The sequence below is a fragment of the Seriola aureovittata genome, chromosome 10 (genome assembly GCF_021018895.1).
Source record: "Seriola aureovittata isolate HTS-2021-v1 ecotype China chromosome 10, ASM2101889v1, whole genome shotgun sequence".
Classification (NCBI taxonomy): Eukaryota; Metazoa; Chordata; class Actinopteri; order Carangiformes; family Carangidae; genus Seriola; species Seriola aureovittata.
The window spans coordinates 16,836,400-16,955,249 of record NC_079373.1 but is presented as its reverse complement, the minus strand read 5'-3'; the positions used below and the strand labels follow the sequence as shown (position 1 = coordinate 16,955,249).

General features: G+C 41.3%; 4 protein-coding genes and 1 long non-coding RNA gene across 8 annotated transcripts; 3 read left to right on the top strand and 2 right to left on the bottom strand.

Annotated features, from left to right (window-relative positions):
• Positions 1 to 4,071: 4,071 nt before the first annotated feature.
• cd44b (CD44 molecule (Indian blood group) b) lies at positions 4,072 to 19,710 on the top strand. The gene is made up of 8 exons (XM_056386677.1): positions 4,072 to 4,521; positions 13,878 to 14,043; positions 14,616 to 14,755; positions 14,872 to 14,937; positions 15,946 to 16,368; positions 17,140 to 17,220; positions 17,407 to 17,485; positions 17,708 to 19,710. Exons 1-8 carry the CDS (start codon positions 4,458 to 4,460, stop codon positions 17,919 to 17,921), a joined length of 1,233 nt encoding a protein of 410 aa, XP_056242652.1. The 5' UTR covers positions 4,072 to 4,457; the 3' UTR covers positions 17,922 to 19,710.
• Positions 19,711 to 20,682: 972 nt separating this feature from the next.
• slc1a2b (solute carrier family 1 member 2b) lies at positions 20,683 to 51,753 on the bottom strand. Of its 3 annotated transcripts, none has more exons than XM_056386675.1 (11): positions 51,508 to 51,753; positions 33,432 to 33,571; positions 31,399 to 31,551; positions 30,739 to 30,989; positions 30,149 to 30,296; positions 29,411 to 29,537; positions 28,974 to 29,207; positions 28,679 to 28,873; positions 27,590 to 27,724; positions 27,177 to 27,441; positions 20,683 to 25,249 (listed from the first exon to the last, which is right to left on the bottom strand). In XM_056386675.1, the coding sequence occupies exons 2-11, from the start codon at positions 33,559 to 33,561 to the stop codon at positions 25,178 to 25,180; spliced, it is 1,710 nt and encodes a 569-aa protein (XP_056242650.1). In that variant the 5' UTR covers positions 33,562 to 33,571; positions 51,508 to 51,753; the 3' UTR covers positions 20,683 to 25,177. The 3 variants fall into 3 exon arrangements, with proteins under 3 accessions (XP_056242650.1, XP_056242648.1, XP_056242651.1); XM_056386673.1 differs by lacking the exon at positions 51,508 to 51,753 and adding an exon at positions 36,448 to 36,736; XM_056386676.1 differs by lacking the exon at positions 51,508 to 51,753 and adding an exon at positions 36,448 to 36,732 and having other exon boundaries at positions 27,253 to 27,441.
• A 7,621-nt stretch (positions 51,754 to 59,374) lies between these two features.
• pamr1b (peptidase domain containing associated with muscle regeneration 1b) lies at positions 59,375 to 115,352 on the bottom strand. 2 transcript variants are annotated; one of them, XM_056388412.1, is made up of 15 exons: positions 115,151 to 115,352; positions 109,856 to 110,093; positions 73,490 to 73,666; positions 72,460 to 72,585; positions 71,826 to 71,940; positions 68,807 to 69,024; positions 67,918 to 68,025; positions 65,521 to 65,691; positions 65,155 to 65,346; positions 64,075 to 64,959; positions 63,798 to 63,974; positions 62,897 to 62,963; positions 62,465 to 62,694; positions 60,658 to 61,016; positions 59,375 to 60,432 (listed from the first exon to the last, which is right to left on the bottom strand). In XM_056388412.1, exons 2-15 carry the CDS (start codon positions 109,878 to 109,880, stop codon positions 59,851 to 59,853), a joined length of 3,432 nt encoding a protein of 1,143 aa, XP_056244387.1. In that variant the 5' UTR covers positions 109,881 to 110,093; positions 115,151 to 115,352; the 3' UTR covers positions 59,375 to 59,850. The 2 variants fall into 2 exon arrangements, with proteins under 2 accessions (XP_056244387.1, XP_056244386.1); XM_056388411.1 differs by lacking the exons at positions 109,856 to 110,093; positions 115,151 to 115,352 and adding an exon at positions 81,061 to 81,283.
• Positions 73,677 to 78,100, top strand: LOC130176958 (uncharacterized). The gene is made up of 2 exons (XR_008828935.1): positions 73,677 to 73,894; positions 77,486 to 78,100. It is a non-coding gene; the product is annotated as an uncharacterized LOC130176958 (long non-coding RNA).
• On the top strand, positions 98,165 to 100,571 carry fjx1 (four-jointed box kinase 1). The gene has a single exon (XM_056388413.1). It carries the CDS (start codon positions 98,587 to 98,589, stop codon positions 99,868 to 99,870), a length of 1,284 nt encoding a protein of 427 aa, XP_056244388.1. The 5' UTR covers positions 98,165 to 98,586; the 3' UTR covers positions 99,871 to 100,571.
• Positions 115,353 to 118,850: the final 3,498 nt, after the last annotated feature.

Genomic DNA, 118,850 nt, shown 5'->3' with positions numbered 1-118,850 from the left:
CAGTCCAGTCATGCTCCCATGACGCCGGGACAGCTCATCCAGCCCGAGACACTGCAGGGTGAGGCAGTGCTCATCCATCGGCCAAAGATACACAGTAAGGACACGCTCCTGACAACCTCCTTCACCTCTTCAGCGACCTCCAGCACAGGCTGCAACAAAGACAGTCTTCTGATTGCCTTCAGTAGCTTCACTTAACAGGATGTAGTAAAAGGAAACAAACATCTGATAAATCCCAAGGGTTCACACGTTTTTTTTTTTTTTTCAGGTGGACCAGATGATAAATTTGTGAGAACTTGATGCTATATTTGTCACCAGCTGATATATTACACAGATGTTCCACACTGGTAACTGTAGACCATATAGTTCTCATCATTGCACCACATGAGTGCAAACACTCATATTCAGTGAATGTTTAGACAGGGATTGGCGGATTTCATCTCGCTGCTCTGTACGTATATGGACATCTTGCAATCTCTTCTACTCACATTCCAGTGACTGCACTGGTTGGAGGGAAAAAGGCACGTTGCCTAAGAGGAATGCTGAGGAGGTGCCATTAGTGCCATTACCACAAGGATTCCTGACCACAAGGACGTCTGATGAGAGTGTGTGTGTGTGTGTGTCCCCCTGAGTAACCATCATGGAAATTTTGTTTTCATTGCCTGATGCGTACTGTCTGACTCAGCAGTCTGATGTTTAATTCAGAGTTCAGTCACGCCCCATTTACAGCTGTTCACCTCTGGGTTTTTTTTTTTTTTCCTTTTTGGGCTGCTGTGATGTCATACAGAAAACATAGCCAAATAATAACCATGGAGCTTTGGTTAACTGTTTATTTTTCTGACTAACATGGAAGCTGGTCTGGTTACAAATACAAGCTTTATCCTTCTTGTCTTGTTTTAACATCTTTCAAAGCCACTTCACACTTAAATGAGAAAAAATGACCCTCTTTAGGTCACATTCATGTTCACACAGACTCTTCAACATGAATACTTGAGTTCAACTGGGGTGAACACATATATTTTACTTGTTTAGACTGACAGTGATTGAGAGTTTTGTGCGTTCCATTGTAGTGGAGTGTTGACCGACTCAGTCTTTTTTAGCCTACATGGGACTGTGTGTATGTTCAGCTGTTTGAAAAGAGATTCATCAGTCACAGCAAATGTTACACATTGACTCATCTGTTCATTAAAGAGAAGTGGATCGTCTTTGCAGTTTCTCCAGAGAGAGAAATTAAGACAGAGAGGGAAACCAACTCTGGCTTGATAATCATTTTTCTTTAGAGCTTCTCTGTCATTCTCTGCCTATTTCCAGTTTTACCCTAGTTTGGACTGTAAATGATTTTTAATTTTGACACATTTACATTCGTCTTCATATTCACATATTGCACATTACATACATGTGGCAAAATTTCAATGAGGTTCACAAAAAACAAAAAACAAAATCATGAACTAAATATGACCTTGCGTGGTTTCACCTATATGGTGTAAACATCCTTCTCTCTGTATTGTTATTGCTTCAGATGAACTATAAGCAAATATCACTATGGCAACATTTAAAACAGGAAGTGACTCTGTGTAGGGTAGGAAGTGTGAATCATACTGATTGTCTGTTTTCTTCATAACCGTTATTTCTTTGGTGAAAACATGGGCGGGTGTGAAATTAGCTATCTGATAAAAAATGCATTTGTTAGAATCAGTGAGAGAAATCAAGGCCAAGAGTTAGTCCCACATTATTAAATGCATCTGTAATATGCTCTGCAAACTAAATCAAAAAATGATCCAACTGAATCTTAGTCTTTACATTTACCCAAAGACTATTAGTCAGTCTGTCTGTCTGTTTTTCAGTCACCTGTGAAACCATTTGACTTTGTTTGCCCCACACCGGAGGTCAGTGAAGGTTAAAGGAAGTCAAGGGGATAGTCCCAGTGACCCATTGGGAGTACATAGTTTCTTCAGCATTGTTTAAGTTCTATTTAACTCTTTTCCTGCACATTTATTTACGGATCATTATTAGCTGTGTGGTGGGGTTTATGTTTAGGGCTCTGATGGCAGTCTTTGTGTTCAGGTGTATTATGGCATTGTTATGGCTGACTTTAGGGACGGCGGCATCCATCGGTCAGTTGGTCCACCACTTTGGTCCAGACTGAAATATCTCAACAATTCTTATATGAAATTTGATGCAGATATTCATGTTACCTGCTTTGGTGATCCCTTGGTTTTCCCTCTATTGTCACCATAAGGTTGACATTTGTGGTTTGGAGTGAAATATCTCAACAATGACAGGATGGATTGCCAATGCATGTGGTTCATGAGTGGACATTCATGGTCCAAAACAAAATGGAGTACTTTGATTTATAACCAAATATCTGCTTAATTAATTCCCATCATCCTTAGCTGTACTTTGTGCTAGGTGGCAAACACTTGCAAGCTAACACTCTAAACAAAGGTGCTGAACATGGTAAACATTACACCTGCTTAATATTAGAATGTTAGCTTTGTCATTTTGAGTCTTTTAGCGTGTTGATCATAGCATGTAGCTCATGGCACCATTGTAACTCTATACAACCTCACAGAGCCAGTACTGTGACTGTATATTCCCATTCTTAAATAATGAATTAGTTAATTTACACTTCCTGTGTTTCACTGCTGAAGTGTGTGATAAGTTTCCTTTTGAGACGCATAGTATTTGCATGTTATCTGTGTTCCCAGAATCAAGACTTCCACAAAAGATTGGTCATTAAGTGGTCTTTAAAGTAGTGCTGAAAATAGCACCCGATATCAGATCTCTGATCTTTTATCTGTATGACAGATAAGCTGTAGTGCTGCCGTGTCACTGGGGGTCAGCATGTCTGACAAAAAAAAAAACTCTGCTGTACAAAAAAAAATAAAACAAACAAGCCATATAATTTTATAGTTTGAAGGACTAAATTACTAAGGATATTTACATTAGAGATTGAATCTAACTATGTACAGTATAGGGCAAATTTCCCCTCTCCCCATGGTCCTAAACTGTGCTAAACTGGTCTCAGCCCATAACCCCAAATATCCCAGTTTGCCACATCCCAATATAAATGAGGTGAAAATGTTCCCCAAGCTTTTGAGTGTACAGCCTAATAACGGTCGTCAACTGGAGGCGCCAGGTCACATTCGTTTATTTGAGTGCTATTCCCATGACTACAGAGTTACTGGCCATGGTGAGCCATTAGACATTCTTTATGGTTCGTTGGTGAGGAAGTCACACAATTACAGACAAACAGTCATGCTTTCTTATCACAGTTGTTTATTTGAGATATTGCACAATCACATGCAACCTGCACAAGAAGCCTGATATGACCCCATCCCTTATCTGGTGAAGTGAAATGTTAAACCTGAAGTAAAATTGGCGGCAAGTTTTTAACGATGGAAGTGGAAAATGCTCTTGATGTTGACATACTGCAGATAGCATCGGGATTTCCATGCTAGAAGTGTAACTGGAACAGATTTTCCCGACCATCATTCTTTAAATAAGTGGCTAACTCTTGACTGCTGCTTGCTTTTGCATCTTAAACCTATTTCTTCTGATGGCTTTATGTTTGTTGGCCAATCGGTGAAATGAGATCAAGACAGGTAAAAGCAGAGAGAAATGTGTCCAGCCTTTCATAGATTTCTACCACTGCTCTGTGGATGTAGAAAAACCTGAAGATGAGGTGGTTTTCTGTGAAATGGATGTGACCTCTTTCAATCGGTGGCACATGATCACACACAGAGGGAGAAGTAAATCTGATGAATTGAAAATGGAGTGAGGACTGAACAAAAGACCAGATGGGCTCTCTGAAACTGTTGCTGTCAGAAACGTGAAAAGAGGAAAAGGGGGACAAGGATAAGCAACCAGACAGAAGGAGAGATCACCTTCTTCTTATCTTACCTTCTTCTCTTGCCTCTTTAGTGTAGAGGCAGAAAGGAAGAGAGGGAGGGGGGGGGGGGGCAAGAGAAAAAAAGAGAGGCTGTGTGAGGTGGGGTGGGAGGAGAGGTGGGGCAAGTGTAGGAGAGGCAGAAGGGTGTGTGCTAACATGAACCACTCTTCCCCTCCTACGTGTGTGCCACTAGTCTCTGTGTCTCTCAGGCAGAGAATAGAAAAGTTGGAGCAAAGTCTGAGTCAGCTCTAGCAGCTACCAGACACTCACAGCAACTCCCTCTACAGTACCAGTCTCTCTCTCTCTCTCTCTCTCTCTCTCTGTCTGTCTCTCTCTCTCTCCCTTCCTCTTTCTCTCTCTCATTTTTTTTGCTCTCTCACTCATTCACTCTCTCTCTTTCACACACGCATACACTCACACACAAATACACACACACACACGCGCACACACACACACACACACACACCACCCGTCACTCCTGGCAGAGGGAAGACAGGACCACAGGAGAACTGTTACACACCTTTACTACCAGATACTCACCCAGCCATCGCCAGACGCTTTGCCCAGGATGTGGATGCTTCTCTTGGGGGTCACCTTTGGATTACTGGCCTCCTCCAGGTCAGATCTTAAAGGTGAGGAGACTCTGCCTTCGCCCAGCGGATGGCTCTTTGTTTGTGGATTTTTCTTTTATACCTTATTCTGCATAAATTGTGCCTGGCTGACTGTCTGGCAACACTCCTTTGTCACCAGATTTTAGAACCAGACAGTATTGTTTGGTTTTTTTTTTTGTTTTTTTTTACCCCTATCTTGAGCCTCGTTGAGAATTTGAGGGACTGTTCATGTAAAGAGAAGACATTGAAAGAGAGAGGCTGTGCTCTGCTGCTGCTTGTAGAATGGACAAGTGGATGCCGGTAAGAGAGCGCATGCTACACCAGCACAGACAGGCTTACGTCTGGCAGACTGAGACTCCTGACAGACACAAAGGAGACAGTGGCTCTTGCTCACTCTGTGTCTCACATGCATTCACACTCTGGGAAGTGAAGCTTATTTATCAGGCTTTTTGGATGATCAGTCTAGCTTTCAGAGTCAGTCCTTGTTTTCAGTTAGAAGCAGAAATAGAGGTTTTTATTTTTCTTTTATTGCTGTGCTGCTACAGCTGGAGTCTGTGCTGCCACGCTTAATGCTTTATTCTCTGACACAAAGGATGTTCAGCAATCGCTGTAGCTTTCCCCCCCCTCAATGTCTCCCTCTTTTCTCTTTGTCTCAGTCTCACATGTGCTGTCTGTACGGTTTTGATTGGATTTGTTGCTCGGAGCGATATATCTCTGGAGGTGAAGTTGGTACTGAATCAAACAGGTCTAAGGTTTGTCTGGCTTGTTCCCTGAGGAGGTGGTGGTAGGGTTGTTCACAAAGACTCCCTCTGGCACTGCGTTGAAGAACATTCGGCATCAGACTATAAATTTGACCAGTATTTAAGGGCAAATAAGAGACTACCTAGACAGTTTGTATGTGCACTGTATGTGGGAAGGGGGAGGGGGTGGATCCACAAATGCATGTATCTCTGTGTCTGTGTTTGAGTGTTGAGAGTAATTGGTGTCTGGTGAGAAGTGTCCTGCAGTGGTTACTGCTTGTCTTGTACTAGACATTGTCTTTGAACCTTAAACCTGTAGCTGTGTTTCACCTTAAGCACATCATTAAGAGCGGGACTTGTGGACTTTGTAGCCAGGCCAGACTTCCATGTAAACCAAGACGAGATTTATGGATTCATGGCTTTTATGGTTCTGTCTGGATGCCCACCAACAGCAGCTATAAGCATGAATGGTTCAATGAAAACTGTCTGGAAAAAACTGTAATATGAGAAGATTTGGTGACTGGTATTTCTAATATGTACAGTAGTCACTAAACATGCCCTAAAGGAATTCAAATTAGTTTTTTTTTCTGGTAGTTAATTAACTTAATTTCATCCATTTAAATTTATATATAACTGTTCGACCTCTGGAAGGAATGTAATAAAAATCCAATGTAGAATAATTCAAATCTATTACTGCTTTTCAATTATTCAGCTGGTCATGAGACTGTGAAGAGTTATCACCAATCTGTGAGACCTTCCAAATTTCATAATTTGTCAATTTCCTGTCTCTAACACACAGTCGGAGATTTAACATTGAGGGTCTTACGATCAACATGACGAAGATATGGAGAGCTTTGAACAAATCCTAAAATCTCTGTAACTTGATTTGATGTTTAAGCTTAGTGCTCTCTTTGAGTTTCCAATATAGACAGCAAGTGCAGTTACAACAGGCCAACCGTAATTCTGAGTGTTGCATCTTCTCTATAGCAGATTATTCTCTCTCTCTCTCTCTCGCTCTCTCGCTCTCACGCACACACAGATTTACAAACTAAAATGCATGCACTTGGGCCAACCTTACCACTGGATTTCCTGCAAATGTGGCTGTATTTGACTCCTTGGCATTAACAAATGCTCCTGCATGTGCCCGTGTCATGTTTCAAGGTAAGGGGTGGTCAGGGGCCCCGTCGACTGGGACTGGGCCCTGACAAAGAAGGCTTGTGCCTGTTACAGGCTCTGAGTACCATCTCCTGCCACCTGAGACTCTCAGACACGTGTTTGCCTCCTCTGCCACTGTACCCTCCTTTACAAACCAACCACCCTGAATGCTGAATGGCCCTACACCTATATCTTATCATCTAACCTCCTCTCCCTGTTTTCTCTTCTTTACCCAGTGCCTTCGACACTAATTGAACTGGTCTTAAATGTTTAAGGAGTCCTCAAGTTCCGGGTTTTGTCCTTCTCTTTGTGTGCTGTTAAACCTACTAATTACTCTCTAAAACCATTTTGTGAGGTTCATGCCCACCCCCCCAACCCACCCCGTCTGTTTTCCTTCCTCATACACACTAAAGTCTTTGTATCCCTGGGGAAACTGCTCAGAAAGAACTCTGTAATGTACACACATCCTCCTGCATGAAGTATTTCCAAACTTTTTATATCATCATAACAGGCAAGGCAAAGGAAGGCAAATTTATTTGTGTTGCGCATTATCATACACAGAGGTCATTCAATTGTGCTTAATAGAAAAAAAAACAATAATAAAAAAAGAAAAAATGCAATAAAAGAAGCGAAAAAAATTGAAATAAAAAGCACAATATGAAAACAGTATAAAAACAATATAATATCACAGATTATAACATGGATAATGTCTCATCAAAAAAAACGCAATAAGAAAACAGTATAGATCTGTGTGGAGGTCACGCTCTGATGATGCCAGCAGAACCACATCATCTGCAAAAAGCAAAGATGCAATTCTGAGGTTCCCAAAGCGGACACACTCTTCACCTTGACGGTGCCTTGGGATCCTGTCCATGAATATCACAAACAGGATCAGAGACAAGGGACAACCTTGGCGGAGACCAACATTCACTGAAAAAGTGTTTGACTTTGTGCCGAGAATGCGGACACACCTCTCACTTTGCCTATACAGGAAACGAATGGCTCCTAGCAACAGGCCCAGTAACCCATACTCCCGCAGTAACCCCCACAGAGTCCCCTGGGGGACACGGTCATAAACCTTCTCCAAGTTCACATGTAGACTGGCTGGTCAAACTCCCATGTCCCCCTCAGTACTCTCATGAGTGTAAAGAGCTGGGTCACTGTTCCACGGCCAGAACGGAATCCTCACTCCTCCTGAATCTGAGGTTTTCCAGCACCCTGAAGCAACTACTATCCCCGACCTCCACGGGACATTGAAGAGGCGTGTCAGACGAGACAGCCCTTCAATGTCCAGAACCTTCGGCATCTTGGGTTGTATCTGATCGTCGCCTTGCTGCTAGGGAGCTTCTTGACTAACTCAGTAACCTCTGCCAAGGTAATGGATGAGACTTCCCCCGAGGCTTCAGACTCTGCCTCCTCCACAGAGGACCTGTTAGCTGAGTTCGGGAGTTCAGCAGTTCTCCTCCCCGACTGAACACAGCCTTGGTGAAGCCCTGCTTCCCCTTCCTGAATCGCCAAACAGTTTGCCAGAACTTCTTTGAGGCCAAAAAAAGGCCTCCTCCATAGCCTCCCCAAACTCCTCCCACATCCGAGTTTTTGCTTCTGCAACTGCTGAGGCTGCCACCCTTTTTGGCCACCCGGTACCCATCTGCTGCTTCTGGAGACCCCTGAGCCAACCAAGCCCTAAAAGCCTCCTTCTTCAGCTTGATGGCTTCCATCATTGCTAGCATCCACCAGTGTGTTCTTAGGTTGCTCCCCTCCACAGGCACCAATAACCTTGAGGCCACAGCTCCTAACCACCCCTGACCTCCCCAAGATGCACGAGAAATTCTTCTGCAGGTGTGAGTTGAAGACCTCACAGACAGGGGCCTCCACCAGATGTTCCCAGCTCACTTGGGTTACCAGGTCTGTCTGGCAGCCTTCCCCACCATCTGATCCAACTCACCACCATGTGGTGATCAGTTGACAGCTCTGCCCTTCTCTTCACCCAAGCATCCAAAACATACGGCCGCAGATCTGATGATATGACCTCAGCGTCAATCATCAACCTCTGGCCTAAGGTGCTCTGGTACCAAGTAAGCTTATGAGCTAACTTATCTTCGAACATGGTGCTCATTATAGGCAAACTATGACTAGCACAGAAGTCCAATAACAAAGCACCACTCAGGTTCAGATCGGAGGCCGTTCCTCCCAATCACGCCCTTCTATGTTTCTCCGTCGTTGCCCACATGGGCGTTGAATTCCCCCAGCAGAATTATAGAGTCCCCAGGCAGAACCCTTTCCAGGACACCACCTAGAGACTCCAAGAAGGTCTGGTACTCTGAGCTGTTGTTTGGTGCGTAAGCACACCCAAAGGTCATAGCCTTCCCCTAAGCGAAGATGAAAATATAAAATCTAACTGGTCTGTAGAAATAAGATCATTAACTAAAAGTCCTTTGCTAGAAAGTGATCAAACATTTAAAACAGCTAACTTTAAAATATAGGAAGGGCTTTGAACAGTCTGAGGTTTATCTAAGGCATGAACAGGTATTAGGCTTGATGTGTTTACAGAAAGTGTAGAGTTCTGCTGTGTTTACTCTGCTTTTTCCATTCCTTATCAAGACAGGAATTGAGGAAGCTTCTGGCACACTGTTTACCTGGAGAGGGGAGGTGACATAGGTGGGGTTTCGGGGATTGAAGACGTTGGATCCTAAGGGGGGTGTAGCATCCTGTTCCTATTTGCTCTGATGTCTCTCATGATTAAGCTCACTTCAGCACTTCAGGGGCAGAGGTGGCTGTCCTTCAGTATTTCTTCCATGTTGTGGTTTATCTTCTTCCTTTTTAGATTTCTCTTGTCTCTTGTCCTTGGCAGAGGGGTGATGCAGGAGGAAAAATAGGTTGTAGATGAATAGTTTTATTCCTGATTTGTTGGGAGGATGGGATGATGAATTGAATAGAATTGAAACAGTCATACAAAACATTAATTAAAAACCCTTTTAGAACAACAACAAGCAAAAGAACGATATTCAAAAATATGTGAACAATATGGAGGAAATGGTGTCTTTGCTTGGTAAATTGACAGTTTGACAGTTAATTGTTCTAATAACATCAGCCAGGCAAAGGACCTGATATAAAGGACCAAGATATGTTTTAGTGTGTCATTTTCATTAAAGTCTCCTTTTTAATCTGAAAATAATTTTTATCTGCCTGTTCTATCTCACTTATGGTTGTTTCGTAGCAGTGTGTAAAATGGTTGGGGGTGTTGTTAAGCAAAAAGTGAGAAAGGAAATGGTATGTTACAGAGAAATCAGATAGTGAGAGTCTTTGTGACCTTCAGGTAATGTTGGTAGTGTGTGTGTGTGTGTGTGTGTGTGTGTGTGCGTGCGCGCATGCACACGCATGCCCAGATCTCATGTTTAACCTGTCCCACTGGCCCAGTGCACCTAAGCAGTGACCAGGGGAGTGAAAGCCGAGCCTGCTGACGGAGCGACTTCACTGGTTCACATGTGTGATAATGCAGGACACTGACACATTGTGGGAGTGATGGTAACACGGTCTTGCTCCACACCAGCTGATGAACTATGGCTAAAGGGATTTTGCTATAGTAGTGGGAAATATACAGTAGATTCTCTGTTCACGCATCAGATCACGCACTCATGATATTTTCGAAAAATGTTTTTGAGAAAATTTTCAACAAGGTGTTTCTAAGAAAGACAAGATTGTGTAAATTATTATGACATCAGGATACTGAGAATACATGTTTGTTCTCTTGCTGTACTCCATGCTCTGTCGTGGCTCTACAAAGGTTATGACTCAAGGAATCATCAGCCAATATCCATGTCTGTGTGCATGAGCATCTGTGATCTGCCTGTGTGGTGCCTGTGTGTACCTGCATGCAGGGGGTAATTTGTACTTTATTGCTGGCAAAGAAAAGACAAACAGAGAGTAATGAGAGAAAACAAGACAAAAGGAGATGGGGGGGATGCGAAAGTGAAGTGAGATTCAGGCTTGTCTATTACTTCTAGAGCAGCTGGAGTTTTTGGCAAGAAGCTGTGTTAAGGCTCCCTTTCTCTCAGGTTCTGTACACTCAGACTTTGCAGTTTCCTTGGTTTCAACTCCATTAGGTGACAATGAAGCCTTTGGGAGAGTCAGTGCCTTGGCATAGCAGGCCTCTGGACTGTATAAAGACACTCATGACCGTTCCCTCTGCATACTAATGATTATGCCTTAGATTCATGTCAGTCGCCTTTTAAGCTTACTGATGGTAAGCTGTTTGATCTCCCCAGGCAGGTTTGCAAGGCCAGGACAGTCGTCTTGTTTTTCACCCCTTTACTTTCAGGGACACTGTGCCATGTGGCAGCATGTGTTGAGGTTCTTTCAAGTATATGTGTGTGTGTGTATGTGCGTGACAGAGAAGGAGAGAGAAAGATAACAAAGAACTTAAACTGCCTTACAGAACAAGTGCTGGCACTGTCTCTTGTTGCCCAGCTGCCACAAACAGCAGAGTTCAACTTCCTGCTGATGCTAGTGCTCTGTTTACTCATAGCAGCCAGTGGAAAAGCAAGGGGAGTTTTTTTTTTAATCATATCTAGTCTTAAAGACTAGTTTCCTCCACAACAAAGAGATAAACATGGCCACAAAATTACAAATAACAATTTCCTAATGTTGGGGTTTTACTCATCAAGTATTTGCAGTTGGAATATACGTACAATATCTGGATATACATACAGTATCTGGGGGGGTTTCCCCATTTGTTTGCCACAATGCAAGGGTCAACTTCAGGATACAGCATGAGAAGTCTAACTTAACAATTTGTCAGTTATTACTGTATATACCATGTGATCACTATGTGAGCACATTCCTGAGGCAGGCACTGCACAATATAATGTAATCCACCAACACAACAACAACGTAACCAGAGTTCCTTTAATTACTGTCAAGTGTTGTGATTGTAGGATAATTCTATTAGATTTCTTTATGCCACATGTTGATATGTAGTTACATTAAAGTGAACCAGCAGGTTTTTAACTGAGTCCAAAAAAAGGTTCTTCAACTACAGCTTAAAAAAAAATCAACATTATAAAGTGTTTTTTTAGTATCCGAGAATGATTTCCTCTTTTAATTTTAGTCTTACAGTTGGTGGAAGCTGTGAACTGAAATAGCATGGTAGTTACTTCTGGTTGTTCAAAAACTGTGTATTAGTTGTGACTGCACGTTAGATGTTTGTTTCTCTTTTCACCTCTTTTCTAAGTTGGAGGACTTAACAGTTCAGTGCAGGAAGCTCAGCTATCAGAAAGATGCAATATGTCACACGTGATCTTCCTGTACAAGTATGATGTTGCTGCTGAGTGACTTTCACAACTTCTGTCACCATGGTAGCATATTTAAACAAGCAACAAACAGATATGTTTGTTTTTTTTCTGTGCATGTATGGGTTTCAATAACTCTTTGTATGGCTGTCTGTGGTGCTTGTGGTGGTAAAGCATCCAACTTTTTTTTTCCAATACAGAATATTAAAACCCACAGTCACCGTGCAATTCACTGCACTGATATTTTTATTTTTTGAGTATGAGTCTAGCTGCACAAAACGTGCGTGTTTTCAGCAGAAGTATTTGATAAGCCTCCACAGAATTGACCCGTCAGCTTCCTGATCATATGTTCAGAGTGTACATGTTGATAATTCATTTTATTTTAAGAGTTTTTCTTCTGCTTTTTACCACAAAATCTAGATTGCAGTCATTATATTTAAGTCTTATTTCTAATAATGATAATACGCTTTCAAAATTGCTTTTGCAGAAAGTTTTTTACACTAAACTTTTTTTTTCTATGTGGGAAGGGGAACCACCCGAAGAGCACCAAAGTCACAAGCAAATAGTCAGTGTTAAAGTTGTGTGTCCCTAGTTATGTTGCAAGACTCTTCCCAGGTGGTGTCTTTCCTTTTCATCGTCAATGCAAATTCTCACCTGCTCATATCAGGAAAATCCCCTGCTGAAAATGTAATTCTCGCCAATTCTGGCTTTTTCCATGTCGTGATTTACATGTCTACAAATACAGCTGCCGGCTATGCTGCTCATTTGCTATAGGCTTAGTTTGCATTTTTGCTTTCATTTCATTGAGGCAAAGTCATTTCCCTGAAGCTACTCCTTCAGTCAGGCAAACTAAGGCAAAGAGGGTAACACTACACACTAAAACTTACAACCTTTCACTGATCTACAGTTTTGAAATGATGCTTTGTACAAAAAGCAGGTTTCTGATTATTGGCAAACAAGCATGAATTCATAAGCTCATTCATAGGTTTTAGAGACAATATTGACAAATTAATGTTTTTTACGAAGAAGAGTGAAACTTTGGGCACCAAATTTTTTAGTTAAGTATAATTTACAAAGAGCTAGCCTACTCAAACTGTTACACTATAGGAGGATGTTCGCAAAGGGAGTTTTCACAGCCTGGCAACCCATGTGTTGTGTGTATTACTGATCCATTAAGCATTCTTCAATAAAGTCAATAGTTACAAATTTACAATATATACAAAATACTGTATGCTCCTATATTAGAAAGGAGTATCAGAGTTTGTCCAGTAAGCAAAATTATGCTTTCTGAGCATCTTAGACCTTGACCATGTAAACTGTGTGCAGTGGATGTTTCCAGCCATAAAATGCCACTGTCAGTGCAAAATTTTCTCAGCATTATATTTTGGTTACACCTTCGCCTTTCTGAAGAGGAGGTCAGCGAGTGTAGTGAAAAGTGTACCGTATGTACACACTTGTTTACACAAAATAATAGTCACTGTCGATGGGTATGCTGCCTGTCTCATGATGCTTCTCTGCCAGAAAGCTCATAAGAGCAAACATCTCATGACTCACACTTGAATAATGACACAAAACACACATGCATAACTCAAGATTTTACACATTGTACATTATATGGTTGTGATAAGCATAACTGTGCATAACTGACAGAAAGATATGGTAGTTGAATTGAGTGAGAAGCTGCTTTATTTTTCTTCTATCAGGAAAAATAAGGTACAATTGCACACAAAACACAGCAGATCTCAAAAATATTCTGCAAGAAAAATATCAATGACAAGTAAAGAGCTCCTCTTTTAAAACTATTGAATGAATCCTCAGCTGTCTCATGTCGATTCCACGGTGTATTACAAAACTAAGAAACAATTCCCGTTGTATAAGCCACAGCAGCTGCATCCTTCCTGTGCTATACAGTCACATCAAACATGGCTCTTAAACCAATCTTCTATCTCAGCTTGTTATGAATATAATTTTTAGCTGTTGCAGTTGGAAGACATGAAAAAAAATCGAAATGACCTGTTGATTTTAAGTGTATTTCATTATTATTATTATTATTATTATTATTTCAAAAAGGTATAGTAACTGTGATTAATTTATTAGATTTGTTCTCAACTGACTGGAACAATTCTTCATCAATAAGATCTAAATGATGTTGAACCCTTAAACTATTGCATATTTTTTCATTCTCCTTCTGCAGTGACTTCTCGGACCTGCAGCTATGCAGGGGTATTTCTGGTCGAGGCAGAAAAACGTCACTCCCTGAACTTTTCCATGGCTGAAAAGGTGTGTGAGGAGCTACAGAGCACATTGGCAAGTCAAGAACAAGTCGAGGAGGCCTATGCTAAAGGCATGGAAACCTGCAGGTGAAACCACAAGCCTTTCACTCATAACTATTTACATTTACTGTTGTGAAGAACTTTTTTTTTTTTAACTGAAGTCTTTTTAAAAATCATTTTAATGCTTGTTAAATGAAATGTACATTTTTGAACTGCAAGATATGTATAAAGAATACAGATTGAACATTTATGGTGAAATATGAAAGGCCACAGGAAATGCTTTTACTCATAGTCAGAAATAACTAAATGCCAAACTACATTGAACTTCAGCTTTAAATCTGCTTGATCACCTTGATTGCATTTCATCCAGAGATGTAAAACCAGAAAAGAGGAAGATAGTCTTTTACTTTCAAGTCAGGGGTACACTACGTTTGTCATGTGGTACATCTCAAACAAATTTCCAATAATGGAAAGCACCATCTGTTACTTAACTGTGTTTGTCTCTACTTCTCTGAGCAATGTGAATTAGTTCCGTTATTAGTATGATGTAATGTGTTTCTATGTGGCTGCTTGGAGACAGATTGCATTCTGCATCAACAAATGTCTCCAAATTGTGTCAAAATACGTCTTTTAGTAATAACATTGTTGTGTGTGTTCAGGAATGGCTGGATCCAAAATGGGAGCGTTGCCATCCTCAGACACACGCAACATATCAACTGTGCAAATAACACGATTGGGTTGATTCTTCTTTCATCTAAAACGCATGAAGAAAATGATGCCTTCTGCTATGATGACCTAGGTGACTATAACCATGGGTATTTCAAATTTCTCAATGTGTTGTGTTAATTTACAGACCTGTTGTTATTTGCTTCTTTATTTTGGTAACATCTACTTCCTGTTCCCCCATGTTTGCAGCTGGGCCTGATAAGAACTGTGATAAAGAATTAATACCATCAGGACTCTCAATTAAGGATGCACCAGGTCAGTACAATAAACCCATTCACCCTCAACATATTTAGTCCCCACTTGTCTTACTTACTTTATAGTTGATGGGAGGTCAACTTTTAAAAACATACAGAATTCCCAGGTTATTAAACACAGTTGATTATGTATGTCATGGAATTGACAGTAGTAAAAAAAAAAAAAATGAAATTCAAGCTCCTGTATTTCAGGATGCACAACCTCTCATGTGAGCAACAACAGAATGAAACCTCCCTGACATCAGCTCAGTCTTGTTACCAAATGATCTCATCACTATAGTCGACACCAACATCCTCTTAGCTCCTGGCTATGTTACCTGAGGTGGGACATATAGTTAACCCAAATCCTCTCTGGCTGAACTGGAAAACAGCTGGGTGAGGTTACTATTACGACCGCCTTAAGTGCAAATGAGCGATCAGGTTCCATTTTATATATATATTTTTTATTTTTTTTATTTTACCATTCATATCTTGGCAGTATCATTTCACATTTCCTCATTGCACGTTATAAGGGTTATAAGGCTGCTGCAATTACAGAGTAATGATTTTGAATGAATAATGATAAAGAAAAAATAGCTCTTACATGTCAGCGTATGTACTAACATAGGGATGTCACACCAAATTGAAACCTCAAATTACTCTTGTGTAGTTAAACAAATACTATCAACAATGATCTCACACAGAGATACCCTTTAAAACTATCAATTAACAGTCATTTTAAGAAGCATAATAAAAACAAAACTGTGATCAAAATCCAGAGCAGAGATAGCAGGTTAACACCCGAGATAATCAAGCAGGATGTGACTCATTTTGTGCTGTTATTTATATACCAGCCACCTTTTTTTTTAAATGGCATGCTGTCTGACATTTTTCAATAATTTAGAACCAATTATTTTATACATATTATGCTGTAATATTGCATGAGGAATGGCCCCAATCTTTTTCTTATAAGTCAGGTCAAAATATAGGTGACTGTAACCATGTATGACCCTTTCTATTCTCCAATCAGGAGTGTCCTCACCATCGCCTCAGGCTCCAACAATAGCAGAGGGCGAGGCAGAGCCAGAGCCCACTGCAAAAACACAACCCACCGATGCTTCTGACAGTGAGGTTGTTGACACCACAGTGGCAACTGTGGAAGATGATTCTTTGGTAAGAGAATTCGCCCCACCAGGTACCAATCCGCCCACAGAAATGAGTGCAGAGAATCCACAGCTTACCACACTTGCCATAGACGAAATCCCCTTTGGAGGGGACGAGAAAAGCAGCGTGACGTCCACTGTCACAGAGTTCGACCAGCCCGCTGGATCTGGGATGATGCCATCTTCCTCTGAGGAGGACAGAGCCTCTACAACGGCCCCTGTTGGAGAGCCAGCGGAAACACAACCTCCCACTGACACAGAGCCTGTTGGAGATGGTGTCACAACAGACTGTAAGAAAAACACAAGCAAAAAATTGAATCATCCAGAGGCATGACAGCTACAATCAAAACACAAGTAGAGTCATTAAATTATGCACGATTTGAGTTAAATAACAACACCTGACAATGTAATGCAATGCTGTACAATAGCTGCAAAAAACAAAAGAGACTTGTGTTGTGGAGACTGAGTCAAAAAGAACACGTGCTGATTCACCTCTATAATAACTTTTGGAGTGCATTATACTGCAACTCTCCTCTTATATGGTCTACACTCTGTATATCCACTAATGTGATGGTAGAAAATGACTTGAGTTGATTTCAGCACAGCACATCCTGACATCAGAGGCAACAGGTTTGGAAGGAATGAAGTAACTTTAAGAACATAGGACGCCCTCTTGTGTTAGTTTGAGCTCTGGAGTGAATTTGTTACAAAACAGGCCTCAGTGATCTTTTTGTTGTATAGTAGGAATTACAAGGTGTATTAAACAAACACACCTAAAAAAAAAAGAAAAAAGAAAAAGAAAAAAAATGTATGTTGAAATCAAATCCATAAATCAAAATGTTATTATGTAGCTTGCAGTGTCCGGTGCAGCAAAACGTGCAGCCCCATAGAGAGACAGTGTATGTATGATTTAAAGCATGTAAACATGCTGTAACACAGCCACAAATATATGTGATGATTTCTTCTAGATTTATGTCTTGAACATGCTTATATTTTTTATATGTCGGTGTATAATCTGTATCTGAGATTAAATGTTTACCTTTTGTCTTACTGACCCGCAGCTCCACAACAACCTAACAGCAAAGGATGGTCCAGTAGTCCTGCTAAGCCTGATGCTGATCAACACAACAGCGATTCATCCAGTGAGCAGCCATGTTACTTCACACATACCTCCAACCCCCTGAAGTCCATAGTGATTGCAATCAAATAAGAAAAGCACACACTCCAATTTGGATTCATTCTTTATCGACAGTGATTTTTATTTCTTACTGACTCAGCTTTAATACTGTCAACTCATGGCTTGTTTTTTTTGTTATTTCTCCCTCCAGACTGGCTGGTAATCCTTGGAGTGATTGTGGCAATTGCTGCAATTCTTATTGTATGTGCAGCTGTTGTCAAAAGGAAAAGGTATGACCTCAGTTGCTATTAATAATTGTTATTATTTTACACTAACAATGTTGTCATGTACCGTGTTTTTGGACATAAATACCCCCCTTTTTCTGTCTTTCTACGTGGAATAGGCAATGCTCACAGTGCCAATTTCTACATGTTTGGCTTCACACTAAGGGATGGTAAAAAAAAAAAAAAAAAATCAATATTAAATAAATGTGCCTGAATGTGCATTTGCAGCTTGTGTGGCAAACGACAGACGCTGATGATCACATCCATAGACGGCGGCGAGGGGAACGGGGCTGCAGCATCAGCATCCAGCTCCCACGCCCAGGAGAGAGAGCAGGAGATGGTGACCCTCATGAACAAGGAGAAGATCCAGGAGAACGGCAACACAGAGGAGTTCACCGTCATCACGCTAGAGGAGTCGCCAGATAAAGAACAGCTGGCGTGAGAGGGGAGCGTAGGGTATGGGTGAAGGCAGGAGGGGTAGAGTGAGGAAGAGGGCTGAGAGGGTAGAGAGGCTGGGGTAGGGGGCTCCAAATGCTGGGGTTATAAACTACTTTGGCGGTCAGGGATGAATGGAGGCTGAGTAAGGGTCTATGTGCGTGTTACTTGGAAAGATTGTGTTTTCCTGGGTCTGCCTCTCTGTGGGACCAGGTCTTTCAAACCAACATGTGCAGCATTGTCTTTGTCTGGAATGCGGGGCTAGTTAGAACTGAATGGTGGTCAAAGAGTGTCATGCATGGTGGGGTATCATGCATCTGAGCATAGCAGGATATGTGTGTGTGTGTGTGTGTGTGTGTGTGTGTGTGTGTGTGTGTGTGTGTGTGTGTGTGTGTGTGTGTGTGTGTGTGTGTGTGTGTGAGAGAGAGAGAGTGTGTGCGAGTGTATGAGTGAGTTTTTTGTGTCAGTTCTTTGTGTCTCTGAGGTTGTACGCTTTGTTGATGATGGGGCTGGAGAGGCATGGGCTTAAAAGGGAGGGGGGTGGTGAGGTTGTAATTTGTGAAGAACATATTGAATACAGATTTTTCACTTTTTAATAGAATTGGTAAATCCTAAAATGTAGGGCCTACCGGCCTAAATAGGAAAATTATGAAAACTGGTTTATTTTCTTTAAAATACAACATAGAAAAAAGAATTTTAAACAAACAGCTCCCGTGTTTTCTGTGTGTTTTTTTTATTTTTTTTATTTGTTTGCTTATTGTTGTAACCTTGTGTATATCTCAGACCTTGCCTGTGGACTGGAGTTTGGTTTTTCCATTTTCAAGAGAACTGGGGATGTCACTTCCTTAATTTATGCAGCTTTGAATCCCTTTTTCTTGGTCTCTGTATATAAAGTATATGTTTTGGAAACGCCTTAGCAATAGCTGCCAGTGGATGTTTTCTTTTCTTTTTTTTCTGGTAGGGAGGGGCGTTGTGTCCCTTTTAAATAAAGCAATGTGTCACTTTTGAGTTATTTAATTGGAAACAGTACCTCGGGTAAATAATTGCAAATGGATTTTGCAACAGTAAAAACGGAGTGGATATTGTATAAATCAGCTTAATGTATAGTATCCAAAACTGTGCAATTCATGCACCACTGAAGTCAGTTTATACGGTATACATTTACAATGAGTTGGGAATATGATGATATGATGCCCCTGATGGTATCCTGAGGATAAAGCAGGATGATAATGATGATGTCATACTATATACACAGTGTGTAAAAAAATAACTGAATGAGAAAAAGAAAGAATTGGATTGTATCTGTAGCAGATTGATCATTTTTTGAATGTAAGATTTGTGAGACAGCAGCTTAACTTTATATGCTGAACTAAGTATCACATATGATAATGGGGGGCCCATTTGCTGTAAACACATGCTGTGAATGAAGCTTGTGTCTTGGCCTTAATGTGCCCATCATGCACACGTGTAAACAAAATACTGCAGTTTTTTCCTCTGACCTTCTCATTGATTAATTATATCATACATTGTGTCAAATCAATATTATTCCCAGTGTGACAGCTAAATTCTTTTTCAGTTTTTTCCAGTATAAAGCTGAATTATATACAGCAATTGTAAACAGATTTATTTTGTTTCTGACTTGTTCCGTTGTTTTTCCTGCTTTTTCTCTTATATGATTCATTTTGACGGGAAGTAGCAAATGTACTAGTGTAGGCAGGTTTTATGACAAATTAACAAAACATGTTGCTGAAAAGATTTGTAAAGTCATGAACAAAATAAATGTGTATAGAAAGAGATGCGCTGGAATGTGGTGTTCACTCACTGATTACCCGGCATGTGCGAAGACAAAGGGGAGCGAGTGAATGGCATGACGGGGGATGCGAGTGGTTACATTGCCCACACATAAGAGGAAGTGAGGTTTCCATGGCACCGGTCGTGATGCGGGAACATGTTAACACAGGAAACAAAGACGGCCATTTTTAAAGATAGAAGTGGCATCTTTCAATACAGTGCATTCAATGGTAAAAGAGCACAACAACTGCCTATTTAACATGCATTTATTATGCAGTACGCAAAGTCATTTAATACTGATATAAAACTGCTCAGGGGTAATGCTGCCATCAAAAAAATGACCTCTATGTACTGGATTTAAGTCTTGAGAAAAACATGCATTCTTTGTGACACAGTATTTTGACAGCCTAATAGATCATTAAAGCTTTAAATTGCTTTTTTTGGTTTCTATCAACCAGCAGAAAACATGATGTTTGTCCAAAACACTATCAGTTTTTTTTTTTTTTTTATGAGGCCAATATTTTCAATATTTTTAATATTGAGGCCAATTTTCTGTAATAGTGGTACAATGTCATAATAACTCTAGTTTACATTCACCTGGACCACCACTTCTACAATGTGCACATAGCTACATTTATCCTTAATATTCCTGTATATATGTTTTCCAGGTGGCGTAGGACATGACACGGTTCTGAGTATTTAGTGTGGAGTTGATATATATATAAAGCCACCTAGAGATGCTTAGAAATTGCCTATAAGCAGTTCATTGTCCATTTCAGCATATCAAAAAGATTGTAGTTACCATTATTTATCTCCAATATGCATTTTGCCATGTTTTTATAATTTTACATCTATAATAATGATGTTGTTTAGACTGTCTGTTAGTCATAATTACCCCAATCAAATGACAGAAACACACAAAAAAATGTATTTCTGCGTGTGTGAGTGCATGTAAAAATTCAAAGAGCAGCCAAAAATTTAGTTATGAATCAACATTTATTAGTTATATTTGTATATGTACACCAAAGGTACAACACTTGATATGTAGAAACAGATTTTTTATGTATACCATAGACCGAGGAAAGAATTCATGTATATTTTTTGTCTTTTTTTTTTCTTAATAGTGTATCTCCCCCACACATACGCTCTGCCTTTACATCAGAATTACAACAACTTTTCAAAGAGGGAAGGCCTAGAAAAGTAAGATCAGGAAAGCACGTTGTAGGCAGGAGTGAGACAGGTTATAAGCTCTATTTAGGAGTTTCCTCAAAAAGACACATTTCAGTAGAAAAGGACAAGCTTGAAGATATACTGGCTCTTCGTTGAAATACCGTGTCAATCAATATCCGTGTAATCCGTATCATTTAGCTCAGGAAGTTCCAGGTGTTTGTGCGTGCATATAGTTTCTGTGTAGAATGCAAACAAAAGGCAAGTGGAGTAAAGGCAGTTTTTACCGGGTGGGATTTCTATCTACCTCCTTGATGTTGATGGTACGACAGAGTCTCATTAGGCAAAATGTGTGAGGATGTGGCATGTAGACAGACTAACACAGACTCTAAAAGAACTAGATATCTATGTCTTGCAATTTTAAATGCACATGCACCAGGTAAACAACGATGCCTGAGGCTAAAAAGACAGTTTTCTCCACTGAAAAGACAAAATGGTTTCAGATGAGTCACCTGAGGAATGTTGCTCTATACTGTAACAGGAATCTGAATACATCTGATGTTTGTTCTTTCACTCAAATCAACTACTAAGTTGTGTTTGATTTTCTCACTCTATTCTACATCCAGGGCAAATTGGATCTTGTTCCTTTACTTGTCTCTCTTTCCAGCAGCCTTTATCACAGTAATTCCCACCCTAATAACTCATGTTGGCCCCCCTTTGTCAAAGCAGAAACTTCCCCTCGCTCTCTTTCTTTCTATCTCTCATTCTCACTCTCATCTCTTTTTCTATTTGTCGTGCAAACAGTTGTTTGCTTCTGCACTGTAATTTCCGGAAAATTCTGCATTGCCACCGAACAGAACATTTATATATTTATTTATGTACAATGAAAATGAAAATGAATGCACACTGCTTATATCTTCATGGAACAAACATTCAAAACGCTTACATTAGATACAAAAAAAAAAAGATATTTATATATTGGTGTGTGACAGGTAAGTAAAACAACTAGTTAACAGCTATTAGAGAATAAAAAAACAAGCAATTTATTACACGATTTCCTCTCTATACATTTTGTCTAATCTAAATTTACTCAGGACATAGATGATATTTTTTTTCTAGAGGATTACATTAAAAATGTCACAGCAATGAAACTATATTCCTACATATCATTTCAACGCCCCCACCCCCCCCCCAAAAAAAAAAAAAAAACATCTGTTACCTACAATATATACACAAAGTGCAAGGAGGCACTTCAAAATATCATGCTTTTAAGATAGTGGTGCAAAAAATAATTATAATTTTATTTTATTCATGCTTCTAAAACCGTGAGTTTGAACATAATAGCGGTCCAACACTCAATCCCCACCGGTGACAGTATGGTCTGCATCGTCTCCTTTTACCGGAGAGTTTTTTGTTTTTGTTTTTTTTTTATTTTTCCTGAAGATCACAAGGTCAAAAGATCAAGCCCAAAGGCCCTGTTAGGGTGTCAGTGCTGTGCTCTGCAGCTCACTGATTACAATTATAAATGTAGTGACCTTCCAGGTTTTAGCGTGTTTGCGCGCGTGTATATATGTGTGCAATTGAGAAAAGCGAAACAAAAATACAAAACAAAAAAAAAATAGTGAATTTGTGTGCGTGAGTGTATGTGCATGCTTGTTTTTGTGTGTATGGTATAGATCAGTCTGTGCAGAGTGTACAGCAGAACACCAAGTGCGCACTATGTTGTATCAAAGCGCACTTCTATCAGCCAAGCTTAAAAAAAGCAAAGTGAAAGACGTCTTCTGAGAGTGCGTCTCAGGAACTATAAGGACAGAGTGCTGCACTACGTGTTTCGTTAAGTTTCCTAGTGTTACTTTAAGTAGCATGTGTTGTTTGAAGTGAACATCTTCAAGGCAAGGTTGTCATTAAGCACAAATGAAAAGAAACAAGACAGGAGAGAAGGACCCCGATAGACACTGATAAAGAACTCAAATCCACACCCACATCACAGAAGTCTCACCTCTCACTCACACAGGCTAAAAAAAAAAAAGAAGAAAAAAACAGATTAACAGCCAGTTGTCCTGCTTTGTTTCTGTGTTTGCACATCTTTTTTTTTTTTCAAGCCATTTGGTTGTATGAGAGGAATACATTTTTATTACCTGATAGCTGGCAACATTCTGGCATTATGTGTGTTACTGTATGTGTCCACCCTTTTGTTCTGCGTTTCCTTAAACGACTTCTCACCAATATGGACACACAGCTGCAGCATCTAGGGTTTGTAGAAACAGTCGTGAGCTCTGGTGTCTGAAATATATTGTTGTTTACCTTTTTAGGTCTGGCTAAACAAGAAGCTGGCGAGCCTCCCTGTAGAGTGTTATATCAATGATCTGTCTCTGTTTGTGCAAGCCAAGGATCCATCTGACAGCCGAGTGCTGCGCTGCTTCTCCCTCAGTTTCTTTCTAGTCTTTTTTTTTTTTTTTTTTAAACATTTTTCTGATGGTTCACCTTCTGTCAGTGTTCAATAATAAGTTTGTCTCCGCTTTCAGACAGTACACGGGTTGAGGATCATTCAGCCACGGAATGTAGTCTTAAATATGTGTGTGTGCTTACTGTACGTGCTGGGAAACTCCCCTTCCTGTCATATTATCACATTATAAAATTATTGTCTTTCAACAAAGTCCTTTTGCAGTAGTCAAAACTTTCCAAAGATGTGCTGTTAAGAGGCTGCTTTTGTGAGGTGAAACGCTCAATAGTGAGCAAGTAAACATTTTAGGATTACAACATTTTTCCCTGTAAAAGAGTAAACATACAAGCCTGAGTATCTTTTGCTCTCCCTTAGTGTTTTTTCTTTTAAAACTTGGAATACGATCAGTGTCGACATGGAACAATAATGTGCATGACTTTGATTATGCCACTGACTCATAATTATCCTCATTTTGGCTTTATTGTGCTCTGTCACTTTGTTTGTGCTCTATATAACCTCATTTTTTGTGCTAACTTTTATTCAGATATGTCAATTATTTAGTATTATTTGTTCTCGTAATAACCACATTGACGCAAATTTAGCTTTAATTTCACTGGCATTTTTGTAAAAGTACCGTATAAAGTTTCATATTTAGGGCAGTGATTTTCTTAGCTTTAAGTTTTGAGGCTTCATTGGAAAAAAAAAAGAAAATATCAGCTGCTGTGCCAGCCACTTATAAATGGACAGTGATGTAAGAAAACTGAAAAATGTTTTGCGTCATGGAGGCAGTTCAAAGGCCTCTGTGAGTTGATTGATTTTCTGCCTGTTTGGTCCCTATAATTGACTTGGTCATGTTCATAACCCCAGCTCTCTCTCTCTCTTTCTCTCTCTCTCACACACACAGACACACATACACACACACAGACACACACACACACACACACACACACACACACACAAAAAGGTTTATAACTCACTCAGCAGGTGATTCAAAAAAAAATAAAAACAGTCCCCTTTTTACAGTAGACAAAATAAAGGAAAACAAAAGGGGGATAGAAAATGGGCTCCATATGATTTGTGCTTTATAATTCCACTGTGACTGTGCTTGTAGGTTTATGAGGCTCAGCGTGATTTTCCTGTTTGTTATTATTCTCCCTGCCTCCTACCCTCTCATCAGTTTGACCTCAGACCTCAGGGGCAGTGGGTAACATTGGGCAAAAGCAGATGTGGTCAGATGCACTTCAGAGGCTCTGACAGTTAAAGATGAGAGACTGAGCTTAAATTGAAAAGCAGTGGCTCTCTGCACATATGTGATGGTACTGACAGGGATGTAAAGCGAAGAAGCTCGGTACAAACATTACGCTGGTTGCCATGATTAATGCTCTAACTCCCTATCATCCTGCGGTATTAGAATAATGAATCACCTGTATGAAACTCGGAAGATGATCTCATCCCATGTTATACAGCCACTTCTTCTCTCATCTTATGATGTACAACCAGGATGTATTGCTAAGAATAGCTTATCTAACTTTTTTTTTCTCTTCCTTCCCTCCCCAAGCCTTGAAGTATGTTGTGCAAGTATCTGCTATATAGTTCATAATTTTGCTCTACCAGGTAAAGTATACCTCTGTTATCATTTCACGGTTAAGTGAATTAGTATTACATATCAGTCAGATATACAGTTACAAAATTTTTTAAAGGGACTAATAAAAAAAGAAAAGAAAAGAAAACTAAACTACCTTAAAAAAACAAAAAAAAAACAATTAGTAGTTCTGTTCATGTGACTTTTTTTCATTCACTCTTTTTTATCACCAGGTAGGAAAGCTTGTGGAGCCCAGGAGCAGGGGATCTCTGTGCTGCCATTATTCATGTTTCCATGGTTCCTCCTCAACAAGCGTGCACTCCGCAGCAGAGCCGTTAGTGGCTGAGGTTACCTGCAAGCAGTTAGCAGGGAGATCTAAACAGTTGATCCAAGGCACAGATTACAAAAAACACACAAACACAAACAAACTTAATGTCTCATAAAACTTTGGATCAAAGAGCTGTGTTACACTGTAACACTGTGTGGTTTGATTTTCAGCTTTAGCCAAGCAATCTGATCCGCTCAATCATCGGGCTTATACGGTTAATAAAGCATGCCATGCCATCAAAAAAGCAACGTTACCGATCAACCCTATACCCTGTTTTTCTTTAAAAGCCATTTGTTGAGATAGATGTTTTAGATAATACATGAGTGTAAACATTGTTACTGTAAAGCCAGAAAACCATTTAGTACATTCTTTTCTGTACTTTTGGATACTGTAGTGATGTTATTTGGCAATGAATAAAACACAGCTTCTTAGGTCTCATAGCTATTTAGCAATGTGCAAAATCTATGGAGGAAATAGTGGAACTACTGTGTGACCACTGATGATCAGGCTTATGGCAGTCCTAAGAGCTGAGTTTCTTTTACCCACCTGTGAACAGAGCACACATTTATGACAAAAAAATCAAGGGGCAATTACAAAAAAAAAAAAAAAACACACAAATGAATACATCATGAATGCAAAATAGCCAGATTACACAGAAAACAAGGTACAAATACTACAAAATGAATGCACTGTTACGTTGTTGTTACTTTGCAAGCACTCTACAGTGGTATAAATCTTTGAAAATGGGGTTAGAGATGTGAGTCAATCTATTTACAGGCAAACAGAAGAGAAGACAGAAAAAAAAATAGTCATGGTGGATACTGGAAATAGCAGGCCTTTGTATCGCATTTATATGTAAATGTCTCTTAATAAATGGAGACTCAGAAAGGAGGATATAACTTTTTCCTATGGACAGATTGCTTCTGTGACAGGTTGCCAGTGTTGCTAGGCAACACCTTTCACCCTTTAATAAATGAATAGGCTCATCAGTAGACCTTTTCCGCCAGGGCGTTTATGTGTATGCGTGTGTATGTGAGGGAACAAGCACTATGAGCCCCCATATATTATTCTAAAAGCCTGGGATACATTCAAAGACGGGATTCAAAGTGCATTATGTTTTACATTATGGGAGCTACTTCACAGCTTTCAATTTCACAAAACAGTTTTAGCAATGGGCAGAAATAGATGGTGTCAAAATGCAAAAAAAAAAAAAAAACCTGACTGGGAATGAGTCAGTGACAGCGTGGTAGATGTGTGTATGTAGGGGAATATATGCACTGCTAATTTGCTGTAACACTTTCCCTCTCTGAATTTTAAATGCTACAGCAATGGATGACCCTGTTGGAAATAAATCTGTTTAAGAATTAAAATCAGCTACATTTTAAGAGAAAGCAGAATGAACCATTCTGGACATTAAGCTAAATAAAATGTCAAAATTTGAGAAAAAGAAAATGGTTGCAGAAAAGGGAAAACATTATTCAATCGAGACATGTTTTGGAAGATGGATGTAGTGTGAACTTTTGGTAGAAAGGAGAGCTGCTAAATAATTCCTCAGGGTCATAATGAGGATTATGAGTTAGAGCCAATCCCGAAAAGGTTACAGTCATCAGATTAACTAACTGTAGAGCAAGTGCTGATTTATCCCTCATTTGCATGAAGCTGAACTTGAATCATTCTTCAGTTTGTTTAATTTTTCTTTTGGTAAGAGCGCTTTAAATTTTTAGACGTTCAACACAAAAGCTGCTATTCCAGAGGGACAAAATATATACATACGCATGCATCTGTTGTTCTATTGCTTCACTTCTGTCATAAAATAACAGTGGGTCTATTTACATTGTTATATACAAAGATGCAGTGGATAAAAACAGAGTCAAGCAAAAGATGCAGGGTGAGCATGCAACAACAGAGAGGGTTATATACAAGTCTCTATGTCTGTAAGCGTTAATTGTACCTTGCATTCATCTACTACGACAGAATTGTTAGCAGTGGCGGTAGCGGTGGTGGTAGCGGTGGCGGTTAAGACGCACTGGTTGGAATTGTTTTCGTGGTGGTTCTTCATGTCGTCATAATAAGACGGGGTCTTCGTCATCATTTCGATGTCGTCGGATTTAGCCGTGTGCGCGTCCAGCTCTTCAAGCTCTGCCTTGGACATGTGGTACACGATGCCTGCACCGTAGGAGTCACCCACCACGTTCACTGAGGTCCTGAATCGATCCCTGAAAAGAGAGGAACCAGGATATAGGAGGATGATCTAGCATGCTCCATCAATGAGGGAAAGACTAGGAAGGGTTTTGCAGAGGCAGGAAAAAACAAAAATCTATTTATGCGTAGCCACGATACACATATTTGTCTTGTCAAACTCACAGCAGCCAGTCAACAGCAACCAGCAGACTGATATCTTGGGTTGGCAGGCCTACAGCAGTCAGGATCAACAGCATAGTCACCAAGCCGGCACTGGGAATACTGGCTGCTCCAACACTGGCCAGTGTGGCTGTCAAACTGGATGAAGACACAGCAAAGGGGCACTCAGTCACATTTCTCAAAACCCACTACACCTAACCACATCCTCCACAACCCTCCTCTAAACCCTTCCTCACCACTTCAGTCGCCAGTGAATGTGAAATCGCAGCACCTCACTGCCACAGATGAAGACACTCATTCTCTATGGTGCTTGTGTGAAGAGCAACAGCTGAGGACCACTAGAGTGGGTCCTCCATCGCACATGAAGAGAGGTTTAAATGTGAGAGATAGGATGTTTAATTTAATAGACTGATATGCTGCAAAAATGTCAGACTGAAGGTCATCCATCCTCGACTTACACTATTAACAAAAGGGCGTTTGGCAAAGTTAGTTCCAGATACTCAAGAAACAGCAAGTGGTTTGTATTTATCTTCCTACTTAGCGTGAAATACAGCACTGGCACATGTGGCTTCTTCCTGGTGGTTTGTTTGCTCTCCTGTAAATTTCTTCTCTAAAGTTGCAGCCACTTTGATCAACTGAGGCTTTTCTGTTCACTGTTAAGTGCCTCTACACTCCATGCTGTGTTTGTCCTCATTTATTAAGAGCTAACTGTGTTTGCTGAACTGTATCCTCGGGGCGCCATTTAAACCCTCTTGAAATAGAGTGAATTACGACTCTGAGTGTTATGACTAAGAATAGCTTTTCTGACTTTTGTGTGCAGTCAAATCAATCTTAGAGGGAAGAGTCCTTTTAAGAAGCCTATTTTCATACATGGATGTCTGAAATATCATAGATCTCATCATTTCCCAATACCAAGTCTAAAATTTCATACAAAACAGGAATGCAGGCAGGAAAGAACACCAAATCTTTCAACTTACATCTTATACCCGTAACAATAGTATGATTTCCATTTAACAGTGTGAATGACATCAGCTAATTCGGACTCTGACAAATTTTAAGTACAAAGACAAACTATCTTAAGTGTTTGCTGACCTGACGGTGACAATCTGGCCTGGGTCAAGGTGGATACCGTTCATCTGGGCAATGAAGATGGCAGCCACAGCCTCATACAGAGCAGTTCCATCCATGTTGATGGTGGCACCGACTGGCAGCACGAAACGAGTGACTCTTTTGTCAATACCCAGGTTTTCCTCCAGACAACGGAAGGTGACAGGCAGAGTACCAGCACTGGAAGGAAAAGCAGAAGAAGGTAGGTAATTGTGTAAATATTAAGATGCCTCCATCTATTCGTCCATCCATCCATCCATCCATCCATCCTGATGCTGACCTGGAGGCTGTCCCCAGGGCAGTGATCCAGGCCTGGAAGATGCCCAGGAAGAAGGTGAAGGGGTTTTTCCTGACGATAACAAAGTAGATGCTGGGCAGGAAGATTGCTCCGTGGATGATGAGGCCAATAATTACAGTCACCATGTACATGCCCAACTGCCTGGCCACCACCTCCAGATCCTTGATGGAAATGATCTTACCACAGATCAGGCAGGCAATACCAAAGGGAGAATACCTGATCAGATGAAAAAACATTTTGTCATTACTTTAAATTTAATATCAAATACAGATGACAAACACTGATAAATTCTGTTTTAAATCGTCAGCTCCTCCTGTTTTAATGACGTGAGACATAACTTGGCATAGAAAGTTATTTCTGACTCCAAACAACTAAATGAATTTCAAAATGAGTCAATGAGATTCTTAAGTGATACTGACCACATGATCATGATGACAAGTTTCATCACAATCTCATTGAGGATGTTGAAGAATTCAATCATGAGTCTGGCCTTCTCTCCCATCTTGCCCATGCAGATGCCAAATGCAATAAAGAAACCAATCAGACCTGTGACAGAAAATCATAAATGTACCCTTAACTTTGAGTACCAGTGTGGACAGGTGAAATGAAGGAACTGTTATTAGGAAGTGATATGTTTTACATTTACAGCCAAAAAACATCAGGTTTTTCCAAATGTTTGCTGCTGTCAAATTGTGTAAATGTACTGTAAAATATTGCTTTTAGCCATGGTAGTGTCATTGCTGTGGGGATGGCAGTAGGTGGGCCCACTTTTTTGGTCAAGACTGAGATACCTCAGAAACTATTGGATCAATTCCCGTGAAATTTACTACAGATATTCATGGTGCACAGAGAATGAATCCTAATGACTTTTCCATTTCCAGTAGTTACTGTAACAACTTTCAGGACTCCTTAACTTTTCATCTAGTCAAATACTTGCCAAACTACTGACATTCCCATTAGCATTAACTGCACTTTGTGTTTAGCACTAATTAGCAAATGTTAGCATGCTAAAATGCTTCACAAAGATGGTGAACATGCTTAAAATGATACCTGCTAAGCATAAGCATGTTAGCATTGTTGTTGTGAGCATGTTAGCATGCTGTACAGCTGATCATAAAGTCACAAGCATGGCTGTAGTTGAAACAAATGTCACACACCCAGAACATTCATGCCACTTTTGAACTGCAGGGACTTTTTGACGATGAACTGAGGCTCCTTGGTGATGTTCGCCACCAGTCCCTCCATGGTGGTGGCATTGACATCCTCCTCAATAACCACCTCCACCTTCTTTGTGACCGTCTGGATCTGAGGTTACAAAAGACAGTATATTATTGATGAGCTTAATGACTGATACTGTGCCAGTTATGATAGTAAATACCACTCAACTGACAATGATTGAGACAATGATTGAGTTTGAAAATGTGCTGCTACAGAGAACAGAGTGGGCGCAACACATCATACTGCAAGGCTATTCTTTATGATCTTATGTGTATTTGAATTCCTCTGTCGATAAATCCTCTGCAAGGCAATAAAGACAGTCACACCCATTTTTGCAAGCCCACGAATTCCCAGACATGCAAGCCATGACATGATATTCCATATAAAGTGATGCCATATTCTTGATATTTGACTTGACATATCTCAGACAGACACATCACACCTGACTTCCTACGCATTTAGCACTTACACTCACACTCAAACTTCAGCATTAAACTGTGTCCATCATCTTGTTATTTTCCTCCTTTACCTGTTGGAAACAAGCCTGCACCAGGTTCTCTGGGAACAGGTTCCTGATCAGATCAAAGAAGGCATCCAAGCTGGACACATCATCATTTTTCTGGCCCTCGCCCAGATTCTCCTTCAGTTTGGGGTTGCCAGGGTGGATTACTAACACCAGGATGACTCCCAGGATAGCAGCAATAACAGTGGTGGTCATGTAGTAGACCATAGCTCTGGTGCCCAGGCGACCGCTAGATTTGGCGTCCAAACCGGCTAGACCTGCAGCCAAAACAAGCAAGATCATGTTTACCTGGTAATTACTTGGTCTTATTGAATGGAAATGTTGACTCAATACTGCGGGGCATAAAGGCTGAATGCAAAGACCATTAGGGGACTGCATAATGGTGTTTGATCATGTGTATGATTCTTAGCATGATGACTTAAATGAAATGTTGTCAATTACGATTTCATAATCAGGATTACAGTAGTAACGGGACTTTTTCCTCATGACAAAGCACTGAAAGGTGCAGATGAACAATTTAAAGTTTATTTGCCCTCAAACTCAAGTGTACGTGCAGCTCACTCCTACTATCACGAGTGTAAAGATAAAACTCAAACACACCACTAATACTAAAACTATCTAATATTCTTGTAACAATGTAATGTATATGCCATAAGTGATCGGTACCTGTGATTAAACTGGAGATGATAAGTGGCAGGATCAACATCTTCAGCATCCTCATCAGGATATCTCCAGGAAAAGCAATCACCATGACAATATCTGGGTGGATTGGGGCGGCAACACGGAGTAACATCCCTGATACAGCTCCCAAGATCACACCTGAAGTTCAAGGAGGAATGTGTGTGTGTGAGTGACACCGTACAAGTATATAATGGCAAAGTAGATGAGAATCTGGAATGAAGTCAGATTGAGAAGGCAGAGGAAAGCGAGTCACATAAAAAAGAGAAATTTCTGTGGGTGTATTGGCTGCTACTGAGAAGAGCTTAGATGAAATGACAAATGAGCAACAATTTTCTCCTTTAAAACGCCTCAATAACTGACCCCTGCCCCATCAATTCACTTGTTCGGAGCTGTACAAGAGGCTGTGAGCTGCATGCTTAGGGAGGACAGTGGGTTGAGGAGATAAAACGGAAACCTGCTAAGTGAGAGTAAATCTCGTGGAGGATTAAGATCGGATCTCTTCAAAGCAGTGGGGAGGAGGCAGCATGTCAAATTCCCTGGTGAAGCATGTGTAATCTCTGCAAACCCAAAATGCTTTTGAGGATTTTTTTTTTTTTCACTTTGTGGCAGGGAAGGTGAAAAAGACTTCTTCTAGCATTCAGCAAAGGAGGGAAGGAGAGGTAGTTGACCTTAATCTCAGACACACTTCACTGATATTTCTAACAGATGTTTTCTACTGATTTCTATCCTCTGTCTTCCAGTCCCTCTCTAGAGGCCTGAAGAATTGGAGAGTTCAGCCCCTATCTAACAAAGCCAATGTTGATCCCTGACATATGTCTCTTCCAACTAACAGTTCCTTTCCTGCCATGCAGCATTTCTGTCCAGAAAGTAAAGATGACCTCTGTGTGCTCTGATACCCCCCCCCCCCCCCGCCCCCCTCCTGTAGCCCTGCCTACAAGGCCCAGCAGTTGGCCTCTGTATCTGTCCTCTTCAGGCCAGACAAAACTCCAGCAAACCCCCCCACCCGCCCAGCCCCCCATCCCCTACCCCCCACCCCCGGGGCTGCACTTCCTCTGCTACCAAATCACTGCCAAAGATCACACAGCCCCAGACGTTGTTTAATAACACACACTGGAATCAAAAGCCCTCCAGCTTTCTTTAAAAAAAAAAAAAAAAAAATTGTACGCCATCCTCTGTGCTTCGATCTATCCTCCCGTCTAGCAGCATCCTGTGGATTCTGCACACCCAATGGTTTTGGATGGCACTTGATTTCCTGTGCCTTCTCTTTGCAAGTTCCCATTCAGGCTCTTATCTGCCAAGTGACAGATGATCAATGATTATGCTGGCTCGCTTGCTTTGCAAGAGTCCTGCCAAGTGGGGTGAGATGTACACATTACACATGCTCACAGAAACACACATGCATGCAAGTAGATACAGATAGACAGGCAGACACATGACTAAAGGAAATACACACACACACACACACAAATATATACATATTTATGCATCTATTAAAAGGTTCACAGCCTCTTCTCATAAAAAAAGCTCAGAAAGAAAGTGACCACAGAGCTGTCAGGCAGAACAAAGAAAAATGATATGTGCTGGTTAAACTGATTAAATCTGATTGAAAGCCTATAACCATAAATTGCATCACTACTTTTGTGCCCTTTCCTCTTTTCATTAAATCTCCCCCTGTGGCGTAGTGAGCCACTGCGATAATCACAATATTTTTCATGCACCACCAGAGGCTGTTTGGGTGTCCAGTGCCGCAGAGAGCTTTTGATAGCAACAGGTGGCACAGAGCTGGGGAAGGTCAGGACACCCAGTCATCTTACTGTCTGGTACACTGAGCAGGCACAGATGGCATCTCCTCCTCATATTACGTGCAAGCTGCATGCTCCTGCTCTGAGTTAACAGAACACTGAGCTCAGCGGTGGTGCCCATCTTTAGCATGCCCTGCTTGGTATTAAGTCCTTCAGGAAAAAGAAAAGGAGAGAAAGACAAAAAAAAGAAGATATAACTGTGATGAGGTGACTTACCGAGGACGGTGAGTGTAAGAAGAAGGTTCTTAAACAGCTTGGAGCAGATTTTGGCACATCTGGACTGAGGCCTGGCCTCAATGGGCTCCAGGTGACTCTCGTGCATCCTCACCTCCACTTGTTTAGGCATACTGTTGGCACTGTGTCAGAGAAAAAGAAAAAAAAATGAAAGGTCTGCTTACTAAATGCAAAACTTTAAAGCGGAACCCCATCAAAAACATACTCTTGCTCATACAGCATTATTAATCACTATACATCACAATCACATGGTCATGTTCTGTCATGAGTGGTCACTGTCAGAAAAAGCAAGGCGTTATGTTGAATCTGTGACAAAATAATGCCCCATAGCATAGAAATCAGAATATTCTGTGTGTGCATACTGCCTCTAAAAAACAGACAAAAGTGCATAAAGAAAAATGTTGAGCATTCAAATGTGTTGCCAAGCTGTCAGTCCGACACTGCTCATGGTTACTATAGCATCCAACAGATGGAAGCTGACAACAATCTGCTGCTTGTAAAATGGCAGCCCTTTGAAGCAATACTTCAGACACGAAGCATCTCAAGTATGTTGATGAAAAAACAATAATTTTCTGAGAATTTGGAAGAACTCACAGGCTTGTCTACATTATGTAATGTGGCTGACTGTAATAACTTGAGGGACAGGTTTACCATGCAAAAGGAAATTATACAGATTTTGAAGCAGAACTCTAAAAACAAAGTGGTGTTATTTACACTACATTTGCATCCACAGAACAAACTGTGAAGCAGCAAGTAATTTTGAAAAGGAATTTTAATCTCACCAAAATTCAGCACACATCACAATTCAAAATGCTGTATTATGTAATGTGTCTGTTTTTAACTGATTACTATATGAGGTGTAGACAAACGCTGACAAAGTTTCTTTGGTAAAACAGCAATGAAAAAGAAAAACAGAAGGAGAGAAAAAATAAAGATAAATGGCAACTTGACAATACAAAATTTGATGAAATACAGAGAGGAGGAGCAAACATATTGTTTGTTAAGACTTATACACTCTCTTCTCTGTCTCAGTTATGATTTTGTGAGAGCACACTTAGAATCACACAAAACCTCAAATACAATTTGAAGAAGGAAAGAGAAAGAGAAAGAGAAAGAAAAGAAAAGAAACGAAAAGAAAAGAAAAGAAAAGAAAAAAAAGGAAACGAAAAGAAAAGAAAAGAAAAGAAAAAGATGAGCTTTGGCCTTATAGCCATCATCTCCTCAAGAAGTTACAGGAACAATCTATCAAATTGTCTTGTTGGGTTTGACATCTTTTTTTGTGTGTAAGGAAATAGAGATGTCTCTATGTTGCTATTCATCGACCAATAAACCCATGAAAATGTCTGCTGTGATGGATTACAAAGAAAAGCAAAGAAGAAATAATGTGACTCTGACCTTTCACCTCACCCCTGGGGTTCATGGCCTAAAACTCACAAACGGAAGCCTCAATGGTGAAGTTAACTTTTTTGTCCTTGTACCCTCCCCCAGTAGTCCACTATGAAGTCAGAACACTTCATAGATATTAATCATGGTGGCTGTCAAGTTTTTTTTTTCTTTTTTTTTTCAAAGCTGAAACTTGATCAAAGGCAAGACAGGGAGCTCAAATCAATAGGCCACATTTAGGGAACTTCCTCGCAACCAAAGGCTCTTTATGATGTTATTGTTGTTGTGCAAGTAGTCACTAATAATTCCACTTGAGCACACACACACAGAAACTCACACACTTACACACACCTCCCCCGGCTTTGTGTATTGCTGCGTTGCAAGCTTGGCTATATAGGAAGACCACCTGGTCTGCTTCCAGGCGCACAGATGGATCAGTCCTGTCTCATCTTATTAATTTCAAAGTGAAGAGTGAAACACAGAAAATACATGCAAGCTACAATCACACTGTACCTCCGCGTTATTTAATACCTCTGATAAAAGCTGGATGAATTAGTGAAACCCCAGAAATAAAACACTGAAAAATTACCATGTAACCCCATTCCATAAGAGTGATGAATGCTGTTAATTGAATTTCCCCACTTTTCTCTCCCTTTCATTATTTTTAGCACGAAGAGAGAGGACAGCGGAAGCAGATGCTGAACGTCACAGAGGTCGGATATTATTCTGTCATGATCCTCTCATTAGCACTTCTCTCGCCAAGTCAGAGACAGATGAGAGAGTGGGATTCTGCAACCCAGTGAAAGATGAATATGAAAATGTACAGCAAAGAGTAACCAACTACATCAGACAACGATCATTTCACGCTAGTAGGGAAAAGATGTTTTTTTTATATATATGTTATAGACTAATTTTACTAGACAGAAAATTCTCCTTGCTGTACATAATTTTAACTTTCATTAACATGACATTAGCTTAGAATGAATTCTCTCTGCCCTTAAGAATAACTCTGAGATATGAAACCTTTTTCTGCATCCATTGATTTAAATTGATTTGAGCTGCTTCTTTTAGAAACTGTGAGTCACTAAGATGTCACTAAAATGTTAATAGCCGCTCATAAAGTGAGTTTCTGTGACTATAATTGGATTTGACAAAAAAAGTCCAGAAGAACGTCATAATTCAGAAGTCAAGACGGACACACATACACACACGCAGGCACGCACACGCACACACACACGCACACGCACACACACACACACACACACACACACACACACACACACACACACACACACACAGAGTTTCTCCTCCTCAGTCGCTAATAGGATCATCTTATAAACCGGTTAATCTTGGCCGAGGGCTTAATCAGATTAATTGCATTACAGGACCGTGAAGCCATGAAGAATTAATGAGGGTCTTAATAAAACTACACCTGATGTCAAACTTTTCACTCGTACACCAGAGAAGTTCCCTCCTATTTCTGCTACTGTGTCACAATTTTTAACTTTGATTTATAAAACAGATTGCAGTAGTGATAGCAGAAGTGTTAGTTAATCATTTAGAGAAAAAAGAAGTAAAAGTAGATTATGCCTAGAACTGTAAATGTAGTACTTACTTCATTTCTGGTGGAGTAGAGGTAATAGCTATATACATTGACCAGGATCAAGTCTCCAGTCTTTGTTGTTTAAGAGTGAATCAGCACAAGAAATCGTTAGCAGGATCACGACTGCTCCATCCAAAAAAAAATGTTGACAGATGTCAGCAGATAAAGGTGCCAGGTACAAACAACAGGGCTCTGCTGACAGCTAGAAGCTCTCAGCTGTCCACCAGCTAGTCCAACGCATCCAGAGAAGAGCGAGTCAACACAGCCCAGACGACAGACCCATTCACAGCCGCAGCAACCTGAATTGCCCCATCCTGATGTCTACAACACCCCCCCATACAAACACACACACTCAGCCCACCCCCTGACTCCACCAGCATCACCATCACCCACAGCCAGCTACACACACACACACACACACACACACACACACACACATGCACAACAAATGCACACTAAACAAACCTTTAGGAAAAAATAAATAACTAAAAAGAAGAAGTGTGTGTTGGGGGGGGGGGTCGATATCGAAGCTTAAGAGCCAAATCCATCAGGGATCCTCCATTCCCTGGACACTGTAATCCCTCCGGAGATCACGCTCCCAGACTCATCCAGCTACATGGGATAGTGAGGGGAAAGGCCAGGCTGCTGGAGATGTGCATGATGATGCTTACTAATGGCACCATGCGGACAGCAGTGCTTTGTGAGTAGCACCTTTTGCTGAGAAGGGAATAAACGACAAAGGAATGACAGGTGGAAGATTTAACATCCATAATGTTGGTGTTTTGGAGCTTTGAGGTCATTCTGCTGGACAGCAGATGGGAGGTTAATGTTTACCACTCTCTGTAGTTATGCTCAACATTTTATTATGTCACACATGAGCCATGGTGGTCAAATAGCATACAGGATAATATGAGCTATCTGCTAATGGGTATGTCACACAAGACCGCTCTTCAAAATCATTACACTCAGAGATATAATAGGCATACAGCATGTCATGTGTCCTTTGAAAACCCCAATAAATGATCATTTAAAAAAAGACAACACTTATGTCTTTTATGATACTGAAAAAATAAAGTTCGCACATTCAAGTCAGACCTCCAACATATATATTTACATATCCCCACCATTCAAGAAAACGCCAAAGCTCTGAACTCCACAGCACAAATGACCAACGTGATTCATGTGAGGATGGTGTCACAGTGATTTCCCTCTAGTATCCCAGCAGCATGGGACTTCACATCGTATTGAGCAGTATCACATTATTCTAATTAGGGAAATGTGTTGGAAAGCTATTTCCTCCTCAGACAAATGACCAACTGCACAACAAAAGCCAGAGGAATGCCATCTCTGTCGGCAAAGGTTGTGTCATGAGAAATCACTCATCCTAAATCCCTTGACATGTCATACTCATTCAAAGGGCTCTCTCAGGGAAAAGGGAGCATTTTCGGGATGAGAGCGAGGGACTAGGACAGAGAAGAAGGGGTTACAGGGGGGAGTAAGAGGGACACTAGGGGAGAAGGGGGTACTGGGGTCACACCAGCACCTCTCAGCCAAAAGAGGGGCCTGTGAGGGGAAGGCTGAGGCAGCCATCCCTGCTCTTGGCTGGTACCATGTGAAGCTCTCTGCTTCCTCTCTCTTCCTTCTGAGAGGCTTTGTTTCACACGCAAACAGCAGCAGTGGCCCCAACTCGCCCGGCCAAGCACTGCATCCAAACTGGCAGGGGCGAGAAAAGGAGGGAGGGGGCTCGAATGGGGGGGGGGGGGGGGGGGGGGGGGTATAAGGGTATAGCAAGAGGGGGTGGGGGCAGTGGGCATGTCCAGAATGCCAGTTCTTTCAGGCCACTGATGTCATGCCTGTGCCCACCGTGGGAGAGCAGCGGAGGGACCAAGGCGCCCCTTTCTCCTTCCCCCTCCACAGTCTCTTTTTCCAGGATGAATGAATCTTTCAGTAGCGGCACCCATTGTGTCCCATAATCGACGGCGATTATCCCGATTTTATGCTGCCTTCCCAGTGCGAGGAGGTTCCCTGAGTGCTGGCATTGAGGGCCACCGCGATGCAGCAAGGACCACGAGGGGTTGTCCTGGCAACACTCTGTGGCTTAGAGAGAAGGGGATGAAGGGGAAAGAGGAAGCTCAAAGCCACACACACACACCAAGCACACAAACACACAGCCTGCACACACACCATATAAAGATGGGATGCAGCTTGAAAGATTTGCAAACGCATAGACAAGTTATATCTATACCTCACCAAAGAAAATCTCTTTTTCACAGAAAAAAAAAAAGAAACATTAAAACACTCATAAAAACTTCACAGGATGTTTTTAAATAGTGCTTCTTTGGTATCTGTGCTGCATAATTAATGAGCTGCTGTCACACACCATTCAATGGCACTCATGAGCACAACATGAGCTTACATAATAATTAACAAGTTTGCATTAGAGACCGGTTGTGTGGTTATACTTGTCTAATTCAGGCTGCTGGGATCCATGCGATACCACAGAGGGAGATGTAAATGAGAATACCAGTTTCCCACTGGTTTCCCGTGGGGCCCGATGCCCATTCTCATGACTGGAGCATCACAATATACTGTGAGGTAAAGACAACTGGAGCTGGGCCAGGCTCCGGATATATCTGGCCCCTCTGGGCCTCACAGCCACTTGCCATGCAGTGAGAAGAAATGGGCTCACACATAGTGGCTGCCTAGGAGCTGTGGAAAAGCACCCCCCACCTCAAATGAAGCTCTCAGCAAACACTTCAGGTTGTGCTGTGCATAGGAAGTGGGAGATAAATTCTAGCATCAGAAGAAAGGGAAACATTGTCACTCTATATCTCAATTATGGATCCCTAGATGGTTGTTGGGAAGAATGCATTCAGTGATAGATAGTGATAGAGAGATGTGTGGACTGCCATGCAAATGTGGTTTATTCCATCAGCAGTGTAACCTACTGTTCTTCAGTAGCTCAACAAAACACACAAGTTGCTCTAAGAGTGCTGCTCGCTTAGAAAAAAAACATTTCCTGTAAATGGAGGGACCATAGCGAGAAAAAGAAACGTTCCCACTGGGTGGAAGTTGCCTCAAAACTTTGAATTGAATCAACCCCAAATACCAAACCCCAATCAACACTGTGCTTTCCCATTATCCCTATTATGGTTGTTTCCAACAACTGCCAAATGAAATTTACCCACCAGGGTCTCAGTAAGTTCAGCTCTTAGAGACTAATGGAAAAAACTTTTCATTATCTGCCTTTTATCTGCAAAAGAATCCCTTAAGTGTGTGGATGTGTATGTGTCCACTGTCCACATAAATGCATGTATCTTAGCTGGTCAATAAACTCATCCAAAGCACACAGCACCCTTGGCTAGACCTTGGTGTTCCTAAAAACTCTAATGGCTGGTATCTGTGACTGGATCAGAACCTCTATCTTCTAGATCTGGTTCATTTAAGAGAATGAACCCATAGGTGTGCCGAGTCAAACAGTGGTCAACTTGAAAGCTGTCTTGATCCACTTCCAAGTGAACCCTGGAGTGAGATTACAGTCAGATCAAAGACTGGCACAGGGCCAAAGGAACTGCACAATGAATGATGCATATTTTTGCTGATAGTCACCCAAGTAAATTCCATGCTGCCACTCACTATTTCTGGATTTAATGAAAGAGCTAAGCAAAGAAAGGAGAACAAATAACAGATCCTAAAGGACATAAACCTGTAACACCAAACATGTACATTTACAGTCACAATTTCAAAACTCAAGTGAGTGTCATTGTAATATTTTACTTAGTACTGCCGTATATCGGATTATTGCCTTAATGGAGCAAAACAAAACAAATATTAACAACTATAAAAGCATGTCATTGGATATATATTTTATTTTAATATATTTTCTGGAGTTTGGTTATTCTATGGGAACAGAAAACACTCTTTTTGGCTGTATAGCCATTAACAATTCTAACAAAAAAAATAATAAGAAGGAAAGCAATGCTTTAATTCTTATAAACAACACAATCAAACTTTGAAACTTTGAAACTGGAAAATGCTTTTCAGATGTATTAAATTCTAAATATTTGTGCTTTAGTGACAGTTGGAAATACTTCTTTTTGACAATGTATTACCTGCTATTGACTTGACTCATTCTTGGGGTGATTCTGATTGGGGTGCAGTCTGTTCTTGAAGGGTTAACCCTTCTAAACAGATATGGGGTAGCAGGCCAGGCTTTCAGTACCACGGTCAGTGACACAGTCTCAGGCCTCAGCTCAGGTCAACCTAACTCTCCATAGTGCTGAAAGAGCTGTGTTTACCACAACTGATCCTGAGCTCAGCATGGGCCATCCCAAGCTGTCAGGAGACCCCACAAGTACATTGTCAAATGCATTAAATTAGCATGTAACACTATTCTAAAAACTGTCGACAGATGGAGATAAAGTTTTCACAGGAATTCACACACACACATTCACTGACCTCTGGCAGCAAAACATACTCATTTGGCAGATTTTTGTCTCTGTGTGTTTTTCTATAACAAGTACCAATCTCCTTTTACAGTTACTTCCCATGCTGTGCAGCAATTTGCAAAATGCTGTATGTGTCAGCTGTAACAATGTCCCTCCCTCTTTTCCTGCTTTCATCACGTATTGAGACAATTACCACAATTTTTTACCATTCTGTTTTACAATCAGGGTGCATCAGCATCCGAGCAACGCATGATTGAACCATACGTGCCTGTCCCTCAGCATCCTCTAAGGTTTCCCTTTGTTTGGCACAACTCTTTGTGTCCATAATGAGGCAGTCATTAGAGAGAGCCTCTGGGAATCCTGAGGCCTAGTGTTGTAGTCTGCATAGGTCTCTCAGATGTGACCAGTCCCACTATAATTATGTGCTAACGGCCCATTATGCTGGGGAGTGGTTGTCATAGAACTGAATTTGGTCATTCCCATTCATGTGGATAAAATCTGCAGAGACATAGTTTGATGGTATCTAATCAAACTCCAACCCACTTTACTGCCAGAGCAACTTAACATAATCACATACTTGTACACACGTCTTTTCATCTCCACCCTCACCTTTATATCTCTTCTTTTCTCTTCTGTTGCACTGAAAGTGACCTACTGCCAAACCTGCAGGCACTCATGTTACATTACATACACTGTTTCCTCCATCATGTTTCTAAGAGTCTTAACCGTCCCGCTATGTTTTCAGTCAGGTCCTTCAAAGCTGCAACCGAAAGGATTGTGTTACTGCCCATCCAGTATCCCCTATCCCCAGCCCCCATCATTTGCCTACAGCTGCTCAGATGAAAGGTCAGCGGAGAAAAGAAGATCATCCATATTTGAGATTCTCCCGCTGTACCTCCCTACAACCTCCTGTACCAGACGAATGGTTACGCACCTATTGCTCATCTCTCATCTCCTCCTATAGCTGCTCCTGTCTTCATGCTGGCTGCAAATGAAGCAATGCTACAGTACTATCATTAGCAACCGCACATCTGTTTAACAGAACTGGCTGTATAGCAGCACGCAGCTTTTGATGGCTTCAGTCCGATCCCCACAGGACCTCATTAAATCAGGCAGTAAGGCAGGACCACCCCACCCCCTACTACAACCACCATTATGGTATACCCGCTATATTACTGAGATGGGGATGACAGAGGCAGAGAGACAGAGAGAGAGAGGTGTATAGTAAACAGAGGGAAGGGTGGGAGGGGTGAAACGGCAAGAATGCAAGATAAAGATAGATGTGTAACAATGTATGGGGGAAGGGTGGAGGGAAAAAAAAGGGGGAGGTGGATAAAAGAAGGTGTGGCTAATGAAGGTACGGATGGAGACAAAGGATTGGAATGGCGAACAGATGAGAAAATAAGGTGGAAAGAAAGGGTTGGGCGAAGGTAAGATTAAAGTAATCAACTGAAGTGGAGAATGAGATGGAGCATATCCCTACATTAAAAGTAATATGAAGGACTTCTGTGTTATCAGGTTATCTGTGGATACATGAAGAGCTGACATCTGTGTTGGGCAGCTGGCCCTGTGAAATGAGATTACTGCACAAATCACGTTTCATACATCACTAGACTCACCTGCTACACTCTCAAATTTAAACAATGTAGACGATCCCTGCACTTACTCTCACTATAACCCCCTGCCCCCCCACCTCCTTCCCTTCACGCTCCCACTTGTGTGTGCACAACATACATTCCAGACATGCGCACAAAATATTGCACTGTTGCCTGTGGTCATAAATCTCTGTTGGTCCAGTCCCGCGGTATCCGAGGCGGGGTGAGGAGGTTACAGTCTCACTCAGGATTTGCCAATAGGAGGACTAAGGAGGATGGATGTTCTCTCACTAATTAAACACTGGAGTCTGTAGGGACTGAGCACAAGCAGCAGTAGCCATGCCCCGCTCTCCTCACACCACCCCGCAGTGTTGACAGAAAGGGCATTCCTGCACACACACACACACACACACACACACACACACACACACACACACACACACACACACACAGATCATTACATCAGCCAGCTAAGCCGGACGACTGCACACACACATACACATAACTCCTAAAGGCTGCAAATCAATGTAATTTTTTTTTTTAAGCGTATTGCATCATGTCCAGCTCATATGGTTAAAAATGCCATCAAAAGTCACTGAGCTGATTGAGATAATTCCTAAAAAAGAAGACAAATAAAATTCCAAGGGCGTATTTACATCTACCCTAATACACAGTATGTGAAAGTGTAAATGTAAATTTCATGCTAACTAATGTGCTATACCCGGTACAGTTCACCGTAGACATCAATACTTAAAGTATAGATGTATACTTTAGATGTTGCAGCTAGTGCCACAAACTGTACTTGATACAACCGGCAGAAATTCCTAGACATACATTAGGACTAATTTAATTCAGTATTTCTTGAATAAAAGTACTCTTGTGCCTCTTGGATATGTGCCATATGGTATCTACTGACTGTCATGCTATGCTTATTACTGCAAACAGAATCTGAAACATGTGTAGACATGGCCTACAGTGATGTTATCATACACACATTTCTATGTGATATGATTATTAAATAGTTGAAAACTCCTTGTTCCTGCTTGTCTGTGTATCTGCACTGAGGAAAACACATCACATCAAGGATGACCAGAATGCAGTGGGGAAGCAAATCAGGAAAGCAGGGAAGTGTGACAGAGCTGTCAGTCTCTCAAGTGTGTGTTCTCTCCATCTCTCTTCCTCATTACAAACTCTCTCTCTCTCTCTCTCTCTCACTGTCTCTCCCTCACAACGCATCATTGCTACCACAACACTGTGTCATCTAAAAAAGTGCCTTGAACTGCTGAGTATGTCTGACAGACAACACATTTTCAGCAGAGGCAGATATGAAAAATATGAAAACCTGGTGTGAACCTGAGTGCTGGCCCAGCGGTTTTTAGAGCAGCAAATACCATTTTGTTCAAATCAAGCAAATTCAATGGCGCATGTATTGAAAAATATCATAAAACAAATCTGCAAAGATAAAGGCGAAAGGGGATCAAAGAAATATATCTGGTTTGTGTTTAAACAATTTGCTTTTTACCCTTTTTCTAAAAGCAAAACTTGCGTCTGTGCTGTAAGGTGAAGTACGATTTAAAGCCTCCACACTCTGCAAGCCTGCTTTCCTTTCAGGACCACTTCACTGACGCTGTTCTTAGAGAAACACGTCTAGACGGTGATTTTCTCATATCCCTGAAATGCTGTGAAAATAAGAGCTCTATTACTGACTACAGTTATACATGGCATCCCCCTGGACCCCTGCTGCTCCTCAGTTCATTGTTTTTCTTTCTATGTCATTATTCGCTGCATACTTTGTCAAACTATGTAAATATTTCTTCAGTCACACGCAGCATTGGAATGCCATTCAGAGCAAAAACACACTTGCTAGGGGCTTTTTTTCACCCCCTAATTATGAAAGCCTGACTATAGTCACAGTCAATCATTTTATCAGAAGCCCTGGGCAAAAGTATTTTCGACATATTTCCACAGTTTTATCCCAGTCCTGGCCAAATCCCCAGAGCACACTGCTGAGAGGATGGTAAACCCCCTTCAGTCGAGATTTAAGGCATACAACACAAATTCCCCGAAATCCTGGCCCACTGTAATCCTCATACCATAAGAGGAGCTGGGATTCCCAGTGATGTCAGGATCCATCTGAGCAAGCAGGATCAAGTACAGTGTGTAAAATGTAATTCTGATTCAAATATACTATATGTATCTAAATTAATTTAACTTGACAGTAGACAATATCTACAACCTTCCTTTCTAGATACAGTCACTAGAAAGAAACCATTGGAGATATTATCTAATAAACAAGCTCCTGTATACTGTTTAGACATGTTTAGATGTCTAGATAGATAGATAGATAAATAGATAGATAGATAGATAGATGCAGCTCCTAATTAACCAGTGCATAATGTGGTGAGCCAAAACCCTCTAACAAAACCCTCTCTGTGTTCATCAGCCATTGAGGCAAGCCGCTCTTGGAACACGCCACCCCTACCAGAATAATGGGCCACTTTACAGGCCTCCAAGTTAGTTCACAGAATCTAGAGCTGGGAAACCGCAAGCACAGGGTTCATTGGGAGGAGGGGCAATTTAATTGTTTCCTCCGTTTTTGTTTTTGTAACCAGCCACCCCCCCACCCCCCCCTTAAGCCCCCCTCCCTCCTCTCTTTTTCCCCTTTTAGTTCTGAAAAGCGGGCTGACAAACAGGCAATGAAGGGGATTGTTGTGTGTTCCGCTGGACAAGTGGGTGAGGTAAACAAAACTAGACTGTAGGGTCTGTCAGCTGGGCTGGTCGGGATGGGATAGGCCGAGCAGTGGGGAGCAGCACACATGCAGAGGGAGGATTGGTCAGGCTTGTGTGGAGTAGGAGGGGAGAGGGGGCACTGGCCGTTTTGAGGGAGAGCTGGGTAGTGGGGTGAGGGTAAAGGGTCCTGAGGGTTTCAGGAGGGAGAGCGAGAGAGTGAGCAAAAAAAAAGGGGGTTTATTCCGGAAGAAGTGGGAGGTGGACATGGGCGCTGAGGTTACTCCTCCGAGTGTGGGCATTGTATTTGGTGCTGAAGTTCTCATGCATGTCCTGTTGTAGCTCCCCAAAATGTCCGAAAAGTGATGGAACTCTCCGCGATTAAGCGGACAAGTGGCAGCTCTGCGCTGCGCTCCCACAGCTCGGGCTATTTACATACTCAAGAGGAACATTAATGCCGGCCGATCCCCCAGAGCTGAACAAAGAAGCACACAAACCTGCCTCAGAGGCCCATTACGCACTTAATTGAGGATTTGTGGAATAGTAAAAAGGGGCAAAGGAAGAGGAAGGTGGGTGAGGTGGGGAGGGGTAATGGGTGAAGTGGGTAATGACAATAGTTTTATTTTAATTTGAACTTTTTTAATACTGTTTTTCATTTGTTTTTTGTTTTTTTGTCTGTTTTCCCACTCAGTTTAGACTTCAGCTGATGGCAGGAGGATCAAATGTGAAAATAATATCTAGCCACATCTTTGTCACCATATGGAAACTCTAATCATCATCAAATCCTTTTTTTTTTCTACTCATCCTCTTCCTCTTTATTCCCCATTTGCTGATCCTCCCATTATCCTGATTGTTGAACTGTCATAAAAGCTTTACTCTAGAAAAGACGATGAGGGGAAAAGCAGCTAGAGCAACTTCTGCAGGATACAATTAATTTTCCAAAACTTTAACAGAGGTTTAACAAACATTACTCTCATTAACATTTTAAGTATAGTTTGAATGTTGTTATGATTATTATGCTCCAGTATTCTGTCAAATATGAACAGTTTTATTGAATATCCTTCTAGAATTCAATTGAAAGTAAACTATTATACAGTGTTATTGTTTCATGTTACATATTATTGTCTGTGTGTTGAGGCATAAGGTTCGCAGAGCAATGGCATTAGCCAGAGTGGCTCCATCTGATAACCAGTGCGAATCTGTCAGACTGAATCTTGTGACAGTTCTTCAGATGAAGTCTTCTACTTGTTTTGAACGAGTCACTAAGCGCTTTAATTATGATTCTTTTGTTGCCACACAATGGGCTGATTGTTCTCAGTGGCATGGTCTTTGGTGCCAAGAGAAAAAAACAAAACAAAACAAAACAAAAACGTGACCCCCCCCACCCCCTTCTTCTCTTTACCAATCACTCTCGGAGCAATTTCGTGTTACTCCCCCTGTTGACCTGGATTCCGACATGGCAGGTGCCAATCGGATGTGGGTGGTTTGGGGTTTTCGGAGGAGGACAGTGGCAGTGGTGAAGGGGTGGGTGGGATGAGGCCTTCACTGTACCAGTAAACACTGACTCAGTCCCCTCTGGGCCCCCACCCCCAAGCCAGCAGGTGACTGTTAATGTCCAATATCAATGCTGAGAGTCTACTACATCTGATTCATCCTGAAAAAAATGGAACAAATTAAATCATCACTGATCAAATTAAACTAGTCAGCATGTGAGAAAAAATGTGTACAGGTATTTCAGGATTTGTTGGATAACTACATTAGCTCTTAAATCTGGTGTAAATTTCTTCAACTTGTGAACTTGGCAGGCTGTTAGTACACATGTGGGCTACACTGACCATGACTTCTGACCTGGGTCTACCAGATGTGACCAAGCAAAGCATTTGCCGACATGGTCTTTGAACTGGCTACACAGAAATGTGTAAATTCCTTACTTCAGATTGTGCTTTATAAAGCACAAGATCTCAACTAAAGGTTCGTTTGTATCCACTGCATTTCATGACTGCATGCTGTCCTGTCATGTCATGACAGCACACAGGACAATTCTCAGATCAAATACAAGTTAAAATGGAATTAATCTTTTTCCATATACATGGATTATAAATAAGATGTTATCAAAAAGGAAAATCTATGGAGATTAATTGTTGAAAAATGATAAACACACATGGTTCCACTTTTGGAGGTTGTATTCCTTCCCTTACAGATATAAGCAGATTCTACTGGCAGTTTAATGATTACTGCTGTCTCATAGCTAAGCTGAAGAAATGCCTTGACCATGGCCAGCGGAGATCTATCGTTTTGCCGCCCAGCAGCAGACTCGCTAGTGAATGCCTCTGTTTCTGTTCCTGTGCAGTCATACAGAAGTGAAGGGAGCCAGGCTCTTTGTTTGGTCAACCCATGGGAAAGGCCTCACTCTGTTCAGATCTCTGAGAACTGAAACACTGATTCTATAGGCAGGGCTACAAGAGCAAAAGAAGAAGAAGAAGAAAAAAAAAGAGCATGAATCCCTCATATTGGGAAGATTCACACAAGGAGTACAGTGATGGATCACAATTCAAGGCCCAAAAAGCAACGGGCAGGTAGCGCAATACAGGGATAATAAAGTGCAGAATTAAACAAAATTGGATGACATTGAAGTAATTAGGAACAGCTAAGAGAAGAAAAAGAGGAGTATTGAGAAAGAGAGAAAAGGAGAGACAGAGATAGATGAGCATGAGGGTGGTAACGAGTGAAAAAAGGAGCTGGATGGCACTTTGGCAGCTTCAGCGTGTTCCCAGGAGGATTACTCAAGCACTAGATGCCGCAGACTGCCAGCAAGACCACAGAGAAGCTCCATGAATGGAGACACACACACACACACACAAAGATGCACACGGACACACAAACATATTGCTCGAGATGTCTCCCCTGCTGTACTCTGGTGTCTGTTTCACCTGTTTCCTGTCCGCCCTCTTTTTTTTTTTTACCAAGTTCTACTGTCCTTTCCTCTTCCCTTTCCTTTCATTCCTCCACTTTTCCCAGCTTATTCTCCGCCCCCCTTCTTTCTCACACTCACTCTATCACTCTCTCACTCTCTCTGCAGCCTTTCCAAGCAGCAGGGAGACGACAGGCTTGGCTTGGCCAGCGACAGACAGGTAACATATGCTGCATCTTCAGGCTGCTTGTGCAGCCCTTTTTGCTTCCCTATGCAAGGGGCAGAGCTTGCAGTAAAATATCAAGGAGGAGGCACTACCCCATCTTCTACCCTGCTCACTCACTCCATCTTTTGGCCGTTTATCTCTTTCGAACCCAGAGTCCCGTGTGTCCTCCTTGTCTTTTTTCTCTTTCTGTCACTCCCACATATCAGAGTTACTGTCCTGCTCTATCTAACACTTCTGGCAGTGTAAAATCTCAGTTTATCTGGCAGAAACTGAAGTGCTTCCACATTGTTCTTGAGTTTTGTTGTTACGTACGAAACACCAAGGCAACAAGGAAAATAGCCCAGCTCCATCTGCAGCCTGCTTGCTTTCGAAATTGTTAGGGATCATATAAGAAAATAACTGTTTTTCGCTATGGAAACAAGACCAAATTTTCTCCTTTACATGCAAACATCCTATAGGATTTCTATTAGTCTAATCTGCAGTGTAAATGCAATTTTCTTTTAATCATCATGCCTGCTTACTGGTGATGGCTAATTTGCCATCTGGTCTACCACTCCCAGTCATCAAATGAGGATCCCACACAAATCCATCCAGTGGATTCTTCTTAATAACTCTCAAGCACAGCAGACCACTATAATCAATCCATAAAACTGATGATTTTGATTGGTAAAATTTAATTTTCACTGTCAATGAAGAGGCTATCAGTTAGTCGGCATATTGATCTTTTTGACCAGGATGCTGTTACTTCCTTTTACTCCCCATATTATTTACCCCTGGCTTGCATATCTTCACAACTATATCCTCCCCCTATGTCAGTGTGTTAGTGTGTGTGTGTGTGTGTGTCTGTGTGTGTGTGTGTGTGTGTGTGTGTGTGTGTGTACCTCACAGTAGCGCAGGCTACACTAAACACAAAGGCACAAACACACATGTCCATGTAAACATCTACTCTGCCCTGAGTACCCCGAGCAATGTCTACCCTAATTAAAGTAACATCCTCACAGATGGTTAACATAACAGGTTCTGGGAAATATGATTTTGACTCAATTCGCATCCAGTGGGAGATGGGCGACGCTGCAGGGGCTTGTCTCGGCATGTGAGCGCCTCTGCATATTGTCTGTGTGTGTGTGTGTTTGTGTGTGTGATTACTTCGATGAATGTATGCTCAGAGAGGTTGGTCCTTTGGTAATTCAACGTTGGACTTCATTACCTTACCACCATTACCACACATAAAATTTGTTATCAATGTCAGTTGATACTGATAACACACGTTTAATTAATTTCATATAGCTTTGCATTTATTTTAGATTCATCCAGTTGATTCAACAGACAGAATGAATCAGGAGTTTTCTATGAGCTGATAAAATGTTGAAAAAGAAGAATATTACATAGAATATATTTCCCTTGGAAAAATATAAATATCCAGCGAAATAATTTGTTTTCTATTGGTTCCTGACAAATGCAGGTAAAGAGGATTAATGGAGCACTTTCCCTCACACTAATGTTACTCTTCTCTGTAAACAAATGCTAAATATGTGCATAATGTGGCCAAACACATTCCTATTGATGTGAACGAGAATTTCCCTTAATGCTATGGCAGCATGTAGGCTGAACCCCCACACATGACAAACACATTCATGTTTATTTAAAAAATAAAAAAACCTTCCACCCTCCAGATTCATATCCAGTGACTTATCCTCCCTTTCAGTCATGTGTGAGCTTGCCTTGAATGCCTGTTGTGTCTATTCATGTAAAGGCAGCAAATGCCACAGTAGCTACAGAAGAGAGCAGCCTCTGGGGAAAAGGACAAATCACATTAACTGCATGGACACTTTCCTTTACGGATTCTCCCCGCAATTACACTGAAGCCCCAAGGCCTCTCCTCACCGGATCACATCCCTGCTACACAGCGCACACGGCACAGACAGTTCCTTTCCTTTCACTAGGATCACCAGTGGAAGACAACGTGCCCATTAAAAATCCAACATACACGCTTATCTGTACCCAGAAGATGCACCACCTCCTCTCCAGGTTGCAACCATCAACATGCTGTTGACAGAAGAATCCACAAGTGACAGTGACAAGCCAAGAGTAATGGTGATGGTGCCAAGAGAGCTGGTTTCCATGGTGACATTTATGGTGTTATTAGATAACACTGTGCGCGTGTGTGTGTGTGTTAATATGGAAAGGAATGGACGGCAACGGTTGGCTGATGAGGTGGGTGGTGGTAGTATGACGGGGTTTTCAGGTTTTGTCTGTGGAAATGTGAGTCCATGAAGAAATTTTGAAAAAAAAACAAAAAAAAACACGTTCAATTATTTTCATGGACAGATAGAAGATACAATCAGCTATCAGGTTTTCTCTATCAGAATGAAACAAGTTTACAAACATTGATTATTTAATTTTGAATCTATCAGAGCATGTCTAAACAAAATGATTAGCCTACAGCAAAACCACTTTCTGAACTCAAGTGGCAAATTTAGTGACTTATTTAGTATCAAAGTCACTAATGTACATATGGTAACAGTTCACCACCTGACACAGGATACTGTAGCACCTGGTGTCAACACACAAGAGAAAGAGTATAAAAAAAAACTACAGCACTATCACCAAAGTGGTGCCTCAGGTTGCTGTCTTAAAAAAACATGTAGCGGGGTGCGTTTGATTTATTCCTGTGATGGTACTGTTACTGACAAGGCATATAGGTAAACTTAGATCATTTATCTGGAAACAAAGCAATTCGACTTTTATTTGATGCATGCACGCCTCAGTCTGTAATTTGTGAAACCCGAAGAAAGATGTGAATAAATGCAACTCTGGGTTTTTTTTCAGCCGTGTTAATGTAATCTGCAGGTTGTCACTTTTATATTTTAATCTCTGAGAATCTGTGGAATATGAATATTGCACAATGGGGAAAAAACCAGTGGTTAATTTAAGGGAGATCTGCAAACAGTTGTTCAACTTGGATGAAATATGCAACCCTGTTGCACCTGCAGTGATTTCTCAATTAAAGCAATTATTTCGATTGCGATGATAAACAACAAAATTAAGACACAAATCAGGATTAAGACGAGCCATGCGTCTCCTCGTCATCTCCACCGTGCAGAGTGTATCTAACCTGTTTGCAGGCTGGAAAAAAACAAAAAAACAAAAAAAACAGCATCTTACCTTTGTTGAACAGCACGATGAAAAAAGTTTTTGGTCTTGTCCCCTTGCTGGGTCTTGTCTCATCCGCTTCAGAGGGGGTGAGCCACAGTGAGCTGCAGGGCGCACAGCGGTCCAGGACAGGAGCGCTTCACAGACCGATCGGAGGGATTTTCTCTCAGTAAAATCCGAGGAGCTCCGCCGCTCAACGATCCCACTGAATGAGCTCTGCCTCACCTCACTCTTCGCCGCTTCACTCCCCCACCCACCTCCGCCCGTTTCCCCCCTCTTTGTCTGTTCTGCATGGGAATGCCAACTCCCGTTGGTTGAAGATGCAGCCTATAGCCTACCGTACCCGTCTCTCTCTTTCTCTCACTCTGTCTCTCTCACACCCACTCTCTCTTTCACGCACACTGATTTGGGATACAATAAGTTGATGCAAAACCTGTATAAAGGAGGTGAAGCGCTGAGAGCTGGATTCCGTAACCCCTAAGAGACTAACAAGGGCTGTGTGCCGCAGGTTCTCATGACCTTTATTTTGTGGCACTGACCAGAGATTGTAGGCTTAAAACTCATTAAATCCAGAGCTTGATTTCTATGGATATCATCCCATAGTCTCTCTCTAATCTTCTACAGTATATTGTGTAGGCCCCTATTATGTCCCACAATTTACACTGAAGTAGCTACACATTTGAGAATTAGTGAATTTCATTTTAGCCTTTGTGAAACACTGTACAACTGAAAAAAAGCACGAAATATATTGTCAATGTAAGTCAAAACCATAGAGGAGAGGGGCGTGGGAACATTTTGACACATCAGGTCAGTATACTGACTTGGTTCTGATCCCTTTTTTGCCTCAATAATGTGGCAAATAGACTGTATGTGCTCTGCATGCATGGAGTAGAGGATGAGGTTGAGCAAAAAAAAAGAGGATAACAAAAAGATAATCAATGAAATAAAAGGAAAAAACTGAAGACACACGACTGCAATTTGCCTATGATTCAACTAGTGACAAAAAGTCATAATAGGTTATTTATAATCAGGGCTGCAACTAATAATTGTTTTCATTGTTGCATTTTTAATGCTGATTTTTGTTTCAACCTAACAAAGACAAATAATCCAACAGAACACCTCAGCCCTGGATAAACGATTCCACCCAAGGAATCTGAAAAAGTGCAATGAAAAAGTATCAAAAGTCAGCCAGAGAAGCAAGAAGATCCATCTTCTCTAATCTTGTTTTAGCAAACCACTCTACTCCCAGAATTTTATTCACAGTTACAGACTCTGTCACCATCCCCTCCACTAGCCATTTTACCGATGCCTCTCAAGAGATGTGTGAGTAGTTTTTAGATGTTTTTATAAAGTCAACAATATTAGGCAATAAATGACCCCACCTCAACATTTTTTGACACTAGTAGGGACATTTGCAGCTATTTTAGCAAATTTGAACCTGTATCTCTATCTATGTCTTTTTTTTTTTTTATCCAAAACTCCATCTCAAATGAAATCAACTAAGTGCAGCCCTGACATTAATCCTAACTAGCTGACAAGTTAGGGCAGATTTGAACTTTACTCTCAAACTCTCCTTGTTTTATTATTCGCACAACTACTTCGGTCCCTTTTCAAAAGCAATACCATGAATATCTTTAAGAAGAGACACTCCAAAAACATCCAAAAACTGTTATTGCCATTTGAGCAATTGTCACTCTTCTATGACAGACCTTGGTCGCCATGGTTACTGAGGATAGAAGTGGGGTCTTCTGGAGGCTATCAGTCATAATAGAAGTTAATCATTGAGCTAATAGGAGATCTCAGCCTGGAGTGTTAGTGTGTCCCTACAAAATAAGAGTATCTTATATTAATTCCTTCACCGAGGTCTTTTGAGAGGATAAAACTTTCCCAGATGGTGATGTAGCAGCGCTCAAAGTCATCCACGTGAACTATATTGCAAGTACTGTTCATCAGACTACTCATGAGAGTAGGTTATTGCAATTTCAATTATGTTTGGGTCAGTGCTCTGTATGCATTGAGAGCATATTGAGGAGCAAATGAGTGCATGGGGAGTAATAAGAACAAATTACCAAAACTTCTCCAAGAAATAGAGCCAGAGCCAGATGCTGATTTACCCATGTGAGTGAGCGGTGGAGCACCTTTTCATTTAACTTGATATTCCACCTCTGCACAATTCACTAAATGCAAAGTTTGCATTTTTGGATCACACTAAACCCACTTTAACATTTGGGTGAGATCTTTCTGTGAGTATCAAAGCTGCACTGGCTGCTGTGCGACAGTGTTTGCAGCACTGATTAGAGTCTTCACCAATTCTGTAGATGCAGCTTTGCCACCATCAATGGTTAAAAAGAAGGAAACAAAAGGCTATAATTGCAGGTATGGAAGCAATAGGACTGAATGTAGTGTTATTCTTACCAATTAATACATTTGTTTGATTTATCGGTTTTGAATACTTCTAACTTGTACTGAAAAGCTTGCATTCTAGATGCAAGGCTTGCATTCGTCGACAGGTGAATCTGGTAGCAAATGTAAGGCACATCTAATAAACCATTAAAATAGCAGCTCCAGAAACAATTGTATCCGCATTAGATGCAGGAATCAGTTTCTCAGACTAACTCACATTTCTGTCCAACACTGAGACATTACAGTGAGAAGGAGGGAGCAGACAACCAAAGGACAGGAGGCAGTGACTGAGCATTGAGCGTTGGCAGGAGAAGAATGAGCAGGTATGGGGAGGGTGGTCTAGAAGCTGGCCTTCCCCTCTGGGAAAAACGTTACCAGGAAAAGTTGGTGATGTAGAGTTTCTTATTTTGTCTGCCTGAAATAGCTCTTGCAGGTGTCATTTAATTTATCAATAGTATCCTAATACTACATGAGTTTATTAGCACCTTAAATAGAACATTTTTTGCTTTGTTTTGTCAAAAAGTAAGTAGCAACAGCTTGTTACTTAAATTAAATCCATTTGCCAGTGTGTTAATTCATCCCCTTTATGGGCTCATGGTCCCTGATTACACCACTGAAAAACAATAATTTCTAAAAATATTATAAGTCATGGCAAGGCTTTGTGATTATCTAGATCCAGACAACTGAGACTGTCCTCCATGAAAAAAACAATCCCATAGGTCACCTATGCAAGCAGTTTGTTACGAACCCATCGTTACGTTTTATTGCTAGGCAACCTCTAGTGGCCGTAGTAATTATAATGGGAGTAAAGGAAGAAGTTACTTGATAAAGTCCATGTTCGGAGGAGGTTCGATCGATAAAACACTTTCATGCTGGAATCTGCTGTTCATTCCTCGTGTGAATCATTGTTTATTTACAATGAAGGTTCTCTAACCTTAAGAAAGTATTTATTTGAACCTAAATCTTTTCTTAAAACTTAACTTCACAACCTTAACCATGTGTTTATTATTCCTACCATGATGATAACGGTCTTGATGACTTTTTCAGTAACCTTCCACTGTGTTTCCATGATGGGCGGAGGGGAGTAGGGCCAAACCGTGACTCTTTGGTTTTGGCTCAAAAATTAGCTGTGTAGTTCTGCCAAATTGAAATTTATGGCAATTTGGCACCTCCACCCCACTGGATGCATGCTGCTACAAAGAAACCTTCCATGGAATTTCAGGGAATTGCCAGCCTTTTGGATGTACCTCAGCGCACGGTGAAGGATAGTCAATATAGAAATGTCAGGATTCTCTTTTGTATGCAAAGCAGCAGGGAACCCATTGTTATTCAACTTTTAGGAAGCAGCAAGTTACTCCTTGGATTTGCAGGTTGTTGATGTTTTATGGCAGCCTTTCACTGGGTGTGTCCTCCCAGTGACACAAACAGATTACAGATAAGAACAGGGCAGCAAATGTGTTCAGTGCCACCCATGGGGTTTAAGAACTGTAACAATTTAGGCCCATGTAGGCTATACTTGCCTGGTCTGTCCGTCTCTCTGCACAGCTGCTATCATTGATCATTTGGGAACTGTGATATCACAAAGCACAAAGCGATTAGTAGAATTAGACATTTGAGGTTTTCATGAACCTACTCTAATAGAATGCTGATTTCCACCCTTTAAAATTGAACATTTTAAATATTATGCATTTTAATAAGTTGTTTCAAGATGAAACCATGATATACAGCTACCATTACAAATCTGCCCCAATACAAAGGGTACATTAACCCTTAAGGGCTTGGGCCAGTGGTGATGGCCTCTCAGGAGCAATCAGAAAACCTGGAAAAGTGTTACGAGGATGTTCGGGGGTAATAAAACTGGCAAGTCTTCAGAAATACCCGAGGGAGGTGGGGACGTTACCTTGGGGGAGAAGGTTAATTCAAGTATTGAACTGTGTGCTAAGCCTTGTATATTTGAAAGATTGGTTTTGGTGCTGGTGAATGGTACACATGTTTCCAAGAACAGCTAAACCAAGAGAATGTTATTGGCTGCCCAAACAATGGAACCACACCTGCACGCACACAGACACATACTACATATTTCCTGGGGAGTCTTTCATTCATTCTCTCTCTATCTTGCTATCTTTGTATTCACATTATCCGGCTCCATCACTCTCTCTCTCTCTCTCTCTCTCTCTCTCTCTCTCTCTCTCTCTCTCGCTCTCTCAGACACACACACACACACACACACACACACACACACACACACACACACCCACACACACACACTCTTTCTCAGTTCAGTCGCAGCAACCAGATTTCATGCCGGCTTTCTGCAGCTGCTGTCGGAGTCAAACAATCACATCTATAATAAATCATATTGCCACTTCTGGCTGTGCAATTCAGCCCCACGCCTGCATATAGATGAAAATACAGCTGGGGCTTTGCAACGATACTGCAAAATTGCTTTGTGTGTTGAAACATGAGTGTGTTGTATATTTATTCAGGTCTGTGTAGATGTGTTTAAATGGCTTTCTTCCATTTTATACAGTCATATATGGCAGGTAATGACTGAATAATGCCCTGCTCTATTTAGGTTCATACTGTATGTATTAGAGGGCTGAAGGTGCTGGAATAGGAATGTTTCTGGGGGTAGCATGATGAGTTGCTAAAGGTGCAATTGGTAAAAGGTGTGGATGTGGGGGGTAACATCACAGGGTAGTAAACACATTACTGCTTAAAGAATAAGGCTACTGGTATTTTATAATTTTCTTATTGTCAGCAAATCCTGTCAAAAGACTAACACTAACAACAAATTGATCCTTCCAACAAGTATTGCTTGTGTAGCAAATGCTTGATATACAACAGTTTATTTTTCTATTCCACAGACATCGATTAAATTCAAATAAATGAGCCACTTCATTGCACTAGGTGACAAGTTACTTCATTATAATGGATATGGACAGTGCAGTTTATTTTGAGTCAATCCCTGATATAGTGTGTTACCGCCGTAAATACTTACAAGTGCAACAAATGTTAATTAATCCATAGTTTAGAATAGTTCCATTAAAATGCACCACTTACTCTCATTTGAGTAACATTTAGTAAAAACTACAGTGCCTAACTTTGCCTTAAAGTAGGAACAAGAAGCAAGAAAAATTTAGAATAACACCAGACTTATCCTTTGAATGCAAATGTTTAAGGACATCACATTAGCAGTCTCACTTTGTTATGTCAGACCAGAATACTAACAACGGAGCTGTGTGCGGATCCTTGGTGCCAAGTTATTTTAGTTCAAAGGGCTTTTCTCCTCGCACTGAGAACAAAGCACAGAGGGCCCATCAGCCTAACTGGGAAACTGGAATCAAACCTAAACATTTTTGTGTAAGTCTGGTGTTAAGTATTGTGCCCCTCCGCCTCTCCAGTATCAACTATGGAGTTCTCATGGTAGCATTTTCTCATCATTATCCAGGTACTTTGCTCAGGGTTACATCTCTCTTCCCAGGCCAGTCAGCTTTCGGTTAAGTGCTGCCCATGTCTCTATTGATGATGCCCTGTGAGCTAACCAGGGCCTGTGAACAAGACAGTCTCCCAGCCCAAGTGGACCGGACTCTCCTCTGGGAAACATGTGACTATACTAAGCTGTTGTTCAACCTTAGTAAATGGGTGAAGGAAAGACAGAAAGTCTTTGATAGAAGTTGTTCCTGTGGAGCGCAAGAAAGCCACTGTAGCAGTTGCATTCCAATTGTGATCTTATATTACTAACACCAATTATTATGTGTGGCAGGATATTTCTTTTGAATAATAATTATACTAACAAAAAGACAGAAAAAGAATAATTAGAGCCTATATATATATATATATATATATATATATATATATATTATAATCATATTCTACTTTTTGAAGCAGATCTTACAAACTGCCCATTAAAGTAATTAAAAAAAGAAAAAGAAAAAAACTTTGAAGAAAAAACCCCCCCAGTAAAATAGGCCTTATAAAACTAAATAAAACTTTACAAAACGCCATGCAAAAATTTAAATGTTAAAAACACTCCCTTGCTCTCCAGATTGACGGGCCTGACGGCATGGACTGCCTCTGATAAGAACATTAGATCTGGGAAAATGTTGAGAATGACCTGAGGCTATGTTCAGGCTCATCCAGTTTTAGAAAATGTATTTTATATTCTGGGCACAGTCCAAGTCATGCCTTAAAGAAATGAAAAAACATTTTTGAAATTGACTGGAATATTTATGATAGACAGGTGTTATGCGATACCTTTTGTGGCACGACGTTTCAAAAGTCATAGACCAGCTGTTTGGATGGGAAAGGACCAGTGAAAGACAAGAGCAAGCAAAATGTAAAACAGGGAATTGTGACATAAAAATTGCAGTTTGCCACTGGATTGCTAGTGACACCCCCTTAACTACTCCACCCTAACTGTAACCCCCAAATATTTGTAAGCATACTCCTACAAAACTGCTGTTTTTATTAGCTACTCCACCATAGGTTTCTGAACAATTACATCCCTGCTTTTCTCATCCTTACAAACTTCATTTGATCCTTTTTTACCATTCAACCCTATCTCCACTGTATAATATAAAATAAATAGAAACAAAATGCACCCAAATCGACCCATCAGAGGTACAACTCCAAATGAATGCTAATGTTGGTCCATGTCTATTGGATGCATAATTTGTTTGCTTTCACATATGTCAGTGTTGTGCTTTTGTCTTGAGTTTCTACTCAAATTTAAAGGTCTTCATGAGCTGACTCCAAGATTTATTGCTGATTTTGAGCTATGAGCTATGAGCCAGAGAACAGATGCTTATGCTGGGTTCCTCTTACTCCTCTTAAATCCCAGTTCCAGACTTAAATGACACAGGCTTTTGCAATCAGGACCCCTAAATCAGGACCTTCCTGCCTGAGGCTTGCAGACTTAGTAACATTTTTAAAAAACTGCCCCGCATATTCAATTTCTTCAGCTCTAATATGTCTTGTCAAGGTTTGTGTATTTCATCCTGTTTTATTTTGTTTTCTTGTATTTTCATTACTTCTATGAAATTTTGTCATTATTTTGAAATTAAGAACAAATGAACCAACAATCAGAGCCCAGCTTCTCTACTGATGCTCCCAAACACAGAAAAATAATGCATTCTTTATTGCCCCCTTTTGGAAGTCGATATAAGCCGCAGAGTCACTATCTATGTAAACTAACTTCTGAATAATGGAGGAGGGTCAGAACGTAAGTAATTGATTTAATTTTAGCACAGCAGAGAGAATTGATCTGTGAGTAACATGCTCCGCTTATGGTTGTGAAAACGGTATTCCTCTGACCTGGATTCATTTGCTTCACAGCACAAGCCCACTGTGTGCTTCATGGTGCGAATATAAGGTGCATCTTTTTGATTCTCTACCCTGTCAGTAGAATGTATTTGTACATGCGTACATACTGAGTTTTACAATATGATGAACAAAATCACACTCTGAAAAGCTTTACCACACCAACATTTTCTTTAATTACAAACGTCATCATTTTTCTGTCTTTCAATACAATATGTACATCTCTGGAGTCGTATGAATTGATAGAATAATTCAGTACATTACAACATATATACATACCAATGAGTACAATACAAACCAGCATCAGCCAGAGGCTTGAAATGGTTTTCTGGTCACTTTCAAGTCTTTAACCTCAGGCTGAGGGACCTGAACACTGAAGTCTGATAAAAGGTTGATGCCCAGCACATCTAATGTGTTAGCACCCCCTTCAGTTAGAGCACTGTATTGTCCAGTGTTGCTTCTGCATTTAGTAAGAAAATGCCCTTGTGCATGAGACAAAAAAAAAAAAAGATTAGAAAGGACAAATAGATTGAAGAGTGGACACACATAAGGGAGGGGACAGTAAGATATAAAGGCATTTAAATATTTTTGAAGCATAGGGGGAACAAGGTGAGTCAGACAGTAGGATTCTTATTTCATATTGTTCTCTACCCAGTCTCTGAAGTTGGCTACACGTGTGTAAACTGTGTAGAGGTCAGGATTGCACTCCCCTTGGTCATAACCAAAGCTCACCAGTCCCAGGAGCCTCCACAGCCCTTTGCTCTCTCCCTGCGCCTGTGTAAAGCTGAGAGAGGGCTTCTGATTGTTGCTGGCTTGGTTGTCAGAGAGGGCAGGGAGGACGAGGATTCCCCCAGTGTCAGAGGGACATATGTTAGAGGATCCATAGTCAGGCTTCTGGCTGGCACAGAGCATATTGTCCGTGACACTGACCGGCACGCCGTTACGAGCGTACTGCTGCTCACACGGGACAACGTCGGCAAGGTGAACAACCCCGACCCTCACCCTCTCATCAGCGCCTAAACTCGAATCAGGCAGTGGAGACCAGCCTGTCACAAGCCCCTGTCTATAGGTCACCTCTTCTGCCGGGCTTTCTGAGAAGCAGAGGGGCAGGACCTTCTCCCCAATCCTTGCTTTGTCCAGTAACTTGACCACAGCCATGTCAGAGTCGAGAATATTGGGGTCGTAGTTCGGATGAACTACGATGGAGGCCACCTTAAAGAGAAAGAGACGGACTTACTGTGCAAGTTCGATAAAAAGAAATATAAGGAAACAAGCTGAAGTGATGAGGAAAGCTAATTATTGAGCCAGGAAATATTCAATGTGGTTTAGCTTGCAGCTCACTTTGTATTACATACAAAGGTGTGTTATAGGAAAGATCAATAAAATGTTTGTGGCCTGTGTATCAGTAAACTAAAAGGGCAATCTCCAATAGCTTACCCTCAGATGTTGGAGACCTTTACTTTCCCTGAGGTCATCACGATAATGCTTCCCCACCACCACCTTGATCTTAGCTGCATCCAGAGGGTACACCTTCCCCAGCTCTGTCACACAGTGAGCTGCAACCACCACACTCCTTTGGTTCACCAGAGCCCCGCTGCACACCAGCTGCCAGTCAGAAGCCCGATTGTGGTTGCCAGTTCCTGCTCCGCCATCCTTCTTCAGGGACCCTGCCAGGCTGTCTGCCTTGGTCACCTTGGTCTCCATGCCGTTGGTGGAGCGGCGGTAGATGGCTGCCAGCCAAGGCCAGTGAGCCTCTCCCGGCCTCTCTGGGTCGAAGGTTGGATGCTTCCCACACACTGCCAAAGAGGAGGTGACAGGATGAGAGGCAGACCATGAAGAAGGGGAGGGCAGGAGGACAGGAAAAAGACTTAGACTTAGACTTGAACTGAGACTGTGTCAACATTTACTGCTGAGGGATTGTCTTTGAATTGTTGAGCTTTTATTTTAAATTTGCACATAAGCTTGCTATTTGAAAGATAGTCTGCCAAAATGCAAAGCAGTGACATAGATCAATCTTGTGAAATGTGAGATTCCCTAACTCATGAAAGAAGCCTTAGTGCATTGAATGTATTTAAAAAAAAAAAAAAAAACAGTAGATAGTCCAATAACACAGGCAAATGTTCACAAAATGTACTGTGCGAGATTCAAACATCTTATCCCCTTCATAATCAGCCGATGAATGAATAAACAGCTTTTAGACTTCCAAGATGCTTTTGCTACTTTGTCCGATAATACCACGATCAGCTAGAATGTGACAAACTCTACCGTAACTGTTTATTGACATTGTTAGAGATGTGTGCAGAGATCCTTTATGAAAGTTGCCCGCAGACACAAACACCTTTCAATGTTAAAGCAGGCTGTCCATGACGAGCAGTCCATTTTGTGACTCCTACAAAGTGGCTGGTCCAGTCTGATTTCATTCCACTCCGCACAGAGATGCGAGACGGTTATATAATCAGTGTAATTAAGAAGAGTCTCTTGTCTTAAGTGATTAGTCCTGGTGGTGAAAGGCTACAAGTATAACATTTTGAGCAAAAGAAGCTGGTTTTGTGGTATCACACTTGTGTATAATCTCCACATAATGTGTGTACTTACCTCAGACAAATAGGCAGTATTATTAGTTAGCATTATTTTATGAAACATTTGAGAAACCCAACAAATGGCAAGGCTTGATGCTGAACAAGTATGACCAACTCAACCTGTCTGTTTGGTTCCCCAACAAGGATATCCTACATTATCAAGTTAGTGAATCTTTGCCATGCACGAATGACTGCTACATAAACAAGAGCTTCATAAAGGAATCAATGACATAATTGCTGACATGAATCTTATTATCATCTGTGAGAATGTGTAAATTCTCCAAACGAACTTTGGATCGAAGGTGTTGCTGCTGCTGATTTACAAAGAGGAGACATGGCTGTACATTTCACATTTGAGTACAGCCAGGACAAAGTCTTCTGCTGTACATGTAAGCTAATGGAACATTCACTGAGTAGTAATGAGAGGGCGACAGCTCTCTGGCTGGCAAGAGACGGGTGAAGAAGCTGGCAAGGTATTGCTCCATGTCAGCAATTAGAGGCAGAGAGTATATCTTTAGAAAGCGCTGCTGTATGTGCCCATAGTGGACATTCATTTTGTATCCACATCTCACTGTAGATATGTAGATGTCAGCGTTTTTGTCCTGTCCTGAGTGAGGTCGTTATTTGCAGTAGTCACTCAACTAGTAGTCATCTGCTGCCCTCACCTGGTGAACAGGAGACATGACGCCCACTCCATTTCCCTGTCTTCAAGCAAGTGCGGCGAGGACTGCCGGAGTGCTGGTAGAACGGAGAAGCGCACTCATACTGTATATGTGTGTACAGGTGGTGGAAGCCCTGGGACAACTGGGGAAGCACTGGGGGGCCTTTAGTGGGGCCTTCAGACTGGAGCTGTCGGCCCAGCACAGAGGAGTAGAACTTGTGTACAGGTGTCTTTCTGAGGGGAAAAGAAGAGGCCAGGGGTGTGTACAGTAGACATACCCCTTAGGTAGAGTACATACTTTTGATTGTGAGTGTAGAAAATAAACAATGGCATGAGAGGAATTCTTGAGCCACTAATAGGAACATTACTACACAGTAGACTATAGACCACTTATGGATGTCAAACGTTTCTACTGTATATGCATTGGTAAACATACCTGGATGGTGTCTGAGGTGGCAGAACTCTTTGTATAACAAGTTCTGACACTTTGGGCTCCCGACATGCTGCAAATAAACACACGTATATGAACACACACACATAACACATACAATAGATTCCAAATCCCATTAGAATCTGCTTTGTTCTGAATGGAGCTACTGGAACTACTGGAATTGTAAAATGTCTTTATTGGTACCACTGTCTAATATAACATACTTTATGAGAAATGGCTTTAATAATGGTTAGTTTGACATTCTGGGAAATACGTGTATTTGTTTGTTTTTTTTTGGCAAGAGTTAGATGAGAAGATTAATACCACCCTCACTTCTGTATGCTTAGTTTAGCATAAAGACTGGGAAAAAGTCCAAAACAGCTAGCTTGTTTGTTTCTTCTCATCTAACATTCAGAGAAGAGAATAAAAGCATTGCGCAAAATGTTGACATATTCTTTGCGAAATCATCTATCAATGCTGTTTACTAAAAAAAAAAAAAAAAAAAAAACAACAAAAAAACAAACATTAAAAAGCCATTAATAAGGACAACTTTTGGCTTGCCAGGTTGAAAAAAAAAACCCTTTGGCTGCTGTACAGCATAACTTGCTTGGTGTTTTTTTTATCCCTAGTTGTTAAATTCATCAGCAAAGTCAAGCTAATAGACAATTCAACCACTTACATTTTGGCAAAGAGCTGCAGGCTCCAGGCTTGATGGATTATTATACTGCAAGATTTTTTTACTCTCTACCATTCAACATTAGGATTTATTCAGCATTTAAAAACCTTTTACTTACTAGCTCAAAGTTTGGTGGCTTGGTATAATGCAAAAAGTTTCCCAACAGCCACCTAATATGCTAATCAGTAATTAAGCAAATTAAAGAATCAGTGACAAAACAGATGGCAGTACCTCTGATACAGAGGGGCTGTTTGCCACTCCAGGTACCATCTGGCTGGCAGGTACGTCGGGTATCACCACTGAGAGCATAAGAGTGGTTACAGAGGAACTCTACTGTTTCAGGATCCAACCTTGGCACTACCTGGTGGTAGCCGTGGTAGAGACGCGGTAGAGGTGGGCAGCTTTTCTCTGCAGGAGGGGAACAGACAGTGGGTGAGGTGAAGGCCAGAGAAAAGTTGATATTAGTGATATGCATTTTAATGAGTGTTTTTCTAAATAAGTTTCTTACCAGTGAAGCTTTGGTTGACTTCTTTCTCCTTCTCTTTTTCTTTCTCCTCCTTCTCTCTATCTAACTCCTCCTTTGTTTTCTCAGCAGGATCCTTCTCTGTCTTATCCTCTTCAGTTGTTGCTTTTTCCTTTGGTTTCCCATCGTCTTCACCTCCTGCCCTGTACTGTGTAATGTTGACTCTAGTGGGAATGATTTTCCTCCCATTCTCTGGAGTACCTATGGTATTATTTTCTGTCTTTGTGTCTTTGGTGTCATATGTAACTGTGTTGTTCTTTGTCATTTCCAATTCAAATATCTCCACTGTGTTTTCACCCTCAGATATGACAGTCCTCAGCTTAGTATCGTTAGGGCCCACTTTGTCTGGATCTCTTTTTCCATTCACCTGCTCCTCTTTTCTTTCCTTCTCTTCTTGCCCTTTGTCTTTTATTACAACTATCTCTGTGATATCTGTCTTTCCTGTGCCCAGGTTTATGTCTGGGCTGCCTTCTTTTTTCTCAGGTGGCAGTGCTGCCTCTGGTTCTTTCTTTTCAACTGTGTTCAGGCTGTTATCTGGGTCTTTACTATCCACTTTATCTTTGCTGCTTCCAGTGGGTTTCTCTGATGCAGTATTTCTTTCCTCTAGCACTCCTTCATTCCTATCCTCGGCCACAGGTTTCTCTGGAATGGTCCCAGTGTATTTATCTTCTCTGTCAACTGCTGTTGTATTCTCATGCCCAGTGTTTATATCTTCCCCTCTAGTACTTTCCTTTTCTCCGGTAGTGTTCTCTTGACTCTTCTCTTTAGCTTTGTTGATATCTTTGTCACTGTATATTTCTATTTCTTTGCCCTTTTCTGACTCTTTTGCCTTGTCTTTGTCCTTTTCTGCTTCAGTGAGAGTATTATTCACTGTGGGTAAAGAACATAAAAAAAGATCATTGCAGAATTGTCAGAAAGCTTTTGTTCAAACTTGTCTTGATGCTCGATGCCTCTAGGCAGTGATGATCAGTTAAAAATTGATATCATCATAAAAACAAAATCAAAGTTAACTATTTGCAAACACTAACCATTTTATCTGGAATAACAGAGATTCCACAGTCTGACCTTTGGTGCAAACAGGAGGAGTTCCACTCCAGGTGTTGTTAGGGAGACAGGTTCTCTGGGAGGTCCCACTGAGTTCATAGGGTTGGTAGCACAGGTACTGCAGCGCAATCAGGACATCATTGGGTCCATAAACCAAGAAGTGGTCCCCATGTGTTGGCTTGGGAGGTAAAGCACAGACTCTTTCCACTGGCACTGGAAACCGGAAAGAAAATCAGGCTTTCAGAAGCTGAAAATCAGACATTTTCCATAATCTGCACCATCTCTGAGGCAGTATATAAGGCATCACATACAAGCAAATGAGACACATATGACTCTGTAAGATCCCAAGTTTTTATCATTTGATAACAATTCACATCATTGTCTTACCACACTCTGGGGCAGGTGCACTCCAAGTGCCATCACTCAGGCAGATGGCAGAACGAAACCCCCGCAGCTCAAACCCAAGATCACAGCGAAAAGTGATGCGTGCCCCTGAGTGGTGAAACAGACCCTCGGTGAATCCATGGGAGGGCACCGGAGGCCTGCGGCATCCCAGCACTGAGTGGAAAGACAGGCATGCAGAGTTTATTTATAAACATATGTTGCCCTATTTTCCTTTTTCTTAGCTAAATTAAAAGATCAGAATGCATAGAGGATTTAGGAGACATTTCTAGCATTCCCTTAACATTAGTTTATTGCACCTCCCTGGTGTAAAGGACCACACAAATAGACCCTCAGTAAATTCATTGCCTTCTGGTGTTTGCAGGTCAGACAGGTAGCCCACAAACACTCATTATTCTGGATTTAAAAATGTCCATAGTTTAAAAGCATAGCCTGCTACCTTCGAGGCCCATTAATGAATAATTTCACCAGTTGTGGTAAAGTGTGAACAGGTCACAGCAAGATTTTCACACACGGCTTGTAAATGAGCAAGAAATAGATGCAATAAAAGAGCTTTAGTCAAAATGTTCAATTTTCCAGTGCTGTAAAAGTGGATTTTATGAAGTGGGGTAGTAAAGATTGGTAATGTGGTTGTGGAATACCGTGTGTAACTCTGTTATATGACAACCTAGCGCAAAACAAAAATATCCATGTCACAAATGTGGATTATTGTGTAATTGCTTTAGTATTTTGTGATGTGCTGTTTCTGAGTGAATAAAGTATCTATTTCTATGTTAAGGGCAAACAAATGTGCACACAAATGTGTTGCGGTACACAACAAGTTCACAACAGCTCAAAGAAACATGTTAACACTATTGTTATCATACCATTATAGCATGTGAGATGGTTCCTCAGGAGTTTTTCTGTGTTGTTGACTTCAAATTAGGTCAGATTCATGAAATGTAATGGCTGTGGTTTTAAAGTTCCAATCCCTCCCTATAATCTGGGCGTTTGTGCCTTACGGCATTTCCAACCTTCAGTCCCTTAGGGGATGGAGAAATCTGTTGGCTAACCAAAAGTGGAAAAGTAAACTGCAGCTGACCTCCTTTGAATATGTTATAAAAAAAAAAAAAAAAGGAGAAGCACCCTGAGGTGCTGTGCACATTCTTGTGTTGTGCTAAATGATCCATCATTCATGTCAGATTGTGTCCACAGACATAATGAGATGAGTCTGGGGTTATTATGGTGGAATGCTAACACTGATGGCATCACAACACATGCTGTAAGTGAATCATCATTCCTTTCATAAATGCACTGGAAGCTATGTTGAATACTGCACTCCAAAACAGATTAGACTCAAAAATAGATTAAACTGTGCCAGAGCGAGAAAAGAAAAGTAATTTATTTCCTATCTTGAGTTTCTACAATAATATGTCACATTCTCCCATTCAGAATGAGATTTAGCTCAGACTTACAGCAGAAGACAGGTTGATTAGTGCAGATATAAAATATGGTTCATGTCAGGTTCATACTTAAAATTCTCCATCTGACTCTGGGGCAGAAACCTAGACACGTTTCCTCTACAAAATGTGAGACATTAGCGTTATTCCAGCTCTCTTCCATTAAAATTAACAGCTGAGGATTCCTCACGGGAAGACAGATGAATGCACACTGTGTGGAGTGAAACTCCTGCCTTTTTTTACGGGTGCCTACTCCAATGGAAAAGCTGGCTTGTGTTATAGAAGTAGGATTGTTTCACCATTAGTTTCATAGACTCAAATGTTTAGCCTTGAAAATAACACCACAAGAAAAAATTGAATGGTTGCAGGATCTTAAAGGAGGCGTATTGGGTACAAAAACAAAAGTTAGGGTCCAGACTCCCATAAATAGATGACCTTGTGGGCAAAAATGACTCTAGCCACACTCTGAGGGAGCGGGACTCCACATGACATATAGGGTGGGTATTTTCAAAAATCAAAATTTCATGCAAATTTATTTGTTAGGTGGTATTCTGGATTTGAAGCCCTTATGTTGAATTAGTTCATATTTCTTGAAAAGGTGATTGGCCAAAACCAAATAAGGGACTGACTACGGACAAAGAAAGGCAGCTGGCCTGAACCCAGTCCAAACCACAGACCTCTCCCTCGTGACAGTGAATCACCGACGGCCTCCGGGTAGCAACAACAGGAAAAAGACTTTCAGGAAGAAGTCAATTCTCAGTTATTTTGCTGCAACTAGGTGTGCCTGAATTCTGAAGAAAACTCCTAAAACAATTGCAGGATTTTGCAAGTGCAAATACAGAATAATGCATATCTTTCTGATGCCTAATGAGATGAAATATCAGCATTTTTCAAGGATGATCATACTGTAGGGAGTTCAGTTACATGTATGTCAAAGACTCACCATTTTCACACCTCTTGCCCGTGTAGCCAGCCAGACAGGCACAGTGGTAAGTATAAGAACTGTCCAGGATACAAGTCCCATCATGCAGGCAAGGAGAGGAGCTGCAAGCTGTAACCACACAAGTGTGGGGCATAAGGGTCCAGAAAGAAAAAAACTTTGATAATATATTATCATCCGTAGAATGTCACAATCTTTATGGCAAATGGAATGGCTGTTCACACCAACCTACATTAAGAGATTCATAGCCAAGCTGGTGCCATTTAAATGTCACTTTCACACAGAAAGCCTCTGTTTACTTTTACTAGATCTGGCTTTGCCACTGGTAGCTTATGTGTGTGTGTGTGTGTGTGTGTGTGTGTGTGTGTGTGTGTGTGTGTGTGTGTGTGTGTGTGTGTGTGTGTGTGTGCGTGCGCGCTCGTGTGTGTGTGTCTGCTTTTGAGTTTTAAAAACCTTGAGAATGAGGACATTTCTGGAAAGTGAAGACGTGTTGGTCAGACCTCACTTTCTCAACGGTCCATTTGCAGACTTTTGCCAAAATGTGAAGGTGTCAGTCGAAGCCAAAGCTTATATACTTTTACACTGGACTCTGACCAGTGGAAAGAAGGAAGTGTGGAAACTTCTTCCTTCTTCTGTTTGCATCTGTTGGCGCACATGACCCCAAAGAGCCCCTTTGTTCATTAATTATGACTTTACAAATGAGATGTATTTATTTTCTACAAAGCAAGAACACATTGGGCTATATGGTTATGCAAAGGGGTTAAGATTTGTGGTAGGGAATGCATTATATCACCAAGGGTCCTCACAAGTGTGGGAGTAAATAAAAATTCTTATCATTAATAGTAGTAGTGTTTTTGTTATAGCTGCGCAGTGATGCTCGGGTCTGACCTACCTGAGCTTTCTTGAAAAGTGGCGAAGAATCCGTCGAAATTCTTGTAACCATCAGACACAAAGAGTATGTGCAGACTGTTGCCAGAGCTCTGGATCGGGGCGGGTCTGTTGTTACCACAAAATCGACCGATAACACCTGAGTTGATGCTGTCACCATCTCGGACCTCCACGTAGTCATAACGACAAGAATGGTGAAGCTCCAGGCTCAGCATCATAAACCTGTTGGTATGAAGACGAATATGAAAAAAAGCAGGAAAATCATTGCCACAAATCTAAACTATACAACTCTGGACATATTTTGCCATTCATTATTTTCACCTTGAGACATTTTATGAATATGATGGTGAAGTGAAATAAACTAACTGTGGATGCTTTGTGTAAAAGGTTCTATGGTTCCTGTTATTTTGGTGGTTTCCCGGATTATGAGAACACCTGTGTTCCCTGGCAGTGCCACACTGCCTGGCACCATGGTACCGAAGCTTTAAAATCTTCAGCCAGCAAACAAGTAATGAACAATAATGACAGCAACTGAATACATTAAAAGCTGCTAAGGGTGATTTGCCCGCTTTTACATGGCTTACTGTTCTTAATGTTGTGTGAAATGTGTTTCATTTTTACCAGGTACCACAGCAGTTAAAGATTTACATTTATTCTTTTTGTTTTTTTGTCTTTTGCTTTATTCAGTGCAGCAAAAATTCATGGGAACTAATTTTCATTCTCAAGCAGTAAGGAAGAAAAACAGTCACCTGAGATCATGACTAACACAGGTATCGACAAGTAAGACCATATAATTACTGACTCTGCCCCAACATTATACAAGCAAAGATTCAAAATCCAAGATGAAGCACACTTGGCAGTCAAAATTAAATGGATACTACAACAAGAAACTAAAGAGAGATTCCTATCTTTAGGTTTTTGGCAAGCTTTAGGAACTTCTCAAGAATTTCCTCACTCTCTTATCCTGAACACACTTTATATGTCCATTAAACAGCCAAAGTGCACATATGACTGCCATTACAGTTATGTAATTGGCAATAAATACTGTTGATAAACAGTATTGCTAATCCCAGTCTAAACAAGCATCTTGTTACTTCAGATCTGTGGCCGGTAAATGTCCATGAGTGCTGAATAAAGATGTCGATTGCACAACATTATTTCCAAAACATCCTGCTTGTGCTTAAGGAGGGGTTTTAGGGCCTGTTTACGTGCGACTTTAAGTGACTATAATAACTGTTAGAAGACATTTACAAATACTTTCAATTCATAAGCTGTTTGGTTTGGTTGCAATGTGACATTGAGATGACTGCCAGCTGGATTAGAAAAAAACAAAACGGAGTCTTCTTTCCCCTTCTGGGCAATTACAACATCACTAACATCACAACAGACATGAAGGACTGATGAACTTTATATATGACAATGGCATGCTCCCAAATCCTTTCATTTTATCCTTTATCATAGACCCTTGGGACAGGGAAGCTTAGACTAATGAAATTTACGGTAATGCTAAATGTTAGCCTGCAGCATCTCCAAACAATTAATGCCAGCTGTAATTCAGTAAATATGTTGCCTGTGATGAGACTGTATAGCGAGCCACTGTAAGACGGATAAATACAAGTGAAGCCTGCCAGGAATTCCCCAGTGGCTCGAACACAAAGGTATAACTTTCCATTAGTCTATCTCTGAGCACAGCAATGCTATTTCACTAGCGGGTTTTCTTGGATTTATGCCACAAACTAGGGATATAAAAATATGACATTTGAATATCAACCATGCCTATATTGAAATTTGACTCCCAGAATGGATTTGGACTTGCAATCTTCTGTATGTCACAGTTCACGGTTGTTACGTTTAATGCAAAGCTTTATATATACAAGAAAAACACATGTGGAATCATTAAATGTCTTTTATGCACAAAACAAACCACTGCCGTATGCACTGCATGCTCAGGCTGAATCTGACTGTATGGAGCTTTTGTCCTGTTAAAACCCTGCACGAGTGCTCGCCTGTAAAATGCTGTATGTGTAATGGAGAAAATGACAGAAATAGAAAGCTATCACAGGACTGAAAAGTAATAACTTTCCTGAAAAAAGAGGGTGTTGTGGTTTCCAAACTCAGCTGTAGACTTGCCATCGGTCCACGACATACATCTTGCAGAAATATCTGAACAGAGGGGAAATTTGACTTAAATGGGCCAGCCTTTAATAACTATTACAGATGGACAATGAAGATCGCAAAAACTGAAGCTTTAATAATGCCGGACTAAACTGTGGTGACTTGGATTTTATTGAGACAAAGATTTGCTATATTCTTCAGTTTCCACAGACTTATTTATCTGTATTCATCTGTAAGCTGTATATCCATATCAGCTATTGTTTGTTCACTTGCTGGCTGGTATAAAGGACTTCTCCATGGTTTAAAAGGGATTCTTCAGTAGAAAGTAGTTCTAATGAAAAACTGTTGACAGCAAAGTCTGTGAATTATTCAGAATAACTGAGAAAGATGTGCTGTTGACTCTTTTTGTGTCATTTTTAGCCATGTTAGTGGAGTGGCTCTTAGGATAGCAATGCCTTTCTCTCAGTCGGTCCAGCGCTTAGATTAAAAATTCAGGATGGATTTCCATGATACTTTGTACAGATATTCATGATCCCCAGAGGATGAATCCTAATCATGCTGGTGATCCACTGGTCTTTCTGTTTGCTCCGTCACCAGATCAACATTGAAATTCGTCCAATGCTTTTATGATGAAATACGTGCAAAACTAATGACATTTCCATCAGCCTCAGCTGTAATTGAACACACAGTGCTAATGATAGCATGCTAACATGCTACACTGGTACCATTTAGGCTTTGATGTTATACTTCCTAAACATCAGTAGCCTATGTTGGCATTAGTGAGATACAGAATAAAGCTGTATACCGACAGTAGAAAGAATATTATCACTAACCTTGCTCATGTTACCTCACTGAAATGAGGTCAAGTAAACAACCACAAAGGCGATTGTCTGTGTTTATGACTTTACCTGAGTTCTATGGTAAAGGGACGGTCCACCTGTATGGTCCACTCACACCGAGCATTGTTCGGGTAACTCTCCAGCACCAAGTGGCCCTGTCGTTTACGGATCACTCCCCCACACTCTGAAACACACAGGAATTCCATTTTGGAAAGTTGTGTAGAAACGGGGTGCTGTTTAAATTTCAGAGGTTGTTAATTACAGCATAATTATTATTCTGAGGGTCATTCAGCTGCTTTGGATGCCATTCAAACCAAAAGTAATTACACTTGAGCTTCCAAAGACACTGTAAAAGCCCCATGTTGTGCTCAACAGCATAAAGAAGTGTGAACACAATACACACAGGGGCAACAAAGACATTCAGAAGCCTTTTAATTAAATGTATGCCTCTTGTGCCCTTTGGTGGAATATTTGCATATTGAGAAAAGCTATAGTCAGTGTCCAATTGTTACATATAAAATTGTTTTATGAGGTTCCTGAATGTTGGATATATGACCTCCTGGGAATAGAGAAGCCTTCCAAGTTGGCACAGACGTTAAATCAGCAGGGAAGGAAAATGCATGTAGTACACAGCATAGAGAAAACACACAAACATTTATAGTGAAACCATAGGATCTGTAATTAAGAGAATGAAGAGACTTACTCATGCAATCTCCACCAGACCAGCCGGGCCGACACTCAGCACAGTATTTGCCACTAATGAAGAAGTCATCCCTGGGGCCCCATGTCCCATTGTTACAGCGCTTACAGTTTTCAAATACACTGCAACCTGAAAGAAATAGAGCCAGCAGAAAAAATTATGGTAAAGCAGGAGTCAGGCTGACAGGCCAGAATACAAAGTAAACAAACAGTTCACATTAAATCTTTCGAAAGAGCTGTCAGAGTTGCTTGTCAGAGTTGGGAACACTTTAAATTAACATATGTTTTCTTAACATTCGCTCTGGTAAACTCATTAAGCTCATCTTTCACTACAGTAGAAAGCACAAACACACTAATGTACTCATGGGGACTTGGGCCCTTCGCTGAGGTTGGACTACATTTTTTTGTGTTTAACAGTAAAACGTGATGTACAGGTACCCTTTTAATTCTCAACAGCTGTTTTTTTTTTCCCCCCATAAAGGAAAAGCATGAGAACATTCAAACTGTGGGAAAAACAGTCCTTCTACAGGTGAATGGCATGTAGGAAAATAACGTGGAGAAAACAAGAACTCAGATGCATGAGCTGCAGCATATGTGTGCAGGCATCTCTGGGTGATTGTATCCTTTACACTGCCAGTGATGAGCTTATCTCTGAGTATAAAAAACACACAGAATCACAACCATTTCATTCACAAATCAAAGTTCCAAGTGTGTTCAAACACTCCCGCACTCTGCCAATTCAAGAGAGGGAGCCAATGTGAAGTTGGCCTGGAAACAAATTAGATCAGACACACATACAGAAGTTATTTTCAGTCATTCTGTCCCACTGTTTGTTATGCTACAATACAAACAGCTGTGCAGCTGATAGGGAGCACTTAGTTTTGCAAAAACGATATGGCAGATACTCAAGATAGACCAAACTCTCACAGGCTCAACAGATGTATACTTTATAAAGACAATGCTCAATTCTGACAGCTCCTTATTGTTTGATGAAGTAAGATTTTGCAAGATTTAATTAAATGAAAGTTTTTTACCTGGATGGATAATGCAGGGGTCACACTCATTGATGGCGTTGCGACAGCAGGGCACAGCGTAGCCCACCGGAGTCCCCTGGAGTGGGCATTTACAGCGGATCACGTCGTACTCGCAGCAGCCCCTGCACATAACGTTCCATTCCGGGCCCGGACAGTGGTTGTACAAGTGCCTGTAATCTGAAGAAGACGATACTTTCGGGGTTAGCAACTCAGCAATATCACTCAAAAAAGCGAGCAGGAAACATTTATTTACCTAACCATTATTACATAAGTGGACAAAAATAGAGAGGAGGAGGAGTCAAACACGGAGAAAGTATATCAGATGTAATATTTGGCCTTGTGGGAAAATGTGAGCTGACATGGGTTATGGTCAGCAGAGACCTGAACAGCAGTGGAAGAATTCTGGTGAGTTCAGTGTTTATCCAAGCTGCTGCTCCTCACTGTGCTCTCTGGTTATTTCCACCGCCATATGCTCGCAAGCTCCTCTTTAGGGGACCGCAGGTTTCTCAGTCATTTCTGTGTTCTCATACGATTTTACATCAGACAACATGCAACAACGGTAAAGTCACCGTCAAGGAAAACAGAATCGAATCATTACTCAGAAAAAACCGTACAAACCAGAATGTAAACACTGGCCTTCTTCTTTGTAAAGTTTCTGCTCAATAAATGCAATGTTTCATTGGACTGGAAACCCGTGACTCAGGGACCTATGAGTCTGAGTGGTTATGATTATGTAACAGTAGATTTAAAAGCTGAAACAGACAAGTGGAAATTCTCTTGTGGCAGATGTGGACAGAGAACTAACACAAGCTGCACTTTAAACTTGGCACCACAACGTTGCAGCAGTTTGCTCGAACCCTCCCACCAGCCCTGCAATCATAATAACTTCTCTGCCCTCATCTCTAGACTCCCACCATTTATTGTTCCTGTTCCCTCCCCACTGAAAACAAACAGACACACTTGCATGCTGGTTTTATTTGTAAAGCCGTAGTTGCACACTAGGTTTACTGATTGTTTATAGGAGTTTGGTGAAACCAAGAATTTGAGACACAGACACACACACACACACACAAATGCACTGACACACAAAAGCAGAGGTCGTTTGCAGACGGTCAACAGGAGAGAAGAAGAGCAGATGTCTTGGAATGAAGAAGGAGTTGTCCCTGCTGCCCTTCCACATTAATGATATCATAAATTGTATCTAGGTCCAGCTTCAATTTGGCCTTCATCTCAGCTGTTTCTCCTAGAAGACACAGTGAGGTATGACATGCACACTGACATTAATCAAACAGAAAGTAGGTTGTGCAATGCCACTAGGTCAACTTTAATACCCGTTCCTTAAAGACACGGTTCGTGCGTCACAAAGCTGTTGCAGGCTGTTTTATGATTCCTGTGTGTTTCTAGGGTAATTTATTTTTTTGATAAATGGACTCAGCTTCATTTGTGTATTGACCTTAAACCACATGCAGCACGCCTGTGACAACATGGGGGTCAGGCCGCTCTCTGTGCCATGGCATGTGGTAGATCTAAGGGCTGATATAATGTCACGGGGGCCATATACACCGGTCGCTTCCACAATGACCACGCTGTCACACTGACCAGCAGTGATACACAGTTAAAAACGAAAGTAAACTTACAACCTCTCAGCTTTGTTTTTGACTCAAAGTTTTCTTTTGTTTAGCTTGGTCTGTCTCCATGAGAGAGAGAGAGAGAGAGAGAGAGAGAGAGAGAGAGAGAAAAGAGAAGCTCATGGTTTCTATTCAGATTGTCATTTTTGTGGATTTATTTTGACCATGTGTAAGAACCACAAAAATCCATTGCATGGGCATGGCCTGCATGTTTAGAGAGAGATCCGTTGTGACAAGAAGAAGGCACAGTGCAAAAAAGGGTATTATGCACCATACTGTGAGAAAAGTACAACTACATATAAACAGTGGTACAGCTACTTTTTTTGATCCAAAGTAAAAGCCTAAGTTCAGCCACATTCTTACTTTTCCTCAATATGTAATATCTCAGTAAAATCAATTTAAAAGATGCAACGAAAAGTCTAGTCCATGCTTTTAAAAGTACTTGGATTGCATTCCCATAACAGTCAGACTCACGACGCCCAGTTTAAAAAAATCAATGCAGCACATCCAGTGATATCATGTTTTTAAAGCTGCTAATTGTTTGAATACAGTAGCCTGACTGGTCTGCTTTCACTTACATACATTAAAACGCAGTCGGAAGCACCTACATTTCAAACAACTATGACTTTTGTTATGATTGCAATATGACCCAAATTACACAATTTGGACGTGAATGTCAAACAGGAGACTCTGGATGGACTGAGGCCATTGTCAACAGTGTTACTAGCCAAGCTTACTCCTCAGAATGTAAACCGCCGTCATTGGTTGCCCTGCAGTGACCGTTACTGCAGGATGAAAACAGTTTTTAAAAGGTGTGATGCCTGCCACAAGGGGATTAAGAGTTGCTGACACCTCCCCTCCTCACGGGACAGCTTTTCTGCTTCCTTGCTGAGGTCTGTAAAGGACACTGGCCACAGAGACGATGAAACCTGATTTATAGGACATGAACATGAAAGGGTCAAAAGACTTTATGAGCTGGTCTGGTAATGTCATTACATGGGTCGCTGCTGTGCGTCTAGTCCTTCGACAGAGAAATGACATCCCGGGGTTTACCCTCAGTGTACTCCTACAAGACGGCCCTGATTTAGAATAGAATAACAAAGGCTGGAAAATGATCTTTTGTCAGACCTCAGACCGTCAGTGACATGACAGTACATGCATTGTGATAGGATTCGTTTCCAGATTACCACAAGCTTCTTTTTTTTTTCTCTATACTCCTCCTTGAGGTAAATAAACACAAGCAGCTGAGTTTTCATTCTTTAAAGACATGTGTACAGATTTAGTTTGCTGACCTCCTGTTTTGCTGATAAGGATGTTCTGTTCTTCTCTGGAGCGCGACTTAGAGATTTCTCCCCCAGTGCTGGACGCATGTTGGAATGCATTTCATTTATTTTTCTGGACTGGTATCCCCACCGCTTAACGAGTGTTTACTGATTCACAACACACAACGCAACTGAAGATCTTTTCTTTTTTTTCTTTTTTTTTTTTTTTTTTTTTTTACATAACTGCGCTCTGACTTGCATCCCAGCTATTTATTTATTTACTTATTTATTCATTTGAGCAATAAGCTTACTGCCTTGTAAAAACACATCTGTGAGGATTCCAGGTCAACACCTGCAGGTAACTACAGACTGGACAGCAACAATTTCAAGTGGGATTTTACAGCAGTTTGGGAAGGTCTCAACAGGTGTGGAAGTGCACGTGCACAGGGGCAAACCTAAGCGAGTGGGCGTTTGCACAAGCATTACGAGGTGCACAATGTTGTATTTATGTTTTTTATGCAAGCAAACACACTGTGAAAAACTATTTGAACGCGAGAGAGAAAAATGGCAAAGTCATACCATCACCATTATCATTATGTTCTGTTCTCCAGACCTGCAATTTAACCCAAGACTTTGGTTGTGCTGTGTGCCCCTGGCTTGTACTTAATCACAAGCTGGAAGTGTTGACAGTTGTCGGAGACGTAACTCGCTCATCCGACACCAAAGTTTGCTTCCCTACTGTGCCTCATTTCTGTCTAGCACCCTTCCTATCCAACCTGTCTCCTTTTTTGTTGATTTTTGGTATGCGATGGTGTCTACATATTTCCACAGTACACACATAACTAGTACTAGTGTGTGTGTGTTTGTCTGTTTGTGTGTGTGTGTGTGTGTGTGTGTGTGTGTGAAAGAGAGAGAGAGAGAGCGAGAGAGACAGACAGAGAGAGAGAACACACTGGCACTAAGCCACAAAAACAATTTAACAGCAGATCACAAACTTTTTTTTTTTTTTTTTCCCTCGGTTTTGTAGCTAAGCGTGCAGAGTTTTGTGTGCGGGTTGTTTGGCTTTTCTTGTCTTATGTAAGTGGTATCTGCTTTTTCCATTCCAGATGTTGTGCTCCTACATGTACACCTCAACATGAATGTCAAGAGGCCAGAAAAATGAAAATCAGGCATCATAACAGACGCCCTGTTGCTTGGTGGAGACATCCATGTGTCACAAAGGGCTTCCATCCAATCGGAAGAGCCACAGGTCCAGCTTGTTAACCGGCATGTCTCGGCTGCAAACCCATTGATGTGGATCCAGAGACTGACAGAGACATTATTATTAGCGCGGTCAGAGAGGCGGTCATGGAAATTCACATCCTGTGACCTCGCGTCTGACCTTACTCCCCTGCTGACCCACTAACCTGAAGGAGAGCCACAACAAACCCTGACTTCTGCCAGGCAAACAATAGAAAACCATCACATTGTTGTTCAGTTTTGTTGCCTTTTTTCTTATCTACTCTGTTCAAATATATAGCCTGCAGATGCACACAACTTTTCACAAGCCCTAGGAAACCAACACTATTCATAAATGGATACACTGCGTTCAAAATGTGCTGCAGGAGCTGAATTTGACCTTGCATGTGTCTCATAAGCCTGCATTAGCTCCAGCCACTTTGTCATCATTTTCTGGAAGAAACTTCCTCTGAACTCAGCTAAGAATAAACCTCAAAGGTCGACATCTGCTTTTTTGTTTGTTATGATTTTGTGTCAGCATCCACTTCTTCGAAGTTCACATTCACAACCAAGTGCTGCCTTTAGGATTAGTTCAACATACTCAAACCCTTGTATATGACTGGACTGGACCGCACCATAGGTTATTTGCATTCTGCCTAGAGTCAGCCAGTTTTACCCTTTATCTGTTTGCTTCTCTCCTTCTCTCTGTGCTCACATATGCAGTATCTTACAACAAGTGAGTTCGCAAATGTTGTTCTCATTGTCATTCCTCATTTACATGTTTTTTTCTGTTTCTGTTGACAGACAACAGAACAAGTATGAAATAGTGACTCAATTGCAACCAAATGTAGACTACATGTTAACCATCGGTCATGTCTGACAAAATCATCACAGACTACATATAATTTAAAGACAACAGCTGTGCTGTGATTTTGGCTATATTTACTTGTAAAATGATCACTCAGGGAGAAAGTTAGAATCTCATTCACGTCAGCTGCCGTGTGGTCAGCATAGAGAGGTGTGCCTGCGGAGGGAAAGTCCGTCCACTCACTCGTGGGGCGACTCTCTTCTACGGAAATGTAGATTTGTCCAAAAAGTAAAGTAGGTAAGGTTCATCCAAAAGGTGCTTTTTTGAAAATAAAAAAGTTGTTAAAGGGGTCTGAAAAGTCAGTTAATCTAGCGACAAAGGCACTGAGTTGGCAACACTGCTTGTTAATGCCAAATTATTTTGAAAGAGCAATGACCAATGGGGAAACTCCAACACTTGGCTGGCCGACCAACCTTATCACTCACTCACGCAACATTTGGCTGACCAAAAACATGACACAATGCTGTGGCTGTGTCATGTCTATTAGATATGGTTTATCTTTGCTCTGCAGGTTTGACTGAATTATCTCGTAAAAGAAAAGTTGTATATCTTGGCAATGCTTTTTTGTTTTCTTGATGAGTCTATCCTCTCATCTAAATCTTTGCAAGAAAGCATATAATCATAGTTTCCAAACTTTTGCTTTAACATTCAGCTCACTGAAATAACAAAAAAAAAAAAATTTTTTCATTTATCTCTGGTAGCATCTAGTAATGCAGACAATTTAATTTGTATTTGGCCATTGCCACATCATTAGGTCATACTTGTTCTCTCCTGTAATGAAGTGACAACTCGGAAAAGTTAAGAAAGAAAGTGAAAATAAAAATGTTTAGTCCAATACTGAATGCATAGTTTCCTCCTGACAAAACGGTTCTTATTTCATGCTGATGTATCATGGAAACATAGTTGTTTTTACAGCAGCTGTGAGTGCATGTGTGTACACGTATGGGCTATTCCTTTTAGCCTACTGCCCACAGCAGCTGTCTGGTATTTTGAGGTTGAAGCGATTTAGCTATCATTGAAGAGGGAAACTCCCAGGGGAGTTCTGTGGGCATTGCGTATCTGAGTGTAGCGTTGATCCCAGTGCCCATCCTGTAAAGTCCTTTAAATAAACTTCCCTCCGGTACCACAAACCCAATGAAATATCCTCTCACTCTATTATCCACTTTGGTGAAATTGTATGTACACACAGCAGTATATAGGTCAAACAGGAGTCTGAGATGTGCACATTTGTTTTCAAGATATAGCCCCTAAACTTGGAATGAACTCTTGGGTCTGATGTCTAATACACTATTTTTCCAAACGTGGCCATGTTTTTCTACTAGTAACTAAACTCTGTGCCAAGATTGTACTTACTCCACTCTAATATCATTGCTTTAATGTCTTTGTTTCCCACTGCCCACTACCCAGAAGCCCTGACAACCTCCCTGTGGACTAAAGTTAAACCATGATGAGAGTGTCAGAAGAACAGAAGATCTCAGGATCCATGTCGGTGGGGGATCCTGAACAGGAAAACTTACATAAATAAAAAAAAGCCAAAACGTGCACAAATGCATATAAACACAGGCACAGGCAGAAACAGACATTTCCATAAAGGTAGGATTTGCATATAAACACCTCTGCTATGCTTTGAAAAAAAGGAGAGTATTTTAGGTTGCTCAATAGACAAGATCTATCATCAGCTGATTATACACTCCTACAAAACAAGCTGTGCTGGGAGTAACTCAGCTGACAACATAAGTAAGTAAATCTGCCAGAACTCTCTTAATCACTGGGGTTTAACACAGCTGTGCTCTACCCAGCCCTTTGCCACATTCACCAACATTACAAATTGAAGGTATTATTTCACTGTGTGGTAACCATGCGAAGGGGAATCAGACAGAGCAAAGAGATTTGGTTGGTTATGAGTCTTGGAGATGGCGCATGGTATACACATTACCACAGTCAGCGTGATTGACTCAAACATGACTCATGTCTTCCTGCAGTAGATCAAGTGGTCACTAAGGGTAAACAGGCAGAGTCAATGTTGAACACTTTGGCACAAATGGGACTAAGTGCCAAGATTCAACAGCCCTATTAGGACTCCGACCGCCTCATTTTACCTTAAGGAATGTGTGGCAACATCCAAGGTTTTTTTTTTTTTTTTTAAAGAGTACAAAAACAACCTCGGTTTAATTTCACACAAAAGAAAGAATAACTAAAACGAGTAGAAAGGAGTGTGAAGCTCACGAAGCCCTTTTTTTTTTTTTTTTTTTTTTTTTAATGGGACAATAAACAAACCCACACAGGACAAACCCTCACTCTGTATTTCAAAATAAAAGTTGTAAAGACAAAGATTGCACAAACTTGTCAGTGCTGTTTTTCTTTGCTGCCTCTGTAAGAAAAAAGGTAGTTTTTACATCACTGCCTCTCTGTGGGTCTTCTTTCACAAGCCTTGCTGAGTGCTGTTGTGCTCTTAAAGGATTGAAGGGAAGAGGGGATGGAGAGAGTGCTGATGCCGGCTTTTTGAGAACAAAGAACATAAACCAAGAGGATGTGAGGTAGGGCGAGGGAGGAAAAATAAGAGCAGTAAAGGTAAAGTCTTTGCCAATGTCTTACCATAGGGCCAGGTTCTCGCTTGGGGTAAGGAGATGAAGATGAAGAGGGAGATGAAGAGGAACCAGCCCTCCTTCCCAGAGATAAAGGTGCTGGTCCAGGGGATTGTGTGGGTGCCCCCGTGGGTTTGCCCCAGCTGCAGTCCCCGTCCCGCAGACAGCATGCTGCAGTCTGGAACTCTGTTTACTTTCTGAACTCAGCTGACATCACCTTCTCTCGGCCCTTCAGTCCTTCCCTCCCCCGCCCTCCATTTCTCCTTCTCTCTCTCTCTCTCTTAGTTTCTCTCTCTCTCTCTCTCTTTGGCTTCAGATTACAGCCCAGCCTCGCAAGGAGTTCCACTTGCAGTGGTCTCCCAAAAACTCCCCTCACTCCGCTCAGAGGACGACGTCACCACTCGTGAATGAAAGCAGGCTCCAGCACTTTATGCTTAACTCATTATGGTGTCACACACACACACACGCACACAATATGAGGGGAAGCACATAACAACCAGTTTATGTTCTACACAATGTGCCGGCCACACTTTAAAGGCCAATGATGTGGTGATAGAATTTATGTGTGCTTCACCACTTATGGGTTCATGTCTAAAAAATGTTGAGTCCAATGTTATTCAAGTTCACACCTAGCTAAGCTTGCAAATGCAGCTGTGTATAGTCTGAGAAAGCATTGTGTGTTTAATAGCAGCTTTCTATCAGAAGCTGTTGTAATATTTAAAAGACCACTTTGATATTTAGCAATATATGAAAATATTGTTTTTTTTTTTGCTGAGAAATTTATGCCAGTCTACTGTCCGTGCACTAAATATGAAGCTACAGTAAGGAGACTGGTCGCTCAGCTTAGCACTAAGTCTATGTCTACCTACCAACACCTCTAAAGCTCATTTACACTGTTTCACTTTTGATGATTCTATACAAAAAGTAAGGAGAAAAATTAGGGTTATGTGCCAGACTATTTCTTGAGAGACTAGGTATTTTGTTAATTATGGACTACGCCAAGCTAGCTGTTTCCCCCTGTTTTCACTCTTTAGCTGTGTCCCAATTCATGGGCCGGATCTGAGTTTTCATGTGAAGACCGATTTGAAGGCTCCTTCAAATGCAGCCTTCTTTACCTTTGGAAATGAAGGCTTCAATTGGTTGGCCATTCATGGCCCAAATTATCCCAAGATTCATTGCGCGCCGGTTTCAGCTCAGTTCAAGAGCTAACGGTGCAACAGTTAAATCAAAGGGCATTGTGAGAAAAAAAGTTATGTGTTGTCAAGGTTGCTAGGCCACGGGAGCCGCAGTTTGTGATGCAACAGTAAGGGCGGGAACAGCTAGTGACTCAAAGTGAAAATCCTCTGTACGCCAGATTGTATCATATCTGTTCAGCCTTCACGGTCTACGGTGGGTGGCTGTGAACAGCCACAGCCTCGTAGATTGCGTCCTCCGAAAGATGCAACCCCTGAATTGGCACAGTTTTAATGCTAAGCTAAGCTAACCAGCTGCTAACTGCGTGTTAAGAGTGGTACTGATCTTTTCGTCTAATTCTCGCCAGGAAAACGAATAAGCACACTTCCTAAAATGTCGAACTATTCCTGTAACAACTTTACAACATTATACACAGATACGGTATCAGATTGACACAATGCACTAATATAAACTGTTAAAAAGTTGGAATAAAATATTATTTACCTCTTTCCATGAAATGATTGTGACAAAGTGATTTATTCTTGACAGATAAAGTGAATATCTTCTCAAAACTTTAGTAGTCAATCTCTTCCAAACATATCACAATGAAAATGAAACCACAATTAAACCACAATTAACTGAAAACTAAATTATTCCAACTTTATGGGCAACAGTGTATATACATAAATATACTGTTCAAAAAACAAATTGTATCAAATTACAAAATTAAATTCCCTATAAATCTGAATATGTTTGTTAAAGTTATTCTGCAAATCAAATAGTGGCGTAAATTATTTTACATAGTTTTATCCTGGATTGCAAAGCTGCTTTCAAACTTTGAAGACGTTACAATAACAACAGAAAAGTAGCCAGGGAAAACACAGCTCAAGATACTTCTTTTTTTTTTTTTTTCTTTTGTTATTTTGTATGATCTCCTGGGTGTGTTTTATTTCAGCTGGATGCATCACTGGAATTAATTCATTTGTTATTCTTTGCCCACTGGGACTCCAAGCTGCATGCATGCAAGAGCTAAAAGGGAATACAGATCAAACGACTGAGAGCAGGAGAATCAAATATCCTTGGCAGTTTCCTAAAACAGCAGGATTTAGACCATAGAAGGGGCAAATGAGCAGTGCTCCAGTCTGTGTATGTGTTTGGGAGGGAAACTGAAAAACAGACTGAAATCAAGAGAGTGTATTAAGAGGAAATAGGAATAGAGACAGTTGGATTCAGAAAAAAAAAGCAAAACCAAGCAAGAGAGAGGGGAAAAGGAAATATTGCCTGCCACGCTGCAACTTCTATCCACCTTTCACCACCTCTCTACTGTTTGTCCAGATGCCTAATAGTTTATTATGTGAAACCCAAGACTTTCAGGTTAATGCGGACACTAGTTTAGTATTTTCAGCGGGTCGGGAGCTGCAGTCTACTCTGCCTCAGAAGAACACAGAGTAGACTGCATACACCAAGAGTGTACAACTTTTGATGTCTTTTTGATTGTACACTTACACATTGTCTCACTATGTAATTTAAACACATAATCAATACAATTTCAGTCTTACACTTGTTGATTTTTTTCACACAAATATAAGATATGTGTTCCTAATTAAACACATAACAAAGTCATCTAAAGAATGCAATGGCCTTCTGGCGGGCCTCCCTTCACGTACAGTGAAACCCCTAGAGATGGTCCAAAATGCAGCAGCCTGTGTGGTCCTCGATCAGCCAACAATGGGCAACTTGTCACCCAAATCAAATTCAACACTTAATGCTGGCCTTCAGGGTGACTTCTAGGTCTACACCCATCTACTTGAACTCTATCATACAGCCTTATGCTCATTCTTGGCCACTGTGTTCCTCCAAGGAATGTCGTCTGGTATTGCCATTGCTGCACACAAAGCAATCACAGTCCAGACCGTTCTTGTCTGTGGTTCTCCGATGGTGGAGCAAGCTACTGAATGCTATCAGGGCAGAGTCCAGAGTCCCTCTCTATCTTCAAGAATCTCTTTAAAACTAATCTCTTCCGAAAGAACCTCATTGTAACATACCTAACTAGCACTTACTATGCATTTTCTGTGCACTTCTTTACATGATCCCTCAGTTGTGAGTCAGTTTGGACAAAAGCATCTGCCAAATGAGTAAATATAGGAAGTGTCACTCACATCTTATACATATGTGACAGTAGATATTATTATACTGTTTATTTATTTTTTTGTGTGGGATTTTTTAAAAGTTTAAAATAACTGTGAGTACTGCTGGTGAATGCCACTTTCAGGAAGTAAAGGCCACCGTGCTATGAACATCATGTATGTCCAAAACATATATTTTTCATGAGCAAATAAATGAAGAAAAACAACCCTGTTTTCATCTTGGTGACAATACTTCTTTCAGGGAATTTTGTGGGTTAAGAAATTCCTCAAAACATAAAGGAGTACTTACAGGGCTTTCACACCAAAATCGCACATCCAACATTGTGCAAGGCAAGGCCAGAGAGCCTAAGTTCAACTAAATAGGACTTTGAGCCCAAATAGCCTGACCTCCACAACATGTGTCCAGTGGGATTCTGTCTTTGATGGGAACCAGAAGTCATGAAAATGATCATTTTACAGTAGAGAAGATAGTGGGAAAGCTGTGCATCTTTGAAGTCCCACAGCTATGTAAATCTACATAGTGAAACACAAAAAAGAAAAAATCTGAGAGGATGAGGATATCAAGTTTGAAACCTAACATTGTGATTGTTTACATTTCGTTGTAGTTCATAGCGTCCCAGATGGCTGATTTGTAGGATTAGTACCAAACTATTGCTTCTTGAGCGTTTAGGCTAAAACCACTGTGCCAATTTTTCTGAAAATGTAAAATGACCAAAATTACACAAGATACAAGATACACATTTTTCACTGGGCAGCGACAAAATGATGTCTGACAATAGTTGCAACATGCTGAATTTATCATAAAACTCAAGTCTGTCATGTTGTTCTTAGTATCTGTTTTGCCCTATGGGAGAGAATCATTTTGGTCACCTTGCCACACAAACAGGAGCCCGCTGAGACCTTCATCCATCATGTTACTGTATTAGCCACATTCTCCCAAAGGGAAACATTTTCTCATGACCCACAGATCATGTTCATCGTTGGCTGCATTATAGAGGCTTCTCATTTGGCACCACAGTGACTGTGGTTGGTCAAAAAGAATGGGCCCCCTGCCCACAGCCCACAGTAAAATCTCATTACCTAGTACATGTAGGAAGTGGTGTAGCAGGGGCAAAACAAATTACCTAGGAGGCCATTACACTTAATGACAAGCAAGAAGAAATCCACTGTTGACTGCACATTTGTTACAGAAGGCATTTTGGAGGCTATTTATAATCGTAGGTAGTCCCAAAATGTTGTCTGATCAGTCCATTATTAATAGCTTTGACTTGTTTTTTCGTTGTCTTTGATATCTCAGGGTTCTAACTGAGAGCAAAATCAAGGTGTCTGACTATGGAGCCATGTGGTTTCAATCCACCAGAATCTAATCATGGCAACACATTCATTCCATTTCTATGGTTACACAGTGGACACAGAGTAAACACAAGCGCCCTTTTTTTTTTTTTTTTTTTTTTTTTCCAACAGTTAATGGTCTCACTCTATCATGGCACAACCTGCCGTCTGCCTTAGATGCTGTGGATGGAAACTAGGCCGTCTGCTTCACAGGTAAGACAGATGCCTGCAGCAGCTTTTCAGCAAAGCCGGCGACAACTGTTGCCAGCTTTGCAGCAGAGTGCCATGACGATGTGCAGTTTAGTAACTTAATAGTGCAGGACAGTGTCAAACTGGACACCAAATATGCTCTCATTTATGCGCTGCACTCTAAAGAGAGCACTCCACTTATGAAGACAGCTTGTTTTTATGAACTCTTTTAAGGTTAACTACTTGCTCTGCATTCAGCCACTGTGTTTATGCATAATTATCTGTCCCTAAAGAGGAGCGGAGGCATGTCTGTCCTTTTACCTCACCAGTCATTTTTCTTTATTATGCAAAAGAGCAGGAGGGAAGAAAAAGAAAAGATAGATAGATAGACATGGTGATAATTACGTGACATTAAGTGAAAGAGAAAATGAGTCCAAATTAGTCTGAATATAATAGAAGAAGATGTAAAGTACACATTAATGTACTTTAGGATGTAATGAATGGTATGTCTGAACTTATTGGCCCTGTTTACATATGAAGCTCAGACTTCTGCAAGACATTATATATATGCCTATAGGTATGTCAAGCTAAATCAAGTGAGATGCAGTGCCTCAAGAATTGCATTACATTATTGTCAATGCCCATCCAATTCCAAATACTTCAAAGCATTTTCAATGCTCGAGATGCATATTATATTCAAGTAATCTATTCAGAGACATCTAAAGTAGTTTTGCCTCACGTGTACTCGCTCTATGCCTTTAAGTCACACTCTAAATTGTCCCTGCCTGGCTTTGATTTACATAAACCTATAAAGTAAGTCAGGTCAAATACATTTACTTTGTATGAAGCTCTAAATCTGTCCTCCTGGGTCTCCACCCAGTGAAGCTATGCAGCTATGGCTGCCCTGGGTGGAAATGACAAAGACTTGGATTCCACATCCTATTACACCCTGTTAATCCCAAAGCAAAAGGTCCATCTGCAGGAGATTGCAACAGCAGGGAGCCAAATTAAAGTAAAGATTATTATAGCACCCTCAAGGGCGTCTATAGATAGGATGCTAGAGAAATGGTGTGCATGTCTGAGCATATGCACATGAATGTGTGACCTGGTGAGCTCTGCTCCTATATAATATCCAGCATGCAGCATGAACTCTTCCATATGTACCTCCATGGAACGTCCTATACAGTCCAATCAGTCACCACTGCTTGTAGTGTGAGTATAATGTAAATCGCCTGAAAATCTATTTCAGGAACTTTGAAGTGAAATTTTTTTCTCTGAATGCGACCATAGCTGATCTTTACCAGAAAAAGTTTTAATAGGAAACGACCTCATGCAAATTACAGCATGTGCGAAATATCTGCCGACCTCAGCTTTTCATGTGAATCCATGCTGAGCCAAATGTAAAGTCAGCCGGTATATGCAAACTTCAGAAACATTATTACACATGTTACTTTGGTTTTTAATTGCTGAATCAAGATTTAAAAGCTTGAACCCAGAAAACTTAGTTACTTATTGCAAACACTGTCCAATAAAACAAGAAGTGCCCTCCCCTTGAATGTGTGTTGTAGGTCACCTTCTCTTTCAATAGTGAGTGGGATTTGTCTCAGAATAGACTCATGCCGTCATCCAAACAGCTCTGAAGATCATAAATCTTGTCAAGCCCATATAAGTTTATAGGAAGACTGTAGACTCCAGCTGTGAGGTCTATAAGCATGGCTACAAAACTCTGAAAATTAAATTGTTGAGGGGGGGCGGGGGGGCGACTGGAGCTGGTTACAGTAGCACTGGAAGCTCCCTGAGTAATTGCTGACAAAGCTCCCTGCTCAGAAGACAGAACCACACTGGGAGAAAAAAAAATGTCACTCTTATAATGCAAACCTCAGAAGGACATGAAAGAAGACACAGAGGGAAAGCATGGTATGCAGGAGGAAGGACGAGAATTTCCATCTACTCCTGGTTCCAACAGGGAGTCACAAGGTTTCTGACATGAGACACAGAGTCCTACAGACCTGCCTCCGCTTTTGTTTGTTGGATAATTGCATTTCCTTCCCTTCATCCGTGTTTATCATAAAGTGACCCTTGCCGTTGTGTCATTGCCACTAAAAAATAGCCACATGGGCAATGAACCAGACAAGCGTCTCATGCAGAGAGTTTGTTTTGGTGTACCATGGCAACTAGGTTTCTGTTTTGATCATCTTTTTTTTTTTCTTTTTTTTTCTTTTATCCCCTTCCTGTCACCGTACACAGGAGACAACCAAGGATGTGCCACTGTGGTGGAAATAGTTTGGTCAGAGAGATACAGAAGAGGTGGGAGAAAGGAAAAAAAAAAAAAAAAAAGAGAGAAAAAATTGGGCTGAGTGAGGTCAGTGTGAGAGACCAAAATTGGAACCACTAAGCTACTTTAAAGCAGAAAACAACCACCCAAAGCCCATTAACAGACACCCAACTTTGTACAGCACATCACCTCCATGCTCCAATTCTCCCTCTCCTCTCCAACTTTCCTGCCGGAGAGCACTTTGTCCTCTCTGATCTCGGTGTTTTGTTATTCGTTTCTCTTGGTTATAGCTCTGGAGGAGTCTCCAGACAGAAGCCAGTGATCTCAACGTGTTCTCAGTGACATTTTGCGTGAGGAATGGAACACTTGACGGGAAGAATTCGCGGTTTTATAGAACAGAGCCACTTAATGATGCTTCAAGTGGAAAACAAACAGGGGAGAGGATCGTGCGCATTGTGCTGGATGTCGGGATGTAGGGTGTGGACGTGGAGCTCCAACCTCTCTATACTTGATCTGTTGTGTGTATTTATAGTCACATCAATTTTTGGATTTAGTTTTATGCGAGGGCAGCCATCATAATAAAATTGGATCTAGGGTGGTATTCTTTTTCTACCGTGCCAAATATTAAGCCTGACCACGTAGCATGCCTCAGCGCAATTAAATGGGATATGGTACAGACAGGAAAAAAAACAAACAAAAAAAAAAACTCCAATATTGAGATTATGTGTACTATATGAATAATAACATGGAATGTGTATTGGGTTTAAAATCATAAATGGCATGAGTATGAGCAATTAAAACTCAAACTTTGCTATGTTTTGCGAAACCTAAATACTTCCATAATAACATTGGTTATGAGAAACCCAAATATGCAGGTGCAAGTCTAACATATAAGATTATGTGTTGTTTTCACTAAGTGCATATAAGCTGGGTCCATGAGTTGATGTTTGGAATATAACATTAAATCAGACACAACAAGATGAGGAATTTTGACGTAAGTCCATGTGAATAACTTTTTTCAGGTGTTTCAGTAGTTGACCAAAATGATGAAAATATGTATCTTCATACTTCTATAACAATATCACGCATCCATAACTGGAATTAAAAAGGTTAAAACACACTTTTGCTCTCTGGCTTTTGACCATCTATGTCCTGGTTTCACTGCTATGTCATGGCTTTTCTGAGATGAATGCAATTTTTTTTTTCTACAGTAGCCTATTATGAAGTTGACCAGCATGTAATGACAGCCGTGCTTCTAATATTATGCCCCCCTAATGTATGCAAATGGGGTGGACCAAATATTAAAAATACCCCCTTAATATAACACAGTCCAATTCTACACCACCACCCACTACCACCTCGTGATAAAGCAGAGTTATCACTTTTCTCACAGTCAGCACTGAAAATTTAGAAGCTTTCTAAAATTAAATCATGGCAGAGCTGTTTATTGGATTGCACTAGTTTTCTACAGGTGTACCTTATAAAGTTTTTGTTGTCATGTAATGTTTTTCTATCTTTTCCCTCTTCCAGTTTCTCGCTCTTTTGTTGTTTTAACACCATGTTTTATCTGTTATGTTTGCTTGGACTGTAAAAGCAAAAAGTGCAATAACAGCAGCCGACATAAAACAGCTCCAAGTGTTCTTTAAGCCAAAGTTCTACAAAGGAAAGACAATATGTGCACAGCGGCCTCTTGTGGCAAATAATGAAAAGGCATAAATGTTTGGTAAAGTGGGAAAAGGTTCTGATGGCCCCGCAAACCACATGTCACAGGAGGTTTAAGGCACCCAAAACATCTTGGATGTACTGGGAGAATTTGTTTGTGGTAGAAGGGCCATTCTGTGTAATGTAACAAACTTCTGTCTTTTTAGATATTAAATGACAAACACTGAGTCGGTTTTAATATCAGATTCTCAGATTTCATCCCTTCTCAAAGGAGACATTATGTGTCACTGCATTTTCCAGAGCAATATGTTACATTTCTGTAAGTGAATTTAGAGTTAATCAGTAAACATTTAACAGTATATTTAATTTATATATAAGTATTTCTGACATGTTAGTTAGATTCATAGATTTATATGTAACATACAGCAGCTTTTGTGATGTGTCAATTTTCAGAAATAGGCACATATAGAGTCTAGATTTATATAAGGGAGGCAGAAATTGTGTGTGTGTGTGTGTGTGTGTGTGTGTGTGTGTGTGTGTGTGTGTGTGTGTGCATGCGCGTGCGTGCATGTGTGTCCATGAAAGACTCAGAAAGAAGGAGCAATTAAGACAAAAAAGGCACCAGAAAATGAAACTAAATAAGAACAGAGACTGTTCTGAAGGTCTTTTAAATTGTTAACAATTTCAGAAAAATTAAAACCCACTCTCAGTATCAACATTATTGGCTCTGCACTCGTAATTTTCGTCGGCATTTCATTACTTCATCAAAGATAAAAGTTAATTTCAAAAAACACTTTGATCTTCACAGATTCATGGCTCTTATTCCAAACCTTTCAGTGTAAAAGCCATGATGTTGAAAGGCCTGGACTAAATTAGTAAAATGTCAAAGGGGGGGGGGGGGGGGAATCACTTATCTGGGATCAATCCTCAAGTAAAATAACCATAAAGTTAAAAAAAAGAAATCTTATCTTAGATCAAAACCTGTTATACCAAGATACTTAAAGACATTCGCCAGAAATAGCACCATGATCTCAAGTAACTGATAAATCCTCCTGATAGCTGAGTGTTTCCGTCTCTTATAAATTTACCCTTACAGATCTGTTACATCATGCATTGCTCATACTGATGTCTAACCTCCTACAGCTCAAGATAGAACACGCCACAGTGTGTGGTGTCAACTGGGATGTGAGTGTGGAGACCTTCGCCTTCATCTGTAAGATGTAAATGCATATTTTCATCCTCCCGTCAGTTGATCCAGTGTTCTTGTGAGAGTAAACTGGCAAAGACTATCAACATGACCATAAAAATGACATTTCAGACTACACTAGATGTCTGCTGTCTTTATCCTGCAAACTCAATCAGAGAGATGGATGTGGTTGAACTTATTGGCGGGATATTCATAAGATAGATCAGTGAACAATTCTTTAAAATTTATACAAAAATGAACATTCACACAGAAGTAGTTGCATAATTCAGCAGTGAGCACAGATTGCCAAAAACCTCATTTGGAACAAGGAGCCTGGGCTTGGACTTCAACACCCAATCTGTCAACTAATATTAATTAAAGAACACAACATTTTGTGTTCTTTCATTTCATTGCTGAAACTTGGTGTCAGCTAGGAATTTCATAAATCTATATTTTAAGGGAGTGGGAGTTTTTATAGGAGGAAGCATGTTGTTGTTTATGCTCTGTTGTGCAACCTTACTCCCTCTAGAGGGAGTCAGAGCTTACAAATCCATGAAATGCCTTTCAAAGGAGACATGAGATGAATCTCAAGCAGCCTTTGAAGACTTATAAACAGGCCTGATGTGGATAAGAAGATATCTTTTTTACTGCAGCCAAGTCACAAAAACCTGTACACATCAAGGTGAAAAGATGAAAACAATTTTTTTTTTTTTTTTTTTTAATCATGTACCGCAGCACATCACTTTTCTAGGATTCCACATCCCATCCTTCCCGCTTCCAGCTGTTATGGAACATATCGATTTGCCATTGCACGCAGCAAAGTGGAATCAAGATGTCCACAGCGAGAACCTCAGTGGGAGAGGAATGTAAGTAGCAAGCACTGGACTGGAACAGGGCACCACGACTAATCCCTCTGATCTCATTTTATTATTTATATTCCCACAGCTGGGTTAGGGCTGGCTGTTTGATCAATTCTCCACTCCCTTCTTTTATCAGGAATGAGCCACTGCCACTACCCACTACTTAAATTATTCAATTGGGCCCGCTTTGTTGTTAATAGCAGTGATCATTCTTGCTTAAACGGCATAATGTATGCGCTGACAGCCAACAGTGATACAAACCTGTCCCAAGGGACGCAAATCTATCAGTGGTGTGCGTCTATCTGCCACATTAGAGATTCCAGGCACCAGTGAAGCATAGGAAAGTAAAATACACTCAACATCAAGGCCTATGGAAAAGGCTTGTTCCACAAGGCCACAGACATAAATGATCAGACTTTCACTCTATAGCCCACCTCCTGTTAAATAAAGCCGATATCAAATGACCACAGCATTCAGTCTCCTCTCTGGGGTTTTAAATGGTGGAATCTTACTTGTTAACCCAGTCGAACTGATGTTTGGCTCAGAAGGACAAGCAGGATGTTCTTATTTATGCAGCACAGTTATACAGCTACATACAAGTAAAGGAACTAAAACTAAGTCAAACTTTTACAAAACCATGGCGATTCTTTGAATTGAGTTGCGCTTTGTTATTTTTATAAGATCTAGCTAACACAAACAGTCTACACTGCTTGCTAATTTGGAGCGACAGACCGAGTGTGAGTTCTGAGTAAGCTGAGGTTTTCCGTATTTTTGTTTTACTTGCAGCGGTTGCCTAGGAGTCGTTTCCATGTGGCTCGTTTGTTTACCCTTCCCCCCACCAGGGTCCTGTCAACACAACCAGCCTCTTGGGTAGAAAAAGGTCAAGATGCCGGGGGGGTCACTCTTGTGCCCAGGATTCTGACCTTTTCCCTCCCTTAACCCTCCAACACCATCGTTACTGAAGCTGAGGAGCTGTAAACAGGGGGTAAACTGGCAGGAAGAAATGTTAGGGTTGATATAACAGAAGCATTTTCAGATGCTTCCAGCTGTTTTTTTTTTCCTAAGATGTTTTAAAAGTGTAATCAACCATTTAAATTTAATCAATGTACCATATATCGGCAGCTCTTATAGGCTGATAATTACCACCATCAAGCTGTGAACTGCTCTCTGTTGGCATACTGCATTTCCTTTTTCAACTCATGTCCAGCTTACATCTAAGCAGAATTTAAGGCTTTGAAGCATCAGAGCCAAATGATAGCACAAAGAAGCAGACTGGTGCTATAACTCCCAGTCAAATAATATGTGTTTATAGTACGTTGCATATGGCGAGCAGATATTAATACTGCACTGCACAGGCCTGTTAATCTGAATTTAACCATGAGAAATATAGACTGTCTTTATTCATACCACTAGCTTTACCATCTACACAGTAAATTTCCCCAAGCTGAATTGTAAGTTAGAGCCACATGCTGAAAAGGCTAAATGTTTTTCATTAGCGGTTGCTCAAACTGGTTTGAAATCTGGCGAGGGCGTGGAGGAATTGAGAAAGAAGATGCATGTAAACCGCAGCACTCCTCCCTCACATGCAGAAGATTCATTCCAGCGCGATGTGATGAGGGCAAGCACTTCACGCTGCTTGCCCATTAAATTTGAAGCCGCTAAATTTTTCGCTGAAATGTTAGGAGGACATTCAACCACCATCTCTAATCTTAACTGACCGTGTGTGACCCCCCCCTGCAAGCGCTGTGGCAAATCCACAGCACGTGGCGCATTTCATCTGAAAAAAAAATACACCAAGGATTTGAATGTCATGACTTACCTAATAATGATCAGATGTTCTTAAGCTCTCCCTTTAGCCAATTTAAAGGCAAGCCTCGCCACAAAGCACTGAGCACACTTGAGTCAATAAGCCAGTTAACAGATGGGAAAGTAAAAAGAATTCAATTCTTGACTTATTTAATAGGGGATTTGGTGTTGCAGGTCAGGGGGTGTAATCCAGGAGATTGGACACTGATTCTTTAATCGAGTGGCTCGACAGTACATCTCCTTCCTCCCTTCCCGATTTCACTCTTGTAAGAGGGTCTCCCTTGTGTAGCACTGAATTTCAATGGCCCACTCCTCTGCTCGCTCAAAAACCCCCTATTTAACCGCTGCTGCATGGAAACCAGATGGAGATGAGGAGTACAGTACATCAATAAGCCAGGCCTCCTGCTTATTCTCCATAGCTGAGGGAGTAATACTGCACTCATTAACAATTACCCATTCATTAGCAAATTGCAACTGACCAGTCACTGCTAAAAAAAAAAACCTTGAGCCTGCATATCAGGAAATTGGCAAAGACAGGCTAATGAAACCGCAGTGAATGGTGGAAAAAAGGGCAGCAGCTTGGTGGCTCTGTGCCATGCTCAGGTCCTAGCAGTGCAGCGGATCTCTGCTTGTAGCAACAGCTTCGTTTTTGATTCTGCATAGGCTGCTTGTTTCTTCTCGCCGCCTGTGAGACTCCGCTTTCTATCTAGATAAAGCCAGCAGGGCTTTTTAAAAAACTGCGTCATCTTAGAAATACAATGATTGAGAGTGAAACTGCGTACCGTCTCACATTCAACGCCAGCAGCATCTGCCTGCTAATAGACGCCAAGAAACTAGTGTGCCGACTATAAAGTCCATTTTATGCAATTTATGCCCTATTCCAAAGACTTAGTGCTGAGATAAGTGCTGACAAGATTTTGTCTCTGTCACCAGTAGTTAAAAGAAATGTCTTGTCTGTCTCTGGAGTATTTATTGTAATGGTACATCCGCAACTGCAAGTTTACCACAGCCACATTCTAGCGTTCTGTGTAGAAAGGAGTACACGCTGGGTTTCTTGAGCAGATGGCAATATCCCAGTTCCTGTATTCAAGGCAGGTATTGACAGTTCAGTGTGCATACATTCTTACCACTAGAATACTAAATTAAACCAAGATACCTCCTTCTTATAATCCGCTCCAGTCACTTCCTTTTTTAGAATAAACACATACAGGCACACACACGTCCAAAGAACACACATTCACTTACACATATCTTTATCACACACATAAACCAGGAGACGATGAATTCATCCCCGTGGATCCCCCCCGCCCTGTCCCTGAGTCCCTCAGTATGAGTAATTGTCAGGCCCTGTGAAATAATCGTAGCTTTCAACGCTAATGGAAGCCCTGCACATTCATTATTCAGTCCAGGAAACAGAGTGCTGCAAAGTGTCAGGGGACCTATGAGTTATTGCTCAGCGTGAATTAACCTTAGACTACAAGGGATGTGGCAGAAGCCCACTGCACTTTCTCCTCCTCCGTCCCCATCCCTTAATGTCTACCTTTGCGTCCATCTGTCCATCTGCACAGGCAGACAGGCACCACGCAGAGAACCCGAGATTATATCACAGCTGCGGCGTGGTCAGACGGCCGGTGATGGGTGTACTGTGTCGCTGCGGACAGAATGACAGACGGTCTGGGCTCTCTTGTGTCACTGCAGCGCTTGACCACAGACAGCCATGACTAGTGGAGGAAAGCTTTCTGTGTTACAGCCCTCCCGGGACTGCTGTGGGATTTATGAGGAAAGCACAGGGAGGAATGCACCAGCAAAGGGGTGGGGGGTGATTGTGGGAGGGGGAGGGGGGGCTCAGAGGTTGGCTGACCTGCAGATAACACATGGCAAGAAACAGATAGGTTTGATATGTGAACATGCCCACACTTGTGCTCAGAGAAAGGGACACCACCGGCAGAGCTGCCGCAGACTGAGCCGGTCAGTACGGTTACTCCAGACACCTAAAAAGCAACACACATCAGAGAGAATTCCAGCAATGCACTTAAGCCTTCTTCATTTCCCATGTCTAGACGCTGCAAGTCTTAAGTCTAGCTGTTACTCAGCTTTAAAGTGAAAGTGAAGCCACTACACCAAGGTGAAGTAACATTTTTACAACAGGACTAGAGAAAAAAACTGCGGTAACATGCTCATAAATACAAAAGAGCCTTTCTATATATTACTCGTATGTATTTAGGAAGCCTAACTGTCTGCATTTCTGGGAGACAGACACGGTGTGCAATTTGCAAAGGCTAATTTGTTTTAAACAGCATATGGAAAAACTCCGCCTCCACAAGGACCCACTCTTTTGTCTGCCGTGTTAGAAAAACATGCTCAGCCATGCACCACTACACAAACCATTTCTGGAGATTTTTTGGAGGACTTGTAAAAGCCTCTCTACTCGCGCCCTACCCGGAGATGTTTCGTTCCCTCTGCACCGCTACTGCTGTCAATCTGCATTTCAGAATCAAAACACAGGCTGGGAATTGAACAAATTATTTTGCTGTTGGCAAAAAAAAAAAAAAAAAAAAAAAGGAAAGTAAAAATGACTAAAAGATCCAATCTGACAAAGCAGAAGTGAAGGCTACATGAACAATATGACCACATCAGAATCATTTCACCTGCCTGTCTGCGAGAAGTCATCCCTTGTCAATTTCTGCATGTTATAAGATAAACTAGTGAGGATGGGTTTTGTGCAGTTCTCTCTGCAAGCTATAAAATAACATGAATATCAACATGGAGATAACAGTCTCTGTGCTCCAGGCATTTAAAGCACAAATTTGTGGCCCTCTAGTTTACTGGGTGTAATTGAGTATTCTTGTCTGTGACTGTCTTTTCGACCCAGGCAATTTAGCATGCCAGTATGTTGCAATAAAAATGACCCAATTAATTTGATTAGGAAGCTAAGGTTCAAGATACAGAGTGCGAAAACATGAGTCGAATGGTGAAGAGTGTGAGGGGATGCTAATGAGGAATAAGTTAATGAGGGAGATGTGTATAAAGGAGTTTGTGTGCATGCATGTTACATTTGGTTTAACAAAAGCTTTGGATGAGGATGAAACAAGCATGAGTTGACTTTATTGTGCCCCAGGTGTTGGCAGGAAAATGATCAAATACGTAGCAGCAGAAACTGAACTAACTGTGGTCTTTATGAATACAAAACAGCAACTTGAGCCATTAAATACTGAAACAAGGCATTTGTACCATGCATTTCATGATTGAGGAAATGCTGTCTGCTGTTGAAGATGGTGGAATATGGTTGAAAACTCCATAGTAAGAGAGTAAGTGGATCTTGTGTTAAGATTTTTTTTAGTTTCATGTAGCTACTTTAGGATAAAACTGATGATACATCGTATACAAAATGTCTTTACACATGTATTTGTAGGTCTAGATTACATTGAAATGAATTCAAATATATACAACTTTTCAAAAGTAAACTCAAATGATTGTTATTCCTACATACAAAGGCACTTATGGTCACATTGTAGATTATTTGAAATGTCTTAGAATTCTTTCAGCCTTTAAAAATACTATTGTGTGGTACAGAAGGAACAGCTAGATCATGAAACCTTTAGGACAGTCACATATTTTTGTTATTTTGGCTCTGTTCTCCATCATACTTGGAGCTCAAAAGAACTGTGAAGAATCTTTACACCTAAATCAGAATAATAGAATACATAGTATCCCAAATTTGGGGGACCAAAATATGTTGGACACTTCTTGCTTGTTTCAGGAGCTTTTGGCCTTCAGTCTGCAGGGAAACACATGACCAGTTAGACAGATGTCAGGTGACTGACTTGGCCAGAAACACTATTCCCAGTATTTGGGATAAATGCTTGCCTTGTCTGTATGTTTTGGATCATACCAGTGTCCTAAAATTGGAGGTGTAAAAAGGTCAATGGGTCCTGTGTCCGCCCACTATGGTTGAGAACAACCCCAAACTGTGTAAGCTGAAAGTCAACGCTTTAACCCTACAGTTATACTTTCATCTCAAATCCAATGTGCTGCAGCCTACACAGAGCCAAAACTACAAAAATAGGATATGTTGCTTTCTGTGATACATTATGATCTTATGTTGGCATTGGCCTACATTAGAGATAGACTAAAAATGTGGGAGATTTAGCACAAATCTGGGCAAAGTGAGTTCAGGCAGGGTCACCCTCCACTCATCCCTGCCTGTCTGACACAGGATACACTCTTTGTAGCCTACACAGGCGCAGAATATAATTTGTTTTAAAATGGTGACATAATTTCCGAAGTATTTCTGCCTTAGGTATCAATTATCATAATGGTTGTCTTTGCCAATACCACGCACTCCTCTCACATCAAACACACACACACAACGCGGTGCGGTGCACTTGCTCCGTTCCTCTCTGAACCCCCCTTCCCACGATCCGCCCACCATCTCGGGACTGGAGTCACGTGTCTCACCGCCTAGTGTCTCTCTGCGAACCGACACTACCACAAATCAAACTCACCCAGCGAACAGTGAAGAGAGAAAGGAGGATGAGGGACGGTGGGGTGCACACGGACAGAAAGACCCTACGACACCAGCGGGCTGCAATGGAGAACGCTCAGTAGAGGATATCCGCTGTGCTGACACGCGAAATGCTCTCTCTGTTTCCCGCAGAGGAGGGATATGACAAGACATCCGAACAGGACGGGAGATGAGATTCACACTGTTTCGGAGACCCGCTTCATCCTGTGATCTCAAGCTGTCCTCCTGTGAGCCGCGGGCTTCGGGGGTGTACGGGACACGGGGCGCGCAGCTCACAGCCGCTCCAGCTCAACTGTGGGTTGAAGAAATTTGGTTCTTTCTGTCTCTTGTCTTAATCTGCTGGAGCTCCGTGGGTCCCCGAGGGGAAAGGTGGTCTTCAGCATGAGGGCTGTTTCAGCAAACTTGTTCGCTGTGCTCTTCATGTGCGCCCTTGCAAGTGTTTTCTACGTCTGGAGCGCACTGGAGAACCGCTTGGAGCGACACAAACGGAGGTTCTCAGTACCGGGCGGAGGGTCTTTTCACCAAGGTCTCCCAGCGGACCTCTCCGCCAAAACTTTCCGGGCATTGCTCGCTGTCCGAGCGGCACAAAGACCGCACTTGGGGGGCAGACTTGAGGCTCGCAACCTTACCGATCAAACTGTCTCTGCAGGAAGTCGAAATTACCATATGAATGGGGATAACAAGAGGTCAGCGCGCCGGGAGGGCCCGGTCAAGTTAGGTTCCCCGGTGGAGGATGGGATATTTTGGAGTGAATGGCTCGAAGATCTCTTCCCTGAGGGCTTCACGGAGGAATATGCTCGGGATTGGCGAGAGAGAGCCAGGACATACCGGATAGTGAAGCTGGAGCCTGGATGCGGTAGGATATCCAACCAGCTCGCCACTTTTGCAGACGGGAGCAAAGCGTGTGTGCGTTACGGGATAAACGCGGATCAGGTGCAAGGAGAAACTTTGACATATTACCTTGCCAGTTTACTGGGCATCACAAACCTGCCCCCTCTAATACTGTCACAGCTGAACAGCGACAGTGAACAATGGGCGGCTGTGAGGACGCGGATAGATGGTTTACAGTGGAGTGACCGAGCCGTTGTTTCTCTCACTGAGTGGGTCTCCAACCTGACCGGGGTGGTCACACCTGCGCCACTCAGACAGGAGAGCAGCGGGCTGCATCCTGTGCTTGCAGAGCTCCGGAACAAGACGACGGCGGAGCTGCTGGAGCTTATGCAGTGGACCGACCTGATAATATTCGACTACCTGACTGCAAACTTCGACAGGCTCGTCAGCAATCTGTTCAGCCTGCAGTGGGACTCGCGCGTAATGGAGAGGGACACCAACAACCTCCTCAAAACGCCCCAGGGTGACCTTGTGTTCATAGACAACGAGGCCGGACTCGTACACGGGTTCCGGGTCTTAAACATGTGGGAGAAATATCACAATACGGTGCTAAGCTCCGTGTGTGTGTTCAGAAAAAGGACCACGCAGCGCGTGGCGGAGCTGCACAGGCGCAGAGACTCCAGGAAAAGGCTGCTGGAGCTCTACAGAGACAGCGAGCCTTTGTCTCTGGAATTAGGATTTCTCTCAGAGGAGCACGCTGGTGTTCTCCAGGACAGGATAGACAGATTATACAAACACATTTTGCATTGCAAAGGCAAGTACAGCCAGCTGTGAACGTTCAGCACGCACTGGTGATGGATTTGTTGCCTGCACAGTATAATGAGCTCTGCAAACGCGATTGGCACACCTGTGCCAAACTGATGCGCATTACACAGAACTGTCTTGAATATCCAGCTGAACTACCTCTTGTGAATAGAATGTGTTGCTTACTTTATGAATAAGTAAATTTGACACGTTTATAAGCTCCCTGCACATATTTTCACTGTATGCCTCACAGAGAGGAATGATTAAGGCCAGTTTATCCTGTCTTACTTCACTCCACTGATGCTCACCTGAATAGGAATCGATGTAAAGAGTAGGCTATATTTGTGACTAGGGTGTGGTAATGCAGCCCTTCATGTGTGTGTGTTTGGATTTTTGCCTTGTGTTCAGTAATCCTAATGACAAACTCCTAAGCCTTAACATAAGTTGACTCTTGAATACTGTATTTCTGTTGACATCTGGCTGGCTTTTTATAGAGGATCGTTTGCACAGTACACTGTCATAGCAGCACCTGCACTCTTGTAATTGTGTTTGCATTGCATATTCTGCCTTAAAGTCACAGGTGTATCATGTCCATTGTACATGTTGTAAGTACCTTGTAAATATCGTCTGGCTACCTGTTTTGGATATTTGATGCTCCACTAATTTAATGTGCGTTGTAACATTCCAAAATCTCTTGTTCTTTTTGATAAATACACTGTAATATAATTTAACCGTTGTCAGACTGTGTTTCATATGCAGTTTGTACTAAACTGCCTTATTAGACTGCATCAAATATTTACCTATGTAGGGAGCGCGGGGATTTCTCAGGCCTCTGTACTTGCCCATTACAGTGCTCTCATTGTGCTATAGAAATATCTTGTTCTGGCACACTGTTCCCCAGGAGCCATTCTGTCAGCCACAGGCACGATACAACAGGAATCTCTAATCCCCTTTACAATCTCACCCAGAATGATGAACTGAAGGAGACAACTGACATAATTTGACATTCTCCGAAAAGGGTTTTAACTGTTCCCTAGCTATATCAACACTCCATCCTTTTTAGACCAAAATGACAGATTGCAGAATATTTGTCACACTTGTGATATAAACAGTCATTGTGCGGCCAAGGCTGGATGGCTTATTGGCTCAATCTGTTCAGATGAAAAGTAAGGAAAGTCCCTTACTGGATGCTTGAGAGGCTGAATCAGTTAATGAGAGCTATGCTCTCAAGGTAGAGCCCCGTTTACAATTATTTCAAGGTTGAATTAGTAATTGTGAGAGGTATGAAAGAAGAAGTACAGATATATTGTTTTGAGGTCAATTGTATTATTTCGCCTTTTACTGTTTCTCTTAACATCTGTCTTTAGTTTGACCCTTCTGGAAGCATCCTTTCCTTATTAGTTCCACCATGGGACCAGCTCTGTGTCTCATTTCTGGTTCTAGACTTATGAGCACATCAGAAAGAAAGTCAATGATTAAAGTTTTAAGTTTCAAGGCCCAATTCTTTCCAGCCTTTGACTGTCCTGCACCTCACCTGGTTTCTTTTACGACTTTTTTTTCTAAATATATGGCCAATTCCAGGGCACACCACAACTGTTTGTACAGCTCCGTGGAGAAGGATGAGAGAATGAGTGTATCTTGTACAAATAGTGGCTCGATTTGAACTCGCAATTGATTTAACTGATTGCAGCACGTGTGTCGTGATTTGTGCTTCTCCTTGCTAGGTCGCTACATAGTTGCAGATGAGCAGCAGACGTTGAAGCAGGTGTAACTGGAGGCTTTTTCCAGAGTAAGTGCCTGCTGCAGCTGTAATAGGGACTTGGGGATCAATATGTGCACTGGCTGTTGTATAGGGAAAAGCAGGTCATGTTAATGTGCTGGTTGCTGGGTGTAGGGTTAGTATATGAACATGTGTGTTTCAGGGTGGGGGTGGGGGGGTGGTGGTGGTGGTGGTGGGGGGGGGGTTGCAAAGACTGCACTTGCAGCTGGACATGGTGCTCTAAGCATGTCTGTTAATGCCAAACAAGAGATTTACGACAGGCCGCAGACACCAGGGATTAAACACAATGCTAAACTAAGGTCTGCATGTCTAAACCAGACTCACAACCCTTCCTCCCTTCCTGCCTCACACAATCTCCCTCCCTCTATAATTCACCCACATCTCACCCTTCCTGTCGCGCATCCGTCTCTGCTGTTAACATCACTGTCAACTTCATTTGTTAGCTAAATGGAAAATGAAAGTTTCATTTTCCTAATGAGTTTTTTTGTGGACTCCTTTGCACAAGAGAGCCATTTTTTAACCAGGGACCATGCCAGCTGTAATCACACTAATGGTGGATATCAAAGGGGTTGTTGAATCACCCTTTTAACTGTTTGCATATGTTCCACTCTCACTCTTGCCTGGCTTACTTCAGCTCACAACACATATTCTTTCAAGTCCCCCGTTTTTTTTTCCCCACCCAGAGGCAAGCAAATCTTCATTCACATACCTATGTGACATGGTCTGATGAACGCAGCTTGTCCTAGCTTGTGGCACCAGTGATTCCCTCATACATGCCAGTGTTCTGTGGTTTCTTCAAGATGTGCTCATTTTATGTGTCAGTACACTGAATCACAAGCTCAGACAGTCATACAGCCGGGGGCCCGCAGCAGGCCTCAGCACAGACCCCAGGTACTCAAGCTGATCTTCTTTGTGCACATTGCAAACATTCCAGAGGAGCTGAGGGAGGCTCATCTCCATGGACACATTGCAGGCAAGGGTAAGGAGTCCCAGCTGTGTACATAAACTCTTGTCTAAGTTGGCTGTGTTCCTATATTTCATGATTTTTAAAAAAAAAACTCTTAATAAAGTCAGGATCATGTGGAGGTTATATTAAAAGAAAAGGGAGGAATAGTATGACAGTTTGGAGAATAATTATTACTGTAGCTTTCTTGGTGAGAGATAGATGAGAAATATATAACTTCTATGTTGGTCTGATCAAAACAAGGACAAGACCAGAGTTGGTTATCATTGCTTAGTTTAGAGACTGGAAACAGCTAGCTGGCTCTAGATAATGAAGTCTGCCTTCAGCTCACAAATCTATCTTGTTTGTTTAATCTGCACAAAAACTGAAGCATAAAAACTATATACTCTGGTTTATGAGCCAGACTATTTCTTGGCTGGGGTAACTTCTCAAAGTCTTTGCTGGTTGCCTGGCAACCTGACAGTGATGACAAGACTTCAGGAAGTAACTGTTACCACGCAAGAAATAGTTTAGCACACAAACAACGTAAAAACTGCTTTAATTATTTTATACCTGTGTGTAAAAATGAGTTATCACGTGTTAATTAGTGAGATTTAGATGTGCTTGCAGGTGGATATTGTGCTATTGAGCCAGGCTAGTTTTTTGCCCCTTGTTTCCAGTCTTTATGCTAAGCTAACAGGCTGTTGGTAGCCTTGTATTGACCAGACAGACAGAGAGGTATCAAATCAATCTCATCTAACTTTCATCAAAAAAGCAAATAAATATATTTCCCAGAATGCTTAACTGTTCTTCTAACACTAAAATCATTAAAAGTCACAAAGCCGACAAAATTTTAGGTACGCTCTAAAAACAGTAAACAGTTGCGTCATTGCACCGAACCGACTGCACCGAGTAAATAAAAAGTAAAGTCGGGTGTTTCGCCAGACACAAGGTGACTGACTGACTTAGACTGTCCCTTTCCAACAGACCTGCCATGTGTGAGGGGATGGACATAACCAGCATTCTTCCATGGCTACACAGTGCAGAGAGCTTCCTGCGCATGACTGAATGATTTCATTATGAAACACGGCACACACTGGGGGGAGAGTCACTTAGTCACAGCTGAGTGGATACGGGCCATGAAGGGTAAACTGGGGGGCCGGGGCAACAACTGGAGGGGCTTTGGCAGTGGTAAGGGCTGTACATGCAGGCTGTGGTGTGCCTGGAGAGCTGGCATAAAGCCTGGCTTTGTCCAAACTAAGGTTGTAAGAACAAGGTCAGGGCCTCTGGGCCTTCTTTCTCAAGACAAAGTAGAAGGTAATGAGTAACAGAGGCAGGCGAGAAGGGGGGTGCACATACCACAACTAATAAGGAGAGAGAAAATGTGTTAAGTGTAGTGACCTCCTCTGTTTTCATCTCAGCATGTGTATGTCCAAATGAATTTAAGTCAAATCTAAAGATGTCCTGTCCTTTTCTCTTCCTCTACCAATAAAGTTGATGTTAAAATCAGTTACACTTTCAGTTGGTGACTATCCATAGGTGTGGGCTTTGGATTTGTGGTGTGTAGCCACATTTCATCACACAGCGCGTGTTTAACAAGTCTATGCACCTGGAAACATCACAAGGGACACCCAGCTCCGTTAATCACTGCCAAATGGATTTACTTTTGAAGTCAGCAGTGAAAAGCATGCAAGTGTTTGATAAATGAGAGTGAATAAAGATGTAAAAAGTGAGAGAAAAAAGGTAAAATAAAAAGAGAAGGTGAGGTGGAGTGATGGGTTATGTGTCGGTGTGCGTGTGTGTGTGACCATGTAAAACTAAGCCTCTGATGGGCAATGTCTTCAGCCAATAAACTTGCATCCTTGAGCGGGGGAATTGTTTTTTTGCAGGGCTCTGCCACAGTAAATCAAACACAGGGGAACAGACTAATACATCTGTCCAGCTGTTGTCTAGGCGCTCAGGGCTGCCATGCTTGCAGATTATGGAACAGATTACATCCTCCTTGTCCCTTTCCATCACAAAAGTCTGTTATTTTCATTGTGCTAGTTTATATTTTCAGTCTCTCATGACAACCAGTGAGTCAGATCTTTGACGTAGTTTATGTTGACAGAACTATACTGGCTGATACAGACATACAACGTTTTATGTTCCTCATTATATAATTTCATATTATTATTAGATATGGAACAATAATATAGCCTATAGTATGTATACAAATAGAGAGATCTGCATATAATCCATTAAACTGTTTTTGAAACAAGAATTGTTTAACCTCAGTCTGGATTTCCTCTATTTTCCCTTAATACGATTTGCTTCATGCCAGTCATTGCATACATAAAAATAAATCCTGATTAATTTCCCCACTTAATTCCATCCTATTTGTTATGCTTCGTCCCTCAAGCTCTGTCTCCAAAATGTCAGACCATAGCCTGCAGAAAGTCATAAGCCTCATTTGATTTCATGTATAACATTTGCATTTTGGAGCATAAAGAGAATAGGTCTACTGCCATCTTTCTTTTTTTCACAGATAAACTGTATAATGATGGCCACACACCAACAGCACATTAAGATGGAAAAAAAATTGCCCTAGTTGTAAGTCAAAAGCTCCAAATGAAATGTTGGTAAAAGAGCTAAATTCAGCATGTGCTTTACTCCGCCATCGTAGCACGTCTTGAAATTCTCTTTTGTTTATTTAATCTAGGATTACTCAGCCATGACATTAGCTGCCTCGTAAGGACCTTGTTGTGTTCAAGTGTTTTTGCCTTGCTTTTCCCCTCCTTACTTCAACTGAAATGTTGCACAGCATTTGATTGACATGCTTGATGGATTTTGATATTCCTCTGGGTGATGCCTGTTGATTCGTCAGTACAGCCAGGGGACCTGTTTCAAGTACATGCCGTTTCACTCATTTGCATCTGGGTTCATCTCTATGTTAATGTGAATTAGTATGCTTATGGAAATGACTGTTTTTTTTTCTTTCTGTCTTTTTGCTGGAAAGAATCACTGATCGCATTCATGGGGAGATAATCTATCATTTTGCTGTTGAATGCGTTCTTTCTCATGGCCACCTGCACCTAGCTGAGACTGCGGCCGTAATTAAGATATTTCTATGCAAATGTCATGAGGGGAGATTATGAATCAGCCCCAATGCCAGACAAGAGTTGATTGGTCCAAATTAGCTGGCTGGACATATGGTTGTGTCTACCTAACAAGGACGTGAGGATGATTTTTCTAATTCTGAAAAGGTGTATGCAAATGCTGCACCACTTGGCAGACTATTGTAAAACTTTCATATCTGTATGTATTTTATTAATTAGATTTTAAATTAGCATTTATAAAACCTTACCCCTACTCAACAGCATTAAAATATGTGTTCATTTTCGCCATACTTGCTGGCACAGTGGAGTTTTTGGTTTTTTGCTTTTTTCCGGGGGCTGTTACTGTTTCATAATAAGAGCTTTGTCCTCTCCATGCCTGAAGTGCACAGAGAATCGATACACAGAAGGGCAAGAGGACGTGTGATACTGGTGATGACAAAATACCTACAACTTGCTGAAACAGCACATTCCTTCCTGCTGGCTGACCACTTGCTTTTCTGAATGTTAGTGTTGGCTGGAGGCTGTACCCTGTCAGAGACCCGCATGTGGTTACTCGCAGTAGTCTTTTTGAATTATAGCACCCAATGGCTGCGCCTGTGCTCAGTAATTTGGTCATTTCTATGTAAATTACACTGTGTGCCACCATCGTCGGCTGTTGTACCACACAAGTGCTCCGGCGTTCCGTAATGTTCCATAATGGTACACTGTTACACTGAAATGATTAAAGCTAACTGTGAGAAAATGTCATGACGGTCAATCAGTAGATAAGTCAACAGGAGCATAGACAGAGGAGCAGGTCACTCAGGCATGCAGCGATGAAGATGGGCCTAAGAAGCAGGCAGTCGTTTTGGGTTGCGTCCAGGTGCTAGCCTCTCTCTTTAGAGGGGGGAAGACAGAAGAGCTCACTAGAGACAAATATTAGGGGGGGGGGGGGGTTATTGCTGACTCTGCAGTATCATAGTCATTTGAACAAGACTGCACGTGCCTTAGTGAAGGTCAGATGGGACTGCTGAGTATAGGACGCAGAAGAATTGGGGCAATGTATAAAAATTGTGACACAATTATATACATAGAACCTAACGAAGCCTATGTGATTTCATGGCTATTCCACTTCAGGATTTTATAAACTTAGACTTGGGTACAAATCTTGCCAGCACTGCAAGCCAGGCAATCTCAGCCCTCACAGACACTATTATCCTTTCTGTCCTTGATAACAATATCCCTTGATGGCAATGTCACATTGAATTATCCTAAGAAAATCAGTTTTCTGTGTATTTGAACTAGCTGCTGTCAGAGTTATCTCAATTTTTTTTAACAAAAAGTGCAATCTTATCATGATTCACACCAGACCATAACCACGACTTAGTCTTAGCTTCTAGTCAAAGATGATGAGCAGGGTTATGAAAATGTAAGAAATTTTAGAGGTTCAGATGTTAAGAACAAAGGCTCTAGGGCATCTGGGTAGTGTAGAGTTGAAATACTGCCTGTGACTGCAGAAACTTTAAAGTTAAAATGTTAAAGGCCCCCTGTCGAGTTTTTAACCACTAGTGGCACTATGAAGCAATATTTTTTTTTTTTACAAGAAACCATGATAATGAAATGCATGTGTACACACAAACACAACACATCACACACACTAGGTGTCGGCTTCACAGTATTGCACTGAAAAAGACTGCAGGTTAGCAAAGATAGATGTAAACGCGGTGTGCAGTATGTGCCTGGTGAGGAACTTGAGTGGGTGCCATCTTAGAAAAAGTGTCTATTAATACATGACTTCATACCACTATGATTTCATCTTTCATCCACCATAGGTCAACAGAATGGCTGGCAATGACAGGGAATATGGGAATCTGGCTGTGAGTAAACTGGGAAGAACAAAAATAATAAAAAGGGTAATAAAAAATGCAGACATCCTGTGTTTTGCTTGTCTTTTATAGAGACAAGATAGATATAGAGAATTTTAATTATGTGTTATTATGTACACTTTAAAGACATTCCTTTCCTTTCACACCTGTAACCTAACTCATCTCAAATAACAAGTCTGAGACATCCAGGCCGCCCACACCAGCAATTACACTGCACTCTGACATGACTGTAGGGTGAGGCTTAGTGTCTAGCACTTCATGACACCCTCGCATTGACCGAACCAAAGGAGAAACAATACACGGCGTAATAGTTCACATCCTCCCAGGGTTGAGAGGCAATTCAAGCCACAAACCTCTGTGTTTTAACCTTATACTTAAGTATATCATGAATCCATTCAACTGAAATGTTGAATGTGGGAGGTTTCAATATCCATCCAAGAATGAAAAAAAGAAGAAGGAAAAAGAGCACTTAACATACAAGGTGGGGTTACAGGAAATTCAGAGAGCCATATCATTTTGTGAATCAGCAAAGTTGAAGTCAACAAAACAAGAGGTTTTGATTTAGTGATGTCTCTCCTATCCTTGTCTCAGTTTTTTCAACTCTCTTTTTTGTCTCCCTCACACTTTTATTCCCCCTTAATTCCCCTCCACTCTTCCTCATTCTGTTTCTTCACATCTATTTCGCCTGTGCAAATATTGCCATTGTGAGATCCCGCGGGCATTGATTGATTGCGGGTGGGGGCAAATCATTCGGGCTAGTTACAAAGACATCTTCCACAAAATCAATGCCACTGAAAGAGAGACTAAATCTTTTTAAGGTTCCACAATCGCATGTAATATACCACTGTCTACCACAAGGGGAATATCTAGTATTTTCTCTTATTTTGTCCCCTTTCATTTTCATCCCCACTCCTTTGATTTTTGAACCACCTCATCTATTCTATATCATCTATCCTTAAAGAGAAAAGAGGGGGTTTATTGGGCACTTGAGCATTGAAATATATCATTGAGATCAGCTACCGTATATGAGTCCATTTAATGGCAAAATTTATTGCCTCCCATCAGGTAATGGAAAGGTATAAATATTGGCTGTGAGATGCACTAAGACAGAAAACAGACATCCGCAGCAAGGGCAAAGAGAGTGCAACAAAGTGATTCATTCATTTGTGTGTTGACCGTTATGTTCCTCCTACTTTGCCTGTCATGGGGAAGTAACAGGGAGCAATATAGTTATGTAAGAGCTAAATCAAACTACAAGTTGGAAGTTTAGCGATGGTGACGCTGAAGTCATGCAACCTTGGTGTCGTTTGTTCAAAGCCAAACATTAAGCGTTTTACTACTGGCGATATTTAGGCTTCAAAAATCAAAAAATAGGTGTTCATTTATGAAGATTATCTGAAAAAGATGTGTAAGTATCATAAACTTTTTTTCATCCAAGAGCTGATTCTCTGCAATAACCCAGTAGAAAAATCCCATTGGCTTTTTGTTGTTTGGAAGCAGGGTGATGCTAACTTCCAGAATGGCTTTCAAAATAACATAATCCCTGCAGCACCCTATACAGAGTAGTACTAAGTTGAATGAATATGACTTATATAGGGAAAATAAACAAACAAGAAAAAATTGTGTGATGGGGGACATAAACTTTTCTTTTTCTTTTTCTATTTTGACTATAAAAACGTGAAAGATCAATCAACGATGAAAGAAATGGTTTCGACACACTCATTCACACTGTACATGTGCACAACATACAGCAGGAGACTGAAAGAGATCCAAGGGCACACACCTGGTACACAGATTGAAAGAAACCTCTGCTTTCACTGACAGACAAACAAATGGAGGGCGATGTAGTGACTAGGCTAGGGACAGGCAGATGGGTGACTTTGGGTGTGCAGGTTTAAAGAATGTGAGCTTGCTGTGCAGGAACAACAGAGTCAGGCTGGGCCACGACCCCGACCATGTTCTGTTTTTATAACCCTCAGCCTTTTCAAAAACATGGCTATCTCTGCCGTCCCCAAATTCTCTGCTGTATCTTTCTATCTGAAGTTGCCGCTGAACACGCAAGTCTGCATTACACGCTCATATTCCCATCTCGTAAAAACAATAGGTGTGTGTGGGTACGTGCATGTCGTCAGCAGGCTTGTATTCCATGCTTCTTCCATGATTCAAAGGCAGAAGATAGTTGACCACCCGAACTAATCCATCAGCCTTGTTGGCTGTCAACATGTTGCCCTTCATAGATATTAGGAAGCCTGAACGACCCCCGCCCCCTCCTCCTTCTCTCTCTGTGCCTGTCCCCCTTTTACCCCTCCCAGGTGTTCCCATAACTCACCGGGCCTCAAATCCCACGCAGGCATTCCTGAACTTCAGAGGCACATCGGCAGATGAGAGCCTGGATTTATGGCTTGCTGATGGACAGTGGAGGGGGGAGCGGAGCGTGAGAAGGTGATAGGGTCCACTTCAAAGCGGAGGAAGCGTTTGTTGTTGTTCTCTCCTGCGCTCACTGGTGCACAGCTCTCTCTTCCCTCTGCCCCTCTGACAGCTGGAGTGCTCAGTCACTGGTTCACACACTGTTACGCAAACAGCTATGTTAGCTTTCATTAAATTCTTTTGTAACCTACATGAATAGATATAGACATGGCGTCTTTAAAGTTTGCCTCTGTCCCTCTCACACATTGACAGACACACAGAAATATTACAGACATGATTTAGCCTTTCATTTTTCATAATATCAAAGGTGACCCTTCAAAGATTGCCTCCAAGCTTTTCTTATTGTGCTTGGATAAAATATTCCTCTTGCTCCTAAATGCCACCTCTGTCTGTGCTATTAGAATTTATTTGTGTGACTTTGCATATAACATCATAGGTCACAGACAACAGTGCGAGTGTGTGTGCATCTATGTGTCTTTGTATATGCGTGAGAGTGTTTGTATTTGTGTGTGTGACCGCACCCTCCATCCCCAACCGGCTAGTGTTACACTGCAAGGGGCCCACGGTGTGTGAGGTTGATGGATGTGTGGAGTGGTATCGTCTCTCTGAGCCGGATGTGTAATGAACCCTGCTTTGCTTCTGTAACATTTGGGTTGATTGATTACAAACAAGGACCATTTAACATGCAGGGGTGCTGCCTCTTAACAATGCAACATAGCTTTACAGATGAGATCACACAAAGCATGAGTAAAGACGCCCTGCTTTTGTCTACAGTGTGCTGCTGATTAAATTAAAGCTGTGTGCGTGTTATCAAGCTTTCCTTCAGCCCACATGAGAGTAATAACCCAAGATGAAAAAAAGGTATGTGATGATTCATATACAATTTTCACATCTTCACAAACTGTAGTGCCAGAAGTTCACTACTCACTTTTATGGAAGAGAGGATACACAGAACTATATTTGTTGCTGCAGGTTTAAATATACAAACCATCTCTCTTTTATGTCTCATTTCCTTTTCTTATCCTGTCTGCCTTTCCTTAACTACTTGAACAAACAATAAGCTTTTCCTCTTTGAGTTTCCCCAACTCTATTTGTTGTTAAAGGGATAGTTCGGGTTATTAGACGTGGGGTTGTGTGAGGTAGTTAGGCATAGTCAGTCTATTCCCTGCTGTAAATTTGGATCGGTGTACTATCAGTTGGGAGAACGTTTGGAGCACTGGCATAAAAGGTGAGTGTAGGAACATGGTGGTTCAACAGTTGAGAAAGTGTAGTTCCAAAGGAAAAGGCTGTTTCATGGCAAGATCAAGCAGTGAAAATATTCAAAATAAAGTGTACACTACCAATTTTGGTTTTGTTGGTGGCCATTTTTAAAGTATCTAAAACAGGTTCTGACCCTGTCCATAGCAGCACATCCCTCAGCTTCTGTGCCAGCACTACTACTTCTCTAAAACCTCTGGCAGGTAATACATTTTGTATAAGTACCTCATACAACACAGCGTCAAATAACCCCAACTATCACTTTAAGGTGGAAAGCTGATGTAACTTGTGGCTGTTATTCCCAGTAACCAAGGCAATTCAAATGGCGCCAGTCCTCCTGCTGCTTAATCAGACCACTGCTTGTTCACTCTCCCCTTTCTCATGGTCTCGCTTGCCAACTAAAACCAGCCGGGCATTATTGAAAAGCAACCTGCATCTTTCATCTAATGAAATCTTCTGAAATGTCAGCACTTACACATGACTTTTGTACGGAATGAACTTTTTTTTTTTGTGCAAACTTGTGTGAACTTTATTCACCCCCTATACATACACACTGCACACAAAAATTCAATTAAGAATGTAAGAACACTTTCTCACTCAAGTGAATGGGGAAGTGGTCTCAGACTTTTGGACCTCACTGCATAGGCAATGACTTCAAAGAGTATTCAGACTTCTTCTCTTTTTTGCACATTTGCAGATGCAGATTAAATTAAAATTGATAAAATTGCTATTTCTTTCCATTTATCTATACTCAATAACCTTTAATGACAAAGTGAAAACATATTTTTGCTAATGTTTGTATTTTAACTGAAATCTCTGTGGGACTTCAAACTGTGGTCAGGGGGGATTCCTGTTTGTTTTAATTATCTTTGAGATATGTTGAGAACTTGACTGGAGCCAAATCTGTGGTAAACTGAATTGATTGGACATATTTTACAAAAGGCACACACCTGTGTATATCGGGCCGAATAATTCACACCACATATAAGGACAAAAACAGAGCCAAGGAAGTCTCTGTAGACCTCTGTGATAAAACTGTGGTTTTGTATAGATCGGAGCAAGGGAATAAAACTACTTCTTAACCTTTGAGTGTCCCTAGGAGCACAGTGGTAATTGTAAAATGGATAGTTTGGAACCAGCAGGACTCTTCCTAGAGTTGGCCAAATACAGAGAGGTCCTTGATAGTGCACATGACCTTAGACTAGAGCAACAGTTCACCTTTCAGCACCCGAAGCATACAGCCAAGACAACGTTGGAGTGGCTTCAAGACAAGTCTATGACTGTGCTTGAGTGGCCAAAGAGGACCCTAGAAGACTTAAAGCTGTAAAACAGAGAATTAAGGGCCTGAATACTTTTGTAAATTAGAGATTTCAGTTTTTGATTTTTAATAAACTTGCATATTCCTAAAAACATGTTTTCGCTTTGTCATTAAGCGTTATTGAGTGTAAATTGATGGTCAAAAATGGCAATTTTATTGGTTTAAAATTAAATCTACAACACAATAAAGTGTGCAAAAAGTGAAGGGGTCTGTATACTTTCTGAAGTGGCCATATTGATCCTGTTCCCGTTTGTCTCTTGTGTATGCCCTCATAGTTTTCCATTTCTACTCCTTGCAGGGAGCCTCTCTAACCTGCCTCATTTAAGTCACTGCAGAAGAGCTTCTGCAAAAGCCTTATGCTAGATGTGTGTGTGTGTGTTTGTGTGTGTGTGTGTGTGTGTGTGTGTGTGTGTGTGCGTAGTGAGTGTTGTGCTGGCCCTGAAGTGACACAGTGAGGGTATAAATAGAGCAGGCCCACAGATCACTGTGCCAGACAGAATGTGGCATCTGCTGTGCTGGGAGTGCAAAGTGTTTGAGAGCCTCTAAACTCCGCTCCATTCCTCTTCCCTCCTCTCTCTCTCATCTTTCTTCCTCCTCTGTGCTCCTGTCTGTTCATTCCCTTCCTCTCTCTCTCTCTCACTCCCTCTTTTTACCTTTTTCATCTTTTCTCTTCCCCCCTCCTTCTAGTCCCTTTTTCACTCTCTGTCTCTTTCCTTCAGTCCCTTCCCTGCTCTGTCTCGTTTTCCTCTTGCCCTGCCCCCTTCTCACAGACTGCCACACATCTGCTGCCATGTGTTGAGTGTTGTGGAGCGGTCCCATTTTTCAATTTAGGCTATAAGATCCTATTTCTAAACACACAGAAGGAACTGGAGAGGGGGGTGGGGGGAGATAGAAACGACGGAAGTAGGAAAAAGGCAGATAGTTGGCCCTGCAGTGGTTCACATCAAAGCCCTGATTTTATATTTACCATGCTTTACAAATTCCTCCACTGCAATGCTACACATGTTCCATGTAAAAACAATTTAATCCCATGGGATTATGCGGTGTACTTGCGAGGCAATCTTGAGCGGGACGGGCACTTCTGTAAGCGCAGGAGATAAAAGCAAAGTCATTGTGATTCTCTGCAGGTTATTTCCCACCCAGAGCCGATTATTAATCCTACTGATTTAGCGATTCATTTCCCTGCTCTCAGTAAAGCCATTACAAAGTGACGGTAACCCCTCTGCCCCCACTATATCACATGTTGCAACGGACTGTAGCATATCACGCAGAGATGCATATCCTAACAACATGCTTCATTTGTATTCGACACTCAAAGTCCCCCTACACAGACACACTCTACACGAAAGTTCAATTAAGAAGGAGTTCCTTCTAGCGTCATTACTGTATTCATTCATCTACCGGTTTTTTTTATTTCCCAAAAGCACACCACTTAATCTCATAATCTGCTTTTACAGTGACTAGTGTTGTATTCCCTAAAAGACAGGGGACAAACAGATTGCACAAGCATACATGCATGCACACACAAACAGTCCCAGTGTCAGCCAAATTAATAAGAAGCTTACTCGTCATCAGATTTCCATTTTTAAAATAATTCATCCATTCTTCCTACTTCCCATCCCTTTTTCCTTTCATCCTATATCCTTCTCCTTAGCTGTCTCCACGCTCAGCGACAGGTAGTCTTCCACATTTGTTTGCTGACTCAGCGCTATGTCCACCCTCTGGCAGTCCTATAATTGTTTTAGCAGTTGATGTTGGACAACGGCAGTGGGAGACTTGCAGCAATACAGGGAAAGAAAAGGAGGGGCTGCCATCAGGAAGATGGGGGACTGTCCAACCGTCAGTCAAAGAACAGCAGCAGGTCAACTTTTCATCCTTTTGTTTGCTCGCAGGCAGTGTTCTCGTCTGTGAAGACGAAATTCAATCTTCATCCTTTCACTCAAGTTTTTCTCTCCCCTCCACATTACCCCGCCCTTTTGAGAAAAAATATTCTCTGCTTCTATCCTCCCTCTAACCTGCTCTTCCCTTTTTCTCACTCGTCTTTCCTGAATCCCTTTCTTCTTCTTTCTCAGCACTCCGTCAGCCACACCAGCAATGCACACACACAAAAGACTCTACTCCATTTTGTAGGCCTCGGGCGTTGCTGTTTGAGTGAACATTGTGTGATTCTTTTTTCGCCTTTAAATCTGTAATTACCTCAGCGATTGAGCCAAACGCAGTCGCGCTCCCTCATCTTCCCCCATCCCCCAATTTTCCACTCTGACAAGGAAAGAAATAAGGTTCATTTTTCCACCTTTTGACTGACAGCTGCGGTGTTACCTTGAGATGAATGCTAGACTATGATCAGAGGACACAAGTAAAATTTATAAGGTCAGCTTCAACTTGAAAAGATAATAAGAGGTTTGTGATGTGGGAGGCTTTGCTTTCAGTTGACAGGTTTCTTTGTGAAATGTGTTTCCCATTTCTTTTCCTAACAAGGAGTGTGTGGAAACCCTTCAATCATCATCGGAACACTCACAAATTGTGAAAGTCTGGCTGGTTTGGCAGCCAGTTTTTAAACTATTCAAAAGTGTCTCTTCCTTTTTTCTCAAATGCTCTCCCTATCTCACCAAACACACTCACCTTGGAGCTGTGTCTCTTTCAGTGTTTTGTAGGCTGAGTCCTCGACAATCAACCACGAGCCACAGAGGACGCCATCCGGGGACTTGGAGGCTTGGAAGGCTTTTGCCACTGAGAATTTTCCAGGGCCACATCAGTGCCAGGATTCCATATGTCAGGGGGCACAGAGGAGCATTGTGACCCGGCGCCCACATTTAGGGGCCTGCTGAGAGGAAGCACAGAGGAAAACACTGAATGTCATTGTTATATAGTGCCAATGATCTGCTCTGTTTCCTCAGCTATGATGTCATGGAAGTTAGTGGTCCAGCTGTGGCCAAGCACGCATGACTGTTGAAAAAAGGCTGTTAATCTCAGCATTGTGTGTGATAGCTTATTATGAGCTTTCTTGCATGCAAGTTATATTTGATGTTCATTTCAATCTGCAGTCATATTTATATTCACATACAGTACCAGTCAAACGTTTGCACACACATTCCCTTGCCAGTGAATGGGCGAAGTGAAGTTTTGGTGATCTGAACGTATAAGTGGTGTGTTCTCTACTCTACAGAGTGCGACTCAGTGGTAAGTACACACTTGTTTGCCACTGATGAAGCGCAGATGTAGCAGGAAAAATGAGCATGTCATGAGTAAAGCCAAGGCATAACAACGTTAGACAAACCTCCCATTGTGTTATTTCTTCCTCTGAGAGAAAGAGAGAGTGTGTCAAACTGTATCCAACAGATCTTAACCAGATTAGGTCAGGGCCACTTTATGAGACAGAGAATCTTCTGTAAACCTGAGACAGAAAAGTCTAGACAAATCAGACAATTTATTTAACAACATTCCCATGTGACAAAAGTTAATTCTGTTGAAACATTTAGTTAATAATTAAACAAAGATAAAACTTGACAGCACAAAGGCTTTTATTTTTGTACAGGGGCACAGCTGTGTGTAGCTTTGTACTAATACAGCAACATTGACTGAGGTGCAAAAGGCTTCTGTCCCCTGGCCTCTGTGATATGGCCTTTGGTATCCAAATAAAATTGGCAATTGGCAATCCAGAAGGGCACCACATCTTTTGTGTCATGATTTGCAATGCTTTGCATGCTCTGCCTGCTCACGCTATGAGCACCTGTGCTCTGTGCTATTTTTGTGACAGCTGGTGGAGGCCAGATCACATCATTATACATAGAAAACCTGGCTAAGTATGTTGACCGTCAGTGTTTCAGTCCAGAAATGTTAATTTAACATATAAAAGAGACATCACCTGACTGTGGCAGTTTATTTGTGCTACCACACATTCATATTTAGACTGCTGTACCGTATATTCACACTTACAACTCCTTAAGGAGACTAAATGCAGCTCTGCTCTCACAGTCCACTACTAAAGTCTATCTTTTGGGTATAAATCCAACATTAAGGTCAAGGATGGTCACATGCTGAGATAAAAGCTAGTTTATACAGAGATCAACTTTCCAAGCTTGCAGACCTAGTTTCGTTTCCCATTTACATCCGACAGACCTCTCTCATTGAGGACTGGAACACAGAGAGGTCCAATCCCAACGTCTGTTCGCTGAGACAAATTGAAGACTGGAAGATAGAGGAAATTGATAATCCCAGAAAAACACTATTAAGAAAGAATAGAAAAAATATGAAGTCGAAGTGGTTTGTCTCTAACATGATGATTTCATGATGATGAAAATGTTTTCAAGTGAGCTCTCAGTCTAATTAATAAAATGAATTTTAATAAGCACCAGGTAACATAAAAGAAACATAAAAATGTCACAAAAACCAAGTTCTGATTTAGCATCAGGTGACGTCAGCCAAAATCGACAAGTTCTGTGCTTTGAGAAAAGGCCGGACAATGAGATGAGAGAGATAAAATGAGATCAGGTGAGACACAATATGGTATGTCAAAATGGATATGACTAAACAAAAACTAGAATATATAATGGTATTATGGTTATATATGGCATATTGTACTATATAAGCAAAAGATGCACTTTTGCTTATATATTCCTTAATAGAACGATCTGAGTGTTGAGTTATTATGTCTAAAAAAAAACACAATTTATTTTTCTTTGGATAATCGTGTAATAATGAAAAGGCAATTCCTGTTTCTCATTATATATCTTTGCTATTGTTTGGTATAAAATGGGAAATTTTCCTTTCTTTTGTCTGGAAACGTGATTTGTGGTAATGATTTATTGATTCAGTCACAGTCTTGCTTTTGAACATTATACCACGCGCCATTTCAATTGTATAAAACAAAAATAAATAAATCAGTCATTCGGATAAAAGGAGATGAGAAAAAGGCGCAGGTGTGCCTTGTTGCCTGGCTCTTTCTACCTCCCAACTGTTGCTAAGCTATATGTTGAAAACAAATAAAAAATAGTAATCCATCCATACTGCCTGAAATTCTCTCCCATGTGTAACCAATGAATGAAAGGACCACTGAGGTATGATATATTTCAAATTGCTTCAGGAATACAAGCCTAAGCTTAATTGCGTCCGCACACTGAACTGTGCAGTGAGAATTCAAACTTGTCATATTAGCTGAGCTGGATGTTTGATTCCGAATAACGTTATTACCGTCGCCCCCCGTGACACCCTGTTTCTGCAGCTCTGAGCAGAAGTGGACCGTGAGCCCCCGCAGGAAACTGCTGGTTGCACATCACTGCGCGACGACTAGTGGTGTAAGACAGTTACCGTGTTCACAGAGTGTGTGTAAGAGGCTGATAAGAGCAGTGTTTGGATCAAACAAGGGTAGGAGAGGGAATATATGCCAAGGCAGCGATGGTGCTTTACTGGTTCATCTGCTTTGTGTGTTCGGGTCCCACTTCGTGTCTGTCTGTGCATTTGATGGCACGCTTCAGTGCCAAAGAAAAGCCAAATAGCTAAAAGTTTCAATTCACTGAGACATGAAAAGTACTTAAGTGCACACGAGATACATTGTTTTTCAAGAGACACTGCAGAAAAAAGGTAGTAGAAAAAAAGTTTTAATAGTTAACCTAAAAAAATGAAAAAAGCATGTTGTTCCTCATTGGTTTTTCTTTTTCTGTGTCATCTAAGCGCAAAAAAATCACCACTGATGCATTTTTGATCACAGTTAAGAAAGTGTAAGTGTCATAAGTCATTAGTCTGGTTCATGTAACCCGCATATTTACTCTAACTACTCATTCTAGCAATCCAGTCTGAGGTAGAATCTGGGCTTATTATTCTCTCATGGGCTTATTGATTAAATGACGTATTGATGGAAGGCTGCAGCCTCGAAGCTAGGTATTGATTCTGTGTTTCTAGGGAATGGAGGCATGGCCATAAAGAGATTTTGTAACTCTTAATAGCCTTAGAGAGGTTAAGAGAAGATTGTGACTAATGTGGCACCATTATCTGTGAAGGGCAATATTGCTCCTAATGTCAGAATTTGGTAATGAATGCACAAACACGCACACTGACCCTGTTTCATCCTTATGAGGGACTTTGACTACATTAACATCGTAACCCCGGACCCACAATCCCAACTGTAGCCGCTTGGAGAAGCAAGAACCAGCAAAAATTCCATTAATTAAGAAAAAAAAAAAGGTTTACAAATGGACGAAGTGTGAAACCGCACACACACTTTACATTTTTCAAACCTACACTGAGAATGACACACCCATACTGAGGGAAGGGGTATTCTTGTCGCCCCCACCCTCTCTCTCTGACTTCAGTATGTCTGTTTTCT

Bases quoted from the DNA above. Each gene is read 5' to 3' on its own strand.
- fjx1 (XM_056388413.1), top strand. From the start codon at position 98,587: ATGAGGGCTGTTTCAGCAAACTTGTTCGCTGTGCTCTTCATGTGCGCC.
- cd44b (XM_056386677.1), top strand. From the start codon at position 4,458: ATGTGGATGCTTCTCTTGGGGGTCACCTTTGGATTACTGGCCTCCTCC. The intron at 14,044-14,615 runs GTGAAACCACAA...GTGTGTGTTCAG, and splicing joins AAAGGCATGGAAACCTGCAG to GAATGGCTGGATCCAAAATG. The intron at 17,486-17,707 runs GTATGACCTCAG...GTGCATTTGCAG, and splicing joins GCTGTTGTCAAAAGGAAAAG to CTTGTGTGGCAAACGACAGA.
- pamr1b (XM_056388411.1), bottom strand. From the start codon at position 81,220: ATGCTGTCTGCGGGACGGGGACTGCAGCTGGGGCAAACCCACGGGGGC. The intron at 71,941-72,459 runs GTAAGTCTCTTC...TGTGTGTTTCAG, and splicing joins GTCTGGTGGAGATTGCATGA to AGTGTGGGGGAGTGATCCGT. The intron at 68,026-68,806 runs GTAGGTCAGACC...GTGTGGTTACAG, and splicing joins CACTTTTCAAGAAAGCTCAG to CTTGCAGCTCCTCTCCTTGC.
- slc1a2b (XM_056386673.1), bottom strand. From the start codon at position 36,485: ATGTATATAGCTATTACCTCTACTCCACCAGAAATGAA. The intron at 28,874-28,973 runs GTCAGCATCAGG...TTTTCCTTCCAG, and splicing joins GCCCTGGGGACAGCCTCCAG to TGCTGGTACTCTGCCTGTCA. The intron at 25,250-27,176 runs GTACAATTAACG...AACTGCTTGCAG, and splicing joins TCGTAGTAGATGAATGCAAG to GTAACCTCAGCCACTAACGG.